The 143,585-nt window shown below is 47.5% G+C and overlaps 2 protein-coding genes, 2 long non-coding RNA genes and 1 pseudogene across 4 annotated transcripts; 3 read left to right on the top strand and 2 right to left on the bottom strand.

Moving 5' to 3' along the window:
* Positions 1-63,536: 63,536 nt before the first annotated feature.
* On the top strand, positions 63,537-81,354 carry CCDC167 (coiled-coil domain containing 167). The gene is made up of 4 exons (XM_025990848.2): positions 63,537-63,688; positions 79,212-79,306; positions 79,505-79,557; positions 81,063-81,354. Exons 1-4 carry the CDS (start codon positions 63,647-63,649, stop codon positions 81,164-81,166), a joined length of 294 nt encoding a protein of 97 aa, XP_025846633.2. The 5' UTR covers positions 63,537-63,646; the 3' UTR covers positions 81,167-81,354.
* Positions 78,680-81,066, bottom strand: LOC140594793 (uncharacterized). Its single transcript, XR_011996112.1, has 2 exons — positions 80,736-81,066; positions 78,680-79,817 (listed from the first exon to the last, which is right to left on the bottom strand). It is a non-coding gene; the product is annotated as an uncharacterized lncRNA (long non-coding RNA).
* Positions 81,355-82,666: 1,312 nt separating the features above from the next.
* On the bottom strand, positions 82,667-132,991 carry CMTR1 (cap methyltransferase 1). The gene is made up of 24 exons (XM_025990847.2): positions 132,696-132,991; positions 130,355-130,492; positions 120,863-121,014; positions 118,820-118,978; positions 116,076-116,168; positions 114,376-114,447; positions 113,115-113,209; positions 112,923-112,995; positions 108,180-108,378; positions 107,263-107,381; positions 104,919-105,015; positions 104,474-104,606; positions 103,574-103,753; positions 93,040-93,096; positions 92,217-92,274; positions 91,683-91,751; positions 90,574-90,705; positions 89,426-89,548; positions 88,710-88,801; positions 87,849-87,917; positions 86,616-86,663; positions 85,676-85,788; positions 84,959-85,067; positions 82,667-84,146 (listed from the first exon to the last, which is right to left on the bottom strand). Exons 2-24 carry the CDS (start codon positions 130,485-130,487, stop codon positions 84,014-84,016), a joined length of 2,508 nt encoding a protein of 835 aa, XP_025846632.2. The 5' UTR covers positions 130,488-130,492; positions 132,696-132,991; the 3' UTR covers positions 82,667-84,013.
* On the top strand, positions 123,936-124,264 carry LOC112914122 (cytochrome c oxidase subunit 6A1, mitochondrial pseudogene; annotated as a pseudogene).
* On the top strand, positions 131,771-133,777 carry LOC112913954 (uncharacterized). Its single transcript, XR_003233775.2, has 2 exons — positions 131,771-132,471; positions 133,158-133,777. It is a non-coding gene; the product is annotated as an uncharacterized lncRNA (long non-coding RNA).
* The last annotated feature ends 9,808 nt before the right edge of the window (positions 133,778-143,585 follow it).

The following is a 143,585-nucleotide window of genomic DNA, read 5'->3' as shown; positions in this document are numbered from 1 at the left end:
CCTCCCAGTGGCCCCTCTGTTCCCACCATGTCCCTTCGGTGTCTTTGTTCTCCCGGCTCCGGAAAGCACGCCTGACAGTGTTAACCCCCGATGGCAGAGTGCAGGACATCAAAGAGGCGGCGAGAGAGGTGATGGATAATAGATGGCTGGAAGCATGAATGATACATATGCAGATAAATGATGGATAATGGGGCCGGCATGATGTATAGGCAGCTGCCAGAGTAATAGATGTGCGGATACATATAGATGGATGGAGGAAGGCAGTTTCACAGACACAGGGGCAGCTGCAAGGACTGATCCAGGATCAGTGGGAGATGCATTGATACGAGAGAAGCACGGAGATCAGAGGCCGGCCGGTAGCTAGGAGACAAGACGGAGAGATATGCACGGAGAGGGCCTTCCTGGGCCAGGGGCTGGAGAAAAGGCCACAGGCAACAAATGGCCACCCAGAACCTTCCAGGGCGGCCCCTGCTGCCCCCCAGGCGTGCCCGGTAGGTGGGTCACAGGACACACGGGGGTGAGCCGAAGGAGCCGGGCCGCCGGCAGGTGCTGGATGTGCCAAGAGACGACGAATAAATGGGCGGACCCGGATCAGGCTCCCAGCCCTTAGCCCCTCGGCCTCGCCGGGCCCCTCCCCGGGGGCGCGCTCGGGCGGCGGGGTGCGGTGCCGCGGGTGGCCGCGCGGGGGCGCCCGGGGGCGGGGCGGCCGAGCCACAGTTTGTTGCCATGACGCCCGGGCCCACGTGACGCCCCTGCCCCCACCCCGCCTGCTGCCCCTCATAAATAATGTCCCTCGTGGAAGACTGCTCCCCAAGGAGGGCGGGGGAGGCTCCTTGCCGGGCCGCTCCCCCGGAGCCCGCGCGAGCCGTGGAAGCCCGCGGGCCGGAGCGGCCCCAGGCCGTGCGCTGCTTTCCCGCGGTCGCTCCCTGCGCCCCCCCCCACCCCCCACCCGGCGCCCCGCGGTAAAGCGGCCCAGTCTCGCCACCCCGCCTCCCTGCTGCCCGTGCTCCGGGCCTGAGCGACCCCAGCCCGTCCCCGGAGCCGGCAGGAATGAGGTGGAGACACAGTGAGGGAAGCTATTGTTCTGGAAAGGGCAAGGCGAGCTCCTGGGAGAATCGGGGTGCGGGGCCGGAGCAAGCCAGACCCGGGTCCGCTGAAGCCGGGATGAAGCCAGCCCGAGTGTGGCTGCGCAGCCCCTCCCAGCACCCCCCAACACACACACTCCCGGGGAATACTTGCGTCCAGCATGGCCTGCTGCGCTGGCGCCCCTCGGCCCTGCATACACAGGAGGTGACAGGAGGAGCAGGAGCCCCAGTAGTGGGGGCCTCGGGGAGGGTTAGGGTCCTGGGGGTGGAGCTGTCGCTGCTGGAACAAAGGACCCCTTGCCTAGACCCATCCTTGCGTCGTGTCCACTGGGAATTGGAAGCACAGAGGCAAGCCATGCCTTCGCGTGGCTTCCCAATAACCACTTACTACTCTACCCTAGGGCCCCTGGAAACAGAAAACCTTGGGGAACCTTCTGCAGAGAGGCCAGCCAGGGAGGCACAGAGAGGTTAAGTGACTAGCTCAGCGCACCGCAGGCTTGAAGGGGCAGGGTTGTGGCCAGAAACTCTCTGTCATGAAGAATTAGAGAAAGCAGCAAGGAAGGAATGAGAGACATACAGAGAAAGTAGTCAGAGCGTGGCTGCTTTTGCATGAACTGGTTTCCCCTCCAAATAATGGCCGAGTCCCCCCACTCTCCCTTGCTTCATGAACACTCTCCAGTTCTTTGCCCTTGAGTTTAAAAAAAAAAAAAATCCAACTACTTGGCCTCTTTGCCTCTGCCTGGAGGAAGTGATACCAAAACAGTCTTTAAGAAGCAGTAGGGGTCATTCAGGATTAGCGAGAGTCTAGAGGAACAGAGAGGGAAATCCAGGCAGAAGGGGTGGCAGAGCAAAGGCAGAGAGCCATGGAGTGTGAGGTGACTAGAGACAGCTCTGTGTTCCTGGGGTGAAGGTTCAGCAGGAGTACAAAGAGATTTCAGGAGAAAGAGGCAGAGCTCAGATCTGGAGATCCTGCGTCTAAGAAGCTGCCGGTAGGGAGTCACTGAAGGGTTGTGCACAAAGGAGTAGTAAGTTGAGATTTGCAATGTGGCAGGTGGATTGGAGGCAGTGGGTGTTGGAGTCGGGGAGGCCAATCAGCAAGCTACTGCGAGAGTCCACTGGGAGGGGGAGATGATAGGGAACCACATTTGGGCAGTAAGAATTGGGTTAGGAGGGAAGGCAGAGTCAAGGAATATTTTGGAAGTCAAAGTATCAGGACCTAAAAGGATAGAGACAGAGTGAACAGAACTGAAGTTGAGGCTGACCCCCGGGTGTCTGGCTTGGTTGTGGTGAAGGTAAAGCCACTCTCTCTGAATGGTGCTATCAGGAGAAGAGACTCAGGGAAAACTGGGCCAGTTGGAGCATGCTGAGCTTGAGGATGTGCAGACCAACTCTCAAGGGGTAGTTGAATATTCTGCCCTGAGCCTGGACTCACAATGCATGGTAGGTCCCCAAAGGGGCATGGAGGGGACTGCCCCGGGGGAGAGGGAAGAGCCAGGGAGCCCAGCAACAAACACACGAAAAGATGCTCAGCATCACTCATCCTCAGGGAAATGCAAATCAAAACCACAGGGAGATATCGCCGCACACCTGTCAGAATGGTTAGCATCAAAAAGACAAGAAACAATAAGTGTTGGCGAGGATGTGGAGAAAAGGGAACCCTCATGCACTGGGGGTGGGCACGCAGTAATTCCACTACTGGGTATGCACCCAAAGAAAAGGAAAACTACTAATTCAAAAGATATACGCACTTCTTTTTTTTTTTTAAGATTTTATTTATTTATTCATAGAGCTGCAGAGAGAGAGAGGCAGAGACACAGGCAGAGGGAGAAGCAGGCTCCATGCAGAGAGCCTGACGTGGGACTCGATCCAGGGTCTCCAGATCACACCCTGGGCTGCAGGCAGCGCTAAACCGCTGCACCACCGGGGCTGCCCGATATACGCACTTCTATGTTCATTGCAGCATTATTTACAATACCCAAGATATGGAAGCAAGCCAACTGTCCATCACTAGATAAATGGGTAAAGAAGACATGATACATATACAATGCAATATTACTCAGCCAAAAAAAAAATGATATCTTGCCATTTACAACAACATGAATGGACCTAGAAGGAATCATCCCAAGTGAAGTAAGTCAGACAGAGAAAGACCAATACCATATGATTTCACTTATATGTGGAATCTAAAAAACAAAACAAAACAAAACAAAAAACAAATGGACTCAAATACAGAGAACAAACTGGTGGTTGCCAGAGGGAAGGTGGGTGGGAGAGATGGGCAAATGAGGCGAAGGCAATTAAGAAGTACAAATTTCTAGTTATAGGGAGGCCTGGGTGGCTCAGCAGTTGAGTGTCTGCCTTTGGCTCAGGTCATAATCCCTGAGTCCTGGGATAGAGTCCCACATAGGGCTCCCCACAGGGAGCTGCTTCTCCCTCTGCCTATGTCTCTGCTTCTCTCTCTGTGTGTGTCTCTCATGAATAAATAAATAAAATCTTTTAAAAAAAAGTTCCAGTTATAAATTAAATAAGTCAGAGAGATGAAAAGTACAGCATCGGGAACATAGTCAATCATATTGTAAGAACGTTGCACAGTGACAGATGGTGACCACACTTGTTGTGGTGAGCATTAAGCAATGTATAGAATTGTCAAATTATTACGTTGCACACTTGACTTGAAACTAATATAACACTGTATGTCAACTATAGCTCGATAATAAATTTTTTTAAATAAAAATGAAAAAGGAGGGATCAAGACGAAACTGTCAGAAAGAAAAGGAAATTTGTAGAAGGCTGGGGGAGGGAGAGGGGAGGCTGAGGGAGGGAGGGAAGGAGTGAATGAAGGGTGACAGAAGGTGCTTATGAGAACAACATCGAGCATGCCCCCAAAGACATGGCACTTGGCATAATCAGAGTCTAGCAGGAAACTCAGGATCGGTTCAGAGTTTAAACAAGGTGCTGGCAATGTACAGAGGCATGGAGAGGGTGTAAGGAAACCAAGAGGGTGTGGTGAAGCTCCAGGGCTAGGAACAGGGGAGCCAGGCCAGAAGAGCCCTGGAGGGGGAGCCATGTGGAGGGGGCCACTTGCCAGGAGATATAGGCAGGGGTGAAGGGACACAGCCAGCCCCCCACAGCTCACAGTAAGCAGGTCAGGAAATCCCTCAGCCTCACTCTCCTCCTTCCCTTCATCTCCTGTGGGGCCCACAGAGGTCTGCCATGGAGCCCACACACTCCATCAGGCCACACAACTGTGGTGAGCAAAGAGATGAATGCACTGACCCCATGTAACCAGACACACAGGGTGCCACTGGCTCCAGGCTCCACTGGTCCTTTCTCTCAGCTCTGCTTCTTTCCACAAAGGTGACCCAAAAGGAAAGTTGCTTGTCACCCAACAGCAAATCTCAGAGAAGGTGTGTGAGAGGTCTGGCCTGGGTCACAGGCCCAGCCCAGAAGCAGTCACCCTGCCTGGGTTAGGGAAGAGGAAAGTGGCACCAGGCAGCCCACCACAGGAGCCACCCTAGGTGCCACACTGGGAGCACTGAGACAGAGAAGAGGGTGACAGTTGCTGGGAAGCAGACACTTGTAGACTGAAGCTGAGAGAGTGAGGAGGAGGCAGGCTGGGACCAAGATATAGCCCTTTGTGTTTCTAAATGAGACAGGAGGTGAGAAGGCAGCAGAGGGAAGCTTTCCTTCCTTGTGTCCTGCTGGGCGGGCACCAAAAATACCCAGAGATTTGTACTCCCACACACCCATAAACACACATGCTGGCATATATATCACCATAAATATATACATAGGCTCAGGCACACGCTTATACAAACATGCTTGCTCACTTTGCACTCATGTACGGACAGCGACATAGTCACCGATATTTATACCGTATCAGTCAGGATGGGTGAGGTTATGCCGCACTAACAGACAAGCCCCCAAACTCTCAGTGGCTTAACACTACAAAGGCTTCATTCTTGCTCACATGACGTGTCCATCACAGCCTCTGCTCATCACAGGCACTCCAGGACCTAAATCACTCCAAACTCTGCAGGTCCCTGAGCCAGAGGGAAAGAAAGATCTCTGGAAGGTCTTGCACTGGCCACTGATGCCTGGAAATGACACTTCCTCTTCTGTTCATGGGGCTAGAGACTGGTCATAGGGCCCCACCCAAGGAAGCTGGGGACCTGGAACCTTTTTACAGGTAGCGCCAACGCTGACCACAACACAGGTGTGTGCTCACACACACACAAACCACACGCACAACTCACCACTCATCCCTGGCTTTCTAATTTCTCAAATCCTTTTGTTTCCCAGACTCTCACAACTCCCTGTTCCCAGCAACCAGGGTCAAAGCCCCCTCCCTGGGAGCCTGAGGTCATGCAAACCTCTCACCCTCTTTCACTCCAGGCTGGGGCTGCTGTTCCCAGCTCTCTGGCTCCCTCCCGGGTGCTGCCACCCATCTCCCCTCTGAGCCCACACTTCCTAGCCTGCCCTGCCCTGCGCTTTCTCCCTCCTGCTGGGGAAGAGATAAAAGGGACAGCTGCCTGTTTATGCAGCGCTACTTCTACTTCACATACTTCACACGGACATCCCGCCACTTGCTCCCTTTCTTCTTTCTGCCATTGCCTTGAGAGCTTCCTGAGTGTGAGCTAGTGGCACAGGAGAGGCAGGCTGCTAGGAGGTGGAGAGACAGAGAAGGGGAGGCCTAGAGGGCCTGGGGGTGGGGAGAGAAGTGTGGCAGGCTTGTAACAAAGGCCCTGAGAAGGCCCGAGATGCAGTGAGACTGACACAAATGGGCAGAGATGGGCAAGAGATGGAAAATGTGGCAGAGAGACATAAAGACACATCAGAGGAACAGAGGCAGATGAAAAGAGACACAGATTGACAGAGACAAAAACAGAGACAGAGAGATGACAGAAATAGGTGAAAACAGAGACAGAGTCTGGACAAGAGAGATGACTGCAGAAAAGGAGCAGGATGGAAAAGATTATTGAGCTACAGGGTGGAGCTAGGGATGTGTCCAGGGTGAATGTGTGTGTGTGTGTGTGTGTGTGTGTGTGTGTGTGTGTATTACCATATAGCCCTGGTTTTGCAGCTATGTTATCATTGGTTGAAATGGACTGTGCAACTGGGCTCTGAGATATCTTTAGAGATGGGGAGAAGATGTGGCCATTTTCAAGCAAGTGGCCGGGTGTGGGCCAGGCAGTAAGCTCAGGGCACTGGCAGGGGTTTCCTTGGAGATTTCTAACATTCAGCTCAATCATGCTGGCTCTGTGGGTTGGAGGAGCCTCGGGGTCTGAGCTGTGAATACATCCCCAGCTCTCTCCACCCCACCCCTGCCACCTGCTTCAGCTGTGGCCTGGTGAGGCGAGCCTGGAAGGAAAACAGGGGAACAATATGGTCCCCGTTCTGTGCAGGAGGTGGAGGCATCCCAGCCTGAGAAGAGAGGCAGATTCCTGCCTTCGGGGAACCCTGGGTCTGAGGAGAGACTTGGTTTTCATTCATTCCTTCACCAAATGATCAGGAACCTGTGCCAGGCTCAGTGCCAGGCCCCCAGAGATGCAGTGGGGGAAAAAAGCCACAGACTCCCTGTATAGTCTAGTACAGCAGACTCCAAACAAACTGCAAACGCATAATGACAAATCGGATTCAATGCTACAAAATGCAAGGGAATGATGGTGAAGGGGCTTCTTTAGCCTGGGTGCTCAAGAAAGTCTTTCCAAGAGGTGACATTGTGATCAAGACCTTCCTAATGAGAAGGGGCCAACCAAGAAGAAGCATGGGTGTGGCATGGGACGGGGAGCAAGGAAACTGGGCCCCATTGGAAGGAACAGCCCCAGCAGAGGCCGTAAAACAATACCAAGCATGGGCACTATGCCAAGACCTGAGGAGGGCTGGTATGGTGGGAGCAGTGCGCCAGGGCAGTGTCAGGAGTGGGAACAGCCAAGTGGGGGCAGAAGTGTCCAGGGCAAGCCCTTCTTGGAATGTGGATTGGATTCCTAGGAAGAGAGGAGAGACGTGAGTGGTTTCCAACCATTCTTGTACTGACCTCTACCGTTTGTCAGCTCTAGACCCAGCTAAGGTGTTGGAGTAGGAGTCAGAGGAATGCGGAGCGGGCAAACCAACACATGTGATCACATTGCTCCTTTGCTTAGTTTCGCTCCCACCACCCACAGAATGAAGTCCAGACCCCTTAGCAGGACTAGCAATGCCCTGCCATCTTGTCCCTGTCTTCCTCCCCTGCCATTCCTCTGCCTCGAACTCCACACTCCCCACCAGGCTCTTTGCACATGCCATACCCTCCGGGGAACCCTCTTCCTGTTGCTCTCTCCCTCCACTTGCCCACTCCTAGATGTCCCTCAAGACTAGCTCCAGTCTCCTTCCTTCTGGTGAAGGTTTTCATGAGCCTGGCCCTTCCCCAACGAAACACACCACCCCCCACTTTGGGCTTCACAGAATCAGGGGCTCAGGAACAATCTCCTGCCTTTGTCTGTGTGTCTGTTTCCTGGACGGAGTCCCAGAGGTCTCACAGCTCTGCAGGCCAGCTCAGGATCCCCAGGCGAATTGCCCACCTGTGGTCATGCAGCTCATTAGAGACAGAGCTCTTTGTCCAAAGGGGTTTTCGAATTTCCACACCCCAGCACCTCCTCAGGAAAATCAGAGCCGAATGCTTGTTCCTGGGGAGAAGAGGCCAGGAACCAGAGTTTGGGAGATGAGTCTACAAAATGTCTCAATCCCTTTGCCTCAGTGCATCCGTGAAAGCAAGATGGGTCACCAGCTGCTCTCCCAGAGCCATCTGGGAAAATGTGGCCAGAGTTCTTGCTCTTGCCACATCTGCTCAAACCTGCAGTCTGATCTGGAAACAGGGCCTTGATAAGTGCCGTTCATGTGTCCCTCAACACGGAGGACACAGGCTTCATGAGGTTGCATCAGTGTGACCTTCCCTGAATGGATCGTTCAAGACATCTTGCCAACAACTGAAGGAGTGCTAGCTTTCTGTAAAATCTTTAAGGCTCTAAAAAAGAAATGTTTTGAGATGACTGGGTGGCTCAGTGGTTGAGCATCTGCCTTCCACTCAGAGAGTGATCCCCGGGGTCCTGGGATCGAATCCTGATTCAGGCTCCCTGCATGGAGCCTGCTTCTCCCTCTGCCTGTGTCTCTGCTTCTCTTTCTCTGTCTCTCATGAATAAATAAATAAAATCTTAAAAAAAGAAAAAAAGAAAAAAAAAGAAATGTTTTTGGATAATGAATGTGGGTCAGAGTTCAGGAGAGAAGACAGGATTGAGGTTTGGTGGTGGGGGTGAGGGGCTCTGAGCTGGGGGGTGAGGTGGGCCAAGTGGCCAGGGGCTTGCTGAGGACTCTGAGTAATTGAGGCAGGGACCTGGGGAGGAGGGTGGGGAGGGGAGATACTCTCCACCTCCACTGTCACATGCACGTGACTCAAGAGGCAACATCCGGAAGTGCTGGCACAAAGCTCTGCCTAGCCCCATGTAAGTGCACCTGCCGCATGGAGATGCTTATCCAATTTGCCATTGTGTCCTCCCGGGACTTCACAGGCTGCCAGGAAGGAGGCAAAGAGAAAGCCTGTGCCCCAGAGATGACCTCTCCAAGACTCTTGCCACGCTTCTATTTTAAGAAGGACACAGGTGTCTGTGCCACAGCACCCCCGGGAGGACTGGGGGTAGGTGGTGAGGGCTAAAAAAGTCAGGGAGAGGTAGAGAGGAGTCAGGAGAAGCAAGGCAGGAGCTAGGGATCCAGGCAGAAGGAACTGTCACAGAAAATAGTACAAATTCACAGGGCCCCCCAGCCCACCACCAGGGAGGCAGCAGGAGGGGGGCCCATGGAGGTCCTGCCCCTGAAAGATGGAGAACTAGGGAGCAAAGATTGGAGGCCACGGCTAACTGTTCCCCTGGCTCTTGGCTCCTCTCTTCCTGAGCACTACTAAAGGGAAAGGGAGATTTCTGAAGCTATTGGATTCCCATAAACTGGTCCCCAGGAGACCATACAACTAAGGGAGATCCCTGGGTGGCCAGCCCATCCTGTCAGCATCTACTGAGGCTGGGGCTGCACCTGACACTTAGAAAGCAGGCCCCACTCTGCCCTGAGCCCAACAACAAAGACAACTGCCTCCGGTCCCTGATGAACAGCAGGGTGGCAGTGGCCCTGGAGGTGGGGGAGGCAGGGAAGGGGACACAGACTCACTCCAGACCATGAACCCAGACAGAAAGACATATAGGGATAGACACAGGGACTGGGGGTTGTGGGGAATAGAGGAAAAACAAGAGGCAATGCTAGTTGCTGTAACAGGCAAACCCCCACATATAGGTTAGCTATAAAAGTTCACTTCCTCAGTCACAGCCCAATGCAAGCATGGGGGTGGCCTGCCACAAGGCTGCTAAGGGCCCATGCTTCTTTCTCTTGTGTCTCCACCCCCCTTAAGATCTCTGACTGCTCCTTGTTCAGCCAGGAGAGTGGGACAGACACCCAGGAAGGTGCATCCAATTCTTGATTCTTCTGCCTGAAAGTGTCACCCAACAACACCCTGCCCACGTTGCATTGGCCAGAACTGGCAATATGGCCCCATCTAGATGGAAAGGGGTCGAAAGCCTGGGGTCCCTGGCAGGGCATCTGCTTTTCAGCCAAAGACTCCACACCCTGGAAAGGGGGTCCTGAACCACTGTGGCAGACTGCTGGCTAGCCCTGCCTAGGTTGTTGGCTTTTATTGGGCATTTATTCTGGGCCAGGCCTCTTATAAAGTGCGATTTATTCTAGTCTTCACAGCAAGCCTTGAAAACTGAAGACTGCTAATCCTTTTATACAAGGAGAAACCAAAGCTCAGAGAGGTTAAGAGGCTTAGCCCTCAGTGGGGACTCCTGGATTTGAACCCAGGGACTTGTGTGTCAGGGCCCATGGCATTTGGTTTTCCTAACTTACCAAGCTGTTTCTCTAGAAAATGTCTGAGAGCTGGAGACAGATCAACGAGAGGGAAGAAAAAAAAAAAAAAGAGGGAAGCAGTGCAGGCAGTGAGGAAGAATAAAGGGAAGGATGAGGGAGGGAGAGAAGATAGGATAGAGAGAGGCACAATAAAAAGATTCCCACAGAAGGGAGCAAGTGGGAAGCTTGAGTGGAGAAAGAGCTAGAAGGAGATTCCAGGAAGACCCTGGTCCAGAAGGGAGTCAGTCGCCCATCACAGACTCACCTCCTCTGACCAAAAGGAGCTATCTAGTCTCACAGATGGCGTGGGCCAGTCCTCTGTCCTCCCCATGCCTCTGCAGCTTCCAGGGACCCTTAAGGCCACCTCCTTTGTGAGGTTTCTCTGATTGACCTCACCCCTGTTAGGAAAGACCTGGCTTTAGCTCTCCCCCACACAACTCAGCATGTGCTAGCACCCCAGCTCTTAAATGGCTGAGGGCTCCGTGAAGATTTGGCAGACTAAAACTCTTTATAAACGCCAACAAGAAAGGGGCCCCTGAAAGAGTGGCAAGATGGGGAACAGCCTGGGCACTAGGACAGCAGCATGAAGCCCTGCCAGCTTCCCCACCCTGGCCGGTGCGGGACGGAGGAAAGGATGGAAATAAGGCATTTGAAGGCCACTGTGTTGCCCAGCTGCCCTAAGTCAGGAGCAGCTTTCCTGACAGGGACGGTGACTCAGGAAATGAAAAGTGAATGGGTTGCTAAAATGTTTTACTTCCCTGGCTGCACCATCACTGTTGGTGTGAGGACTTCAATGAGGGACCATGCATCACTTGACCCCTCACCTTAGCAGATGATGGAGGGTCCCTGCTCCCCCTCTCCGGCCCCAGAACAACCTGCCGCTGCACAGCTTGTAAATTGTTATGGTCCAATGAAGGGGTCACCCTTAAATTAGGAATTAAAGTAAACACGGACAGAGGGACCTGCATTGGCACAGCCCGATGAGGGGGCTGACGAGGTGGGGGTCAGCCTTCTCTGGAAGGGCAGTGGGCTGGGGTTAATGAAAAGTGCCTTCCCCATGCCTGAGTGATCATTATCTCCAATAATTATCCCTGCTCCTGTGGTGGAGGCAAGGGCAGGGGGAGGCTTGAAAAGCTCTCTTAGACTGAACGGGCTAAGAATATCGACCTGGCATGGTGGGCTTGGGGTTCTCATACTCACCTGCTTCCTTTATCTCTCTCTCTCTCTCTCCCTCTCTCCCTCTCTCCCAAACCCTCTCTTTCCCCTACCCTTTCTTTCTTAGCTCTCTTCCCCCTCTCCCCCCAGAGGTCTGCATGGTTCAGGCGTTTCTCTTTGCCCCAGTGGGTGGGCTCTAAGCACAAAATTGAGGAGGAATCTTAATGAGTCTGACCCAAGCCAGAGGGCCATGGTTGGGGGTGCCACACCAGCTCCACTTTCTAACTTCCGGGCCAAGGAGAGGTCAGCTTCCAGCTTTTCCTTGGAGGCTCTTCTCTGGAAGAAGTTAGTCTCAGGTCCTCCCAGCAGTGACCCTTCATGTCTCCTCTCTGTCCCATAACCTTTTTTTTTTTCCATTGCAAAATAAATCTCACATCCAGAAAAGGGCATGAAACAAAGGTTCCAGTTCATAAGTTATTTTTATTTTATTTTATTTTTTAATGTTTTATTTAATTTCAATCTGCCAACATGTAGTATAACACTCAGTGCTCATCCCATCCAGTGCCCTCCTTAGCACCTGTCACCCAGTTACCCCCCCCCCACCTCCCCTTCTGTGCCCCTTTGTTTGTTTCCCAGAGTTAGGAGTCTCTCATGGTTTGTCTTCCTCTCTAATTTTCCCCCCTCAATTTCCCTCCTTCCCTTTACGGTCTCTTTCACTATAGCCTAATTCCGCATGTGAGTGAAACCATATGATAATTGTCTTTCTACGATTGTCTTTCTCTGATTGACTCAGCATAATACCCTCTAGTTCCATCCACCATAAATTATTTTATTTTATTTTAAAGATTTATTTATTTATTTATTTATTTATTTATTTATTTATTTATTTATTCATGATAGAGAGAGAGAGAGAGAGAGGAGAGAGAGGCAGAGACACAGGCAGAGGGAGAAGGGCTCCATGCCGGGAGCCTGACGCGGCACTCGATCCCATGACTCCAGGATCGTGCCCTGGGCCAAAGGCAGGCACTAAACCGCTGAGCCACCCAGGGATCCCCCACCATAAATTATTTTAAAGCAAACACCAGGGTAACCACCACCCCAGCCAAGGACCAGAACATCGCCAGCTCTAGCAACCCCTCGGACCCCTTCCCAGTCCACCTCCCTCGTCCCCGGGAGGTCCCAGGCAGTCACTTCCAACTGTTCCTTAGAGTTGGCGTGCTCCCTCAGCAACCCGGTGTTGTTTTGCCTATTTCTGAACTTTACACAAATAGAATCGTATGTTATGTCTTCTCTTGTGTCTGGCTTGATTCAACCAAGCTGGTGGTGTTTGTGCACCTCAGCCTCGTGCATGGTGTAGTCACAGTTCATTCAGTCTCATTGTCATGGAGAATTGTTGTTGGCTCCATGCCCTAGGCCCACCACCCCTCTGCCCGGCCCTGGTGTCACCAGCTGCAGCACCTTAGTGCTTCAGGCTACCTGCACGGTGGGGATCAGGCTGATCCTCGCAGCAACCAGCCAAAGTCCTCTGCAGCCCCTGCAGACAGGCTTGTCCCAACTGCACAGTGAGTGAACCCCAACCTCTGGGCCCTGCACCCAAACTCGCCCACCCTCCTGGGAGTGCTGGGTGCTAATGGGGAGCCTAGGAGACTTTGGCCCCCGTGGAGAGAAGTTCTAATGGTGTCATTGGCAGTAGCTAGGGAGAGAACCTGAAATGACACGTAGTGCCTAATCGTTGCCTGGCAGGTGTTTGCTGAGTGGATGAATGACCGTCCTCCCAGGATCAAACCATGCGTCTAGGTGGCCAGCCTTTCTGCCCTTCCTCCCAGCTGCCAACTGCACCAGCACTTAACACTAGCATCTCTTTCTAAGACTCTGTGGGCCGGCAGGATCCTCCTAGACTCATAATCTCCCTCCTGCCCTCCCTCCCAGTGAGATTAACCGCTCTACACAGAATAACGGAATAACGGCAAGCTCCGGGATGGCTCCTGGTCACTTGTTGCAGATCTCTCCAGCCCTTCCTGCCTGGAAAGATCCTTTAGCTCTCACCCTCATCCCCCTCACCTTCCCTCTCTCACCCCCAACCCCACCCCACCCCACCCCCGATGTTGCTGCTCTGCTGGCTCTGCTGGAGCCGGGGCAGAAAGGAGATATAAAAATAACACATCAGCTGCTTTGTAATATAGGAAGCGCTTCCTAATACACTGAGTGTGGATAGTGACTGTCATTCTGTTCCAAGCATTTTACATTTTTAACTCATTTAACCCTGAGAACCACCTCTGCAGCAGGTACCATTATTATCCATCCTTGATAAGGAGGGAGCTAAGAAGCTAAGGAGCTTGTCCAAGGCAGAGTTGCCAGATAAAATTCAGAATGAGCAGTTAAATTTGAATTTCAGATAAACAATTTTTTTAAGTATAAATATGTCCCAAATGTTGCATATCAAATTCAAATGGGCATCTTGCATTTCTGATTTCCTCAATCTGCCAACCCTAGTCCAAGGTCACCCAGCAAGTAATGGTGAGTCCGATTCAAACCCCAGCTCACCTCTGCTCCATTGGGATCTGTGCTAAGGACCTGGTGCCAGCAAAAGAAGCAGATGGATTTGAGACTATTTTGTAAATCAAACCGGCAGGGCTTAGGAAACAGATTTTATATGGAGGCTGAAAGAAGCCCAGTTTCTGGCTCCAGTAGGTAAGATTCAGCAAAGAGACTTCTTGCTGGGGATCACTCCGGCTCAGAAGAGGCAGATACCCCTAAAGGCCAAGAACAAGTCCCCTGGGAGTTCCAGGTCACCTGGAGGCCAGGGGCCACACCCTCTAATCCCTGCCTTCCACCTAGCCACAGGGACTGGCCCTGCCCTATCTGGCTCAAACCCAGGCACCCCAGTACTTCCTGCTCTCCAAGGAACCCCCCTTTCCAGACAAACAACCCAAAACCAAACCGCCTCATTCGGCTGATACAAACTTCACCAGGGCCTGCCCTCTACCCTCCATCCTATCCTCCCCCACAGCTAACTTCCTTATTTAGATGTGATGTAGCCACAAGGCTTAACTGTAAAAATTGCAAAAATGAATATGTGATGGTGTCTGAGGCTGCAAATGTGGGTATGCGCTTTTATTTTACACCAAATAACGCATTTAATTACTTCTTCCAGGGAAAGCCTGTTTGGCAGATAGTGAAGGCGATGCTAATAATAGCACTTTGCGCCGAGTGCCTCAAAAACACAGGAGGAGCCATGAAAGGGTCCCATTTCTGTTCCCGACAACTTGAAAGCTCCTCGAACACGCGTGCCTCCTTCCTCAGGAGCAGAGGGAATTGTGAAGAAAATGCTGTGGGTTTTTGCTTTTAACTGGCTGTTTTGATCCTTCCCAGCCACCAGGATGTAGGACCCCTGGAGAGAGTGGGGTGGGGGGTGCTTGCCTGGTGGAAAGAAAGAGTAGAGGTGGGGGCACACCCCTTCTTCTCCCTCCTTCAACCAATTCTCTTCAAGGGCAGAGCCAGAGGGAGCCCCCCAAAACAATCTCTGCCCTGGCTGAGGTGCAGTTTTGTGCAAAGAGCATAGAACAATGAATCTGGACAATTCTGTTTTGCCAGTGTGGGCAAATTATGCTGCATATCCGGGCTTCAGTCTTGCCCGGGGTGTTGGGCTTCTTGTTCCTCCTCTGGAAAATGGTGCTCATAATGATACCCACAGTACAACGATGTTGTGAGTTCATATAAATGGGCTCAGAGCAGGGTCTGACACAGAGAAGAGCTCAATTAATTTAGCCATAATAACAGTTATTATTTTATGAACCAGGAGGGGTTTCGAACAGCTCAGGGACCAAGGAGATAAGTGTGTGAGGAGGGAGACAGGGTGTGAGGCCATAGGGAATGGAGCAGTCTTTGGCAAAACTGCAGCCTATGTAAACAAATTCAAACGTAAATTGAAAAAAAATAAATACTCCACAAGCCAGATGAACTGGGTCTGTGGGCTGCACACAGCTCCGGGACCACCTGTTACAACTTGGCTGAGCTTTACGGTCCCTTCTCCCACTAAAAATCTATGATACAGACCCAGCCTCCAGCACTCAGATATAGAACTGAAGGTGCCTTGGAGCCCATCCAGTCCGACCAACTCTCTCACCCATTTTACAGATGAGAAAATGGAGGTCCAGGGAGGGGAAATGCCTTGTGAGTTGCATGTGTGGGCGGGATTCCAAGCCAGGCCATCTGCCACCCATGCAGGGCACCTTCCCACACACCTTCCAGGCTGGCTGCTATGTGCTCTTGGGGAAGCTCTTGCTCCTCTTCAGGCTCGGCATTTTCTTCCACATAGAAGGAAAGGCTTGGATTGGATGCCAAAACAATGTGGGGAAACGAGTGTGAGTTTAAGAACCAGGAAGGCCTGGGAGTACCTGGGTGGCTCAGTGGTTGAGCGGCTGCCTTTGCCTCAGGTTGTGATTCCGGCATCCTGGGATAGAGTCCCATGTCAGGCTCCCTATAGGGAGCCTGCTTCTCACTCTACCAATGTCTCTCCCTCTCTGTGTGTGTCTTTCATGAATAAATAAATAAAATCTTAAAAAAAAAAAAAAAAAGAACCAGGGAGGCCTGGATCCGAATCCTTGCTGTGTCACCTGGGCAAGTCCCTGAGCCTCATCTGTCGCCATGCTTACTACCACTACCAACACGGCTCACCCTCGCTATAGGGCTTGCTGTGTGCAGACCCTATTTATTCTAAGTTGCTTTACCCAGATGGACTCATCTATACCTGATGACAATGCTGGGGGTGAGTCGTATTATTACCCCCAGTTTATAGATGAGACCACTGAGGCCCACAGAGGTCAAATAACTTGCCCAGAGTCATCCGCCTTCCTTGGGGCTGTCACCAGGAAGGATTGGATGTCCACTGTATATGCCAGTGCCAGGCACACAGTGGGCCTGGCACTCGGTAAGCACAGTGCCCCCTCCTCCAGACCCAATCTAGTCAGTACCTTCTAGGAACCTGTCAGCACAGCCAAGACTCCCAGGAACCAGGAGGCCTATTACACACCATATGGCTATAGAATTAATAAAGTGTTGTAACCAAAGATTGGAAAAGAGATTAGGAGACTTGACTCCTGGAGTGGAACTATTAAAAAAGAAAGAAGCCACTGAGCTCTGCAACGAGGAATGGGAATGGGGCCCAGGTCTCCTCTTAGATGCTGGGCAAACACGAGGCGAGGGAGCATCCCTAACCAGCTCAATGTGTCTGCTGTTGGTCATAAAGACGCAGTTTATTGGCACAATGGTGAGAGGGGAACTGAGCGGTAACAAAAGGACCTCTTAGCAAGGGGGCATAAGGAAGTAGGTTTATTACCTTCAGTAAAGAGGGACACTCAGAGCGGGGACTCCCATCCCGATGACAGAAGACGGAGTCTTGGGGCTACAACCCTCCACCAACACAGATGGGGAGATGAATCAGACTCAGCAGAGCCTCTGCTCCCCATCCTGTGTTTCTGGAGACATGTCTATGTTCTACCCCAAAAGCAAAAGCCAAAATGGGCTTCTTGACTTCGGCTGTCCTCCATCCTTAGCTGACCAAGCAGAGTTAGTCCTACCTTCTTCTGTCTTTGCTAGTGCTAGGGCTGCCAGGGTTCAAATCCCAGCTCTGCCACTTACTGACTGTGTGCTCCTGGGCAAGTTGCTTCACCTCTCTGGGCTTTGGTGCCATCATCTGTGAAATGTGCATAATAACAGAAACCATGGGATCAGTGGGGTGATTAAATGAGGCTTGTAAAGTGCTTAGCCTGGAGTTCGACACTGTGTAAGCACTCAATAAATGCATTTTTAAAATTATTATTAAAACCAGTTTAGGGCACCTGGGTGGCTCAGTGGTTGAGCTCAGGTTGTGATCCCGGGGTCTTGGGATCGAGCCCCGTATCAGGCTCTCCGCAGAGAGCCTGCTTCTCCCTCTACCAATGTCTCTGCCTCTCTCTCTGTGTCTCTCATGAATAAATAAATACAATCTTAAAAAAAAAAAAGACCACTTTGGCCCTCACTGTAGTATATTATAATTTGATGATGAGTCCCCAACTAGACCAGGGACCCTAGACTTCTGTCCTCATAACAACCTCATGACATAGTTTCTATTGGCCCCATTTTAAATATAAAATGCTGAAATGCAAAGCAATTAACTGACCACCTACCCCTAAGTCACACAGCTGGCACCAGACAGGGAACAAATCTCAAAATGAGACTCCGTGGCCCATATATTTTGGTCCCAGGGCCTCAGCCTGGGTGACATCTAGGGGCTTCCAGTTCTGCTCCTTCAGCCTGTGGCTCTGTGCTGGCATTTTGGGCAGTAAATTGTTGAAGATGCTACTGAAGGCTTCAGGCAGGGAAATAGTTAAGGTAAAGTACAATTCCAGGGAGGGCACAGAAGCCCGAAGCCAGAGCCAGGTCTGCAGGCCTCTGGGATGTGGTGCCAGGAGGCTAAGAGGAATCTGAGCTGTGGAGGGCAGCTGCCGCCACTCAGACAAGGAAACAGCCTGAACCCCTTCATCACCAGAGTGATGCTGCCGCTGTGAGAGACTGTGTGCTCACAGAACCAGATACGTGGCGATAGATACACACAGATCCACAGACACACACATGCACACCCACACACGCACACACACAGGTGTGTACACATGCTTTCACACACATACCCTCTCACTCCCCTGCAAAGCCGTGCCAGAAGGAACCACCTCAGCAGGGAGGTTCGGTGTGGTGCCAGGGATGCTGGGGGCCCCTTGTCATGAGACAAATTTGGATGAACATGGAAAGTATAACTCACAGGCAGCACTATAGTGAGGGGAGAGGGGCTTTCTAGAATTTTCCTCAGCAGGAGTTCAATGAGAAGGTGTGAGAGGTCAGAGAACCTTAGGGTTAGCCCATATGGTCTCCCATGACTGACATCCAGCCAAACAAATCTGTGACCCGACCCTTTCTCCCCGCAAAGAGGCTCCATATTTCAGTGGACATCAGATCCACCCGGGAAGCTAATATAAAAATTCAGATCCCTGGGCCAGTCCCACCAGCAGTTATCATCCCCATTTGGCAGGTGCAGGAACTAAGGCTCAGAGAGGCTGGGTAACTTGCTCAGGACCACACAACAGAGCTGGAATGAAACTCTAGGGCCCAAGCCCTGAACCACAGTGCCAGACTCTGTCTCAGGCTAAGGCATAGGCATCCGAGGAAGCCACAACTAATCCCCCGGGGGAGCAAGTGGCCAGAGCTAGGCAAAAAGAGTCAGGACCCCATACACAGAGGTAGGCCTTCCAGGCAGCGTTCTGTTTCCACTGAAGGCTGGAGGCTCAGAGAAGAAACCGAGGCATAGGCATAGCTATGTAGACTGCCTGGGCAAGGCAGCAGAAGTGCCCAGTGGTCAAGGACACTGGCTCTGCAGTTAGCAGGGACTGTGTGACCTTGGGCAAGTGATTTGGCCTCTTTTTTTTTTTTGGCCTCTTTAAACCTATAAAAAAAAACTGAGGTTTTTGTGAGGAGTAAGTGAGTTAATGTATACATCCTAGCACAGGGATCCCTGGGTGGGTGGTAGTTTAGCCTCCTACAGACCCAGCCCTGGATGATAACCTCCCCACTGCCCCTCTGCCCACCCTGCCCCCCAAGTCAACAGGAGCTGGGGATACTACCCAGAAGCTCCCTGAGAGCTAATCCACTCTTCCTGGCCCACCCTGGGCCACCTTGAAGCCAGCATGACTCACCTTCCTCTCCAGGAGGGGAGCAGAAAGGAGACTGACCCTGGCTCCAGATGCAGCGGAGCCAGAGCTGCTAATAGAGTTTCCTGCCCCCGCCCAGGGCTGCCATCTGTGCCGTGGGGGGGGGGGGGGGGGAGTGTAGGGGGGGTGTAGGGGGGGTGTGCGCGGGACCTGCCGGTCTGGTCTCAGAGGGCAGTTCATTTGTAACCTGCCCTGCTCCCCATTTATATGGAGCCAGAAGGGCTGTTAGCCCCAAACCCTCAGCCTCTCAGCAGGAGAAGGAGGAGGGAGCAGAATCCCGAGGAAGTTCCAGCCTCAATTCCTTGCTCCCCAGGGATGGGCAGACAAAGGGGCACAGAGGTGAGGCCTCCTGCCTTTAACTCCATCTATCAAAGCTGCGGTCTCACAGCCGCACATCATTAATCTGCACGCTTTACTGAGAGGCAGAGGGGTGAGCGAGCCAGCAGGAGCGGGGGCTCTGCAGCTGGACTGCCTGGATCCAACCCCCCCTGCTCACCAGCTCTGCAACCTGGGACAAGTTGTTTATGCTCTCTGGGCCTCCGTTTCCTCACCTACAAACTGGAGGCCATACTAGAAGCCACCTCCTAGTGCTGTTGGAAGGATTAAGTAATAATATGGATAAAAATTTCAAACAATCACAGGCCCATGGGAACCGCTCAACTGTCACTATCAGCTGCTGGGCCAGCTGGTCATCATGGGCACGGGGGTGGGGGGGTGGGGGGGGGATGCCTAGGTATGATAGTGAGGCAGATGTGCCTCAGGCCTCCCTGGGGCGCAGGGGAGGCATTTGATATGCAACAGGTCCCCTAGTTGGAGAAGGGCCTCACAGTGGAGGGGGGAGGGGCAATGCAGAGGGGATCCCCAGAGGGCAGAAGAGCGGGGGTCTTTACGGAAGGGACTGGAACTCTGAGCTTAAGCTACCTGGCCTGGCTCATGCCTTGCCCTCCTTCGTTCTTTACTTTCTTCACTTCCCGCTCCAGTCCTGAGAGAGAAACAGAGAGAACCTATCTGTTGTTGGTCATCCCCCATCACCGAGGGGGCCTCAGGCTACCAGGCATTCCTTTAGGATCTCTGCCCCCTGGTTGGCCTAGGACTCCATCAGGTCCGTGTGGTCACCACTGTAGCAGAGTGTTGACGAGGAACCAGGAGGCTCTTTTATCTTCAGGGGTACCTAGCAAGGGCCTCAGATGAGAAAGTATCTGTCCCAAGTGTACATGGGGGAGAGGCCCCGTCACGTGTGGTATGGCCTCTGATATCCAGCTGTCTGAAGAAATGGTCACTGTTCTGTTCCCTTGTTTAGGGGCTCCCTGGGGGCAGAGCTGTGTCTCCCTCAGACTGGGGCTTCCTGGGGGCAGGGCCGTTTCTCCTTCATAGGTATCACCTCATTTGTCTCCTGGAACAAGACAGGAAGGTGCTCTAGCAAGGGAATAATGGATGATGTTCTATTTACCTCAAAATCCCTTTCATCCTCTTCAGGGCAGTGAGATGAGAATTAAAGGTCCGGCAGGAAGTGGAAAGAGCAGTGAGAGCCGAGTCCGTGGCGGCGGTGGGGCCCACGGAGCTCGTGTCCAGGATACACCTGTTCCCTGATCCCGCCACAGCCTGGCTGGCAGCTTTCCCAGAGGTGATCTGTGGCTTAGGGGCAGGGAGGCGGGGGGACGGCTCCCCAGTGCCCGGCCCTCTCCGGAGCCCCGGAGGGAAGCTCCTGTGCCGTGACAGCCAAAAGGCCCGTCTCTACACGTGAGCTGCACGGATCGCTTAAGTTTGAGTTGCTGCCCATCTAGTGTTTGTTGAATGAATAATTGCAAATACGCTGGCCAGGTATTCCCGCAGCCTAGTCGGCTCCCTTCTATCAGCCTCCACCTCCCCAAGTCCTCCAGGCCAGCCAGCATCCCAAACAGCCCAGGCACAGACTCTCTCAGCATTCTTGGCCTCCCTGTTACATCCACGCTTGGCCCTAGACTGGGCTCCACGACCAGGGGCGCTTCCTAAAATGCTAACGCCCAGGCTGCACCATCAGGGATTCTGATTTAATCGCCTGGGTGTGGGGCTGCGGGGCATTGATTCCGTGCTAAACAGAATCCCCAGGTGATGCTAACATGTTGCAAGGTTGAGCACCATGGGATCAAGAGACCAGGCCAGGGGCAGCCTGGGTGGCTCAGCAGTTTAGCGCCACCTTCAGCCCAGGGTGTGATCCTCAAGACCGAGGATCGAGTCCCTGCATGGAGCCTGCTTCTCCCTCTGCCTGTGTCTCTGCCTCTCTCTCTCTCTCTCTCTCTCTCTGTGTCTCTCATGAATAAATAAATAAAATCTTAAAAAAAAAAAAAAAAAGAGACCAGGCCATAGTGTCCTCCAGAGGAAGAGGGAGCTTTTGTTTATCACTAAATCCCAGTGCCAGGGATCCCTGGGTGGCTCAGTGGTTGAGCATCTGCCTTCAGCTCAGGGCGTGATCCTGGAGACCAGGGATCGAGTTCCATCCACTTCAGGCTCCCTGCATGGAGCCTGTTTCTCCCTCTGCTGTGTCTCTGCCTCTATCTCTCTGTGTCTTTCGTGAATAAATAAATAAAATCTAAAACAAAACTTAAATCTCAAAGCCTAGCACCATGGTTGGAACATAGCAGATGTTCAATAAAAGTTTGCTAATAAATGATTTCCTGCCAGCTGGGCTGACCCCGGTCCTTGTGGTGAGACAGGGAGTCAGAGCTTATCTCTGTTGACTGACAAACTAGGTTCGGATTCTGCTACCTCCGCAGCCTTGGGCAAGCTGAACCTCCGTCTCCTCATCTGTAACCGGGCTGATGACAGCCAGCTACCCTCACAGAGCTGTTCTGAGGAGGATGGATGCACATCTGCAAAGGCTTAGCTCAGGCTCTTTGTGTTCATCTGGGTCCTGGCGGGAAACAGATGGTTCATTCAAACCACCCAGCAGAGTCAATCAAAGGGGTTGTTTGCAAAGATGTGGACAAGGTTGAGGCAAGCAGCAAGGAATGCTACAGAACCTCTGGGCTCGCAACACTGGGACATTTTAGCACCCCTAGGCCTAGAGGAGGATGGGGAGCCGGAGGCAAAACTATGCTGTAGGGGAGGGGCCGAGACAGGCACCATGGGCATGAGGAAGGGGCCACCGCATCCTCAAACACCTGCCTCCACCTTCCTCCCCTTCCTCCTCCATCTCCAAGCACGGCCTCCTGTTGGAACAACACCAAGCCGGGGAGGTCATGGAGCCCAGAGGAAGCAATCCAGAGGCCAGCCTGCCAGGGCGACAGTGCAGGGGGAAAGAGGCAGAGAATGGGTTCGGAGGAATGGACAGATGATACCCAGCCCTTGACATATGGGAACCACGGATGGAATAGTATTACTCTTGTTACTGTTCAGATGATTCGTGTGGACCATTCTGAGACATCCGACTCGGATATTTAATGGCATCATATGCACACGTCAGGTCTCCATAGCATAGCAGACAGTCCAGGGGTCGGGCCCAGCTCCTACAGCTGCCCCGTACACGCTGAAGAAAGGACCACAGGAAGGAATGACAGCACATTTCCATGTGCAGCCATGGACTTCAGCACGTTTGACAAGCCATCAAAATGGCTTTGCAATAGCAAGCTTCATTAAAATGGAAGCGTGGTGCTCTAGTATGCAGATGGGGCCACTTTATTACTTTTTAATTTGTTTACAGAAAGCCCATGTTTGGTGTACACCATCTTTGCAAATAGTAACAAATGGGCATGTTTGCTGCCTCCAAAGCTGTGGTGTCCCTGGATAAATAGGCTGAAATGTGTTTGAACACTGCGCTTGGTTACTCTTAATAGAATCTGACATGTTTCTCAAAATGTGCGGGAGGCCAAGGGGAGGGGGATGCAAAATGTATGGGGTGTGTAGTGTGCAGCGTGTGCCTGTGTGTGTGTATGTGCGCGTGCGCGCACGTCTGGGAGACTCATACCCCTCTCTGGACTTACCTTTCCAATCTACACAATAACAACCTTGGACCAGATGGTCTCCATGGCCTTTGCAGCTTTCCTATCCCAAGGCTTTGTGAGTGCTCTACCACCCTCAGAGCTACAAACCTCCCTGAATCACCAGCTTCCCGATTCCCAAGGGAAGCCCTCTTCACTAAGATGAAATAAAACTACAAATTACCAAATGCATTTTGAAAATGGGTCAAATTGAATGAAGAATACTTAATGGAGCATAACTATTCAAGCGACAGTTACAAATACTTACACTGGAGTCCCCAAAAGTGACAAAATTCATAAATCCACCAGGACCCTCGAATCCCAGTTTCACTCGTTTTAAGCTGTGTGATGTTGGGCAAGTTACTTTACCTCTCCGTGCCTCAGTTTGCTCCTCCAGGAAGTGGAGTAATAATGATACCCTTCTCATGGGGCCATCATGGGGGTTAGATGAGTTGACTCTCAAAGCATGCGGAGCAGGGCTCGTTGCTAACTACTGCCATTCTTTTATGCATGGCAGTAATATTTGTATTAAAGAAAAAGGACTAGAACAATCTCTGATTCATATAGTTGCCCATTCAGCAGAGCCTGTCCCGTCCTATCCATGCCCAAGGAATGGCCTCGGCCCCATGGGTTTTTCTTCGTAGTGCTCATCACAACCTAAACGCCCCTTCTTATTCATCCCTCTGTTTATGTTGGTCTCTCTCTCCTCAGTATGGGCTCCCCAAGGTCCATGGGCATGGACCTTGTCAGTCTTATTCGTGACTGTCTTTCCAGGGCCTAGAATGGCATCCGACTGGTTCTCCACAAGTTCTCCTCCGGGGAATGAACATGGGGTGCATGCACCAAGCCTGCAGTGGCTGCCAGACCTGAGGATGAACTCTGGAAACCACTGGTCAAGATCGGGTTCCTCATAGACTCCACAAACGTGCACTGCGTGTTTTAGACACACACAGCCAGCCTCTGTAGTCCCAGTTCGTGGGACTGTCCGGGAGTTGGATTTGCATTTTGACTTTTAGGTTAAAGCAAGATCAGAAAAGAATGCACGAAAGCACATCCTATTCCTCAGGAGGAAGTCCCAGACCCAGCAGCCTTGAGCCATCACCGGGGCCTTCCCTCCAGGGGTCTGGGATAAGATAACTTCTTGTCCTGGAAATGGGTCTCCAGCAGAGGCTCCCAGTTGAGGGTCATGCACCCTTTCGGGTGCCCCGGGCTTTACAGTCTAGAAAATTCTCTTGAAGCCTCCATCCCACCTGATATCTCCTTGTCAGAAGGGAAAGTATGTACTCTCTCTAGAGGTCACAACCCCCATTTTACAGATGCAGAAGCCAATGTGTGGGGGCAGGGCAGACTGGCCAGCGGTTCACAGTCTGGCCAGGGCTCTTTCCGATGATACCTGGAGGCCTCTGCAGAAAGGAATGTTAATTCCCCGGCTGACTAATGCAAGGAAGGGAGTTTGTCCATCTCAAATAAATTTTCACCTACAAGGGGAATGAAACTGAAAGGAATGGGCTACTCTCAGAATAGCCCATTAACAGAATATTCTATTAACCAGGAGCACGCTCACTCCCCCAGCACCCAACATGCTAGCTAGAAGCATAGCTTAAAGATCATCCTGTTGGGTGCTTCTCAGGATTTAAGAAATTATATATTTATTTTTTAAGATCTTATTTTTTTTAATTTTTTAAAAATTTTATTTATTTATTCATGAGAGACAGAAGAGAGAGAGATTGAGAGAGAGAGAGAGAGAACGAGAGAGAGAGGCAGAGGGAGAAGCAGGCTCCATGCAGGGAGCCCGTCGTGGGACTCGATCCTGGGTCTCCAGGATCACACCCTGGGCTGAAGGTGGCGCTAAACCGCTGAGCCACTGGAGCTGCCCTTATTTATTTATTTATTTGAAGGAAAGGTGTGCCAGCAGGTGGAGGGGCAGACAGGAAGTGCAAGGGACAAGCAGACTCTGCTGAGCGTGGAGCCCAACGCGGGGCTCATCTCAGAGCCCTAATGACCTGAGCAGAAATCAAGAGTTGGATGCTTAACCCACTGAGCCACCCAGGGACCCCAGAAATTAAATATTTCTAATTGATCACCCTAGCAAAGATTCAGGACTCAGCATGATAAAAACAAAAGTCTACCTTTCCTGAGAAGCATTTAAGGGCATTCTCTTATTACAGTAAAAATACCCAACCAAGTACTCACTTACTATGTTCCAGGCACTGTTCTAAGACCTTCAGGTCACAACCTTCAAACATATCCTTTTCCCCACTTTATAGATGAGAAAACCTAGGTACAGAGATGTCAAGGAACATGCTCAAGCTCACACAGCTGGTAAATCGCAGACCCAGGATTCATATCCAAATAGACCCTTGAACTCATGCTTTTTACCATGGAATCCTGCTATCTCTCCAAGGGAAAAAGAAAAAATCTTAGTAAGTTTTAAAGAGGTAAAAAGATACAGCAATATTGGTAAAAAATCATTTTATTACCAAGGTTTTAAATCACAAAGATGATGGTTAGCAGTGAAAAATTATGATTATCACACTGGGTGTAAAATTTACCTTATAATATCATTATCAGTGAGCGAGGCTGCAGCAGCTAGCGTGCCCGCATTGGCTGCTGGACGTGGCAGAAAGTGAGTTTGGGTCACGGTTATAAAACACACTGTTAACTACCACTCCTGCATTTCAGGAATGACACACTCATCTCACCTCCGTTCTTCTTTTACATGTAAAACCCCAAAGCCCAGAGAGGTTAAGTGATTTCCCAGAAGTCACACAGCAAGTTAGCTGGAGAACCTATCCTACAAAATTCAATGAACATTTGTATAATACCTGCTATGTGATTATGTTCCTTGGACTAGAAGTCAAAGGGGAATGTGGAGGCCAGATCACGGCAGGCCCCCTTGTTAGCCCGCCAAGGGCTAGAACACTCTTCCCTGGCCTGAGCCATGGATGGCCTGGGGCTATTTTCTGCTTTAGCACACAGCTGCCACTATGGGATAGTCACTTAAAGGTTTTAGACCTTGGTTCTCCTCAGGAGAGGAAAAAGGAAAGGCCAGACGCCTACTGCTCCTTTTATTTGGGGGCCAATGAATCCCTCTCACCTAGTGAGAAACTTCCAAATAACCCTGTCCCTTCCAGTAATTCTAGGAGAATGAAACTTGACTCCCACCTGCTTCTCCTACCACGATTCAAGCTAATCACTCGGGGAGAGGCAGGGACAGCTTCTTTGTGTGCCGTGGTCTCCTCCTCCTCCTCCTCCTCCTCCTCCTCAGTGGCCCAGGGGTAGAGATAATGCCCATCAGTGATGTCACAGGACTAGGTGGGGAGGAGGCCACTGCTCTGCAGGGGACGTGAAGACTGAGGTCTCCAGCCAGGTGACAGGGAAGCAGGCAGAGCAGAGGGAGAGGGCCAGGAGTTCCTCTACGGGTCTGCGTTGGAGGCTTTCGTGTGAGGCGACAGCAGCTTATTACAGCTAATTTCCTTCCCCTTGCTAGAACCACAAATCCACAGGGTTTTCACAGCATATTTGTGTAGCTGGCGCTCTCAGCTCGCCTCCCCTCGGGGACCATAAGAGACGCTGAGGAAAGAAACAACATGGTCTTCCATAATTTCAAAGTCAGTTCCAGAGTTAATAATAAATTAAGAGCTGGGGGCGGGTGGAAGGGGACTAGATGCAGAGGGCCCACTCCCTGCCAGTGTAGACCGGCCCCTCTGGGAACATCTTTTAGTAAAAACAATGAGAGCTCTGGGGTCTGAGATGCTGAGATGGCCTCCCCAAGGTCACATGGCCACTGGACACCGGATCTTTGTGGTACCAAACCCACCATCACCACCACCCAGGATGGTCAGGTGAGGGACTGAAAAATTGAAGCACATTCTCTCCCACAGCTCTCTTTCTCCCTCTCAGTGGAGGGTGGGGCCACCGGAGCAGGCCCCAGCCCCCCTTAGAGCACCTGCTAATCCCAGAGAAAAGGCAGGACGGCTTTTTTAGAATTGGAAAATTTCTCTCCCTGGAAGATAACTCAAGTCACTCACCTCTGAGGAGGTTTCCAGACCAGCAGCCACACCAGTCAGAAATTCAACAGTCCCAAATGTCTGTAATTTCATGATTCTGTTTTTGGTCCTAGGTAGACTTACCTGCCAGACTGGGAGCTCCCTGAAGACCAGGGGCTGTGCCATCAGGCTGGGAATTCAATCAATTCTTTTCAGAGCTAAGATGGTGAGGGGATTTGGAAGCAGGGGTGTGAGGACTACAGCCGTGTGCTGGGCACTGGAGAAGACAGGGTGGAGTTGGACAGGATGGATGCCTCCATCCACTCCTTCTCAGTGTTGCCCCCAAGAAGAAGGCTAGAATTAAGGGGAGATGACACAGGAGACTGGATTTTGGCTCCAGAAGAGAATGAACTCTCTAAGAGCATGGATGGGCAAGAGGTATGAAAGCCCCCCCCCCTTAAAAGCGGCCCCCCCCCCGCCCCATGAAAGGCCAAACATCTGAGGAGGGGTCTGAAGCTCCAGGTGGCAGCTGGACCCAGTACCTTTAAGGTCCTCTCCAAACCCAAGGGTCAGCCAGTGACAGTGGATATCCTAGTCTCATCCACCCCCACACCTAGGGCAGCTCCTCCTAATAACTCCAGGGATGGGTCAGAGGCAATGGACAGGAGGACACAGGGACCCGGCCCCAGCCAACGAGGCCACTAAATCAGTCAGGCAAAGAGAGACTGCAGGGAAGCATGAACACGGTGGTGGCTGCTGCAGGCCTGGAAGATGGCCCTTGGTCTGCAGCTGCACAGCCAAATAAATAGGAAAATGAACTTGCCTTGCCAGCCAGGATAGTACACCATCCTCACTCCTGCAGAGGAGTGATACCTCCAGTCACCTAGCACGCTACAGGGCACCCGCTCGTTCTTCACAAGCGAACCTGGGCCAGAGCCAGGGAGTCACTTGCCCAAAAGTCTCAGGCTACTGGCTCCGACTTGCAAGGGGCGGGGGCAGGGCACAGCCCTGGGGCTCCTTACTCACAAGCGGGTGCTCTGTCTCCCACTCTTGGCTGCCCCCACAGTGCCATATGCTCCTGCAGCAGCTGGGATTCCTTTTGAAAAATATGTTCATCTCAGGCAAGTCCCGAAGTGGACAGAGATGATATATATGTTCTTTGCTGGCCCAGGAAGAGCAGGTAGGGGGAGCTCCTGACATTTCTGGGATTCCAACGAAGGAAACAGGTTACACTGTCTCATTTCCTCCCCCAGCCCTGTTCTCTCCCAAGCAGGTGGGAAGCATGGAAATTTTTTTGTGTCTCTCGCTTCCTTCCTAGAGCCCCTTCACATCTAGTTCCTCCAGGCTGCTGATGGCTGATAAACTCCTCCACTAGGAGATAATAGAGATTCAAAGTGTTGCCCCTCCCGGGAGAATTTACATATTAAGTCAGGCTCTGCTTGAGGAGAAGGCTTAATCTAGGGTCCAGAAGCTGGACATCAGGGACTTTCAGGATGACAGGGAGAGATGGGGAGTGGGAATCAAAGATGCCTTCTGGGGGCTCCTTAGCTCCTCCCTGAATGGGGCAAGAAGGCTGAGGTGGAGGTGGAAGCATTATCTGGGAGGGGAGGCAGATAGCAAGGAGCCTGGACACATGGCTGAGGGTTGGGGGCTGCCCTCTCCATCAGGCACTGATGGCAGGGCTGTCCTGAGCCAGGTATGTCCTGCAGAGATCAATCACCTCTCCCTATTTGTTGCCAAATCCCAGAGAACAGAAACTAGGATGTTCAACACTAATCCACACCTGAACCAACCAACCAACCACAACGACCCACTACGGACCATCCTCCTTCACCCCCCCAAAACACACCCTCATCTCACTGACTTGGGCCCCCTCTTGAAGCTCATTAATCATACACGGCATGGGCAGGCCGGAGGGAGACTGGATGCAGTGACTTCTGGGGGTCCCCGCTGGAGGTTTCTAGCTCCATCAATCCCAGGGCAGTGGAACTGGGACTCCTAGGGATACTGGCCAAAGGGAGCTTGTTCAGGGGCACCAGAGCAGGGCTGGAGCAGGGCTCCTGACCCCTCCCCCACCACCCCCCCTCCCAGACCCAGGCCAATTTCCCCAGAAGTGTGCTCACGCTGCGCCCTTGGAGCCTCAGCGCCAATTGACTGGATTTCAATCAGAAATCCATCTCCCTTAAGGACCGCTTTGGATAAAAGCAGAAGTAACCTGCAATCTAGATGCTGATGCCAAGTCGTAATGGGGGAGCCGGAGAGAGGCCAGCGGCCCGACTCCGGTCCCCAGCCCCCAGCGAGGATGGAGCCAGGCTTCCGCTGCGGCCGACTCAGCTGCCACGGACCTGGAGAAAGGGGGTAGCTCCATCTCCCTCCGTCTCTGCCCCCGCCGAGGCGCGCCGAGCGGCCGGGCTGGCCGAGGGGTTAACGGGCTGCTGGCACCTGGCCAGGGCCCGGGAGCCAGCTGTGCGCCCTGGGCGCGCCCTCGGGCGGTTCCCGAGAAGCCCGCTTCACCGGCTCCCCTGGGCTGGCTAGAGGGGACCCGCGGGGGCGCAGCACCTGTCCCCACCAACCCACCCCGGTGCCCCGGCAGCCGCCGCCTGTCACTCGCTCCCCTCTCCTGGCCTGCTCCGCAGTCAGGAGAGGGCCACTCCGCGAGGGGGTGTCTGCTCGGGTGCCCTCCCCGCCGGGACCCCGCACCCCGCGCGCCGGGCGGAGCGGGGCGGGGACCGCGGGGGCAGGCGGGCCCCGGTGGGCGCTGGGCGCTGGGCGCTGGGTGCTGGGCGCCGCTCCCGCAGCGTCCGTGGTAAACGCCGCGCCTGCTCGGGGTCGCGGCCGCCGCAGGGTGTCCGAGCAACACCGCGCCGCGCATCGCAGCGTAATCGCCGTGATTTAGGGCCCCACGGGGGAGCCCGTTTGGGAAAGGCTGCGCTTCCGGACGGGCAAGGTGACTGGAGCGCCTGCGCCTGCTTCGACCTCTGGATTTCCTCCAAGCTAAAGTGAGGCCATAAAATATTCAGAAGCGCAGGCTGCCTGCCGGCGATGGGGTGCGGGCAGAGACGGTGCGGGCCGGGGAGAGCGCGGCGGCGGGGCGCACACCGGCCGGGCGGGGTCCGGGGCGCCCTGCCGGGAGCCAGGGGATGCTTTCACCAGGGCTGGGCGGCCCCTGCGGCCGGCCGGGCCCATCCGCCGCCCCCGCGGGGCTGCCGGGCAGCCGGCTTCCAGACCCCCTGGGGCCCGGCGGGGCTGCCGCGCGTCCTCCCGGAGCTGGGAGGTCTCCGGGCACGAGTATTCCCTCCCAGGCCCTCCCGAGGCGTGTGCCGCCCGCCTCCCCTCGCCCAGCCCCGCCGGGAAGAGTCGTCGTGGGGTGGCAAGATGATAATAGGAAATGTATTTGCAGGCTCCCTTCTAACTTCTTGATGGGAGCCAGCTGGAAGCGCACGAGCCGCGCTGTCCCTCTGCGCTCCGCTTCTGGTGACCTAGAAGGTGATAATCATGAGCTTCTCTCAGGAAAGACAAAGAAATGGAAAAACTTATCAGGCCCCGCAGCACTGTCACATTGCATTAGCAGGGAGCCTGTGTACGTGGCCCTGCTCCGCACAGGCGCCAGAGGGGCTGTTTCGGGTATCTTCCCAAGCCCCCCCAGCCCATGCCTAATTGTCTGGACTCGGGAGTTCTCTTCCCTCCTCACCCTTCCCCAAATCATTTCCATCTCTCCGTGAAGACGTGTGACATACACCAAGCTTTCCTGGACTGACGATCTGCTGGTGTTCCCCACCCCCATTCCACCCTCTCCTTTTTCTCTTTTTTGCCTGGGCAGGGAGCTTGGGAGCTGGTGGGGCTCTCACACACCAGCAGTTCTGGTTAAACAAGCCATGGTGCACGCTTACAGTAGAACATTTGACAGCTGGCAAGAATCAATACATGGTACACCTGAAACTAACCTAACATTGTGTGTTTATTACACTCCAATTAAAATATCTTTAAAAAAAAAACAATGGAGGAGATTTCTGTGTGTGTCTGTGTGTAAAGATGTTCAGGCTATATCGTTAAACAGAAAAAGCAAGTTGCAGAATAGCATGTAGAGAACCATCTTATTTGTGTTACATTTTAAATAAAGGCTATATATACTCACATGCTTGCATATGCATAGAAAATGTCTGAGAAGATAAAAAAGACTGTTACCAGTGGTTGTCCCATGGGATGAGGAGAAAGGGACTTTAACCTCTCACTCTTGAATTTTTGTGCTGTTCAATTTTTTCCAACAAACTATTGCTTTGCTCTCATAATTTAAACCTACATCTTTCTCAAAAAAAAGAAAGAAAAGAAAAAACAAAGAAATTTTCCAGCCTAACCCCTTCATTTGAAACTGGGCCCAGAGAGGGAAAGGGACTGTCAGGTTGCGCGGTGCTCACAGCCTGGCCTCAGCCCCTGTCCTAGACTGTTCCCAAAGCAGTCTCCTTCCCAGGCACACGGCCCTGCTGGTCAGGCTCAGTGGGCCCACGAGGGAATCATGGACTCCTTTCCCAGAGCAGAAAGGGTCTCCGACAGGAGTGTGACCTGATTTGAGGGAGCAGCCCCATACGGGCAGGAGGAACCAAAGACAAGAGTTGGAGACAGATTTGGACACCGAGCCAGGGTGGTGACAGATTTAGACTCTTGCCTGTGGCCTTGCTTTCGCCCAGCCCCATAGACCCAGTCCTCTGACCCAGCTGGCTTCTCTTGGTCCAGCCTTAGCAAGGATGGGAACTGAAGGGTCGTGCCTAGGGTGTCCAACCATCTTGCCTTGTCCAGAACTGAGAGGGTGCTCAGAATGCAGGACTCTCGGTGCTAAAATTGAGACCCTCCCAGGCACACTGGGACGGGGACACACCCTTGTGCTAGCCAAGTCAGCAGCAACCCATGAGAGTTTGGCAAGGACACCCTTTGGCAACCCAAAGGTGAAGATTCTAGGTTATCTCCAGGCAAGGACAGCCAGCACCTGTTCTGGCTTTTCTGAGAAGTATGAAGCTGTAAGAGTGAATTTGTGTCTTGTCAGTTGTTATTTCTCCTCAGTTCAAGTACGTGCAAGCAGATTTCTCCTCAGTTCAAAGGACGTGCCTGTCCTTTTACACAGGCACATACACAAAACCCCTCTTTACTTCTGAGTCTGTGCAGAGGCACATCAGCCAGGCCCCAGCTATACCACCCAGAGTCCCCACGTGTCTCTGAGTAACATAATCCCCCAGAAATTCTAGAGCTTTTAATTACACTCGGGGTGCGTTGCAATTTCTCATCTCTCCCTCCCCACCTCAGGAGACAAAAAGGAAATTTCACACCCTAGTGAGCCCAGCTCGTCTTTTCCTTTTTGATGCCAGCCTGGGGTTAAAAAGCAGGGACACGCAGCACACACCTCCTCTGAGTCCTGAGTCCTTTGCTGGTTTCGAGATTCAAAGCACGCATCTTCAAGATCATAATCTGATTTTGCCATGCTCCCCTTCCCAGCCGATTAATGGCACCCTGGCTTCTGTGCGGCAGCACCCAGAGGTCTGCAGAATACCACCTCCCACATACCACCCACCTGTCTTGGGCCCTATTTGAGATTGATAACCCAGAGGAGAAAAGGGTAGGGCTAAGCAAGGGGATGTCAGAGAAGAAACGAGAGATCCGAGATCAAGTGCTGGTTCTGTCACTAGCTAGCTGTGTGACTTTGGACAAATTGTTTCCCTTCTCTGGTCTTCAGTTTCCCCAGCCATAAAATAAAGGGGTTGACCTAGGTGGTCTCTAACGTCCCTGGAGGCCTAATAAACTGAACTTCCACAGCTTAAATCCAGGTTTCCCTTTCTCGGTGGGTGAACTCGGACAAGTTGCTTATTAACTTTCTCTGCCTCAGTATCTTCATCCATCTCATTGGGTTGTAGTAAGGTTTAAGTGCGCTAGTATTTGTAAAGTCCTTAAAATAGTACCAAGCACATGCTGAAGCACTTGTGACAGAGATATTGGCACCCCTACCATATGCCCTCCGCACTCACCATCCCATGGGTAGCCCTTGGACTTTTGCTCCAGTTCCAAGGACCTGTGTCCCTGTGCCTGACAGCTTTCTGTGATACCCTCACCCCCACCCCTACACTGCTTGCCCTGAGCTCCAGGCCAGCTGGAAGTGCAAGGAGCTTCAGCACCCCAGAGCAGCCCTCACCCACCGACAGTAGGGAGAGGGAACCTGGCAACCTTGTCCTTCACTGGGGCGACCCTGAAGCTTGTTCTACGCAGTTTCCCAGAGGACTGAACCTGGTATCCAGGGTGGGAACTGCTCTTCAACTCACACTTTATTGGCTTTCCTCCTTTCTCTGCCTCCCTCCCAGGGCTTCCCAAGATCAGCCTCCAGATAAGCTGCTTGCACACAAATCCTTCCCTCAGTTATTACTCTGCACTAAGGCACTTTACAGACATTACTTCACTCACTGCCACAACTCTGTGAAGTGAGTGTGATCGTTCTATTACAGATATGGAAACTGAGGCTCACAAAAGTTAAATGCCCTGCCCGAGATCACACAAGAAAGTAAGTGGCCCAGCTGGGATTTGAACTCAAGTGTGTCTGACTCCATAGACTCTATATTTCCATCTGCCTGCCTCTGAATCCTGCTCCAGGGACAGACACCTCATTCCTTCAGAGCTACAGAGGCTGCTCCTTTGCTCCAAGCAGGGAAATGGGGCACAGGGCCAGGACCATCTGTGAAATTTCCTCCTTGGCAGCCACTGAGAGGCCACCCAAGGACTTGTTTTCCAATCACACGGACACCCACGGAGCCCTTGGGTGGCGCAGTCCTGGGCAGAGCAATCAGGCACTTGGTACCGCGGCGCCAGTTTAAGTGTAAACACGTGGAGACCCTTAGGGGAATGAAAGTGGCCTCCCAGGGTGCTGGGGATGGACCCAGGGGCTGCCTGCCTGGAGGGGGCATCATGTTTCCCGGTCCCCAGCTGAGCCTCCCTCTTGGCCTCAGAAGTGTGTGCTGAAGGCAAGAGCAATGGGCCATATGCCTGAAACAGGAGGAACCAAGCCTCACAGCCATCCCCCAGCAGAAGACCACACTTCAGACTGAGGCTCATTACAGGCTGTGATGTTTTAAGTCAAGTTTTATACTTATCAATAGCTTTTATATGCACATGGTTCCAAATTCAAAAAGACTTCCTCCCTTCTGCGCATTCACTTTCCCTCCCTGAAGACAACAGCCACTGTTGCTGATTTACTGTGCATCCTCTCAGAGATAGTCTACGGATAGACAAGCACACAAATGTAGGCATTATAGCACATTGTTCTTTTTTCTCCAGAACCATATATCTCGGAGATCTTTCTATATGAGTACATAAAGAACTTTCTCGTTCCCTTTTACAGCTGTTAGCAACCCCGTGTATTTATGTCCCATAATTGATTTAGCCAATCCCCAGTGGATGGATATGCCCATCCATTTGCAATCCTTTGCTCATTCAAACCTTGTATGTACCTTATTTTGCACACTTGGGAGTATAGAGGAAAATTAACTAGGGATGGAATTGCTGGGACGAGGGATAGCGCATTTGTAATTTTGAAAGATGCTGCCAAACTGGCCTCCAAATATGGCGAATCATTGACACTCCCGCCAGACACATGCCCTGCTGAGGGCCAACTGTGCCAGGCATGTGTGTGCATTGTTGACTTTGATCTCACAACAGCCCTGGGAGGGTGGCATGATCATCCTTGTTTGATGAGGAAATTGACAGAGATTCAACTTTGCCTAAAATGACCCAATAAACCTTTTATTGAGCATTTAATTGCATGGCAGGCTCTGTGCTAAGTGCTTTACATTCATTATCATATTTAACACTCCCAATAATGCTATGAGGCAGGTCCTTTTACCATCATCATTCATTTTACAGATGAACCAAGTATTTGAGCTCAGAGAAGTTGTTTTTTTTCCCCAGCATCACATAGCTAGTAAGTGACAGAATCAGATTTGAAACCTCTCTGTTTGGTTCCAGAGCCTGGTCTGCCTCCCGGGAGACACTCACAGACACCCTATTTGATGCCTTATCATGTGCTCTGAACTCCTCTAGGCACTGTGGGGGTACACAATAGAGTACCCTCAAGGCATTAGACATATAATTGAGGAGCCAGAGACAGATAGAAGGTCAGAGCTAGAAAGGACCATGGAAATGCTTTTCAAAAGGAGATCTCTGCCTCGGGAAGGGAGGGGTTGGAAATGTGGTGGTAATGAGTGATTTCTGGGGGCACCTGGGTAGCTGTCAGTTAAGCATCGGCCTTTGGCTCAGGTCATGATCCTGGAGTCCTTGGGCTCCCTGTTCAGCAAAGAGTCTGCTTCTCCCTCTCCCTCTACCTCTCCCCATGGCTTGTATTCTCTCTCTCTCTCTCTTTCTCTCTCTCTCTCTCTCTCAAATAAATAAATAAAAAAATAAATAAATAAATAAAAATCTTTTTTTTAAAAAAATGGTGGTTTCTGGTTGCTTCAATGCCTGGGGATACTACTGAGTGCGATGCGCTACATGGGAGGATTTCACAAAGAAATATTCCCACCAAAATGCCCATAGCACCCCTATTAAGAAAATCTGGGACCTTTCATTCAGCAAATGAGGAAATAAAGGGAGGATTCATCTGGAGGCAGGAAAAGGAGTACGGCCGATCCAGATAGAGGCAAAGCCAAGACTAGAAATTGCTCTGCTGATCTCCAGGCTAGAGTTTGGTGCTCTGAATGCCCCAATGCACTGCCTCCTGCACACACTTGAATAAAGAGAACCAGATTCAGCAGCTTAGTGTGTGTGGAGGGGCTTATTTATTAAGCACCTGCTGCATACACATAATCATTTAAGTTCCACAATAATCTTATCATTTTACATCTCCAGCTGAAGGGGAGCACTAGGAACTCAGGGATGAGTAAGTGGAGGCGGATTTGGGGAGAAGCCTGAAACCCAAGCAGACGGCATGCCACCAACAACATGGACAGCAGTGAGCCAACAAGGCTGATTAGAGATTCTTGAACCAGGATGTGACTTCATCAAATATGTGTTTTAGCACACTAACTCTGGTGGCAACGCTTTGCATATGCTATTCCTCCTGTTTGGAAGGCCTTTCCTCCCTCACACACCTGGAGAATTATAGCTGAAAATTCTCTGGAAAGTGTTTTCTGACCCATGGGAGTCTGACCAGGTGCATCCACACCCCTTTGTTAGATGGAGAACCCCTGAAAGCAGTGGCTAGGTCTTATCTTTGCCATTCCCAGGCTCTGGTCCAATGTCAGGTACATACATAGTGGAAGCTCCATAAATGCTTATGGAATGAATGAGTGAATGAATGAATGAATGAATGAAGGCCTGACTGGGAGAGTGACACCAGGAAGAAAAAGGAAATATGAAGCCAAGTTGAAGGAAGACGGACAGGGCCTCTCGACTGGTTAGATATAATAATAACAGCTTACACTTATCTAGCACTTACTGTATACCAGACCCCAGAAGGGAGGTACTATTATTACTCCTATTTGACAGATGAAGACACAAGGGTCAGAGAAATTATACAGCCAGTAAGTGCTTGAGGTCACACAGCTAGCAAGTGGTAGAACTAAGCTCTGATGCCCAGAGACCCCAGCTCTTCTGACCTCTGATCTGTTGCATTGTCCCTGCCTTCCCACCTCCCTCTCATTTGTCACCTCAAACACTCCTATGGGACCCAAGCTTCGGCTCCTACAAAATGTACAGCCTGAACAGAAAGGGCACAGCCCTCTCCTTTTCTAGATCCAGTGTGAAGAAACGGGGGCAGGGGAGCATGTGGAAGTGCCTGCAGGAATCTGAGCCCCACCCCAGTGGCTTTTGGCCTGCCCCAGTGGGCTCTGGGCGGACAGCCAGTGCAGGCTGTGGTGCCATCTCTCTGCTGCACCTCCTCCTTCACCCAAGTCACACTCCACACGCTCAGGTTCCTTTGTGGTGGGTGTTTTGATTAATTTTATTCTAATTAATTCAGTAATCTCAAGCTGTTTGCAAAATCTGCACCGAGCGCTGCTCTGTGATGGATCTGCAGAAGGGGCTGCAGACAAACACACGATTCATTTCTCCGTTGGCGCTATATATATCTTACGGCTGGGAGAGGGTGGGCTGGGGAAAAGAGCAGGAACGCTGCCCGCCTGCTGGCTTTCAAAGTCATCTCCTAAATGCCCTTTGTTTGCCTGGGGCCAGCGCTTATGGATGGAGGTTGGTGGGAGGAAAAACACCCCCAAGGCTTTCTTACAGTCAGGCTTGGTGGCAAGGATGTGAGTCCCACTTCTTTTTTTTTTTTTTTTTTGAATTGAGTCCCACTTCTTTCTCTTCTTTTTTGTGGATTGTTGGGTGGTTTGCTTAACCTCACCAACTTCTGCATCCTCACCTAGAAAATGGAGATGAAACACCTGCCCTGGTTACCTCATGGGCTCTCAGACCCAGCTAGAGTACGGGGCACAGGCTTGGGAAACTACAGAAACAAAGTACAGCTGGTATCATTAGCAGAGAGGCAGTAGAGGGTGATAGTTAAGACTCAAACTAGATTTTTTGCCTCAACCTCTAACTATCTGGGTACCTTTGGAAGGGTTATTTCACCTCTCTGTACCTCAGTTTCCATACCTGTAAAATAGAGGTGAAAAGAGTACCCACCTTATAAGGATTCTTATAAGGACTAAATGAATATGAGTTTTTACTTTTTTTTTTTCAAAGTAGGCTCCATACCTAGCATGGAGCCCAACATGGGACTTGAACTCTTGACTCTGAGATCAAGACCTTAGCTGACATCAATAGTTGAATGCCTAACTGACTGAACCACTCAGGCACCCCAAATATGAGTGTTTAGAATAGTGCTTAAGCATAGAATCAAGCACTAAAGAAAATTATTATTATTATTATTATTATTATTATTATTATTATTATTATTATTATCTTAGTCATCTTCGTCCCTTTAAAATCTTCCCAGTACGATACAACTGCCCAGTTAGGCAGGAAGCCTTCTCTGATTAACTATAATGAAACTTGCACCCCAGTCACAAAGCACCCATACTTCTCTCATTTCTCTGAATACACTGAAGTCTTTAGCCATAATCTCTATGTCCTCTTTGGGTGGCCCATTTTGCCTTCTGTTCAATGGAACACTCCAGATTATAGGACCCATCTTGCTCTAAGTCTATAACTCCCACCACAGTGGAATTAAAGGAGCTAGGTCCATGCCTGTTCCAGAAGTCCTATCCAAAGAGACTTAGAGGCAGCAAGATAAGAAGGGAACTCATCTTGAAGCTGAATTTGCTAAGTATTCACAATGATTTTACTTAAAATCTAAATAAATATAGGAAAGTTTCTTTTTAATTGAGACACTGTCAGTTGTCTATTATGAATGATGATTTTCCTTTATATGAAGGGACATTGGAAGGGACATATGGAAATGGAGGAGAATCTCTCCTAATACACCTTGAAAACTGTACTAGTGCCATGAAGAAATAAAACTAACCAATCAACAACCAGGAAAGTAATGGGATGGGAAAGGAAGTGATGCTTTAGATGGGTAGTCAGGGAAGGCTTCTCTAAGAAGGTGTCATATGAGACAACCCCTGAGAAATGAGAGGAAGCCCTTTGTATTACCATCAGGGTGATGAGCACTCCAGATAGAGGGCACAGTCACAAAAGACCCTGAGATAGGAATGAACTTGAGGTGTTTGGAAGACTGAGAGCAGTGGCTGAGGGGGACAACAGGATAAATCAGAGTCACAAGGCCACCAAGTCTAAACTAAAGGGTCTCATAGGCCATGGCAAGGAGCTGAATTTCACTCTAAATGCACTGTGAACCACTGAAAGATTTTAAGCAAGAAAGTGATCCAATCTCGTTTGTTTTTAAAGGTCATCTTAGGGGTGCCTGAGTGGCTCAGTCAGTTAAGTGCCTGACTTCGGTTCAGGTCATGATCTCAGGGACCTGGGATAGAGCCCCATGTTGGGCAACCCGCTCAGTCTGCTTGCCCCTCTCCCTCTGCCCCTCCACTCACTCGTGCATGTGTGTTCTCTCACAATCTCTCTTTCTCAAATAAATAATCTTTAAAAAGAGTCACCTTAGCCACCTCTCTAGAATTCACCCACTCATCCTTCCATCCATTCATTAACAAGATTTATCATTCATCTACTGTGTGCCAGTCTGTGTCAGGAACTGGCAGTTCAGAATTGAGTAGGACTTTACCCTCCTCTCCTAACACTCAGCAGTGATGAAGAAATAGACAAAGAGATGCCTTAAAGGCAGGGTGGCAAGTGCCAAGGTAGAGCTATATGCAGGGTTTGACTGTAGAGAAGCCAGAGGCCTGAGATTGGGAACAGAAAAAGCTATTGGTTAGAGCAGTTGTTCTGCAAATTGATGGCTTCCAAATAGCCTGTAGCAGTTGCTAAAAATAGATTGCTGTTGCACCCCCCCGCCCCCCCCCCCCACAGTTTCTGATTCATCGAATCTGGAGTGGGGCCTGGGAATTTGCATTTCTAGCCAGTTTCCAGGTGATGCCCATCCTGCTGGGCCAGGGAGTACACTTTGAGAACCACTGGGTAGGAGGCTCTCAGCTTCTGAACCAAAAAGATCTGGTTCCAGGAATCCATATCAGCCCGTGGGGTCCTGGACAGTTCCTGGCATCTCCAGTGTTTTTCTCTTCCACCCAGGCGTGAGACGGGGAGCCTGCTGAGAACAGGTGAGAATGGTGATTTCCCCACCATCTCTCTCCATCAGCTTCCCCTTGAATTCCACTCACAACCCCTTCCTCCCCCCTCCCTCCCTGGGAGGCATATCTTCGAACTCTGTCCTGCAACTGAAGGAGCAATTTCACTCTCAGTCGCTTTCATTGATTCCTTGCAGGATGCAGAAGACCTCAGTCACTACCGAACACAGTTCCCATTCGGCCAGCCAACAGCCCTCATCTCCCTTCCTTCTCAAAACTGTGCCTAGGCCTGGGGGATTCTAAGTCCCCCAGCTTCATCTGCATGTCATAGACTTTATTCATTTCACATCCTAATGGTCAGACATCTCCTCACCCCCTTCCTCTCTTCCTACCCCCTGCCTTTCTCTGTGCTCTGATTTTCACTTCTCTCCCTGTCAGTTCCTCCCAGATTCCTCCCCTCTGTACCCCTTTTCCCTTGCCTTTGTGCTAAATTTGGCCAGCTCTCCCATGAAAACCTAACTTACCAAGGTTCCTGGTTACCTGGACCCTAAATCCCTCAGAGATGAGCCTGAGGTTTCCAACATCAATCAGAGCCTGAATTTAAAAAATTTATAAGAATTCTCTAATTTGGAGTTTTCCAGACTATCCTGCAAGCCCAGAAATATCCTTGGACTTCAGTGGGCAGCTGATGCCACTCCCCTCTCCTCCACCAGATTTTAAACTCTCGGAGAACAAGGAGCTCTGCTACTCAACTCTGGGGTAATATGCTCTGCACAGTGCCTAGCACCTAGTACCTGCTCAGGAAATGGCCCCTTTTATCATCACCAGTGTTATGATTGCATTGTTAGTGTTATTGTGCCCTCCTTTCCTTGTGCCCTGCCCAATACCTGGCACACAGGGTCTCAAAGCCTTGCAGATAAACACATAACAGGATGCAGAGTTGTCGTTCTCACCTCGCTGGTCTCGCCTCCTACTGCCTCATTCGCCTGTAACAGCTTCTCCCTCATTTGCCTTTTTTTTTTCCTTAACTGCTGCTGTGTTCCGAGCTGGAGCATTTGAACGATTTTTGTGCAATAACTCCCCACCCCCAACGCCCAGATCTTGGAGGCCTGGGAGATTAGTGTCAGGAGATTTGGTGGGTAATGGGTTCTGGGCAGTAGCAAACGGCCCCCTTTACAGAGATACAATTATGCAGGTTACACTTCCCTGGCTTCAGACACAGCCACAGACCTCAGGGAAACTGGCGTGAGCACGTATGGTGCATGGGGCCACATTATATAGAATATTCTCCACTTGCTGTAAAGCTGTTGACAAATATATAAGAAACAAAATGGTTTTCTTTTTCTTATTTTTTTTTTCCTTTAGCCAAATACTGCAGGCCCTCGTGAGTCACAAAAGTTTTGAGATATTACTCAGGAATGTAGGAGGAAAAGTCCATATTTCCCCCTGTCAAAGGTTTGGTTTTGTTATTTATTTACTAGCATGCCACTGGGTAAATTGAACCCTGAACAACATTAAAAGGAAATAAACATATCTCTCAGCTGCTCACGGACCTGGCACTCACCAGGGAGCTGGGTTATCAACAAGCCTCCCCAGCCAAGGATGAAGTTGCAGCCTAGGGGCCTGGGGTTCTGCAAAGCCCGGGACCTGCAGCTCCCCACTCCAGGGGTGTCAGAGGTCCCCTCCCATCCACCAGCTTTTAGACTCATGACAAACACCTGCACTCCATACCCACAGCAGCTCCAGGCAGGCAGAATGGCTCCCTTTTTATCTCCACCTTTGTAGTCTTTGTGCTTCTTACCAATCCCTACACACACACACACACACACACACACACACACACACACACACCACCAGCAATGACAAACAAACCAGAACCACAGGAAGAATGTCACCTCAGAGTCATATCTGCATGGCTGAAATCAGAGGGTGAGATGCATGAGAGCATTCTTATGGCCTGTTTACAGTCACTGAGAATCAATACTTACTTTTGAGAAAGAAATACACACACCACGTGCACCCACGTGCACGCGCTCCACACACGCACACACATATATAGCCATGGTGGATGGATGGATCTCTCTCACCCTGAAAATCATGACAGATGAGTTTTGTTCGGACCTCTATGCATTTTAAAGGTGCATTTAAACTCGCTAAATTAGAATCTGGGTTGGTGGTGGCACCCACCCAGCCCTGGCCTGGCCTCCGCTCTCCCTCAGCAGGGGGGCAGCCAACCAGGGCTTTGTTCAGAATTCAATCTCGCCTGAGTGGTGTGACTGCTTCTCCCTCTGCTCAGTTTCCATAATGAGAAAAGCTGGGCCCTCTCCCCAAGAGGCAAGCCTCGACCAGGTGGGTTTATAAGGGTAAAGGCAGAGGCCCCACTGCCCTGTGATCTTCAGAGGCTCTGACCCCGCTGCAGTGGTGACTCCAGGCTGATTGGGATCATGGCAAGCAGTCCACGCAGGCTCCAGAAACACAAAACTCATTCTGACACTCATTCTCTTGCTCAAGAACCTACAGTGGGTCCCAGTTACCCACAGCGGCTAAGCTTCTTCTCCATTGCAAACCATAGGCAGGGATAGAGATCCAAGGCCCAGCGTGGCTCAGCAGGGAGAGTATAATGATTGATTGGCAGCATCTGCCATGGATGAAGGTGGGAGATGGGAAGCACCCGTGCTGAAGAGCTGTCTTCCCTGGATTCCAGAATTAAATCCAAATACCTCTGCTGCTTTTTCAAATCCCTCCACTGGCTGGCCCCCTCTTGTGTTGTCACCTGCTTTTCTCCAACAAGGCCACCTGTCTCATGCCAGGCTTCACACTGTACCTCGTGTGGGCAACCTTGGTCTAGCTTCTGTGCCTTTACTCCAGATGGCACTGCCAGCCTCCTGCCATCTCTCCATCCCTTGCTATGAGTTCAATTCCTACTACTTCCTATGGTCCAATTCAAACCCCCTTCTCCCATTCAGCTTTCTTATCTGCTTCAAACTGTGCTGGCTCTCAAGGCACCCAAGGGCACTACCGTGTATTGAAATATCTATGTCTTAAGCATGTTTTCTATTTCCAAATGCTCATCTCCCCAACATGATTGGAATCCTCACCCCACCATTACCTCCAAATAAGAATCACATCTTAATTTGTCCTTGTACCCCCCATAGCACTTCACACGATTATGGCCAAGACCCAGCCTAGTCATAGCACTTGCTGATTATGAGGCCTTTTACAGGTTTGAACAAGCGCTTTGAGATCTCTGGGGTCGGGATCCCTGGGTGGCGCAGCGATTTAGCGCCTGCCTTTGGCCCAGAGCACGATCCTAGAGACACGGGATCGAATCCCACGTCGCGCTCCCGGTGCATGGAGCCTGCTTCTCCCTCTGCCTCTCTCTCTCTCTGTGTGACTATCATAAATAAATAAAAATTATTTAAAAAAAGGGGGGGGGATCCCTGGGTGGCGCAGCGTTTTAGCGCCTGCCTTTGGCCCAGGGCGCAATCCTGGAGTCCCGGGATGGAGTCCCGCGTCGGGCTCCTGGCATGGAACCTGCTTCTCCCTCCTCCTGTGTCTCTGCCTCTCTCTCTCTCTCTATGTCTATCATAAATAAATAAATAAATGTTTAAAAAAAAAAAAAAAGAGATCTCTGGGGTCTTCGAAGCCAAACCCATAGGGCCAAAGATGGAGCCAGAGTGGCTCACCCTGGACTGGGAGTCCCCTTGACCCAAATTCCATCCTTGACTCACTGTGCAACCTGTGGCCTGGGCACAGCTTAACCAAATTTCTGGGCTTTGATGTGCTATCTGCAAAACAGGAAGCCACTTTTTGCCCCCCTCTCACCCTGCCCACTAGGCCAGGGGCAGAGTTTCAACTTCTCAGCCTGCTACCGACAAGCCAGAAACAAGGGGCCTCCTCAAGCTCCACATCCTCCCCAGTAACATCCTCAAAGGAGAACAGGTCTTCAGAAAGGGTTTGCTCCCTTCTCTGGTCCTACTTCCTGAAGCACAGTGAAGGGAAACTGGGGAGGAGGTAAGGAAGGGGGAGGCGGGAGAGATACAGGGCCTAGCATCTTGCCTTTGGTAATACTTGCCTTACTCCAGAGTTCTCTCTCTCTCTCTCTCTCTCTCTCTCTCTCTCTCTTTCTTTTTTCTTCTGTTGTTGTTGAGAGGAGGAAGGTGGGGAGGAGCAGAGAGAGAGGGAGAGGGAGAGAAAGAATCTTAAGCAGGCTCAACACCCAGCATGGAGCCCTTTGCAGGGCTTGATCTCACAATCCTGAGATCATGATCTGAGCCAAAATCAAGAGTCAGATGCTTAACCAACTGAGCCACCCAGGCACTCCCAGAGTTCCCTTATTCCCTCCATCTCTCCTTTGTCTAGGGAAGGGTTTGGGAAGACAGATATGTTCTACAGAGTCCATAGGGTAGGGGTCAGGGAAGCCCTTAGGCCTCTACTAGCTGAAGGCAGAAAACGACCTTGAGGCCTAGAAGTCAGTCATAGGACAAGTCAAGAGAGATAGGGAAGGCCGAAGGCCCAGCAGCCTCCCTGAGAAGCTGGGTCAAGTGGAGAATGACTGAGAAGACAGATCCCAGTTGGAGGGTCAAAGAAGGATAGAGAGCAGAGGTCCTCCAAGCCAGCAGGGCCCTAGGCCTACTAGTCACAGGCCCCTCCCAATCAGATACACATAGACCCTTCTTGGCCCCAGACAGGGGCCCCCCTCTTCCCCTACAAGTAGACCACAGCTATTCTGTGGTCCCACCTTCCCCCAGGGGGTCACTACAAATGGTGATTACAAAAATTATGGGAAAATATCTGTGGCACAGCTAAGTGCAGAAAGCAGGACACAGCACAGTATGTGCAGTGAGAGTGTGTGCAGTGAGAGTACCAAATGTGCACTGAGAGTACCATAGTGTGAATAATGTTAAGAAGTGATATCCAGCTGACACTAGGAGAACAGGCTCTAGAGCCAGACCACCTGGGTTTAATTCCCTTCTCTGTCTCTTCCAAGCTGCATGACCTTGACAAGGTGCTTGACCTTTCTAAGCTTCAGTTTCCTCGTCTGTAAAATAGAGATGACTAATATGACACCCCTCTACCCCCTGCAGTGAGATAATCTTCAGAAAGCACTTAGCACAGTGCTTCATATCACAGTAGAAGCCACTGGCTCAGAAGGGTGCAGACTTTCACCTCTTTGATCTACTGCTTTATCCCTGCACCTAGAATACCACCTAGCACATGGGAGGCATCAACAAATTATATATGAATGAATGAATGTTGGTGGTGAGGATAGACACACAGATCAATCAGAGGCTGCCACACACCCACACTTGAGGGAAACAAATGTACACTCTGTTACAGTCTATATGAGTCTATCTTTCCACAAACACTGAACATTCACTCTTTGCCAGTCAACGTGCTATGGGGTGGCAGGGGTACCACATGGGGATAAAGGAAGCCAGGGCCCTATGCCAAAGACTGCTAGTTATCTCCATTCCTTTCTCTCCTTCTTCCCTAGTCCTAGAATTTTTGGCAGATCATAAGGCCAAATAGAACAAAGACTAGATGTCCCAGCTTCCCTTGCAGCTAGACATACTCGTGTGGCTAAAGTTTGACCAATAATGTTAAAGGGAAGAGTCAAATGACAGCTTCTGAAAGTCTCCTTAATAGATAGGTGGCGCTCACTCTTCCCTCGGTTGACCGGAAAATGAATGTAATGACTGAAATTGGAGCAGCCATGTTAGACTGTGAGGGGACGTTGGTGATGAAAGCCATCTGTCACAGAGCAACAAGATGGTAGGAGCCTGGATCTCAGAGGATCAAATGGAGCAGAGCCATCATACTAGCCCTGGATGCCAGATTTTCCGGCGACAAAGAACTCAAACCTCTAAATTGTATAAGCCAACATTTGGGGGTTTACTATTACCTGCAGCTCATCTCAATCCTAGCTGAATATCTCTCCCATCACTGGAAGGTCATGGTCAACTAGGGGAAATACACAGGAAACAGACCAACTCTGCCCAGTGAGGTGGTAAGGGACATGCCGAGGGTACTTACTACAGGAAGTACGCAGAGGATGGGAGACCACAACCCACCTGGGAGGAGGATGTGGGGGAAAGGGATTTCAGGGAATGAGGAGGAGTTTTCAAGATGGTGGGAGGTGGGGGGAGTGGGAAGGACTGGGGGGATGCTGAATGGGAGAGTGGAGAGAACTCTGTGGGGAGGAGCAGTGGACTTTTGTCCCAAGAGACCAGGGAAGGTTTCCCAGAGTGAGTGGAACCAGACTGAGCAAAGGGATTTTGTCAGGCCAAGGTTGGGAGGAAGGACATTCTTGGCTGAGGAACAGCAAGTGCAAAGGCAGAGAGGCCACAGCTGAGGGACAGGGCTCATCTGGTGTGGTTCGAGCACAGTGTGCATAGGGATGGGGTAGGAATCATGGAGGATGAGTCACAAGTGTCTTAAACCTTGGTTGGAGTAAGACAGGAAAGCTGTGTACCAGGTGGCGAGTGTTTCAAGTGTTGTGTAACATGTGTAAACTCCCTCAGCCTCACTACAACCCAACAAGGCGAGCACTCTTACAATCTCCTTTGCAGCTGCAGAAACCAGGTGCAGACAGACTTAAACCCCTTGCTCCAGACTGTCCAGCAGTGAATGGCAGGCTTCAGATAGGAGCTGGGCAGTAGGACTCCTCAGCCCGCGTGCTCCCCCGAGACTCTACACACTCTCTCAGTCATGGACTTCATGCGGTTGGTACTCTCAGCCTTCTGCCTCCACCTGCCCTGCACCCTGCCCCATCCACACCTGGATCCTCTGAAGGCTCACATCTGCCCCCGTCCCGCTTATAGCAATGCCACGAGATTTTGGTCTTGGTCCTGAAGGGAAAGGGAGAGAAGGGGCTCCACGAAGGCTCAGCAAAATCCAAAACAGCCCGAGAGAGTGGCACGTCTGAAAAGGGGAACTCTCCAGGGTCCTAGTTTCATTTTAGGGGGGATATTTCCCAAAGGAAACATCGAGTATCTAATCTCTAATCTCGTTTGTGCAATAGAGAGGTAACAACCATCTATGTGTTAATCCTTTTCTTACATGTTCTCATTTACCCCTCACATCAACTCTATGAAGTTCATCCTCTTGGGGCCCCTGGGTGGTTTCATGATTGAGCGGCTGTCTTTGGCTCAGGTCATGACCCCGGGATCCCAGGAGACGCATGTCGGGCGCCCTGCATGGAGCGTGCTTCTCCCTCTGCCTCTGTCTCTGCCTCTGTCTCTCTCTCTCTCTCTCTCTCATGAATAAATAAAATCTTAAAAAAAAAAAAGTTCACACTCTCACCCTCGTTTTATGGACAAGGTGAGGCACAGACATGGTAAGTAACTTGCCTGAGGTTGCCCGACTCCTAAACGATAGAGCCCTTCTGTGTGACCCCAAGCCCGCAAGCCTGCTCTTGGTCTCCTGGCTCTTACCAAGTTCTCTGTCAGAGATCTTTATTTCGGGGACAGAATTCCCTTCAGCTGCTGCTGCCTCCTCCCTCCCCGCCCTCCCTGCCCTCCCCTCCCCCTCCCTCCCATCCTGCTACCACAATCTGTAGTCAACATATGCCTGGAAAAGGCGACAAAGCCACAGACATCCTCAGAGGCTTTAAAAAAAAAAAAAAAGTAGTATTATTATGCAAGAGCTGAAAGAATCTTTGCTAGAAACACCTCTTGCCTTACTCAGTCCTGGCACGTTTGGAAAACCCGTCCTAAAAGGAGAATGTGAGTGCCTTGGGGCACCGAAGACCTTGAACTAGTCCCCCTCTGTCCCCTGCCTCAGGGAAAGAGGCCTCTTAGATAGGTGCTGAGCGGGGAAGGGCCCCTCTGGCGGCTGCGATGTGCACCCCCTCCAACCCCCCCACCCTGCTGAGCGCCAGCCAAGGCTTTGTAATCACCTCCCCGCAGGGACAGGCCCAGAGCCAGCAGGGCCAGCCTCTGGTGCTGGCTCTGTGGGCTGCAGGCCACCCCTCTCCAGCTGGCCTGGGCCCCTCCGTCCCTGGGGGCCCCACTGACCAGCCGGCGGCCCTCTAGGGCTCCGCAGGGCTCAGGGGCCGCCTGCTCTAGACCCTTGGCATTTTAAGCCCCCACCTGAGGCTGACGCTGGCTGCTGCCGGGCGGCCCACACGTCTGGAGTTCTTCCCGGGAGAAGCCCCAAGTACAGCCCAGTAAATCAATAAACAAATTAATAAGCAAATACTGCTGTCTGCTGAGCCGAACTGGGACTCCCGGCGAACAGATTTCAAATCAACAACAGACGGCCACAGGGCATGCTGGGAACCAGGGCACCATTCCGGGGTGGGATTTTCAAGGCACAACACCCCCCCACACACACCTTGCTTCCAGGACCAGAAACAAGGCTGGGGGCGGGAGTGGAGCCCGACAGAGGCTGTTGTGAGGAAAGCACCCTCCGTCCTGAGCTCACAGCTCACCTTCATCCTCACTGGGGCCGTCCGCTGTTCCCCGCCCAGAGGGAGGCTCAGTGCACAGCTGGCAGCAGCTTTGATCTGGGTACCACAGATGATGATGTGGGTGACAAAGGAGCCCTGAATCACAGAAGGCACCAATTAAGGGACTCGGCCCTCTACTGCTGACTCCAGCTACACGCTGCAGCGTGGGGGAGGGGGGGGCTGTTCACTTCCTAGAGGGGCCCGCAGAGGGAGGAGGAACAGGTCCCCTAGAGGCAGGAGGGAAGCCAGGTGGATGCATGTGCCTGCAGCAGGGCCCCGACCCCCATGGACGCCACCCCCATCACCCCATTTGTGAGAAAGTGTGCAAGTAGCCGGCGCCTGGGGAAGACGGTACCCCCAGGGCTGGGCAGCCCGCAGCAGGTCCTCCAGGCGGCCAGGCGCTCCCCCCCACCTCCCACCCCCGCAGTGCCCAGGGGCCAGGGTTAGGATGCAGACAGAGATGCCTGGACGGCTGAAAATAGACTCAACCGGACCTCCAGAGAGCCTCCAGCCAGGAGGCCTGCGGCGCCCTTTTCTGAAAGGGCCTCCAGAATGCTCGTGTCTCCTCTTTTGTGCTCACAAATGCCACCCAATCGCCGCGAGGCCACTGAAGCTGAATAATAAGGCAGCGAGAGTGTCTGCCTGGGGCGCCGGCCTCTGGGCTGTCTGCCAGGGCTGTCAGGCCGCCCAGACTTCAATGCCCACAGAGCTGAGCGACAAGAAAACAGCTCCGGTAAAGGCTTGGAAGCCGGGGAGGGAGGTGACCTGTCTTGTGAAGGGACAGAGTTCAGGCTGCCCGGGGCCCTGTGCCGGGAGGCTGCCGCCAGGAGGCCCGCGTGGCCGCCCTGCCTGCTTGCCTGTGGCTCCGCTGCTGAGGAGCCCGGGCGCAGCGTTTCCTTCACAGCCACCAGGAGGGGCCTCGGCAAGACCCCTCCTGCACTCAGAAGGCAGGGAGGGGGCCCCCAAACACCCCTGGGCGCTGGGAGAATTCTGCTCGCCTGATGCACCGGCTCACAAAACGCCCATGATCTTGATCTGCCTGCCGTTGGCTCACAGAACCACAAGATTCACGAACCTCCCAGCATCCCTCTGCTGATTCAGTCACACGTGCCAGCTCCCTCCTAAGCACCTGTGAGGAAGGAAGGTGTCCAGGGGGTGACAGTGAGCAAGACGGACATGGCTCCTACCCTCCCTGGAGGAGGCCCAGCTTCCAGATTCAAAGGACAGGGTGGGGTGGGCAGGGCACTCTCCTGAGGGAAGATGGGATTTCTTTTTCTTTTCCCTCTTTTTTTTTTTTTTAAGGTTTTATTTATTTATTCATGAGAGATACAAAGAGAGAGGCAGAGACACAGGCAGAGGGAGAAGCAGATGCGGGACTAGATCTCGGGACCCCAGGATCACGACCTGAGCCAAAGGCAGACGCTCAATCACTGAGCCACCTAGGCGTCCCAGGAGGGTAAGTTTTTAACAGGACTCAGAGGCAGGCTGGGCGGGCTGAACTGGGCTGGGCTGGGGGAAGAATGCATTGCACAGGGTGGGGAGGAGGCTGGCAGAGGGCAGAGGCCAGAATCAACCAGTCAGAGAGAAGAGGAGGCCAGCCTGCCCAGAGAGTGAGGGTGTGGGGCAAACATAAACCTCTCCTTCTTCCAGACCAGGGGAAGCACAGAGGGCCCAGGCCCTGGGCCCAAGCCCTGCCTCCCAGGCCACTTGTCCTGAGGGGCTCCTCCCTAATTGGCACACCACTGCCCACCCAGCCCGGACTGGTCCCATACCAATCACCACATGAGAGGAAGAGAGTGGGGTTTATTTTATTTTTTTTAAAGATTTATTTATTCATTCAGAAAGAGCAAAGAGAGAGGCAGAGACACAGGCAGAGGGAGAAGCAGGCTCCATGCAGGAAGCCCGATGTGGGACTCGATCCGAGGTCTCCAGGATGACACCCCGGGCTGCAGGCGGCGCTAAACCGCTGCGCACCGAGGCTGCCCTGAGAGTGGGGTTTAAAGGAAGTGAGAGAGGAAAAAGAGATCAGGCCCAAGACAGCTTCCTTGCTGGCCCCAGGGAAGCCAACAGAAGCTGCCTAGCTGTGGAGCACAGACCCAAGGGCCAAATCCTAGCTCTGCCTCTTGCTAGCTGTGTGGCCTTGGGTGAGTCACTTCCCTTCCCTGTGCCTCAGTCTCCTCATCTGTAATATGAAGGTAAAAATAATACCAGTGTTCATAGGTTGTTGTGGGGACTAGATAGGTTCATGTATATGAAGTGCCTAGAGCAGCTCCCAGTGCCTCGTGAGAGCTATGGAAGCGTGCCTCGTTAGTCTGAGAGAACAAGGTGGCTGGGTCTCCTCCTGAGGAAGCTACATTGGGCCCAGCCACTTGGACCATGTGGCCAAAGGGAGAAAAGAAAGAAAGGAGGAGAAGTAGCCCTGGAATGACCGGCTACTTCAGCCTTTTGGATGGATCTTGGAGGACAGGTGGGAACCCACTGGGCTCCAACATGTGTGTGCCCAAGCGTGCGTGCGTGTGTGTGTGTGTGTGTGTGTGTGTGTGTGAGAGAGAGAGAGAGATGAGAGAGAGAGAGAGAGAGAGAGGGAGGGAGGGATCTGTACAGTCAAATGCACTAATCTGAAGTGTACAGCACGGTCAGTTTTTACATATGTGTACACGAGTAGAATCACTGTGCAGGTCAGGGTAATATTTCTATCACCCCAGAAGGTTCCTACAGGGACAATGGCCTTTAATACAGTCTTCATCAAGGCAGGGAGCCCACACCCCAAGGAGGCATGAATCTATTGGGGTGCCACTTCTTTTTTACCTCATCCTTTTCAATTTGGCTTTTTGTGTGTAGTTTATAATGCATGTAATACATTAGCACAGTTGTGCATGTTTAGAATTAATAGATAAACGTACATTTGCTGGAGATCTAGCTGAATTATCTCTCCTGCGCGTCCCGTAGGCTTCCTTGGCCTTCTTCTGCTCCACCCGGCGGCTACCTGCCCTGGGGTTTCAGGTAAGATTTGGCTAATAGGAGGGCTGGCAGGAGGATAGTCCAGTGAGGGAATTTATTCTCAGGCCTCCCTCCCTGCAGGGCCACCTCAGATGGCTGTGTCTCTTACTGGGCAGCTCCTCACAGGTTGGCTCTCTCCCTCCAAATTTTGATACTCATTCCCCCCTCTACCCTATGGACAGAAGGGTGGCCCTTGCTCTGCTTACTGCACAGTCCCTTGTGGTTCCTTTGTATATAAACTTCCTTGGATGACCCTAATTTGAATATGACGTCTTTCCTGCTGGGACCCCAGCTGATACACACGCACATTGTCAAAAATTATTTACCCACAGGGGTATGTGATCAAAACATTTGGAGATCGCTGTTCATTGCGTAGTCTGCCCAGAAATCTGGACTCCACGGGGCAGTCTTCCTCTTCCTAGGGGAGAGGTGAAGGCAGCAGGTTTCCAGCACTTGCTTCCCCCTCCCCACTCAGGAGCAGTAGGTGTCCAGTCCACTGTGGACATGGAGTTGACTGAACACCCACTTGTGGCTCTGCAGGGGTTCCTCCCTCTGGGAGACCTGGCCTAGGAGCCTCCTCCGGCTCACCTGGCTGCCTCTCAGTCCTTATTTCCCATTGGTGAAGGGAGGTTAATAGTTTGCTTACAACAGTGTAGACAGGGCTTAGGGAAACCCACGAGGGGTACTGTGGGGTACTAAGGCTGGTGTAAGTGGAGACCCCTGAGAGTAGCAGTGTGGAAGAGGCCGCCTGACACGGGTAACTGCAGGTAGAGGGATGCAACCAGCCCATGGTGATCTCGCCAAGAGAGAACTAGGGTCATAGATTCCCTGTCCTCACTTCTTCCCTGCCTCCAAACCCAATAGGGGGCTGGAGGTCAGGGGATCCCTTGGATGTGTCCAGAGACAACAGCTTTCTGGGCCAGGCAGCAAGGTGTGGAAAAGTGGGGCTCAGATCTGGGAGGACAAAGGGAAGGTTTCCTGCCAGCACCAGAAATGACCTCTGTTCCCAAAAGGCTTTGCCAAGACCCCCCAGGGCCCCTGGTCCCCCAGGTGCTCAGCATGACCCCAGCCAGCCTCCATATAGCCCTCCAGGTATGGAGCAGGAGGGGCTCTCATCCCAAGCAAAGGCTGGATGAGTGAGTGGGGGATCCTGGCATGTGGAAGGTTGGAGAAGAAGTCTGAGCCTTCCCGGCAGACAGGTGGAGGCAGCTGAGCAGTGATCTAGCTAACTCTCGCCTGAGAGAGATTCCAGCACTGATGGAATCTCTGATTCCTCACAGCCTCAAAGAGAGGAGGTGAGGGAGAGGGGAGCCGGAGATAAAAATGCTGCTGCCTCCAGCAAGCCATTTAAGAAGAGCTTCTGAGCCTTTGTTCACTGCAAATACAAAGAGCTGGTTCCCGCTTCCCCTGGAGCAAGGGTTCTGGTGTTTATGGCAGGGAAGGAGAGGGGAGGGGGGAGAAGGGGAAAGACAGCTGGCAGAGAGGGGGGAGGGAGTTAGTTGGCTCTCATTCATGGGAAACCTCAGACCCCCCCTCCCCCCAGACCTGGCCAGCGGCTAACATCTTTCTAACCGTGTAGCTCTGGGCAGGTTCCTGCATTTCTCTGGGCCGCAGTGTCCTCATCTGGAAAGTGGCAATCATAGCACCCTCTTCCCAGGGTTCTTGGAGGAGTAAATGCGACGACACGTGTGCAAGCATATGTTCCTCACCAGAAGAAACGGAGGATGGTGGGCAAGTGCCATTTTATGGAATGCCCAAAAGGAATACTCATCTCTAAATGCGTCTTGTTGAAATAACAGGATACCCCCCCTATGGGTTTACTGAGTGTCTTCCTGCCCCCACTCCCCCACTCTCCCCCCACCCTGCTTGGTGGGCTGCCTGGGAGTGCCCGAGAGGATGGGGGGCTGGCAGCTGGGCTGGAGATCAAACAGACATAAAAGGAGGGAACTCTGGGGGTGGGGACACAAGTTCTGTGTGTGGTGATTCTGGGAAGAGGGGAACCAGGCCAGAGGAGGCAGGGAGTATGCCTAAGCAGTGCTAGAGTCAGAATTCCAGGTGAGAGGAGTCACTCAGGTAGAAGCAGGAGCGTTGGAGTAGGAACAGCACCCGGGAAGGGAAGCAAGACAGGGAGCTCTGTGTGCTGGGGTGAGCATACTCTCAACACCACACCACGTGCCTTTTTTTTGTATGTGTAAAAGTTTATTTATTTATTTGGGGGGGGGGCAGGATGGGCAGAGAGAGAGAATCTTCAAGCAGACTCCCAGCTGAGCACGGAGCCCAACCCCAGCATTGGGCTTGATCTCACCACCCTGAGGTCATGACCTGAGCCAAAACCAAGAATCAGATACTTAACTGGCTGAGCCACCCAGGCACCCCAGCACACCATGTGTCTTGAGCAGCATAGATGTAGAGACCCTACCCCGGAAAAGCCTCTTCAAACTTGTGTTCCTCTTGTTTTTTTGCTATTCCCTCTGAGCAAAGCCCCAACCCTGAATTAGGCCAGCCATCCTCCTTTATTCTCCAGACTGCTGATGTCTGCCAGAGAAAGTAATTTCTTCTTGTTAGTCCTGGAGTCCCTACAAATTCATTCATTCATTCATTCACTCACACATTTATTTGTTTAATAAATATTTACTGAACATCTACTACTTATGTTCAATATTTCAGGCCCCGGGGGATACATCAGGGAATGAAATGGAGCCATGTCCTAAGGTAGAGAAACAACAAACAAAATAAATAAGCAAAATACATAGGAGGTGCTATGGAGGAAAAGGAAGCAGAATAAGGGGACTTGGGAGGGGGGTCAATTTGAAGAAAGTAGCTAGAGAGGATCTCATCAGGAAAGTGACTTCTGAGTAAGGGAATGAGAGAGGAAGCCATGTAGGCATCTGGAGGGAGAGCATTCCAAGCAGTGCAAACAGCAGGCACAGACATTGAGGTGGGAGTGTGCCTGGAATATCTGAGCAACGGCAAAGAGCCATTTGCACTGAGAGTGAGCAAAGGAGAGTAAGAAGAGGTAACATCAGAGTTAGTTGGGGGGTTCCGGTTGTGGAGGGTCTTGGAGGCTATTGCAAGATCCTCACCCTCAACCAGGCCCTTAACACTGCATTTGGTTTCCCTCTTTCAAGCCACACGAGTTATTTCAAAACTTCAAAACCCCTGTATCAATTAGGGTGCATTTGGCAATTAGGTTACATTTGAAGAACCAACAGTCACTGGCTCAGATCATAAGGATCTATATTATGTACTGGACAAGCGTCTAAAGGTAGTGGGTCCCAAAACTAGTTTAACAGTTCACAGATGTCATCCAGGCCCCCGGCCTCTTCCTGTTTTTTCATTCTGCTACCCTCTGCTGCTCTAAGCCTTACATCCCCTCTCAACAGCTTCCCAAGTAGAAATGAAAGCCTGAGGCAGAGAAAAATGTATATGTACAGTGAGAAGACAAGAAGACTTTACTCTCACATATGTCTCTTATCATAGAGAAAACAGTTTCCCAGAAGACCTTTTGTCTCATTGGCCAGAATGGGTCTCATGTCTACTCCCAACCCAATCACTAGTAGAAGGCAATGGATGATCATTGTTGATTTGTACCAATCATGGTTCATCTTGGACCTCAGCACATGGACTGGTGGAGAAAATTGGGGCTCTTTTAGAAGGGAGGAGGAATGCTGTGGGGTAGGTGATGTGTAGTGTCTGCCCTGCCCATCCCAGTCCCTACTACACTCCTTCTGGAGCACAAAGAAAACAATGACCTTCAGGCTCCTTCAGCCACACGTCTGCACTCCCAGCCCATCTAAGATCCCTTCAGCTGGAGTCCAGCCCTCAGGGTTACCAGTCCATTGAACTCATCATTGTTATTCCAAAATTAGCCACTCTGCTTGGCTTTCCTGTCCCAGCAAATGGCAACACCATCCACTGGTCTAAGACAGAATTTCATGCTTAATATGTCAACCAGTACACCAGTTCCATACTGCATTAGCATTACATTACTAATGTAATGAATGTGATACAAACAGTTTTTAAGTGTACTTGTATGGTTTAGCTTGGCCTCTTGCAGCCTTGCCATTTTCTGCAAGAAGAGCAAGTTCCCAGCAAGCTGTTACCTCTTCAGCCTGAGTCCCCAAATGAGAGAGACATGGATCAGATGTGAATCTGAGCAGAATCACCTCAACTAACCTCAATTCCTATGAGAAAGAAGTAAATGTTTATTGCTGTAAGTCACTGAAATTTTTTAAGGATTATTTGTTACACAGCATTACTGCAGCAGTGGCTGACTAATATAATGGACATTTAAGTTGTTTCCAGTTCTTGGCTATTGCAACAAGGTACATGCTTATAATATGTCACTGAGTGCAACAGTGTATCTTCAAGTTTTCTAGTAATGCTGATTTGTTTTCCAAAATTTTGGACTAATTTACACTCCACCAGCAAAGTATCAGAGTTTCCATGGCTCCACATTCTTGACAACAGTTGGTTTTGTCAGATGTCTGCTGACCTGATGGGATGTAAAATTGCATTGTCTGTCTCTTACTCATCTTTCCCTTCCTCTGAGCCTCCTTCCCTAACTCCCCAGCCTGAACTAGGCCCACATTCTCAGTGTTGAGATTCCCTAGCTCCTTACGCTCTCCTCTCTCAAAGAGCTGGTAGTCTGTCACCAGACAGAGAGCCCCTGTCCCGCCAGCCCCAGCATACAGATCAGCACTTAGTAGGCACTTAGTCAAAAACTGTTGAATGAATGTTTGATGAGAAACTTTAATCAAGCTGGTCAGCTCCTGAATCTTAGAGTTGAGACAACTGGCTCATCACAGGTACAATACACACATCAAGATGTGTAAAATGTCAGAGACTGATTGCTTTTCATGTGGGTATCTGATTTGGGCTTTGAATGCTGCTGGTTTTTATGCTGAAAATGTGATCAGACCAAGGTGGATCTCAGGGGACCAGCAACAGCTACAGAAGTGAGTGAAAGCTAAACCCTAAGGGCCTGGGAATGTTTTGTGGGAAAATGCGATCTAAAAAAAGCAGATAATAGTAAATAGCTAGAATTTACTATTGTTGCACACTGTTCTAAACACCTATACATATATACATCTATACATATATGGAGGCTTATACAACCCAAGGGGGGTAACTATCAGAGGAAGAAACTGAGAAAAGCAGCTTGCCTGAGGTACACAGCTGGTGAGTGAGGACCTCGACTGGTTTGAACTCAGGCAGCCCGGCTTCAGAACCTGAACTTTTAATCACCATTCTCTGCAGCTGTTCTGGAAACCATCACATATACCCCCAAGGCAATTGCTTTAGAGATCATGGAACTTGGCACCTCCCAGAGATCCCTTCCCTGAAACTCTGAGAACCCCTTTGGATGGCATGGTTTTGATATATCTAAGATCATAGTCAAAGGTCAGTGTTTTGAGCCATCCTTGAAAATGCATCTCTGCTGCCAGTCAGAGTGATGGAAAGAACACAGATCTGGGAGCCAGGAGACTTGGGTTTTAATCCACTCTTGGCCACAGTCTTAGTTTAGGTTATTTTTGTTGCAAGAAGAAAAAAAAACTTCAAAATTCCCAAAATGAAGAGGAAAGCTGTATTATAAAGGATGGGTGGTGCTGGTGGGACATCCACCCATTGAACCAAAGAGTGGTGCACTGATAGGACCATGCGTTCATTCTGTGCCTTTCTCTCTGGGCTTAAGACCAGCATCCCATTCCAGGGTCAAATTCTTGGGTGATGAAATCTGATCAGTCCAGCTTCAGTTAGGTGTTTTCCTCAGGTTCAATCAGCTGTAGTGACAAAGGTAAGATCACGTACACCTCAGGAAAGGGAGATCATTGTGAGCTAGGCAGATATCTCTGGAAAGTGTCTAATAAAGTTGCAAATTCACTGTAGACCTTCAAGAAGCCATCTTCCTTCCCGGGACTCAGTTTCCTCATTTGTGTCTTGTTTACCATTATATTTGCTATGCCTGGCACATAGTAGACATTTAACAAATGTTTGTTGAATGAATGACTAGGGTCAAGCAATCTCTATGTTACTTTCTGATTGTGAGAGTCTGTCTTCTAGAATGCTTATATGTGAGCTGTGGGAGTTCTGCGAGCTGACAATGAGGAAGAAGAGGGAGAGGAAGGTAGACACGCTGGCCAGAGGTGCCTAGGGAAGCCAATTTAAGCAGTCCTTTCTCTGGGCATCTTTCCAGTGTCAATCCTCTGTCCTCACCAAGCAGCCTTCTGGACAGAATTTGGCTTCTCTAATGGACTCTGCCCCTGGAGGGATCGTGCCCTTTATAAGTTAAATTGGCTTCCTGACAATAGCCAGCACAGTGTCATTTGGTAAACATGGTCTTTTTTTTTTTTTTTTACCCTGGATTTGACTCCATTGTCTAGGCTCTTCTAGTTATTATATGACCTGGGTGGGTCACTTAACCACTGTGAACATCGAAGTCTTCATCAGCCACACAGATATGAGAATATTTGTTCTGCCTCACTCATAGGGATATTGCACGTAAAATTATCCAAAATAATTGAACCACATTTATGATGTGCTAGTTAGATGCTAGGGATAGCATTATATGCTAAAATGGATGATTTTGTATAATCCTCACAAGAATTTTAGTAGGTACCTGGTATTATTATTCCTGGTTTTTTTTTTTTTTTTTTTTTTTTTTTTTGCAAATGAGAGAACTGAGGCTCAGGTGTTAAGTAACTTGCCCAAGTTCACACAGTTGATGAGCAACAGAACCAGATTCAGAGCCATTCTGAACTACTAAGCTCCACGACCTTTGTCTATGGCCCAGCTATAGACAGATGCATGAAAATGTGGTGATAATTATTATTACCAGAGCCTAAGCCCCTTTGGTCAAGCTACACATTGAGTTCCCGGACATGGGACCTAGGAAACCAAAACTTGGACTCCAGAGAAACAGAACTTTGGGGTTTCTTCCCTCAGAAAAGAAAAAAAAGTCTAATATATATATGAATTAAGAAGTCTCTAGGTTAAATGAAAGAAACTCAGCTCAAACTAGCTTCCTCAAGAAAGGAAATTTACTGGCTTCCATCTTGGGAGGGGGCAAGGGTGAGGACCCCGGAACCTGAGCTCCAAACATCTGCTGGGCACTCTCTCTCTCTCTCTGTCTCTCATAGCTGCTACTTTGTGCATGCTGCCCACCTTCTCCCATCCTTCACATGAGCTTTTTCTTCTGGAAGAGAGTACAGCTAATGTACTTTCTTCTGGAAGAGAGTACAGCTAATTCCAGGATCATATCCCAACAGCTCTACAACCTCAGAGGTGAGATGGGATTTCATTTCCCAGCTAGAGGTTAAAAATCTCAGTGAAGAACTCCATTGGCTCAGTTCAGATAATGTGTCCTCTCCTCTGAACCAATCACTACATGGCCAGGAGCATGTGAGTCTGTGATTGGTTGCCCATCTTGAGTCACATGCCACCCACATGAGCAGTGGGAGTGGGTCTGTTATCAGAAAGGAGGGGACAGTGGAGATAGCTGCTCACTAGATAAGGATTCTGGGGGAGGGGGGTGGATCTCTGAAGCCAGTGGTCACCCCAGTTTGTGTCCTCTCCAGCTGATGACTCCAAACTTGGTTTCCTCCTTCTCAATCCACATGTATAAAATAAAATCACCTGATGGTTGTTAGTTCCATATTCTTGCCTTTTTCTTCAAAAGGTATTCAGGTGGTCTTCTAGATAGGAGGGGACAGTGGAGATAGCTGCTCACTAGATAAGGATTCTGGGGGAGGGGGGTGGATCTCTGAAGCCAGTGGTCACCCCAGTTTGTGTCCTCTCCAGCTGATGACTCCAAACTTGGTTTCCTCCTTCTCAATCCACATGTATAAAATAAAATCACCTGATGGTTGTTAGTTCCATATTCTTGCCTTTTTCTTCAAAAGGTATTCAGGTGGTCTTCTAGATAGATGGAGGGGTGGGTCTGTCCTTTCCTGCAAGCCACTTCATCATGGATGTACCTCAGCGTCCTTGCCTGCAAAATGGGACTGATGGAGCCTCTGCCCAACTTCCCTTACAGGAAGGGGTGTGGGAGGACCCACAGAGCTAATGGATGTGAAAATTGCTTTAGAAAGAATAAAGTGCCATATTTACAAACACAGGGTGTATTTATTGACTTACTTATGCTCCTTTGTGTTCCAAAAAAGGATTTGAAGTGGTTTACCAAGACGCACACAATACAGTGAGATAAAAATAGATAAAGTGATAGAGCAAAGGGATAACAAGGGTAGAAGAATAAAGCCAGGGAAAATGCTGGTACATGGAAACCTATGCTCAAAATCCCTGAACAAGTTCAGTTCAGATCTGAGCTTCCTCATGAACAAAAATGTGGGAAGCGTAATCAGTTATGAAAAGTATAGTAACCATTAGTATCTGATCAAATGGATATTATGGATATCAATATATTACAGATTTGCATATTCAAATATTTAGATCTCTGTCCTTTTTCACAATATCACTTGACATCTACTTCAGGGTCTCATGGGGATTCATCTTTTTTTTTTTTTTTTTTTTTTTAGAATTTATTTATTTATTCATGAGAGACACAGAGAGAGGCAAAGACATAGGCAGAGGGAGAAGCAGGAGCCTGAAGCGGGAATCGATCCTACGACCCCAGGATCATGACTTGAGCCAAAGGCAGATGCTCAACCACTGAGCTACGCAGGTTCCTCTGGAGTCATCATTTATGATTTGATTTAATTTAGCTAAAAACTAGATACCAATCAAATAGCAAGCAAAAACCTCCCTTCCATCTCTTTTGGCTCTGTTTTTATGGTAAAATGAGATTGGGTGCAAGGAGTGGTACATGCGTTCCCCAGCGAAGTACAGGACAAAAAAGTTCGAGCATCTTGGCTTAGCTGAAACATACAAAAATCACCAAGACATAAAACTGATCCAAGCAGGCCATAAAGACACCGCTGCCTTTGCCTTAGAACTTGGGCTATAATCTGCTGTCCTGGAACAAAATTCAAACATAAATCAGCCTCCACTGTATTTTTAACCACCTACGAAATTCTTCATTTCCTGCCTGAAATGCTTCTGACAGTGAACGATTCCACTCTCCCCCACTCCTGCTCTGAGAAGGTGCCCTCAAGGCAGTGGTGGGAAGGAGAGGCCTGAGGACAAGGTCTGGGCCCCACAGGTCAGGCAAGCCCAGGATGGAACAAGGGGTAGAAGAATGCACCCAAAGGCCTCCGTGATAAATAAGCCAGGACTGTGGGTAGCCTACACAGTGATTTTGTGCAAAGCTGAAAGGGTTACTCTGTAGGCAGAGGAAGCCCTTTGGGGTCCCACCTAGGGGGCCCTCTTCCCCATCTTCAACTAACCTAATCTCGTCTATCCTCTGAGACCCATAGCCTCCACAAAGCCCACGGCATTCTCTTTTTTTTTCTGAGCTCCTAATACATCCACAGTACGTACCAGACAGATGGCATTTAATTATATGATGTCTGGCATTCACTATTTCATGTTGTCAGTCTGTCTCTCTAACTAGATCGAAGATATCTTGAGGGTAATGATTGGTTCTTACTTCACATATCTACCTTACAGCCAAGGAGGGCGCCTTATGTCTAAATGCTTTACATATAATGAGGTCATTAAAACAGAATCTCAGGGTGTCCAAGCTGTCTAGTTTCCCCCTGCCCCCTGCCCCCTTCCCCATGCCCATTTCACAGATGAGGAAATTGAAAGTCAAAGAGGGGGCTCTATCTGCCCAAGTCATGCAGTGAGCATCTGGCCTAGCCAGGAATGAACCCATTATCCAGCCTGCCAATGCGGTGCCCTATTTCACTTAAGCACTTAGCTCTAAAACTCACAGATAGACAGTTCACAACCACAGCCCACTAGAAAACAAAGACAGACAACTGGTCCCTAGTAATCCATCTGCAGGCGGGCAGAGTTTCCAGCACAAAGCCAAATCCAAGCTGCAGTAGGCTCACCAGTCAGCCCCCATGGGACTCAAAGCTGGTCTTTGTATGTAGCAGCCTCAGCGGTCACCTGGGGCTTTTCAGCCTCCCCAGCACCACCGGATCATGCTGTCTGTAATGTCCGAGCACATGAAACCCATGATTGATGGGCTGGCTCAGCAGGAAGAAGGAGTAGAGAGGTGGAGAGAGCGTCACAAAGGGACACTTGTGTAGGTTGGGAGCTGCCTTTTGCAGGGAACCACTTGATAGCAGGCAACAACCCAACTATTCGTCCCAAACTCCTAACAACAGATAGTCTACAGCAGTGTCAAAGCTGATCGACACTGATATCAAAACAATAACAAAAAAATACAAATGGCAACAGTTGCTAAGCAAACCCCTACAGTGGAAAGCTGGTGGCAGACGCATCAATCCTGCTGAGTCTCTGCTGGTCATTCACAAAGCACAGCACTGACCACTTAGTAATTCTCACAACGACCCTACAAGCCCAACCTCTTGAGCTCATTTCATTTTGCAAGCACGGAAAACATGGTGTCAGGAAATTTAAGTGTCTTGTCCCAAATCACAGCACTAAGTGGCAGAGCTGGGGACTAGAGTCCAGGTCAGCCTCCCTCACCCCCCTGATGCTACAACCCACATATGCTCTTATTCAAGCCCCATTTCAAGTATTTGTCCCTTTACTAGAACCATGGGACAAGGTCTGATGCAGAAAATTTGAGGCTATTCCAGAGAAAGATGACAGCTTGCCCATCATTTCACAAGGGAGTAGGGGAGAGAGACAAGGGATCGAAGCCCACTTTGATCTCCGTGGCTTTTTCTTGGTGCCAAACAAATGCATAAGGAGCCACTTTTAAAAGAACACAGTGTTTTTCCCTCTCTTCTCACCTCCCCTGGGCCTGAGGCTGTGATAATTGGGAAGTACAAAGTCTGGTTTTTCTGGGATTGGAACCAATGCTGTGAAGAGTGTTCTGACAATAAATGCTGTTGAGTGACAGTTGATGGACAATGTTCTTGAACAAGTTTTTCCTGTGCTGGGTGTTAAGTTGAGAACTGCTCAAAACAACCACTCCACAGCCTGCTTCCTGTTTAGACAGAATTTACTACACTTTCCCTCTGTGGACTTCAGTCAGGCGGCCAGGCAAGATGATATCAAAGGTTTCCTCCAGCTCCATTACTCAATGACTCTATCAAGAAGAGAACACAGATCTGAAAACACCCTCTCTCCCCCAAACATTGAGTCAGGGTTATCATTCACACACAGAAACACAAGCTCCAAATGGTAACTGGACAGAAAGTAAGGAATTTGATTCTGGTAATCCCACTTGTGCAAACTTATCTTAAAGAGCCATGCACACAAAAATGTTTGCTTTGGCATTTGGAAGTAATGTGCAACAGAATAATGTCCAATACAAGAATGGTATGTACTCACCTGGTGGTATATGCAGCTAGCACAAATGATGATTGGAAAGATCTGAGGAAGTGTCTGTGACTGGTTTTCAAATTGCAATTCAACATCCATTAATGGATCATGAAATAAACTTAATAGGTCTCCTGCCACCAACTCTTTTTACAAATGAAATGGACTAGAAGAGAAAATATCAGAGTACATCACAGGTGGTAAAGGTGTTTATCAGGAAACCAGTTTCGGTTATATTGGGTAACTGGGCCAAAATACCCATAGCATTTTTTATCACAGGGTCAGGAAACATCTCGAAGGGCATAGGTCTACAGTGTACTGTACAATAGGATTACAATAGTGTAAGATACTATATCTGAGACCAGGCCTGGAAGGGAATACATAGGAACTAAGACAGGAACCATGCTAAGAGTGGTAGGATAAAGGGTGTTGCTTTCCATTTTAAGTTTTCTGCGATGTTTGTAGGCAGCTTTACGGTTTTTGCTTTTGTTTTTTAAGATTTTTATTTATTTATTTTTTTTATGATAGTCACAGAGAGAGAGAGAGAGAGAGAGAGGCAGAGACATAGGCAGAGGGAGAAGCAGGCTCCATGCACCGGGAGCCCGATGTGGGATTCGATCCCGGGTCTCCAGGATCGCGCCCTGGGCCGAAGGCAGGCGCCAAACCGCTGCGCCACCCAGGGATCCCTAAGATTTTTATTTTTAAGTAATGTCTACACCCAAGGTGAGGCTCACTCACAACCCCAATATCAAGAATCACATGTTCCACCTACTGGGCCAGCCAGGAGCCCCTGTAGATGGTTCTCACAATAAAACAATAAAAATGAGTGAGAACACCTGGCCAAAAAAAAAAAGGTGGGGGGGCATACTAACAGGTCATTATTAGAGCCCAGGGGGCCCAGGGGCTCAAGGCGGGGCTCCCTGGAGGAGCAGTGCTTCAGGGTTTGAACGCGGGATGGCCTCAAAATAGGAGGTGACAAGAAGGGATGAAGGGTACAGAAGCAGATGGAGTGAAACACTGTCTCAGGATGTGAAGTGGCTTTGGACTACGGAGGAGAGGAGCAGCCCCACCCCCGACGGCGGCCCACGGGGCCTCCCAGGCCAACCTGGCCGTCCACCCCGCCCCCACCCTGACACCTCGAGCTGGAGGTTCCGGCTCGTACACAGGGCCCCGCCCAGGCCCCGCCCCTCAGCAAGATGGTGACTCCACTAGGCCCGCCCCCCGCCGCCTCCGCGGCCGCGGAGAGGGGCGTGCGAGCGTGTGCGCATGCGTGGTGCCACCGGTGGGCGCGTCCAATAAGTGACCGGGGGATCCCCGCAAGTAACATGACCAAAAAGAAGCGGGAGAATCTGGGCGTCGCTCTGGAGGTGAGGCGGCCGGTGGGGCTGGGCCGCGTCGCCAGCTGCCTTCCCCCCGCGGCGGGTACAGCGGGGCGGCCTGGCTGCAGGTTGGCGGACGAGGGGCCGACGCGGGCTTGGGAGGGGGCGCTAGGGGCCTGAGGGCGGCCGACGGGGTACCCGGAGATGAGGGGCAGGCTGAGGGGAGCGGCGCCCGGAGATCCCGAGGGGCCGCCAGCGGCCAGCGGCGGGGACAGGGCAGCCGGGGCCTCCACGGGCAGCACGCGCGGAGGGGAAGGGGGAGCCGCGAGGGGCGGGCCCCGAGGGCAGGGGCACCCCAAAGTGAGGGAACCCGTACTGCTGAGGATGTTGCTAAATGGCGTGAACGACCCCTGAGATGGGGAATTTCTCGTCTGGGGTTTTGAAGCTCGTGGCTCGAAGATTACTTTGGGAATCTGTGGGAATTTGTGGGGAATTCTGGAATGATGAAGTTCCCAAAGAGCTTAAAAATAATATGCTGCATAAGGAAGGGAAAGAACATTAAGGCTTATTGTGCTACTCCCTTCGCGTACTCAGCCCTCACCACAAGCCTCAACCGATGGGGAAACTGAGGTTTCAGGCAGAGCCCAGGCTCTGGGAAGCGGGGGGGGGGGGGGGGGGGGGGGGGGAGCAGCGCGGGCGATTCGCCCTCTGGCGCCTCTCCTCTGTGTTACAGTCCCTCGATGGCTGCCCGGGGTTACCAGACAGAGACCGGGGAGTGGTCTTCAGGAGCTTACTGCCGGTTCCGTAATGCTCGAACTTCAGGATGAATGAAGAATGATTTGTAGAGCTTGTTGCAAATGGAAAGTTGAATTGTCTCCCACCCCGAGTAATTCAGTAACATTTGAGTGTACCTTTTCAACAAGAAATAAGCGTTTTTTAAAAAAGGTTTTATTTATTTATTCATGAAACACATAGGGAGAGGCAGAGACACAGGCCGAGGGAGAAGCAGGCTCCCTGTGGGAGCCCGACGCCTGAACTCAGTCCTAGGACCCCGGGATCATGACCTGAGCCGAAGGCAGATGCTCAACCTGCTGCGCGGCCCCCGCCCCCCGTCCCCCTCCCTTCTTTTTTTTAAAGTGGGCTACAAGCGCATCGTGGAGCTTGAAGTCATAAACCTGAGACTGAGAGTCCCATGCTCTACCGACTGAGCCAGCCAGGCAACCCCTGGTTAAAAATGCAGATTTTTAACCAGCTACACACACCCATTCTGACACAGGTTTTAGTATCACCCCTTGAGAAATATTGACTTACTTGGTACAGAAAAGAGGTTGATGGAAGTATGACCCTCCCTCTAAAAGAGAATATGAGGGCAGCCCGGGTGGCTCAGCGGTTTAGCGCCGCCTTCAGCCCAGGGCCTGATCCTGGAGACTTGGGATCAAGTCCCACATCAGGCTCCCTGCATGGAGCCTGCTTCTCCCACTGCCAGTGTCTCTGCCTCTCTCTCTCTCTCTCTCTCTCATGAATAAATAAAATCTAAAAAGTAAAATAAAAGAGAATATGAGTGGTAAAATGAGGTGGCACTGGGTGATGGGAAAAGCATAGACTTTATAACCTGATTAGGACACAATAAGCTGCTGTAACAGTGAAATCCTAAAATTCAGTAGCTTCAGAAAGTTTATTTTATTCTAATAGGGCAGACCAGGAATTGACAGAAGTTGTCCATAAATGATCAGATAGTACATTTCTAGGCTTTGTGATCTCTGTTGCAACTACAGTTGATCCTAATTATTCATGGATTCTGTATTTGTGAATTTGCCTTCTTGCTAAAATGTTTTTGTAACCTCCAGATCAGTACTTGCAATGCTTTTGCAGTAAGCCTCAAACAAACCAGTAAAAAATTAGAGTCACCTGAGGTGCAGCCAAGGTCGAACAAAGCATTGTTCTGCTGTCTTATTTCAGCTTATACCGTAAACAGGTGTCCATTTAGTGCCACATTTTTTTGTGTCTCTGTGCTTTTTGTTGGTGATTTTGTTGCTAAAAACAGCCCCCAAGTGTAGTGCTGAAGTGCTATCTAGTTTTCCTAAACTGCAAGAAGGCTGTATTTGCCTTACAGAGAAAATATGTTAGATAGGCTTTGTTCAGAAATGAGTTATAGTGCTGTTGGCTAGGAGTTCAATGTTAATGAATCAATAATATATATTAAATAAGGTCTCTAAACAGAAACACACAAGAAACAAGGTTTTGTATTGATCACTTGATAAAACTGTTGTGACCAGAGGCTCTTAGGAATCTAACCTGGTTCAGTATTTGATAATTCATTTTTGGCAGCAACTTTATAGAACATAACTATCATGAATAAGGAGCATCAGCTAAGCTTAGATAGGCTATCTCAGCACAAAAGCAGCCATGGGCAATAGAATTAACATAGAATTAATGGGTGTAACTGTGTTCCAATAAATATTACTCTTTTTGTAAAAGATTTTTATTTATTTATTCATGAGAGACAGAGAGAGGCAGAGACACAGGCAGAGGGAGAAGCAGATGTGGGACTCGATCCCAGGACCCCAAGATCATGCCCTGAGCCAAAGGCAGACACTTAACCACTGAGCCACCCAGGTGCTCCCCCAGTAAAACTTTATTTACAAGAAAAAGGCAGTGGCCTGTATTTGGGCCCCAGCTTATAGTTTGCCAGTCCCTGGTCTAGAAGTAGAATATGGCTCTGCCATATTTCCCTCATCTTGTGGTGCTGCCATCCCTCAGTACCTTAATGTCACCTCCTGAATGAAACTAAGTCACATCCCATTGATGTGTACCCTGGCAGAGAGAGAGTAGAGGAAGCATAAGCATCACTGTCTTAAAAGTCATGGGCCTGGGGGCACCTGGGTGGCTCAGTTGGTTAAGTATCCGAGTCCTAATTTCGGCTCAGGTCATGATCTCATAGGTTTTGGGATAGTGCCCCATGTTGGGCTCCTGGCTCAGCGGAGAGTCTGCTTGAGATTCTTTCTCTTCCTCTGCCCTCTCCCCACTCACACGCTCACTTGCTTGCAGTCTCTCTCTTTTCAAATAAATAAATCTTAAGGAAAAAAAAAAAGAGTCTTGGGCCCAGTGTGCCTACTTTCCATTGGCAGCAATGTGAGCTAAGACTTGAGACCTCACCCACCTGCAAGGGGCTGCTGGGAAATGCATTCATTGGCTTGGAGAAGGCCACACGGCCAGCTATAACTGCATCACTGCGGAAGAAGGGCCTAGCCTGTCTAGTGGACAACCTGCAATCTCTACTGCAGATTGCAATTTACCTCAAGTGTGGTGGGTTTTAGTTCTTTTCTAAACTCAATTTAGTTAACATATACTGTATTTTTTGTTTCAAGGGTAGAATTTAGTGATTCATCCATTGCATATAACACCCTGTGTTCCTCTGTACATCAAGTGCCCTCCTTAATGCCCATCACCCTGTTACCCCATCCCCCACCTCCCCTCCAGCAATCCTTAGTTTCTTAGAGTTCAACATCTCTTATGATTTGCCTCCCTCTGTTTTTATCTTATTTTATCTTATTTTTATCTTATTTTCCTTCCTTTCCCCTATGTTCATCTGTTTTGTTTCTTAAATTCTACATATGAGTGAAAATCATATGGTATTTGTCTTTCTCTGGCTGACTTATTTTACTCAGCATAATACCCTCTAGTTCCATTCATGTCATTGCAAATGGCAAGATTTTCTTATTTTTGATGGCTGAGTAATACTCCGTTATATATAATATTCCATTATACATGTATTCCATTATACATATATTCCATATATAATGTAATACATATTTATATATATATATAAAGCCCATCTTTATGCATTCATCTATTGATGGACATCTGGGCTTTTTCCATATTTTGGCTATTATGGACATTGCTGCTGTAAATGTTGGGGTACATGTGCCCCTTGAATCACTATGTTTGTATCCTTTGGCTAAATACCTAGTAGTGCAATTGCTGGGTTGCAGAGTAGTTTTATTTTTAAATTAAAAAAAAAATTTTTTTTTTAAGATTTTATTTATTCATGAGAGCCAGAGAGAGAGGCAGAGAGACACAGGCAGAGGGAGAAGCAGGCTCCATGCAGGGAGCCCGATATGGGACTCGATCCCGGGTCTCCAGGATCACACCCTGGGCTGAAGTTGGCACTAAACTGCTGAGCCACCCAGGCTGCCCTATTTTTAACTTTTTTGAGGAACTTCCATACTGTTTTCCAAGTGGCTGCACCAGTTTGCATTGCCACCAACAGTGTAAGTGGGTTCCCCTTTCTCTACATCCTTACCAATGTCTCTTATTTCCTATGTTGTTAATTTTAGCTATTCTGAATGGCGTGAGGTGGTATCTCATTATGGTTTTGATTTGTAACCTCAGGTGTGGTTTGAGGATGTGGGTCTCCAACCCCTCTTCCTTTGGCCATCTCCACTACAGAGGTTAGAAAAGCTCAAGAGATGCTTTCCCAGACTGAAATGTGGCTTTGAGGAGATCATATGTGTGAAATACCTAGCATGTGCCTGGCTCAGGGTGGAGAAAATCAACAAACAGTACCCTTATTAGTAGCCTTTATAGTTCTTTTCCAGTCCGTCTTCCATCATGGCTAAGTCCAATCCCCTTGTTCAGACTTAGTTTCTTTTTCTGAAACATGAAGACCTTGGATTTCAATAGGGGTTATAAGTTCATTGACTGTGATCCAAATACAGATCACAGATATCTTTTGTTTGGCTGACATAGAGGTTCCTAAAATGGTTTAAATTTGGTGGGCATATGCTCTCTGAGTGCCTTTACCGGTCACATTCACTCTTTTTTTTTTTTTTTTAATCCTGTCAATACCAATGTAGATACTTATATTTGTGATCTAAGGTTACTTTTGCTTGGATATTCTAAGATTCAAGATCTATAACTGTGCACCTTAGGAAAAGCTTGGCATCTGGCTGTCTCCCCACCTGTTCCTCTGCCCCCAGCGGATCTGAGTATTGAATATGCACTGATGCTCAATAGCAGTGGATATTGTCCTCTTATTAAAAGTCGTACGCTCAGAGCCAATGAAGTAGTGATTTAATCAAAATGTTTGTTAATCTGACGAGTGCAATAAAACCCCCACAAGTGAGTGATCTCAGCACCTGCAAACAGTCTCTACTTGTTGTAATGAAGCAATTACCAAGCAGGCAGCACTCAACCTGAGGGCTGGCTTGCGCCAGCTGTACAGGGCAGTCACCTCCCAGGATAACCAAGGCACCCTTAGCTCCTCCACTCATGTCTCCTCTCAAGGTCTTTTTCTCTAACTCATTTGCCACCCTGTAAGACCTCAGAGTTGGAAAAAACTGGCTATGAGTTTAGCTTCTGAGAGTTAATTCTGATTAACGAGAGAACACTCAGATGAGAAATCACCAGCTCTGCTACTGATTTTAATGTGTAGAAGGAGGGAAAGTCTGCATTTCAGTCTAATGCAGGATTTTGGCTGATGTAAATCCTGTTTCTGCTTTTGTAACCTCTGATAGTAATGAGCTGTTACTTGGTCATTGTATTTTTCTTTCACAGCTAGACCATCCAGGTTGGTGTCTTTAGATGTTTCAACAGCCAGTGGGTGTTAACAGGTCTGTGGTGTCTTAGCTGACATCTTAAGGGGGTTAACTGGATTAGATTTGGTCCCTAGTACAAAAATCTACCAGTTTGGAAACTTTGGCCTCCAAGGTACAGAAAACTGATCTAAGTAAAAAGGAATATACTTTCTTCCCCATAACAAATTTGGAGGTGGGATCCCTGGGTGGCGCAGCAGTTTGGCACCTGCCTTTGGCCCAAGGCGCGATCCTGGAGACCTGGGATTGAATCCCACTTCAGGCTCCCGGTGCATGGAGCCTGCTTCTCCCTCTGCCTGTGTCTCTGCCTCTCTCTCTCTCTCTGTGTGACCATCATAAATAAATAAAAATTAAAAAAAAAAAAAACATTTAAAAAAAAAATTTGGAGGTAAGCTCTTGACATTGGTTCAAACGCTAAGTCAAGGCCAGCATTTCTGCATTCTCTTAGCGGTTTCCTCATAGTCACAAGATGGCTGCCACCGCTCCAGTCATCATATCCAACTTTAAGTCAGAAAGAAGGATAAAGGAACTACAATACTGTCCCTTTTATCAACAAAGCATTAGCTGTCCCAGGAGTCTTCCAGCTGACTTCTGGAACATCTCATTGGCCAGAACTGGATCATGACCATGCCTGGCTGCAGTGAGTATGGGAAATCTTCTCTTGAGCTTTTCTAAGTAGTGGAGGTGGGCAAAGGAAGAGGGGTTGGGAATTAATGTTGTGTTGGCCAACTAAACATCTACTAGAAGGAATACAAGCAAATGGGAGTCATTTAAATTCAGAATCCTTACCAGAAAAAGAGGTGGTAAATTGAGGGGAGAAAATGGCCTAGGCAGATGAGCACCAGGAGGAAAGAACGTTGACATTATAATTATCTGCTTAGTATAGACCACTGCTGTTGCTGTAAGCTCTCTGAAGGCATAGAGGGGCAGAAGCACCAAGTTGTTGGTTTGCACACTGGCCTCCTTCCATGGAGGGCAGAGAGATACCCAAAAAAGAGGCAGACCACTCCAGGTTGGTAGGTGGCAGGTTTACTAAGTAAGGGAACTTACATGTGAGGCTTGTCTCGGGCGATAAATAAGAGGAATAGATTTCTGCACCTGCCCGCCAAATCTTCAAAGTTTGGGTAGAGGCCGTAACTGGGCTGTCACATCTACAGTCCAGATGGTCTCCACAGCACATGGTCTCTCAAGGCTCTGTCCTTGGAATAGCTCCACCACGGAAACAGTGGGCAGCACAGTACATTCCAAGGTCAGTGGAGGGAGGCGGAGCCTCCGATGGCCCTGGTCCCGCGCTCAGGTCAACCAGTGGTCATGTCCTCTCCGTTACCTCCTCCAACACAAGGGTGGAGACAGTCACAGTTCTGGAACCAATTTTCTGAGACAAGGGCCAGAAGTAGCTTAGTGGAGCATTAATACTTCCCGAATTGGCTTGAATGGCTGGAGGAAGCACTTGAACCTCGCCCCTGCCGTCCAGGCCCCGTTGAGGGGTTCAGTGGTCAGAGGTTAGGAGGCCACTGTAGGGCAGGCAGTTGGACACCACCTTACCGGGCAGCCACCGTCCAGGGGCTGGGAGAAGGGCTCACAGCATGCAAACACCACAAGGGCCACTGACCATTAAATAAGCCCCACCTGCTGCCTGGCGCAAGCGACAGGTTGCCGTCGGGCAGGTGATTTCTCTCGGCAGCCTGTGTCTGGCTCCATTCCACTTGACGGGGGTCAGGAGACTAAAACCTCATTACCTAACACGGCTGGATGTCAGCATGTGTGGAGTGGCTGTTTGCCAGCATCTTAATTAATGAATTCATAAGGCATGGGGTGGATGCCAGTTCTTGAATAGTGTTTTGAGCCTTTCAGAGATGAAGAAGCTTTTGCTAATTTATCAAAAAATATATATGGGGGGGAAAGAAGAGAAAACATACCCCAAACAACGTCCTGGCCCAGGGACAGCTGCAGGCTTTAGGCAAGGACTGATGTGGCTCTCCTGGTAGAGCAGCACACCAGAAGGCCTCACAAGGCGTCAGAGCTTGCAGGCGTTTCAGCAGAGCCCCTTGTGTTCCTGACCTGGGGCAGGGGCAGTGATTCTCCAGAGAAATGATGAGCTCTCTGCTTTTCCTGAAAATTGTTGGTTGATTAAAACTGGGAAGGTTTACGGTCTTCATCTGCTTGGCCTGGGAGAGAAACTTCTGATGGTTTGGGGAGACATGCATGGAGGTGTTTGTCTTCTGTCTCCACAGAGCCCTGAGCCTCCTCCACAGGAAAACTTCCTTTCAGCAGTGTCAGGGCAATCGGCCCTTTGGGGTTTGAGGCTGGTCACCCGGAAAATCAAGGCCCCTGACTCCAATGTGACTTGGCCCAGTGGCCTGATGGCCTCAGATGGAAAGCCCCAGCACTCTTGCCACAGACCATCTGGGCAGGTGTTCTGGCCTCCTTACCCATTATAATAAATGTCCTGAGGCCTCCCTGACATGTAAAAATGAGTGGATTTCCAGAAATCCAGTACTGAGGCTGCTGGGGCTGGAGATAAAACAGCTGGCACCACTCTCAGGGCTGTGAATTGGCACGTGAAAAGAAAGGCCTTGCTACCGACTTGGGAGAGAAGGGCTTATCAGGCCCACCTGGCTCACCTTTCTCCTTCTCAAAACTAGGTCTGTTTTGTCTGGATTTTGGAGGGTGCTGTGGCTGTTTAGGCAATCTGGGGGAGGGTGCCAGGGATATTGGAGAAGCTAGAAGTTGCGAGGTGATTGCCTTCAACACAGAGCATGGGCGCTCTGCTCCCGTCTCACTGCCTCCAAGCAGATTGTGGTCAGGTTCTTCCCTCAGGGAGAGTAGCTGTTACGTGGACAGAGACTAGGCAAAGCCCTTGTACGAGATTATTCAGAGTAGAGACTGTTGAAACCAGATCAACAAGCTTAGATTGGCTTCGACTGGGATGTGGAATGACTTTGTTCCAACAGAACCCTTCTTTGTCATGAATGTTTTCATGAGGGATTTTGGAGAAAGAGCTTGAAGTGTTGGAAAGAACATAAGCTTTGAAGCAGAAAGACTCAGATTCAGACCCTCAGCTCTGCCACTTTCCAATTACGTGACCTTGCTTAAAATCTCCTTCCTGGGAGTTTGCTTCTCTCTAAAACAGGCCCAGGGGCAGCCCAGGTGGTCCAGTGGGTTAGCGCCGCCTTTGGCCTGGGGCATGATCCTGGAGACCTGGGATCGAGTCCCATGTCGGGCTCCCTGCGTGGAGCCTGCTTCTCCCTCTGCCTGTGTCTCTGCCTCTCTCTCTCTCTCTCTCTCTCATAAATAAATAAAATCTTTAAAAAAAAAATTCTAAAACAGGGCCAGCCCCTTCCTTACAGAGCTGCTGCAGAGGTTGGTAGTGTCCACGAAGCTGCCACAGGCCCGCCCAGCCTAGGGCACAAGGAGGGCAGTTACTCCCAGGAGCTACGGGTGGCTTCGGGCTGGTGGCGCTCTGGGGGGCGGGGGGGCGGCTAAACAGCACAGCCTTGCACTGCCCAGCATCCCTGTGTCCTGGCTGGGTGACCCTGGACAAATAACTTCATTTCCACGGCCAGAGCTTTCTTATCTGACATTTTGTCAGAAGGCGGATGGCGGCCTAACACCATGTCACAGTGCCTGCGTCATTCACCTCGTGTCGTCTCACCACTTAGGTACCTTTTCCTCTCACATCAGCACAGGAAGGGTGAATACAGGACAGTAAGATACTTTGAAAGAGAGGCTACATTCACATAACTTTCATTATATAGCATTTTGTTGCTATTATTGTTAGTCTCTTCCTGTGCCTAATATATAAATTAAACTTTATCATAAGTATGTACATACAGGAAAAACACATCATATATATAGGGTTCAGTACTATCCGTGGTTCAGGCATCTGCTGGGCTCTTGGGGCGTGTTCCCAGCAGATGGGGGTGCTGCTGAACTGACGATACTACTTCTCCCCTCACAGGGTTATTGTGAGCATTCTGTGTGTGAGGTGCTCAGCTCGGCGTACAGCGCATGCCGTAGAAATGTTGGCTGCTGCTGGTAGCATGATTTAGTTTTGCATGGGCTTTTGGCTTCTGGAAGCTGCTTTGCCTTGTGCTGTACCATCTAGATACCCCCACACCATGCTCTTTATTAGCAGGTATCTGACCAGGCAGCTGTGGGATATGCCCCGTGACCACTGCCTGACTCCTGAGGTTAACCTGTTCCAGCAACTTCTGGCAGTCACTGGCCAGAAGCTCTTGAGAGCAAGGCTGAGAAAACCGGAAATAACTTACTAAACCAAAGAGTAGAATAGCCTACGTAACGCAGAGTTCTAAGTCCTGAGAGTGCGTCCTGCAAAGCCTGACCCCAGACAGTGGCTTGAGGTGGGTGGGGAGCCACCTCCCAGGCTGTCGAGCTGCCACAGGAGCCCCATTCAGCCGGCCTCGGTAGGAGCACCTGCGACAGCCCGTGGCTCATGTCTGTCAGAGAATGAGCTGTGCATGAGGGCCTGGCAGCAGCCTGACCTGGAGCTGCCCCGCCCCAACCCCACGGGGCTGGGCCTGACCTGACCGGTGTGCTGGGCAGTTATCTGTGAGTGAGCTGGCACTCAGGTTCACTGTCCCCAAAGAGGCAGGGTTTCTATTCCAGGAGGCTCCACACTCCTGAAAAGAAGCCTCACGGGGATTCCAGACGAATTTTACAGTTTCTTTTAACACAGTAGTTTTATGGCGTTATAGGGCCCCAGGGAGACTTCCCTAAAGCTCTGAGAATAAGGTGTTATTCCCCACGTCAGATGGCAGAGGGGATTTTGCTTAGCTGACTCGGGGCTCTTGAACCCCGGGAGCAACACCCGGTGCCCACAGCACTCTGAGCCGCATCCCAAGGGCGCTTGAGGAAGGCTACAGGAAGTCTCTGGCCCTGATGACTAGAAATGAAGAAGCCCTTCCCTTGGCACCTGCCAACAGGATCAGTGCCCCACTTGGCTGGGGTGGAGCCTCTGCTGACCTTGACTGGCAGGCTGACTTTAGATCTTCACATTCTTATGCAAGAAATGCAACCCACTCCCACCCCCACCTGCCACTACCACCCCGTGGAGAATCCTTGGTCCTAAATTATTTCACTGAGCCTGCTCCTCTGCCTGCTCTTGAAGCCGCCCACCAGGCTCCAGGCTCTGATTCCTCAGTCCACGCTTAGGTCAGAAAGGCAGCGGTTCTCGTCCCCACTGTGGTGGAATCACTCACAGGCCTTTCCTGATCAAGTACAGATTTCCTGGATCCCAGTTCCAGAGCCACCTCTGGGACCTTCAGCTCCTCCCTACTTAAGGGATGCTCCTTCCCACTGCCTACCTTCTATACTTTTTCCCTCCTGCTCTGCATCTGCCTTTCTGGGCTCAGGCCCGCAGTCCCACCAGGGCACCCTGCACACTCACCACCTACTTCCCGGTCCCCTGAACTGCAGCACACAGCTTTTCACACCTACAAAGTCCTCAACCCTGTGTGAAGTGCCAGAAGGCACAGTTTGTAACTGTGGTAGAGAGCTCACACCCCCAACTTTCTGACTTCTAGTGTCTCTTTGCAGCTGCACTTCACCTGCTGACCATCATCTCAAGTAGACACTGTTCTTTGTCCCTGTGTAAAAATGGACACTTGGTCTTCTGAATATAAAGGTCGTGCATAGACTTTTTTTAATGACGTTTTACATTGAGGGTATCCATTCTCTGCTCCCACACTGTGCCTGAATGAGTGCCGCATCTCAGTGGCCACCTTGGCTGTTCCCACTTTGCCTGTGATGGTGACAGCCAGCAATGCTGCCCTCTGTAGCTCTGGGAAAGTCTCAGTGCCTGAGTCAGTCTGGGGCCGGCCACACTCCTCCTGCTGGTTGACCCTTGTATCCAGCCTGTTGGGCAGGAGTCCTGGGAGCCTCTGTGGCCTCCAGAGTACAGCCTTCTCTTCCTACTAGAGTTGGTCCAATCTCTTTGATGGGGCCTCTTTCTGCCTTAGTCCTGGGGCTTCACATTCCTTCTCCCAGCTCAGCTGGATGCCAGGCCCTGTAGAGCCATGGTGTGGGTAGACATGGTCTCCACCTGCCAGGCTACACCTGCCTTTCCGTGTACCCTCAGATGCCTGTCCCTGCCCAGACCACACCTGAGTCTGTGCGCTTAGACACTGCTCTGGGTGTCAGCCTCAGGTGCCACCAGGCCCAACCTCAGAGCCCCACCCCAGCTTCATCCCCAGGTAGGACATGAGGTACCCTGCAAGCCCTCCCTCCCCACCTCGACCGCTGAATCCCTCCATAGACTCAAAAGGATGGCTGTATCCAAGCTAGACAGCCTCCCCTTCCAGCTGCTGCCAGCCAGTGATAAGTGGAGACTCCTCTCCATCACACACCCCTAGTGCTCCCTCCCTTACTCTAACCTCACATTAACTTACTTTTCTTTTCTCTAAAGATCTAGTGAAAACCATTCTCTGCTAATAATGATAGCACATACCTTATTTAACTCTTACAGTGTGCGTACTCGGCACTATTCTAAGCACCTGACATGTATTGCTTCATATCATCCTCACAACTTTATGAAATACGAAACATTAACTTGTTTTACACAGGAATAAGATGAGGCCCAGAATTACGGAAGTCCTTCAGAGGACAAGTGAGCCACAAGCTGAGGCACCTGATGGCAGCCTATACTCCTTACTGCACTTCTCAGGAACCACAGTCTCAGGCTTCCAGGCACTTGGGCTCCCAACTGCTTGCCTGGCTCTGACCCTATATTTTTAGAATCTTCTTCTGGCCATTTGTCTTCTTACTCTGGTCTTAACCTTGTGTCCTCTCTATTGTCTGTCATCTATAGCCTTTAACCTGGCGACAGAGGGAAAGCTAATCAAGGACTATAGATCTACCCTAGGGAGCCTGCGAAGTACATGATCCACACGCATGCCACCCAGAGTTGACTGAAAACCCAATGAGCGGCCTCCTCTAAGGCCCATTTCCTGGGTCCTCTCCCCCATTCCTGGCCCATCCGAGTCAGCCCCACTCTGTAGCCACCACTAAAAGATGCATCCTGACCTTCCCTCCCCGCCTTCTCACAGCCAGGTCACCCTGAATCTTTGCACCCATCATTATAGCTGCTGGAGAGCCGGCTTCTGCTTCAGCAAATGCTGCAGGGTGTTTGACTGCCAGCAGGGTCACCTTCTGAGGACGGGTTTGTGGCCTATAGAAGAGCTGCCTGACAGTCTCAGCCTCCCCTCACTCAGCCCACATCAAGCAGCTGGGTTATAAAAAAGGGGAACTTGCTATTTAGAAGGGAATCAGAGGGAGAGCTGTCAGCAGGACATAAATATTCATAGAGGGAGGTTAGAACTTGAGTCCCTAAAACCTTGATTTGTGTTCGTCCGTTTAAGCCTCATTAAAAAGTGGTAAATGAAAGTGGGGATATTCAGTGGAACTGCAGATAAATTGGGCTTGTTCAGATAAAGGCCTCCAACTGCCAGCTCCACAGGCCCTGCCCAGAGCACGATGGCAGATTGGCTTGGCCACTTGTGGTTTGCCAGCCTCAATTTAAAGATTTTGCTCAGCATGAGTTCCCGGCCTTATTCTGGGCCAATTACCACTTATTTGGGCACCTGGTTGCCTTCCAGATGTGTTTAGGGATGGAAATCCCCAACCTGCTTCCCCCCAGAGTGACATGCAAACTGGGACTTGGCCCAAGGGGTGACAGGAAGAAATCTAACCTAGGACCAAAGATTGGCACAGGGTTTTCCACCAAGTACATAATCTATGTGCCTGTGTAGTTGCTTCTCCTTTTAGCTTCCTCGAGCTTCTGTAGGCATGAGGGGAGGAGTTCAGGCTCTGGTTGCTACAGGAGGTCTAGATCTGCCCCTAGCTCCTCGGCTCCATCCACGTCCAACCCTAGTTATTCCTCCATAGCTACACACACACAAAGACTGCAGCAGGCCGGGCCTTGTGGTGACCACAAAGGGGAGACAGACAGCCCCCATCCTAGGATGGCAGCTACAAAGTCAGGCACCCTTAGGAGCCAGGCAGTCACATGCGCAAGTGGAATGGGCCAGTCTGGGCTATACAGGATCCTTGGGCCACAAGTTTATACTGTCAGTGGAGGTCCCCAGAGTCCAGGAAGGGGAGGTTGGACACCTGTCGCTGGGATGACCTAGTGTGCTGTCAGCCTTATGAGAGAAGGGCTAATTAATTTGCCAGTGGAAGGAGATGGTACCCTTCAGCCAGGGGCAGCAGAGGTGGCCTTATGGAGGAGGTGACGCTTGGAGAATTAAGCTTTGGGATCTGGTGTGGAATTGGTGCCCTGTGATGTCTACACCATGGGATGGCAGCAGCAAGTCTCAGGGTCCCCAGGGGCTGGGCCGCGCAGTGGCCTGAAGCACATGCTGTTCTCTCCCAGTCCCACTGACCATCACATTGGACTGTCATTGTTCCCTGCGCCTGGCTGCTTGGTGCTTACTTCCCGACAGTGCAGGCTTCAGGATGGCCGCTGGCCGCCACAGGCACAGGCCCAGCTCCTTGCGGAGGCTGCTCCCTAGAACAGTCCCACCTTTGGTGCCAATTAGCAGAGAAGTGACATAATTAAGCAGGCAGTCAACTCAGGGCTCTTCCCTCCCACAGGGCCCTGCTTCTAGAGCTGGAGTCGGCAGCCAGCTGAGGCTGCAGGAAAGGGGGTAGATGGAGTGGCACTTGGGCCAGGCGTTGGGACAAGGCGAAGCGGCCGACCCAGAAGTGGCTGAGCTAGGTGCTGGCCAGGCAGAGGGACAGGTGGCTTCAAGTGCAGTTCTCCTGATGCCGGCCCCAGAACACCTGCCTGGGACTCTGGGATCCTCTGCACTTGCAGTCATGGATTACTGTCTCCGCAGGGGCCTTTCTGGAAGAGACTGGATAAAGAACTGGCTGAGACCAGTAAGGAGAGGGGTGCTCCAGGCTGATTCCTCAGAAGACTCATTCCCTCTGGGGATCCCAGTCTCCCATTTGTGAACTAGAGGTCATATTTGCTATGACCCAGGGATGTGGTGAGGAGTGAAGTCAGATGGAAGATAGAGCATCCCGGGGACCTGAGGCACCCATTCAGTCAGCTGCCATGAGGAACACAGGGCCCTCAGAACCTTCCCAGCCACCGAAATCTAGGCTCCTGCCAGCAGGAGGTGGCTGAGGAGACACCTGGAGACAGATGGACATGAATTTTCAAAGCCACATGTATGATACGAGTACCAGGCCTGGCCGATCTAGTCCAGTATTTTACAAATCATTTTCCCACAACTCACATTATATGCCCAAGAACACAGCTCTGAAACTATAATCAAAACAAATGGGAAAACTGATACTTTTGGCAGCCAGCCTTTGAGGAGCTTAGCTATTTTGCCCTACAAGTTACAGCTACCTTGATGATAGGCAATGTTTTTGCACAAGAACCAAGTCAGAAAGAAACAAGTTTTTTTGAGCTGTGTTTTTTTTACACTCAGTGATTTTTATTGATTCTTATAGCAAAATATATATTCTTAACTTGACTACCGGCAGAAGTGTGTTAATGCAAAAAATACCTCTGCTTTTTGGCCCCTAGATGTCCAACCACTGCGCCCCCCAATCCCTCCCATGTGGAGGGCTGGGGAAAGGCAGGGCCTCACTGCATTCTAGGCTAAGCCTGGGCGGCAGGTGCCTTTTGTGGGGCCAGCTGGGGCAGGTGCTGGGGAGGTGGGGTGGAATGAGGGACTGCTCCTGCCTGCCCCCAGCCCACGCTCGGTCCAGAGGGTCAGGGTGGTTCAGAGAACCTTCTGGCACCCAGAGCTGCCTCTGTGGGGCTCAGGCTGCACTGTGTGGAGGTAGAGGACAGCAAAACAGAGAGGCTGGGGGCCCAGGGGAGCAGGGTGCTGTCCAGGAAGACTCCGAGAGCCTCCTTCCTCCCCATCCCAGGATCCCAACTATTTTGCACATTGAAAGGCTCTGCCACCCATCCTGCTCTGCTGGGTGCTGTGTTGCAGATCGATGGGCTGGAGGAGAAGCTGTCACGGTGTAGGAAAGACTTGGAGGCAGTAAACTCCAGGCTCCACAGGGCGGAGCTGAGCCCAGAGGCCAGGTACTGTGTCTGCCCCTGCCTCTCCTTCCTCCAGCCCCCATCTTCAGCCTGGGGCCCTGGCCCTGGGCTTCCATTCACCCTACCCCTGGCCACTGGATATTGGGGCCCTCGTTCCCTCGTCCGTTGCCCTGGTGTGCCAGCTGCCCCTCAGATGGGGGGAAAAGGGCTTGAGCAATAAAACACCTTTTCCCCTCATAGGAAGTCTCTGGAGAAGGAGAAAAACAGCCTGATGAGCAAAGCCTCCAACTATGGTAAGAAAGTTCCTTTCCTTTACCAAGCCCATCCTCCAGTCCCAGGGTCAAGAGGACAAACAGCCCAGGAGCCCACCAGGTCCTGGGGATCAAGAGGGTTCTTGGAAAGGGAGTCAACCTCACCACCCCTCCCCCTCCACCCACCCCCAGTCCCCACTGAGGCTATAGGGAACCCACTGTAAGCCCAGCAGCCTGGAAGGAGAGCGGGTTTGTTCCTTTGTTCTGGGGGACATGGAGAGGCCTGTGGGTCTGCTCTTCCTCTGTGGGATGAAAGGGAATGGTTGCCGTCAGTCCAGAAGAGACTCCCGTCCACCCAGACTTGGGAGATCCACCCCCCCATCCCCTCCCCCCCTTGCACTCCATCCCAGGAAAACCCCTGGAGGTGAAGGAAGGGCTACTGTGGGTGGAGCAATGCTGCCACCTTCTGGGCACTGGGGGCAGAGCCAGGTAGAGCCAGGAGGGTGCAGAGCTGGAGGGTGGCTACTAGCACCCCTACCCCAACCCTGCCCCAAGCAGCCTCAGAGGAAGCCGGTCTGCAGAGGTTCATCAGACTTCTCTGTTCTGTTCTCCCCGAGAGACCTGACCTGCCAAGAATCAGCCCTAGAACAGTCCAGGTGACAGGGAACCTCCCAGAGGGACCAGTTTGAATCAACATTGTAAGCACAGCACATGCGTATGCACACACACCCCTACCTGGGCCCTAGTCTTGGTCAGGCCTGCCCAGAGCGGATTTATAGGTACCTACCCACTCCTCTACACAAGGAGGGGAGCAATATCCATTCTCCCTCAAGCCTAGCAATTTCCACAACTGCAGTATAAGCCCTCAGTTTACCTGAGAGGCACCACAGTATCACCCACCTGCTTGTCACACAAGGGGATGAATGGATTCAGTGTGGCCACAGAATAGGACTGGCTTCCTCTAGAAGGGAGCCCAACAACCCTTTGGGCACAGACTGTCTGCTCTTAGCATCCCTGGTTTCCACTTAGCTGGGCCTCCAGCAGGGGGCAGAACTGGAAGCACTGATGGGGTGGCCCCACCCCATACCTACTCCAGTGTCAGGCTCAAAAAGCCCTAGTCACCCTGAGTTTCTAGTTGCCCAGATGAGACCCCCTGAAAGGATGAGCGCCACAAAGCAGCCCCCTCACCACCACCGAGAGTGACAGGCCAGAGGACTCACCTGGTGATGCCATGCCAACACCTAGCTTGGCTTTCAGGTGTGGCCTTTTTGATGACCCCCTCATACACTCCATTCTCAACTTCCACTGCATTTGAAGAAAAATGGTTGAGCAGCATTGGGTGGTGGGATTCCTTTGGGCCAGGATCTGTAGCCAGAAGGTTGTGAAAATCTGGGCAGATCAAGGACAGTCATTTTCGTGGATAAGGAAGTGGAGGAGCAGGGAGGGAAGATCTCTGCTCTCGGAGTGTCTATACCCATTTGCCAGAGAGGCAGAGGAGAGCAGCGGATGGGCCCAAACTACATGTTCACTGCCCTCTTTTCTTCCAGAGAAGGAGCTACAGTTGCTTCGACAGGAGAACCGGAGGAACATGGTGCTCTCGGTGGCCATCTTCATCCTCCTGACCTTCATCTATGCCTGCTGGACCATGTGAGCCTGAGGTTTCTCTACGGTCAGCGCAGGGTCCCCTGGGCCTCCTGGTCACTACCAAGCAGGCCCTTCAAGCCTCAAGACAGCCAAGGTACAGGAGCATTTCTCCTCAACCCAGACACTGGAGGACTGTGTGTTGGTTCCTCCCTCAGCCCAAGGGAAAGGCAATAAAGAACAGCCACGCTGCTCCCATCTGCTGAGTAAATGTCATGGTCTAACTGCAGCTGGACGGCAGTGGGGGTGGCACTTGGGAATCCAGGAAGTAAAGATGTTCAAGGGGAAGTGCTTGGAGTCCCCAGCCTAAGTGGGGAATAAGGAGACAGCGGAAAGCAGTTTTCAAGCCAAAACTATTCTGGGAGCCATTTCCAGGGCTTAGGCATTGCGCCACCTGTCCATCGCCCCCACCAAACATACTGTCTTTGCCCTCCAGTCAGTGCCACTGCCTGTAATTATGGCAGAAAAAACTGCAGCCTGTGCACAGAGGGTGACTGGGGACTTGAAGTCATGTGGAGGTCCCACGGGAGCAGAGTTAATCCATCTTCAAGAGGCAAGCAGGGCTGGTGAAGCCTGGCAGAGGGAGTGGGCAGCAAGAGCCATGGTGATGACCAGACTTACAGTGCCGGTGGCCAGTAAATCAGGCAGTGTTCCTTGGAGAAGCAGTAGGGGCAGAGCCAACCTGAGCTGGGGAGGGAGGGGGCAGGAGAGGCAAACAGACTCTACCCCCCTACCGCGCCTGGACTCTGTCCCAGCACCCAGAAGGCCAGGGGTGGGAGCCCAGAGCAAGGCAGATCACAGTAGGGCTTGGCAGAGAATTCACCAATGAAAAAGGTGAAAAGAAAGGACCCTCAGGGCCAGGGTGGAGGAAGGAGTGAGAGCGTAGGCAGGCTGTAGGCGGCCAGCACGGGAGCTGTGGAGCTGCAGAGAAGCTCTAGCCCTGAGCGGAGAGGGAGGCGCCATCAGCACCTTCCCGCCTCACCCCAAGTACGGCACCCCCCACACCCTCCCCCGCCAGTGCAGGCCCAGAATGGAGGGGAGGCAGGGCAGGGGTCAGCAAAACCGTCTCTCCCTCCCTCTCTTCCTCCAGTCTAGTGACACTAATTGGTCTGACGCCTCTGTTATTTTAGTCACACAGACTGATCCTGGACTGTCACAGTGCCACCATGGAGTGAGCCATGTGATTTATGTGAAGGGGGCGGAAGGTGCCTCCCTGCCCCGCTGGCTGTAGGTTCATTCATTCTCCAGTTCCTGCTTCCAACAGGAGCTGCAGTTTCTGGACTCTTCCTGGACCCCTCTCTGGCAGCAAGCAGCAGGGCCTGCAGGGCCCAGGAACTTGGCACAGGCTCTGAATAAACCAGCCTGCTTTTTCCTTTTTTTTTTTTTTTTTTTTTTTGCTTTTTCCCCTCTTAAGCAGAGCTTCCCCCCTTCTCCAGCCCAAGCAGTTTCATCCAAGCCACACAGCACCAAGGACAAACAGCAATAGCCCCAGCACAGAGCCACACAGGCATTAAAAATATGTTTATCTTTAATGATCCAAGATTCTGCAAGACACACTGATATACCCAGAACTGGGTGGAAATACAGCTTTCTCAGCGGTGCTGCCGCCAACCTGGGGACAGGGAGGGGCTGGATGCTGGCTGGAGACCCCCCCCCCCCCCCCAGAGGTAGAGTCCATTCCAACCTCATGGAGAATCTCAGTGCCCTATCTCCATGGAAACCACCCTAGCACTGGGATGGGGCTCTAGGGAGCCCATAGGAGCATCTCTGAGAGGTATTTCCCATTAAAAACCACAGGTGCCCTCCCCCACCCAAAGCTACTGCCCAGCTTCCCCTCTTCCCCCCCTGCCAAGACAGGAAATGGAGTGACCACAAAAGGACAAACAAAAGTGACTGTACTTCCTATTGGGGAAGGGAAGGGTTAGCAAAGTGGCTGTGGCAAATAGGGGTGCCATGATTGCCAAAGGGCCAGGTGTGACCCCGCCCCAGGGGTACCCCGTGTTGCCAGGGGGCCCCTTCTCTGGGGCATAGAAAAAGGCAGGTCTTCAAGGCTGCTTCCTCTTTTAGAGCTGCCCAAGGTTCAGACCAAGAGGGGATGGGGTCCAGGAAAGCTCTACAACCCCAGGAGGCAGTCACACCCACTACCAAGACACTACCTGTGTCGTGATGCAGTGTCAGGGATGTGTGGCCCACATGCCTCCCTTTCCCGGCCTGCGGGACTGTCAGAGGTCCGGCTGGGAGGAACTCCAGGGAAGACCAGGACAGGGGTCAAAGAGGAGACAAAATCTTCTCCAGGTTGGCATCAAAACAGAGCAAGTTCAAAGAAACAAAACCTTGATTTGTACAGAGCTGCCCCTGGCCTACACCCACTCAGGGTCGGCCCAATAAAAAGTTGGGCAGAGCAGGAGCGTGGCCACCCTCAGGGCAGTGCATGGAACTCAGAAAAGTGAGTCTACAGGATACAAGAGAGAATGGCAGAGCCAAGACCCTGCTGTCCTCTGACACGTCCTCCACTGGCCGCACTTTCCCTGGGCCCTAACCTCAAACCCGCTGTAGGAGCAGCATCCTTCAGGCTGAGCCCTGGCAGGGAAGACTGTTCCCAGGCAGGTCTCTGGGAAGGGAAGTCTGAAAGGTGTCCCAGAAGAAACATGAGCGTCCGCTGAAGGTCCCTAACTGAGTTCTTCAGGGAGAATGGAGGGACCACCACCACCTCCCACCCCTTATGGCCAGGCTGCAGTGACTGTGCTCCCCAGGCCCTTTCCTAGAAGGGGAAAAAACCGGTACTGTGAGCCCCAGGCAAAGCGCCCTGACTCAAAGAACAACAGGTCATTCAACAGGGGTGGGCACCCCCACACCCTCAGGCGCTGTGTGTCTGGATGAACGAGAGGACATCTTCCTTGGACAGCTTGTCTGGGTCCTGGGGCTTCTGGGAGTCATGCACACGGATGCCATCCCCCCACTCCCAGAAGAGCCTGCCATAGTAACAGATGCTGGGGAGAAGGAAGAGAAAGGAGGTCAGAGGGCTGCACCCAGGTGGAGCAGGACCAAAAGATCACCACCCCAGCCCCAGTGACCACGATTTAGTGGGTTGGTTCTTAGGAGTCAGGTCAGGTGGGGTCAGCAGGGAGGAAGTTCATCTGACTCCAATTAAGGTCTTCCCTCTGGCAGCCAAAAGATACCCAGTAGGCCCTAGCTCCTCCTCCCTGCCTTCCAGAACCAGCTTTTCCCAACAAAAAGCTGCTGCTGCTGATTATGTCCAACAGGATTCCTACCTACAATTACTGATATTCCTGGTGTATCTGACTGCTGCTTTAATAAAACCGTATAGTGTGGCAACAGAAACTATTGTCAGTGGCTAGTTATAAGCACATTAGGGCTGCTGGCTGCTGTCAAAACCTATGACTTAACAATCCTGCAAATGGACATAGGTCCTCATGAGGTATGACTAGGACCTTGAGTCCCAAGGCATAGGGCTGCAGGTCCTCAGTATGTTTCCACTATCAGGCCAGTACCAGAAAGTCATGTAAGCAGTGGCTGCTCCAAGGGGCTGCCCACCTGGGACCCCAACCATCACAGCAGGTCCTAGCATCACTCACCTCTCACTGAGCTTCTACCCAGAAGGGGGCCACACCTTAGCGGGGGCCATATCCCCACCCTTGGGAGGAGCCCGGCACATGTTCAGGGGAGCACCTGGTTGGGCAGCCATCTTTCTCGGGACTTAGGGTGTGCCCCGAGAGGGCTGGCATCTTGGCAGGAGCACCAGAAACTGCAGAGGGGGAAGGCATGAAGGAGGACCACTTACTGAAATGGGGCAATGGAGTCTGCAGGGAGGTCAAAGGTAGAGATCTTGGTTTTCTTGTTGTAGAAGAACTTCCTCTTGAAGCTTTTGCTGAATCCCATAGTCCACGGCTCTGACAGAAAGAAGAGGGGAAAGGCCAAAAAGGACACAAATTATTCACAGGGGACAGGGACAGGCCAGCGTAGGGGTGGGTCTTTCTGTGCTCCTGTTCTTCCGTTCTTGTCCCAGAAAGCAGGTAGAGAATGGCCTGTGAGGACGCAGCCTCAATCACCAGTCCACAGGGGTCAAGGAGGACAACGGAGATCATTACCTCTCAGCAACCCCATCCCAGTCCTGCCAACCTGCCACCCAGGCGACGACTCTGGGACCCCGGCAGAGGCAGAGCTCTGTTAGCCAGAGGGTGCTGAAGAAAAGGGACAGTACAGAAGATGCAAATGGCCAAGCTTAAAACTTCCTGCATCTGGTGCCCCCTGAGAAGGTCCTTTTCCTGCCATGAGGACACCATGTATACACAGAGCAGTTGGGGTCCTCTCTCCCCAGCCCCAACCCAACCCCCAGGACCCACCAAGGAACAGAAGAGGCTCGGGAAACATGGTCCCCACTCCAACATACACCTCCAAGACATGCCAACTGGCCACTATGTAGTGGAGCAGGCTCAGTCAGGGTCTGGGCCAGTCCCCCTGGCTGAGGGAAGGAGGTCAGGGAACACTTGTCACCTACCATTCACCGTCCTGACGATGTAGAGGCCGGTGGGCACAAAGTGCCGGTCATCCCGCCCTGTGTAGCTGAGCTTCGGAGTGCCACTGGAGCCCTTGATGATCTTCATTTCTAACCTGATTCCCCCGAGGTGAGTACACAGGGAGTGTGAGTACGTGAGAGCGAGCGAGCACGTATGCCCTCACATTAGTCTCTGGCTAATATCAGAGTCCCACCACCCACAGCATTTTATCTCAGTTCAACATAAACTGAGGCAGAGACATGAGTTGCTCCAGGCTACACAGCAAGAGAGTTTGCGCAGAGTTAGATTTAGGACTTGGGCTCTAAACTCTCAACTAAACAATGGAGGCAGAAAAGTGATGGATGCCCCTGCTCTGCTGCTGCTGTCTTCAGTGGGGAAGGGGCCATAGGGTGACACCAGTTAAGGGTAAGACCTGAGACCAGAGGTGCCACTGGGCCTTCAGTCCACCACCAAAGGCATCAGAGTGGCCACTGAGGAGTTAACATGAGACCAGGGGACCTGGCCAGGCTCCCATGGCCACATTGGCCACCCACTGGGTCTCAACCCAGGATGAGACCCACAGATCAGAGCACCCCGCACAGTGCTAAGAATGCGAGGAAGCAGTCATGCCCCCTCTATCCCTCCAGGCTCAATTTCTCTGTCAGCCCCAGGAGCTGGGATTTACAGCGTTTCAAGCAGCTTGCTGCTTTGCCCCTCACAGGGACAATCGTAACTATTACAGCATCAATGAGCCCGTATTTCTGCCTGGCGCACACTGGCCTGCTCCCCTCCTGACAGGGTGCTGAATCAGCTCTCAGCTGGGGGGCTTTTGGCTGTAGCAGTGGGGTTAGAGGCAGTCTGTCAGGTCCAACTCACTGCCTCCCCCACAACCCAGTTCTGCAAAAGAATACTCTGAAATCCTGAACTAAGGGAGTCACTCACCTGACAAAAATCTTCTCCATCTCCTCCAGCCTGTATACCTCCTTCACCCTGTGTGGAGAGAGAGAGTTCCTGAGGGCTGCAGGGAGGACGTTCTTGTCTGGCAGCAGCTGGGAGGCAGGAAGCTGCTGCTTCTGGCCTGGGTACTTGCAACCCACCAGAATGAGGACCCCTGGCCAGGTTCACTGCTGTCCCTCACAGACCTGCCATAGCCCAGAGCTACCAAACACTGCGTTGGTCCCACCCCAGGGCAACTGGGGAGCACCACTATGCTTCTAGAAGAAAGCAGAGCATGGTCTGATGCAAAGCTGTCTCTGCTGGATTCCCACCCCAGGCCATCCTCACCGTCACCAGGGGCCAGAGCACCAAGGTCCAGGCTCTGTCCAGATCCGTCACCATGGGTCTTAGGGGTTCTTGTAGCAGCGTTCCTTCCAAACAGTCTTAACAGGCCTTTTACCATAGGGGGCAAGGGACCCCAACCCAAGTACAGGACTCCACCTCTGGGAGCCCTGGAATATGTCTCTGAAACTGCTCCTGGGTAAGATAAGATCCCCAGAGACCCAACAACCACCACAACCAGCACAGGAAGGGTGCCTGGGAGGTGCCCCTCAGGACCAGGCTGACTGGACATTGCACATCACGTGTAAAAAACACCTCGGTCTCTAGTCCTATGAAGCCCCAAAGGTAGTAACCTCTGATTTGGACACAGCCTGCAAAGCCTGTTCTCCATCTGTCGGCTCCCTGACTGCTCGCATCCTCCTCTCCTCCCTCAAATGCCTGGAACCATCACACTAACATGGCAATAAACTTTCTCTTTTTCATGTTCAAAAGCTCACATTCCCTCAGCACCCTTTTCTTACCTGAGAAAAATGGAAAGACCATGTGATATGCTAACGACAGTCAAGCGTGAATATGTGATTCACAAGGGATGTGAGCGCTCCCAGGAGCACGTGCCTCTTAAATGGGGACCCCTTATCCCCTAGGAATGAATCTCTTCTCTGAGGTTGGCCCACTGGGACTAGGCTGGAGAGGCCCTGGGGTGAAGGAGACACTAATCCTAGTGCCCACCCCCCCCAAACAATTCACACTCACCGAGGGTAGTCTTATCTGTAGAAAGCCAACCTTGCCTGGTCCCTTGTCCTGAGCTCTCCCATCCCCCACAGGATGCGGAAGCAGGCAGTGACCAGAAAGCAGCAATGGGGAGCTGGGCTTTGGAGGGAGAGACCATATGCTCACCTGATGGGATTCATGTCAGGTCGACTGGGCTTGGAAACCGCTTTCACAAATTTCTCAGCAAGCTGAATGCTACGGTTCAAACAGAGTCTCTCAGAGGCAAGCAAAAGGCCTCCACCACCAGCCCAGGGCATTTCCACGACAGCAGTGAGGGAGGACATTTAGAAGTGCTCCAAGAGGCAGCACTCCTACCCCAGGAAACCCGCCCTGCCCTTCTCCACTAACATCTTTACGAGCCCTCCCTCTCCTGGATTCCAACACCAAGTTTGCGACATCTCGACATCTAGGTAGGCTTTCCTGAAGTGTGCCTTGAGCTGGGCTCAGCCCCTCCACTCAAACTTCAAACATCACCTTTACTGTGTATGTCCACTCACCCCAACCCAGTGATAGCACATCACACCCACAGGAAGAAGCAACTTAGGAGTGAGGTCAGCATCACTGCAGTGATGTTCCCTTCCTCCCTTCTAACAACTGATTTAGGCATCCATCCACACGCAAAAGGGATCCAGATGAACAGGCTTAACTAGGTCCACCCATGCTTAAGACATGTTCTTCAGAGACCCTTCCTCTTGCCCTAAGGTTATCCTCTTGCTCAACCGTAACACAAACATCACTTGATCTGAACAGCTATGGTAAAATGGAGGGTGCTGGTATCTATAGCAATCAGGGCCCAAGGCCTAGCAAACTATGCAGCGCCAATACTAATTCCTCACCCTGCCCCTGGAAGCATCTAATGGGTGGGAAAGGGAAGCAAAGGACATCCTCAGGCAGAGAAGGCCTGGGTGAGGGGCCAAGCCCCCGAGGCTGCTGCCACAGAGCTGCCCTGGCCTACCCCACCCTCCCGCCCCAGGGTCCAGGTCAAACCGCTGGTTAAAGTGCTGCTCCCGCACGTCGCTGCCGTTCAGCACGAGGACGTCAAGGATGTGGATGGCACTAATCTTCCGCTGGGCCTTCCCCTAGAAGGATAAGTACACTGCCCACCTGGCCAGGCACTGGCCTGGGGCCCACTCTGCCCACTATGGCATGCTGGCCTCCATTCTACTTCTAGCCGAGGAAGGCAAAGACTCTAAACAGGGTATTTCTCTTGCCTTCCCAGCTCATTCTCAGCACCACACTGGCCCAGACTTCTAGCAGAGATCTGAGGCTCCAGGGGATGAGCCCCTGGGGCTCAGTGAGAGGTGGCTGCCATGGCGCTCCAGCCGGGGCCTAGCTTCCCAATCCTGTCAACTGTTCCCACAGACTGTTCTGAAAGTCACCTGTTTGGCTGTAATGGCCAAAGCTCAAGGGGTCCCCGGTAAAAACAAAATCAGCAGCTAAAAAATACCCAGCAGGCCCACTGGGGCCCTCGATGCCCACAGATGATGGAGATCCCTCTTACACACATGAAGACTGTGGTCCTTCCTACCTGAACATATCACAGTTTAGAGCAACTACTGGAGGAGAAGGAATCATTATAAAGCCTTCCCCCAGCTCTGGGCCCTGTTTAGTACCACATACAAGGTAACCCAGTTAACTCAGGAGGAGCTTAGCTATACAGCTTAGCTGGCAGGAGCAGACACGTGAACAGAACCACCTCTGACCTCCCCTTTCAGCTCATGGACGATCTCCACAGACAGCAGAGTATCCCGGGGTAGCTCCGTCTTCAGGTCCAGCTTGACCCAGCGATCTGACTGGCGGCCATCCCATGTGTAAATCTGAGACTTCTATGGGCAGAAAGAAACGGCCCCATCAGGCAGACATGGAGAGCAATGGCTGAGAGGCTCAGTTCTCAGAAGGGCTCTTAGTTGGCAGCTATAAGCTGACAGGGCTGGGAAATGTCAGCAGAAAATGTCTAGGAGAGACTAGCCAGTTCTACTTCAGCAACAGGGATCTGGTGGTCTTGGTGGTCGGGAACAGGCCCAGGGCACCATTCCAAAGGACTACATCCATGATAAGTGGCCCTCAGGAAAGATCAAGCTTGGGACATCTCTGAGATGAGCTTGCAGAACGGTCCAGCAAGCTGGGGAGGGAGGGCGGCAGTAGAAAGATAAAGTGTGAGAGAATGCAGTAAGGGAACAGAGATAAAGCCCCACAGAGATATAACACAGAGTGGAAAGATGAGCAATCATAACTTTACCCAATTAAGATACAGAACTGCCAACACTTGGGGTGCCTGGGTGGCTCAGGCAATTAAGCGGCTGACTTTGTTTCTGCTCAGGTCATGATCTCAGGGTCGTGATATTGTTGGGCTCAGCCCTGGGTGTGGAGCCTGCTTGAGATTCTCTATCCCCCCTACCCATCCCTGCCCTTCACTCACACACATGCCCTCTCAAAAAAATTTAAAAATTGCCAAGGTTTTCCCTCATCTTAGACTCCAAGGGCTCCAGAGCAAGATGAGATGACGAGGGAAGCACTGCAAAGAAATGGCTGCATGGATTCAAGCCACATTAGCCTACTGACCATCCTGCTAGCCTGGGAAGCTTAATATCACAAGAAAAGGAGCAATGCAGAGCTGATTAGGCAAATGTGTGAATAAATGAAAAACGAAATGGATGAATGACACCTGGCTAACTCAGAGGAAGAAAGGAAGTGAAGCTTTAAGAAATACCTTTCCTGGGATCTAAGCCTCGGCTCCCTGGCGCTAAGAGAACATGCACTAAGTGTGGCAGGCAGCTGTCCAGACTCCCACAAACATAGACCAAGGCTCTACCATCCCAACTACTTGATAGGAAGCCAGCAGCAGACTCACCCCCAGGCCGATGAGGAACTTCTGCTCACTGCCAGACACCATGCAGCGGTAGTCCAGCACTGGGCGGATCTTCTCCAGGGTTTTGGAGGTGAGCAGCGTGGGCTTATAGCTGAAGATGTCAATCTCAGTGCCCTGCAGCCCCGGGTCAGAGAAAACATGGCTGAGTTGGGGGAAGGGACAGGCGCTCAGTATGGGTGCCTGTACGGGGGAGGGGGCAGGCCGGGAGAGGCGAGGGACAGGAAGCACTTGCTAAAACATGCCCCCCTGCACCCCCTGCTCTACCTAACCATGCATTAACTGGATCTAATTCCATCTGCTTGGAATGTTCCTTTTAAGACCTATTAGGAGAGGCTGGGAAGGGAAAGAACACTGAGTCCCTGAGTACAGATCAATTTACCGGAGCTATAAGGAAATGTCACCAGAATATAAAAGCCACCCCTTCAATCAAACTGAAGGTAAGGACTCATCAGTAGTTCTGATCAGTAGGTCTGAGGGCCGTTAAATGACCTCTCCACCCCACTCAGGAAAATGTACATATGCTACTCTTTTGAGGTCATCTTGAACCACATTCTCCAGTCCTTGACCTCACAAAACCAGCACAATGGGCCAGATTTAAATGAAGCTCACAGAAAAGCTGGAAGTCAGGTGATAAAAAAAGAACACAGCCCAAGAATTCCAAAGACCAGCTCACCAGAAACACAACGGGAGTCTAGGGTTAGGCTAGCCCCACTGTGGAGCTCCCCTGGCAGCCCCTCTTGGCCCTCTGCCCATCTCCCCTGCCTGAGATCATCCCATACTTGTCTCCCCTGTAGGCAAATCTCATGTGACCCTGAACTTGCCAGGGAGTGCCAGCCAGCCCCACCCTTTGTGCAAGGAGGAATGCTGAGCACATCACCAACATCACATCTTCAGACAACCCGACGGGCACTTGGGGAACTCAAAACCCTACACCAAAGGTTCCCGCCTATGGTGGCCTCAACCCAGGCCCTCAGAGCCTGGGAGGTACCTGCACAAGCCCTACGGAGACCAGGCATCTGGGAGATCTCAGCAATACCTTCCACATCTAAAGTTAGGCCTAACTTTTTATTTTTACCAGATACCAAACTTACCTGGATTAGCTCAAAGAACTTAGATTTGGGGTCTGAGGAAGAAGGAGCAACTCGAGCCTGGTCTGGGATCTGAAAGGAGACGGCAAAGAGCTTTGATTTTCAAATGCACTTTCCACGAAGGCTGTGTGGGAGCATAAGCAGGTGAGGGGATCGGTCCAGACAGGGGAGGAGGCAATGGCACCTAAAAAAGGACGCTAGAAAGCAGGAGATGGATGTGGATAATCCGGTCACCACCCCAATGCAGGCCCTGAGGCTGCACACCACAGAGGCCACTCCCTTCTCTCTGAGGTTCTTGTGCGCAGTGTTGCTGTACAAGCCCCAACAGCAAAATGAAGCCTGGTCACGCAGCACCCTTGTCCTTTTTGACCCAACTGCAAGACTACACTGACAGTGAAAGAGCCAAGAAGGTAACTCCTGACAATGCTGAGATGTCCAGCTCTGGAACATCATGAGGGTAGGCAGACGGTTTCACACTAGCTAAGGTCTCTACAGCCTCCCTGTCCTGAAGCAACAATGGGTTGGGGAGATGCTCACCCCCCAAAGTCGAAGGCACTCTTTCCGGATCTCTGCCTGCCGAGGCTCACTCAGGGTCCTGGGAAAATGAAGCCAACAAGCGATTAAAACCTCCAAGAGGTGCATGCACCCCTCAGAACCCCAGAGAGTGGAAGCCCACGTGAATAAACACGTGCATGCACACACAGAGCCCACGCTGCCCTCAGTCTAGGATGCTAACAATACTCACATAGCTCTGCCCCTTAAAGATGAGAACTCACTTGTTTTACACAAAATGAGATCACTTCCCCTCCCCACAGCAAAGGGAAGGAAGACTATCCTTCTGATCACCCTGGATGCCAGAATTCCCCATACAACCTTCTCCCAACTACCCGTCAATACTTCCTGGCTCCTCTCTGCTGATACAGGCCACATTAAGTCCATCCCAGTGGAAGTCACTCTGCCCCAGGAAGCTGAATCAGCTTCTGCTCACCCCCTACCAGGGGACTGGTTTTCCTGGACCAGTCCTATCTCCCTTCTTTTGATCTCTCTTTAGTCTGTGTCCCCCAACATTACATATTCCATTCATACTATGCCACTCAACATCCTCTAATGCCCTATTAATAACTCTTCCTGTATCCTTTTCCTGGGTTATTCTTCTCTGCCCAAACAGAAAGTCTTTGAGGGCAAGGTTCTTGCCATATACTTCTCTGGCTTGTTTCACAGACCATAGCAGAATATAAGATAAAAGAGCAGATGTTTTAAAATTAAGTTTGTTGAAATAAATGAAGAGCTTAGGGGGAGGAGCAAAATGAAAAGATCTTCCCTTGAAATAGGTGAATTCTGGGGAGTGGGCAACACTCACGTGTCTTGAACAAAGGCATGGATTTTGGCCAGAGCTTTGATCTGCAGACTGCAGTGGCTAGAGAGAGGGGGGGGGGGGGGGACAAAAATGATTTAATTTCAGAAGGATTACCAAAAGGACAGCCAAAATATATCAAAAAAGAGAAGTTCAGCCAGAGCATCTGTATTTGGGGGAGAGGGGTTGGACGACGGAAAGAGAACTCCTTCGACCACACCCGAAGTTACCGTTACACGGGGCCTGCTGAAGGCTTACAATAAAGCAGAACTGAGTCAAGCCCTCCAGACACTCAGCTCCCAAGTCCTGCTAAAAGTAAAGTTCTGATCCCATCCTTAAAAATATGAAAGCAGTGGTGAACTAATTCTAAATAAAGCAACAACAAAATCCAGACCCAGTTCAACTGCAGACTAAACCCACCTATACTAACAGCTGCCCTTTCTACTTTAATCCCCAATGTTCTTTTACACACAATGTCTGGCATTAAATGAAAAAGCATGTGACATGTGATAAAGCAAGAAAATGTGACCAACTACAAAGCGGGTGAACAATTCAACAGCATAATAAGACCCAGAAAATGGTCGGAATGTTGGAATTATCAGACCAAGCCCTTAAAATAACTGGAAAACATGTTAAGGAATCTAGCAGAAAAGATGTACAATGCACATGCAAAATAAAGAACTTTAGCATAGATACAGAAATCACATTTCTAAAAAGCAAAGATTCTAGAAATAAAATATATGATAACAGAGATGAAGAATGATTTTGATGGGCTTATCAGTAGACTGAAAACAGCAAAGGAAAGAATCCGTGAACTTGGGAACTGAAACATTAAGAGAGAAAAAAGCGAAAAAAACACACCAGCACTGAAGCTCTATAGGACAATAGCAAACAGTTTAACACAAATAAGTAGAGCCTCAGAAACAGAAAAAAGAATAGGACAAAAATACTGACAAGATAATAGCCAAGAATTTTCCCAAACTGGTAACAATGAAATCAATCTACAGATCCAATGTCAGAGAACCCCAAGCAGAATTAATACAAAGAAAACCATACATAAACACATCATAGTCAACATGCTGAAAACAAAGATAAAGGGAAAATCTTGAAAGCAGTCAGAGGAAAAAGGACACGTGGCATGCACAAAACAGTAAGAATAATGACTGACTTTTCATCAGAAACAAGGCAGACAGAGAACAATGGAACCTTATCTTTCAAGTGCTGAAATAGAAACATGGCCAACCTCAAATTCTATATCCAATGAAAATATCCTTCAAAGATGAAAGGGAAATGCACTTCCAAAGACAAAGCTGAAGGAATTACTCCAGCATACTTGCCCAACAAAAATAGACTAAAAGAAATTCTCTGGGCCAGAGAGAAATGATTCCAAATAGAAACCTGGGTCTGCAGGAATGAAGAACACCAGAACAGGTAAATAGGTCAGTAGATATCAAGGAACTTAAAAAAAATTTTTTTTTAATTACATATATAGGCATACCTTGTTTTATTACTTCTCACACATTACTGCACTTCACATATAATGCATCTTTTACAAACTGCAGGTTTGTGGCAACCTTGTGTCAAGCAGATCTATTGGTATCTGAAGTGAGCATTTGCTCACTTCAGGTCTCCATGTCACATTTTGGTAATTCTCACAATATCTCAAACTTTTTAATTATTATTATATTTGTTATAGTGATCTGTGATCAGTGAACTTAGGGGCCCGAAGATGTGACTGAATTGCTATAAAACTCGAACAGATGAGAAGCTGCTTCTCATAGAAAAGCAAAGAAAGTTGTTTCTTGCGACAGAATCTACTCCTGGTGAAGATGTTGTGAAGACTGTTGAAATGACAACAAAGGATTTAGGATATTACATAAATTTAGTTGATAAAGCAGTGGTAGGGTCTGAGAGGACTGACCCAATTTTGAAAGCAGCTCTGTTGATAAAATGTTATCAAACAACATCACATGCTACAGAGAAACTGTTCATGAAAGGAAGAGTCATTCAATGTGGCAAATGTCACTGTTGTCTTATTTTTTAAGAAACTTAAAACTTATTTTTTTAAGCCACACCAACCTTCAGTAACCACCACCCTGATCAGTCAGCAGTTATCAGCACTGAGGCAAGACCCAGCACCAGCAAAAAGATTGCAACTTGCTGAAAGCCCTGACAATGCTCAGCATTTTTTTAGCAATAAAATTTTTTTAAAAGATTTTATTTATTTATTTGACAAGAGAGCGAGTGAGCATAAGCAAGGGGAGCAGCAGGCAGAAGGAGAGCGAGAAGCATACTCCCCACTAAGCAGGGCTCAATCCCAGGACCCTGGGATCATGACCTGAGCTGAAGGCAGATGCCCAACTGACAGTCACTCAGGCATCCTACAATAAAGTATTTTTGAATTAAGATTTGTACATTGCTTTTTGTATATAATGCTATTATACACTTAACAGACTATATTACAGTGTAAACATAACTTTATATGCGTTGGGAGACAACAAAACTAATTTGTCTTGCTCTACTGCAATATTCACCTTATTGCAGTGGTCTAGAACCAAACCCACAGTATCTCCAAAATATGCCTGTACAGGCATGTGTACATTTAAATCTCTTTAAAAGACACTATGGACTTTACAGTTTAAAATAAAAACAATAGCAAGGTAAAGTAGGCTTTAATATAAAGTAAGAACATAAAGGCAGGACTGTAAATGCATATTTACTATGGTAAGGTTCTTACATTTTTTTTAAAGATTTTATTTATTTATGAGCGACCAAGGGGGGGGGGGGGCAGAGACACAGGCAGAGGGAGAAGCAGGCTCCATGCAGGGAGCCTGATATGGGACTCAATCCTGGGTCTCCAAGATCACACCCTGGGCTGCAGGCGGCGCCAAACCGCTGCGCCACCGGGGCTGCCCAGGTTCTTACATTGTTCATGAAGCAGAATACTTTTTGAAGGTAAAGCATGATAAAGATGCATATTGTAATCTCTGAAGCAGCTAAAACATAACAGGTATTAAAAAAAAAAACCAAGGAGATATAAAGGCATTTTAAAAAATGCCAAACATTCCCCCCAAAAAAGGGTGGGAAGAGGAACAAGAGAAACAAAAAGAAGACAGGATAAACAGAAATCAAACAACCAAGACAGAGGATTTAAATCCAAACATATCAATAATTATATTCCATGTAACTATACTAAACACTCTAATTAAAAGGCAGAGACTGTCACTTTGGATAAGAAGGTAAGACCCAACATATGTTATTTACAAAGACAAAGACAGGTTGAAAATAAAAGGGACATAAAAAGACAAACCAAGCAAATACTAAGCAAAAGAAAGCTGATGTAGCTATATTAATACCAGACAAGGCAGACTTCAAAACAAAGAGTATTGCTAAAAAAGGATATTTCATAACGACAAAAGGTCAATTCATGAAGAGTAACAGAATATAGATCTAGAGACTAGTATCTCTCATGAACACAAACTCAATAAAATATTAGTAAAATCAAATATAGCAATATATGAGGATGATACTCATAATCAAAGTATATCCAAAAATGCAAGATTTGTTTACCATTTCAAAAATCACTCAATGTAATTCACTGTATTAATGGAATAAAGAAAAATATAATTTCTATAGATACAGAAAAGTATTTGACAGAATTAAACATCCATTTATGATAAAAACTCTAAACAAACTCAGAATAAAACTGTCAACCTGATAAAGGACTCTCTAAACAAACTTACTAACACCATACTTAATGAATGATTAAACACTTTTTACTTAAAATGAAGAATAAGGCAAGACTGTCTGCTTTTATCACTTCAATTCAACAACAAACTGGAGGAATTAGTCAGTGCACTAAGAAAAAAAAACAAAACAAAACAGAACTACCATATGATCCAGCAATTCCACCTGTGGGTATATATCCAAAAGAACTGAAATCAGAATCTTGAAAAGGTATCAGTACTCCCATGTTCACTGTAGCACTATGCACAATAGCCAACATGCAGAAGCAACCTAAATGTCCACTGACAGAGAATAAAGAAAATGTGATAATACATGCATGATGGAGTATTTTAAAAAAATTTTTATCTTAAAAAAATTTTTTTATCTTAAGTAAACTCCATACCACGTGTACGGTTCAAACTCACAACTCCAAGATCAAGAGTCATATACTTACTGAGCCAACCACAGGCACTCCTACATACAATGAAGTATTATTCCAACTAAAAAGAAATTAAGCAACATGAGACAACATGAATGAATCTTGGGGACATCATGCTAAGTGAAATAGTCATTGAAAGACAAATACTGCATGATTCCAATTATATAAGGTATCTAAAATAGTCCAATTCATAGAACCAATAAGTAAATTAAGCATTCTCACAGGATACAGTCAGTACACAAAAATCAATTGTATTTCCACACACTAGCAATGAACTAGAAAATGCCATTTTAAACATACTACTTACAATACATCCAAATGCACAAAATTCTTAAGGATAAATTTAGCAAAAGATGTGTAAGACCTCTATACTAAAAACTATAAAATACTGCTGGGGAGACATCAAAGAAACTAAATAAATGGCTAGCTTTTAAATTTATTGATATAAAGATTTAATATTGTTAAGATGTTAATTTTTGCCAAATTGATTCATAACCTCAATGTACTCTCCATCAACACTCCAGCAGGCTTTTTGCAGGAATTGGCAAATTCTAAAATTTACATAGAACTACAAAAAACCCCTAGACTAGCTAACAGTCTTGGGGGGAAAAAAAAAATCAATGCTGGAGAATATATACTACCTGACCTCAAAGTATCTTGTTTCAAGGTACAGTCATTAAGAGAATATGGCAAAAGACAAACAGATGGACAGAACAGAGCCCTCTAGATATAATCAGTTGCACATACATATTTATAGTCAAATAATTTTCAACAAGAGGGCCAAACCAATTAAATGGAAAAAGCAAAGTATTTTTAACAAACAATGCTGGAACTGACTATCTATAAGGAAAAAGAAAGAACCTCGATTCCTACCATCACACCACATGAAGAAATTTATTTCAGGTAGACTACAGACCTAAACGAATGAAACTTCTAGATGAAAAGAGGAAAGTATTTTCCGGATTTTAGTATAGGCCAAGACTGTTTAGGGGAAAAAAAAATCACTAACAAAAAGAAAAAAATTGATAAATTGAATTTCATCATCAAAATTTAAAAGTTCTAGGCATCCCAACTGAAAGAAAAGTAAAATTATCTCAGTACAGATAACATGACCTTTTATGCAAAAACCCTAAAGTTTCCACCAAAAACTATTATAATAAGCAAATTTAGCTAACTTGCAGGATACAAAATCAACACACCAAACCAGTCATTTCTATACACTAATAATGAGAATTCTGAAAAGGATTAAGAAAACAACTCCATATACAACAGTGTCAAAAAGAATAAGATATTAGGAATAAATAAATTAAAGAAGTATAAAACTTATACACTAAAAGCTACAAAACACTGCTGACAAAAACGGGAAAAGAAATAAATGAATGGAAAAACATCCTGTGATCATGGATTGGATCAATATTGGATCAAAATTGTTATTAACAGGACAATACTATCCAAAGTATAATCTACAGATGCAATGCAATCCCTATCAAAATCTCAATGGCAATTTTTGCCAAAACAGAAAAAGCCATCCTAAATAAAGTTCACATGGAATTTCAAGGGACTTCATAGCCAAAACAATCTTGAAAAAGAATAAGGGGAGCCTGGGTGACTCAGTTGGTTAAATATCTGCCTTCAGCTCAGGTCATGATTCCAGGGTTCTGGGATGGAGCCCTACTTTGGGCATCTTGGTCAGTGGGGAGCCTGCTTCTCCCTCTCTCTCTCTGCCTGCTGCTCCACCTGTTTGTATTCTTTCTCTCTGTCAAAAAATAAAAATCTTAAAAAAGAAAAAGAACAAATTGAAGTTCTCATACTTCCTCATTTCAAAACTTAATACAAAGCTAGAGTAATCAAAACTGTGGTACTGGCATAAAGACAGACAGAGCAATGGAACAGAATAGAGAGCCCAGAAATAAACCCTTGCATATATGATCAAATGATTTTCAACTAGGGTACCAAGACCATTCTATGATGAAAGAACAATCATTTCAACAAATGGGTTGGGAAAACTGGATATCTACATGCAAAGAATGAAGCTGGAGTTAATACAAAATTAACTCAAAATGGATCAGAGACCTAAACATAAAAGCTAAAACTATAAAACTCTTAGAAGAAAACATAGCAAAAAGCTTCATGATGTTGGATTCAATCATGATTTCCTGAGTATTACATCAAAAGCATAAGCAATAAAAGAAAAAATAAATTGAACTTATCAAATTAAAAACTGTACATTGAATGACATAATACAGGGGGAAAAAAGAATGAAAAAAAATTTTCAAATCATTTATCTGATGAGGGATTAATAACCAGAATATATAAAGAACGCCTATAATTCAACAATGAAAAGCAAACCAATTTAAAAAGCGGCAAAGAACTAGAATAGGCATTTCTCCAAAGATATACAAACAGACCAATATAAATATATGCACAGTATCATTAGACATTAGGGAAATGCAAGTCAAAACTACAATGAGATACCATTTCACACCCATTAGGATGGCTATTATAAAAAAAACAAAAAAGCAAAAACAAAACAAAACAAAACAAAACAGAGAGAGAGAGAATAACAGGTGTTGATAAGGATGTGGAGAAATTGGAACCCTGGAGCATTATTGGTGGGATTGTGAAATGGGGCAGGTGCCATGAAAAACAGTATGGCAGTTCTTCAGTAGCTTCATCATTTAAGCAGAATTACCACATGATCTAACAATTCCATTTCTTGGTGTATACACAAAAGAAGTGAAAGCAGCGGCTCAAACAGTTATTTGCACACCAATATTCAGAGGAGTATTATTCACAACAGCTAAAATGTGGGAACAATCCAAACGTTCAACAACAGATGAATGGATAAACAAAATGTGATATATATATATAGGGAATATTATTTAGCCCTGAAAGGATTGAAATTCTGACACCTGCTACAACATGATGTTTTTTTTGAAAAAAACATGCTAAATGAAATAAGTCAAACACAAAAGAAAAAACAATGTATGATTCCACTTATATGAGGTACCTAGAATAAGCAAATTCATAGAGCTAGAAAGTATAATAGAGATTACCAGGGGCTTTGGGGTGGTATAAATGGGGAGTTATTGTTTAACTACAGAGTTTCTGTTTTGGATGATTAAAACATTCTGGAAATATACAGTGATGATGGTTCTACAACCATATGAATGACTAAATGCCACTGAATTATACACTTAAAAGGGTCAAAATGGTAAACTATTTTATGTATATTTTACCACAATAAAAAAAATGATTAAAAAAATTTTTTAACTTCTGCTTATCAAAAGATACCATTAAGAAAATGAATAGGCAAGTCACATATTAGGACAAAATATTCACAACATGTTATTTGAAACCAGACTTGTATTCAAAATATAGAAAGTGTCCCTATAATTTAACAAAAGGACAAATCAATTTTTAAAAGGTCTAAAGACTTGAAGAGACACATCAAAAAAGAAATATACAAACAGCCAATAAACACATGAAAAGAGGTTGAACATCATTAGCCATCACAGAAATACAAATCAAAACCACAAGAGATACCACCTTACAGAATGACTATTATCAAAAAGAAAAGAAATATCATGTGCTAGTGAGGATGTGGAGAAAACGGAATCCTTGCGCAGTGGTAGGAATGTAAGTTAGTGTACCCACTATGGAAAACAACAGAGTTTTCTCAAAAAATTAAAATAATTACTACCACAGTCCAGCAATTCTACTTCTAGTATCCAAAGAAAACAAAAACACTGATTTGAAAAGACATATGTGCCCCTAGGTTCATCACATTATTATTTACAACAGCCAACATATGGAAGCAAGCTAAATGTCCATTAATAGATGAATGGATAAAGAAGATGCATGTATATACAATGAAGTATTACTTGGCCATAAAAAGAATGAAATCTTATAATCTGCAACAATAAGGATGGATCTAGAGGCTTATTATGCTATGTGAAATAAATCAGACACAGAAAGACTAAAACCATGACTTCACTTATATGGGGAATTGAAAAAACAAAACAAATGAACAGATACAAACAAAACAGAAACAGACTTACAGATACAGAGAACAAACTAATGGTTGCCAGAGGGGAAGGAGTAGGGGGGGATGAACAAAGTAGGTGAAGGGGATTAAGAGGTACAATCTTCCAGCTAGATAAATAAGACACAGGAATATAAAGTAGACCATAAGGAACATAGTTAATAACATTCTAACAACAATGGTGACAGATGGTAACTAGACTTATGGTAGTGAACATTTCATGTATGTATATAAATACTGAATCACTATGTTCTACACCTAAAACTAATACAATATTCAATTTTAAAAATATACAAAAAAGGGATGTCTGCGTGGCTCAGTGGCTGGGTGTCTGCCTTTGGCTCAGGTTGTGATCCAGGGGCCTGGGACTGAGTCCCACAATGGGCCCCTTGCAGGAAGCTTGCTTCTCCCTCTGTCTTTGTCTCTGCCTCTCTCTGTCTCTCTCATAAGTAAATAAATAAAATCTCAAAAAAATAAAATAAAAATAAAAATATACAAAAAAATAAAACCACAATGGTCTAACACTACACCCCCACCAGAATGGCTAAAATGACAAAGACTAACAATATCAAATGTTGGCAAAGATGTAAAGCAATCAGAATTCTCATACTCTGTTGGAGGATTTATAAACTGGTACAAGCACTTTAGAAAACTGTATGGCAAAAAATAAATAAATAAATAAAAATAAAAATAGAAAGAAAAAAAAAGAAAAAAAAAAACTGTATAGCATTATTAAAAAGTTAAATATACACCTAACCTATGACCCAGAATTTCTGTTCTTGGATATTTACCTAAGAAAAATGAAAACATCTGTCCATCAAAAGCCCTGCACAAGAATGTTTTTAGCAGCTTTATTCATAACAGCCCCAAACTAAAAATATCATTAAGTGTCCATCAAAAGAATAATAAATTTGGTATGCTCATATTATGGAATACTACTCAGCAATAAAAAGGAACAAACAAATCCCACATGAAAGAATCTCAAAAACACTATGGTAAGGAGAAAAAAAAAACAGACACAAAAGTGTCTATGATTCCATTTATACAAAGTTCTAGAATAGACAAAACTGATTTATGATGATGAAAATAAGAGTGGTTATTTTAGGCTTGATGGATAGGGGCACAAAGAAATTTTCTGAGGTTACAGTAATGTTGTTGTTCATAAAATAAAATGTAGGCTACATGGATACATACATTTGTCAAATATGACTGAAGTGTTTACATAAGATCTGAATTTCAATTATGGAATTCTACATTGATCCTTTTAAAAAAGAAAGAAAACTGATTCATTATAGGACTGTTTAAACACTGCACTATTGGGAGCACTGAGAAGTCCAGTTGTGCAACATATCCACACACACTCATAGCAGCTGGCAGCACAGTTCAGCAAAAAAGAAGTCCAGAAATATTACAAAGCCCTGGTTTTGCTGACTCTAGGCCAGTTCACACCTGTTTCCTCACATATAACATGAAGCTCAGTATCTGCTCCAGTTTGGTATCTGGCATTACCATCAAGATGAGAGCGTTGTGACAGTACCGTGGAAAGTTAAAATACTGTAGGATGATGGTAAATGGGTAAAGACTACCTCTCCTGTAATTCTCCAGGGCCACCTATACCTTCTCTGGGAGACAGGACTCTACACCCTTAGAAATGACCTTTCCAATACCTGTTTTGCCCCATGAGAAAGCACTTGGTGATTCACTGCTACTATACAACACTCCAACATACCTCAAAAACTTTTCTCTAAGGCTTGACCACTTAGAAAACTCAGCCAACTGTCACAACTTTAAATTATTACAATCATTACAAAATTATTTCAAGGGCGGGGGGAATCAAAGGTTTAAAACAAAACAACACTGCATTCAGATTACCCATCTGGGAAATTTATGAACTGGCAAAAAAGCTTTAATATTAGAAACTTCCAAAGTATGCCACATACTTGCTTCCTAGCCATCTCCTGTCTCCAAACAGGGAGCTTCAGAAGGCAACAACCATGACAGCCTTTCACAAACAGAAGCAATTAAAGAGTAGTTACTCCTGCCTCCAGGAACACAGGACAAGGCTGCTCTCTATCAGAGTTCACTATCATACTCAGGTTCCCATGGGCAGGGCTGTGACAACCAGGTTCCCAACAGCCACCCCAGGGACAGAGCAAGGGAGAAGGACGAGGTGTCAAAATCCCAGAGAGTCCTGGAACAAGCAAACCAATCCTAGTTACCAATTTTTTATGACTGACAAAGTGATACCAAGAGCCAGTCATTCAGTTCTTCATCCTCTAGTCTTCCTTGATACCCCAGTGGTGTCAGCAAAAAACACCTGGTTTGCTTACCTCTCATTGGACCGTATCATGTAGTCAGTAAACTCGTGGTCTCCCTTGATCACCTCCAAGGGGACCACAAGGTTGACATCAGAATCGGTGTTCTGCAGCTGATTGAGTTTAATATTGACTGAGAAGAGGTAATCCCGCACGTCATCGATGCCCACCTTCAGGCCCTTACACACGACATACCTGGCAGAGAACACCGTGTCAGTCCACTGAGCAAGGGCTTCTCTCCCACATTCATCCTCCCTAAACTCCTTGCTGAGCCATAAAGCTCAACAGCCTTCAGTCTATGCACAAAGAACAGCACAGACTCTGCTGCAAAAGTTCAATTCAATTCCTTCCTTCTTATGCTGGGCTGTATTCCTACTCTTTGTGGCAGCGGTTCCCAAATGCCCTATGCCAGGCTGGCTGTATCACCATCACTAGGGAGTCTGGTAAATTATAGACCTAATTAACTGTAGGATTCTCCAGCAATAGAACCCAGTAATCTGTGTTTTTACATAAGCCATCTAGCAATTAAGACTGGCCACATCTTCTCTCACATCATGCATGATGTGTACTGTGTCCCTACTGGGATAGCAATAGTGCCTCTGGTTGGCAGCCCCTTACCCTTGCCCAGCCCATGTCCCTTCAGGTGCCGCTTCTTTTGGTCACCTTCTTCCTGGACCAAGCCAAGGATCCCCCACAAAGTGTGAAGAATAAGGCTCGTAGAGAAGGAGGCAGAAGCTGAACTGGCACATCACAGAACCATTAAGATCTGAATCCTGACTCCTATTGACTCTAATAACTTCCTTAAAATCAGGGTTTTAATGTAAGCTTGAGTAGTTACGCCATAGAGGTGCATCAAAATTTGCTGTTCTAACATTTAGTCAACTAGTCTGATTAAAGTGGAGAGGAAGGCCTCACCTCTCTGAGTTGGCAGGACGGCTGGTAATTGGCTTAAAGAGACACACTCGTTCAAAGCAGCAGTACAGCAGGTAGATGAGCCCCACACTGAACGGTGTGAAAAGGTCAAAGGTTTTACAGATGAAGTGGCCTCCTAGATTAGAGCAAAAACACCAACAGTAGTCAGCGGGTTCTATCCCAGGAGGTGATAAGGTAATCTCAGGGAGTAAATGTGACAAAACCAGGGACCCACCAGTTGGGCCCATTATAAAGAGGCAATTTAAGGGGGAGATTCAGCTTTAAAGGGGAATTTGGCGATTCTATTGCACTTACTTCTCTATATTCCTTGTTTAACCACCTGTTTATATTAGATATAAACAGTTTTTTAGTTTGTTTTACTCCTAAGCCTTGTATATGCTCTTGTCCAATAGGGCCTCTAATGGGTCCTAGGCTGAGGAAACATCACCTGTTCGGACCACGGACAGGGCCATGAGGAACTGACAGAGCAGCAGCTGCTTGCTGAGGATCTCTTGCAGGTTCTCCTGCCCCTCCACTGAGAACCCCTGCAATGAGTATAAGAATTGGAGTAGGAAAGAAAAGTGATGAGGACTTCATTCATCCCTACCCTACAAGTGTTTTCATTGATTTCCACCATCTGACTGATAAAGATATGGCTCAGTGTTTAAATTATTTTGGCATGGTCATATGGCACCTCATGCATGAAGCTAGAACAAGGATCCAGGCCTGACTACTAGAACAGTGCCGCTCTTCTGCTCCATCACTCAGAGGAGATAGAACCAAGTCTACCTTTCCGAAGAGATGGTCCAAAAAATTTTAAAACCCATGGGGGAAAACAAAACAAAACAAACAAAACAAAACAAACAAACAAAACCCCATGGGAGAATCCAGGGGGAGAGTAAAGGAGGACAGAGCGAAAATACTGGCTGGTCATAGGCCAACTACAACATAGGAAACAGAATACCCTGGTCAGTCCAAGACCCAGAGAGGGTTATGAATACTCTGCTTGGGCTTACTCAGCCACCGTGCTGACCACTGAACAGGCCCCAGTGTGGTGACAGGAGTAAAGTTAACACAACTCTGCCAGTCACAGCAATTTCTCTCTCTGCTGACCAAAACTCCCTTCCTATCTCAGGACTCTCCCTCCAGCCTGCAGGCTCTCCGGCCAGGGTGTTTGTTCAAAGAATATGCCCTGCTATTCCTGAAGTGGCCTCCCTCCCTGTGAGATGCCAGCAAGGGGCAGAGAGCCAAGCTCACAGAGAAGTCAAGGAGGCCAGTGGCTGAAGGAGGAGGGAGAGGAAAGTTATTGTTTACTAGCTACAGAGTTCCAATTTCACAAAAAGGAAAAAAGCAAGGAAATCCGTTTCATGAAAATGTGAACATACTTAATGCTATTGAGCTATGTACTTAAAAACAGCTGAGATGGTACACTGTATGTTTTTTATCACAATAATTTTCTTAAAAAAAAGTATAAGAGGCTGACCTCTGTTAAGCTGGCTCCAGCCAGATCAAGTCTCTCACTCAGTCCCAGAAAGGTAACAGCTAAAAGACTCAGAATCAAAAATTGTTTAGCAATGCCCTTTTTATAAATTTATAGATGTTTCCCAAAATGCATGTCTATTTGTAGAGTCAATTAAACGGGGGGGGGGGGGGGGGGGGGGGCGGCATCTGGCTGGCTCAGTGGTTGAGTATCTGCCTTTGGCTCAGGTCGTGATCCTGGGGGTCCTGTGATTAAGTCCCGTATGAGGCTCCCTGCAAGGAGCCTCCTTCTCCCTCTGCCTATGTCTCTGTCTCTGTCTCTCTCTCTCTCTGTCTCTGATGAATAAATAAAATCTTTTTTTTTAATAAATAAAATCTTTTTAAAAAACAACAAAAAAAAGCCCAAGTCTCCAGTCTATTTTGCCTAAGCAGAAAGACAACACTTGAGTTTGCACTCTGGCTGCCACATGGCACCTCAACTGCCTCCCAAGCATTATTGGGCCCCCACATCTACTCAGCTGGAGTAGCCCCTCCCTCTTCTTCCCTGTCTCTCCATTGTTCCCTGCTGTGCATAATGCTTTGGTAAACCAGGGCATCTTCAGATCCTGACATCCAGCATATTCCTTCACCTTTCCACATGATTACTGCTTGAGAGGCCACCCAAGGAGCTCTAGAGGCTCTTCTCAATTCTTCTCATTCTAGGGAACAGGAGCAATTGCCATATTCTCGGTCCTTCTTAGAATAAGTGGTGCCTCACTCCAGAAAAGACCACCCACAGCATCAGATTGGTAGGTGAGAAACCTACAGTGGGATGTCCTAGGTAACTCCAGCAGCTGCCTAAAGAACAAGGCTCCCTGAATATTCACTTCAGTTCAACCACTGACAGAGTCTCCTGTGGATTCCCTTGAGCTGCTGCCTTTGGTTATGTGGTCATTTGTCAGCCATCCAGAGGCTCAGGAGCTTAAGGACAGCCTCTACCAGGAGCCACACCCAGGTGACAAATGATGGAAATGTTCTTCCCAATCCATTTTGCCTAGCCCATCTTAGTCATAGTTCTCCCCTAGCATTTCTCATCAAGGTCCTCTGAGAAAGTAAGCGAAGAAGGGCCACTTGCTCCAAGCAAAGGTGTCCAAAACATTACAACGCTGACGAAAGTATCATTGAAAATATGTGCAAGAAGAATAAAAACATACATCATACATCCCTACTATCTGAACAGTGAGCTACCACGATCTGGGGCAGCAAAGGACCAAATAAAAAAGCTTCTAACAAGATAAATACCTAAAGCATCACCCTATGGAGAGATCACTTACCCCATCGGCCATCAGAAAGTGGACGCCCTTGCGATCTGTGTTATCTAGGACAAAATTCCGAAAAGCAGTGATGTTCTCTGGGCGGGTAATATCTCCATCTCCATCGATCCCACCCTCACCTGATAGGATACAAGATTCACAGTTAGCTCATCTGCCCTGTGTGTCTCAGGGGCTGGGACACAAGCTCTGAGGGTTTGTGAACACACGTTCTCCTCAAGGACCAAGAGAAAAGGCCCTGTGAGGAGCAACCCACTATCAGCATCTTTTCTGCAGAGCTGCCTTGCAGTGACGGACCAACAGGCAAAAACAGGGCCCTGCTGTAATAAAGCAGAATTCAAAAAGAGTTGTCCAGCTAAGAGTCATCAACTGAAACACAGGTTCTTCCTCTTCAAGACTAAAATTGTGTTTAAAGCATCTACATTTAGGAACTGATATCAATTTTTAACTAAGAACTGTTACAAAAAAACTTGAGATCTGCTGCCAAATCACAGCAATCAAGAAAGAATGGAGGGGACTGCCGTGGGGCTGCTGAGCTGTCTGTTACCCAGCGCATTCCACACGCGGTGCACGGTGCCGGAGACAGGCATGGGGTTTGTATTGGTTAATAACCCTGCCAATTCTAAGCTGGAGATCAGGCAATTTCATTATCTCCTGTCACCACAAGAGAAGAAAAGAGGATTTAATATGGTTTTGATGAGAGTTTGCCTAGTGGAGTGTTTAACCTGCATCCTCCAGGCCTGGGATAAAAAGGGACAGTCTAGAGGAAACCAAGACCTTCACGACATAATCTGGGAACCCCAGTCCGAGAGACCTGGTAAAGAAAACATTCTCAGGGGATAATAACTGCTTCTGATCTCAAGTCCCCACAGAGGATCATTTCTCATCACCACCAGTACCCTCCTCCTTCATGTCCCTACCATAATAGGGTTCGAAGAGCTCACTGGACGCCGAATAGAAGTCCTCCAGTTTGAAGTCATTTGGGCCCTTCAGAGTCATTCCAAAGCCCTTTGCGTGCCACTTCTTCCTCCACAGCACATACTCCGAGAAACCGCCTGGGCCTGCGCAGACGTCAGCAAAGTAGAGAAGCTCAGCGTCCCGGTCCTTTACCAGTGGTTTCTGCAAAGGCAAGTGGAGGACAGGGGAGGAAGGGAAAAAGTCTGGCTCAATGGGGAACAGGAAGGAGAATGCAGGGGGAGTAAAATGAGCCTTTCAGCAAACATAACGCAGAGCTCCCACCGAGGCCACAACACCCAGGATATGATCTCCTATGGTCATCACCCTCTGGAGTTGCCCATCCCTACCTCAAAATACCCCTAATGCTTTTCAAGCATAGGGTCTACCTCAGACTTATAATAAAAGCATCTTAAGAGGAATCTGAGTATGCATTTTTATTTCTCAGAGTCTTTTCCTTACCAAATCCTGCCTTACAAGAGTCCTACTGAGTGGAATAGATGCTGCATCCCCCACTTACAGACAGGGAAATAAAAGACACCAAGACACAAAGCAACCGGTTCACAGACTGTGTGCAGCAAAGCTACATGAGAATCCAGTCAGCCTGGCTGCTGGACTCAGGTCTTCCTATCCAGAGTCTGAGGGGCTCTAACATCTCCCCCTCATAGTCACAGGGTCTACCTTTCCAAACCACAGCCTTTGCTTCCCTTCTCCCCCTCCTTCTTGGCTCTCCCTATTCTTTTCCAATTCACTTTTTATTTTGGAATAATTTTAGGTTTACAGAAAAGTTGCAAAGACCAAGTTCTCATATACCCTTCATCCAATTTTGTTGACATCTTGCATGGCCATTTGTCAAAAATAAGAAACCAACATTGGTACACTGCTATTAACTAAATTCAACCTGATTCAGATTTCACTAGTCTTTGTTTTGTTTCAGAATCCAATCCAAGTAATCACAGTGCATTGAGTCTCCCCTTTTTGCACTCCCTTCTGCCTTTAATCCTCTGCTAGTCAGGACATGGGGCAGTGGTGCAGAGGACGGAGGCTGACAGGCAGAGGGCGAAGGAAATGCTGGTGTGTAGCCTCCAAGACAGCCCCCAGAGTACCCACCCACCTCAGGAATAACTAAATTACAATAATCATTTGAATTGTTGCTGGGTTTTGGTCACTCCAGTACCTTTTAACTCTTAACCTGAAATTTATGCTGGACCCAATACTGGCCCATACTGTGTCTAAGGCAGAGGGGATATACCATCTGCACTGGTGACAAGAAGTTGAGCTCTAGAGCAGGTAACTACAGAGGTCCCCGAGGAACACCCAGCATCTAGAAGGAGCTTAGTTAGCTCGGCCTTCCCTCTCCACAGGTTTGTAATGGCTGAGTACCTGTCCAGAGTTCTGCAACTGCTAGATAAAGACCAGAAAGCTTTAGGAGAGACAGTTTTAAGAAAGAAATGGAAAATACTAATGTTCACAATCCAGCCACTTTCTGGGTTAAAAAGCGCCATGCCTCTGATGATGGCTACCCAGCTTTATCAAAACAGTGAAGAAGTCTCTGGAGAAACTGACTTCAGCTGAAAATAAACTTTGTCATCCTATGACAAGCCCACCCAGGTACAGCTGAGATGTATCAGTTCTTTTCTTCACCAATCTAGTCCAGTATTCTTTGTTCTGAGCCACCAATTATTCATATTTTTGGATTATATTCATTTGCACACACAAAAAACACCTAACAGCATTTGCGGAGAACATTATGTAGCATTTTTGAGGCAGTATAGTGGGGATGAGGCAGGGATCACAAGTTTAAGGCCTACACGTACTGGAAGGAGGAAAAACAATGTTCCTCACCACTAGCCATGCCCTAGCCCCAGGCTCTAGGCTCTACGGGGAGCCACTGGCCCACAGGAAGACTGGGCAAGAAAGGAAAATGAATCAATGAAAGAATCTCACTTCCAAAAAGAGGGCATAAGTATGCATAAGTATGATCTCATTCTGTAATTTCCAGACATGTGGCCCTCACAGGTCATGGCCAGAAGGTCTTTTCAGAGAAAGGACAGCTAGAGTTCTCACCTCTGCCACTTACTGGCTGTGCACTTAAGGGCAGCATACAATTTACGCCTTTAAGCTTGAGCTCTCAACTGTAAACTGGGACTAATGTAGGCTCTCCAGGCTGTTGTAGGATTAAAGTACCATATGTCAAAGATGTTTATAAACTGTAAGTACTGAACAAACATAAGATGATACAATATTCAACTGGATCAACTTCCTTGGAGTCAAAACTCTTGTCCTTTTCCATCTTCTTCCTTTTCCAATGTCTCGTGCAGTACTCTGGGCTCAATGGGCACTTTTTAAGTGCTTCCTAATTCCCTCTAAGATACCACCACAACTCAGAGACCCACATTCAATTTTTGTCTTCTGTTAGGCTTCACAGACAATGTTTACCTACTTCAGCAATATTCCCAGGCACACAAAGCCTGCACATAATGTTATGGTTTATTATATGCTAGCATATACCTAAAGAATCTAAACTCCCTTCTTTTCCTTGTCTCTTCCAGTTTGTATTTACAATTTGTTTCCCTACCTAGTCTCTCTTCTTTTACCACAACCCACAGAACCAGAATGCCAGTGAAAAACCTCGTCGTCCCATCCACCTCCCACCTCCAACCTCCCCATACCTGCTCAAGCTTAAATTTCTCAATGCTCTTATTCCAAAATTTGCCTGATCCAAGAGTCACTGAGACCCTAGCAAACCCAGGTGTGTGTCTGGGCCCTCAGTCACTTCCATCTCTGCTGGTGACTGCTCTAGAGCATCTTGACTCGCCTGGAAAACACACCAAGCCTACTGGGCTTGGCGGTCACTCTGGTCCTCAGGGAGAAGAAAACACTAGGGGCTGGAAAGAAATCACTTTTTATAGTGGAGTGTAGAGAAACTTCTCTGAAAAGGCAATTTTCCATGGCCACTAACAATCAATTCAGGTCAAGAAGGTGCCTGAAGCATTACAAACACAGCTGCCTTTTCCTATGTAACGAACATCTCCACCCTTGACCTGAATGGTACAACCCTGGTGCCTATTTCATTTTCCTGACAGCAAAAGACAATAACCAGATACCAGCTGCTGGAGGCATTTATACTCAAAAGCCCAAAATGATGCTGTGACTTCCCAGCAGCTTGACAGAGCTCCTCTGCCAGGCAGGGGTTTAAAGGAAATCATTTGGAGCTCAGAAAATTAAAGCAACATTATATCAACCTAATTTTCTCAAGATGCTAATTCCTAGAGCCCTTTTGCACTGCCTGCTGGTCCTAGAGAACAGTGAGGGAGGCCTGGGAGAGAGAAATGAATATAGGCTAGAGGGGTCCACATGCCAGTTTTGCCAGCATGGAGGGAAGCAGTTAGGGAGGTAGAACTGAAACATGAAAGAACTTAGAAAATAAGTTCCTTTAGCAGGTGGATAATCAGGGGGCCTAGTGGAAGGAGAGTGAGTGAAGCAGAAACAGGTTTGGGAACAGCTGGCTCCTGGCCCTTCACTGTCAAAGAGAACTAACTTTCTAGGACTGAGTAAAAATGCTTTGAAACCCTGAAGGGAATGCTAGAATGAAATTTCCTTTCTTCTTTCTCTATCATTATGGCGTGTCTGTGTTCAGAGAAACGAGAGGTAGCAGAGTAGAAAATCATTTTGCTCTACCACTTCTTGAGAAGGGGCAAAATCTAATAATTATGATCCCACACAAAGCTGATTCAGAAAGGCAGAAAGGGAAAGTGGCCACATCTGAAATCATAGGTCTTAGAACTGGAACAGATCTTAAGGGCCTCTGGTCCCACCCCAATCCTCTGACAGGTTAGTAGGGCTAATTTCAGGGATGAGGCAACTGAGGCCCAAAGAAGGGAAGAACTTAAGTGACACCACCTACAATGTAAGTGCTGTACTTCCTGCCTCACAATGCCTCACTGAACACCACAGCCTAGATTTTCAGACATGATACTGATTTTTAATACACCAGTGAAAGGATCCAGAAGATGCCTACATTTCATTCAATACTCACATTTCCCCAAGTACTCCCTTCTCATACCAGAAAGGGCACCCCAATCAGATGATGTCACAAATTTGAATTTGAAAAACAAGCTCATTGTAAGGACTACATACTCACCCTGGCAACAACTGGCCTCTACAGAAGGGCTTTACAAACATCCTCACCTTGCACCCTTACCAGTTCTTGAACTCACCAAAACGTCCAGAACCTAAGTGCCATGAGGGAAGAGATCACATCTATCTCATTCAAAATTATATTCCTAGTGCCTGGCACAAAGTGGGAGCTGGATAAATACATGTTAAATGGAGCAGGAGGGCGCAGGCTCTATCTCATACACTCCCCTCTCTGTTCCCTACACCTATAGATGTCACAACAGCTGATTTTGCCCAGAAATGTCCCTTTGCCACTGTTGCAAGCCCTGCTCTCCTCCACCTGGGGCAAGCAGCAGGATCTGCAAAGCTGGAGGCTAGAGCTCTGGGCCTGAAGCCCTCGAGACAACTGCTTACTGGACCATCCCTGGGACCATAGGAAGCACCATGGGACCTAATTTGAGGAACTCAAAGCAAAATCTCTGTCACAGAGCAGGAATACTCTACTAGCATCGCACAAATGGCAATTTCTGGGCCACTGAAGCTTAAAGCCATTTAGGGCTATGAATTCAGACACAGAATCTTGTTCTCACCCCACAAGAGTCCCGTGGATTTGTAAACATGTGATCAAACACAAAATCCATGTTAGCCATCTTCATTGCTGCCCTGCAATAAAGACAGAAAAGTGCAACTCAGTATACTAGATGTATGGAAAGCTGAGGCTCAGACGAAGAAATGGAACAGTGCATGTCAGGGGAGAGGACAGGTAGGGAATGTCAGCAAACCTGTTTAGGAAGAACACTCCTCGGATCATCTCGTAGGGATTGGCCCGGGTCCGAGCTCGCCGCATCTCCTCTCCATCCAGGACATCAAACACACTCTGTCCAGTGAGAATCAGAACCTCAAGGTGAGCACCACCCTCCAGGATGGGGCAGGGGGCTTAAGAGCTTGAGGAGTGCAATTCAGCCCTCAAAAGAGCTACTATACTGCTGCATCCCAGCTCTGAAATGACCAGTTGTGTGACCCTAGACAAATTGCTCAACACTCTGACTCTCAACCACTTCACCTGTAAAGTGGTTAAAAAAAATAAAATAAAATAAAATAAAATGTAATTAGATCCTGTACAGTAAGTGGTTAATAAATGGCACCTGTGGGTAGGCACAAACCACCTGTTGGCATCACAAGTCCTCAGAGCAAATCTGTTTCTCCACGCCATCATCAACTTGCCTAGGGACTAGAATTCTGATATTAAAGCTTCCTCAGAGGACAAAACAAATCGAGACCGGTGTTTTGTGATGGCACCTACCCACACAGCAGGGACCCTATTCCCTTCTCCAATTTTCTCCCTGAGAAAAAAAAAAAAAGCCTCATTTTACATGAGTTCTAGGCACCTTAAGGATATTCCCAACCCTCTGCCTACAAAAAAATAAGTTTGGTGAGGCTGGTCTTAGGCCTTGCTTCTTCTCCAACCCATTTCTTCCTCAGAGTTTCCCTGGCTCACTCTACCCTGGGCAATGTGTACTTCCTGATACAAAGTCATGCCAAAAGCTATCAAGGAGAGATTAACATTTGTCCAAGTAGTAGGAGCTTCACGCTGACTATCCCATTTAATTCTCACAACAATCCTGGGAAGTATTTTTTTCCCATTTTACAGATGAGGCAACACAAACTCAGAGCAGCTAGATCAACTGGCCCAGGGTCACACAGCATGAAAGTTAAAAAATGAGGATGTGAATTCAGGTCTATCTGACACTAAAGAATAATCCAAACCTTTCACTACGCCAGGCCCCCTCAGGACTGTAATGAACCAACCCAATGAGGTTAAGTGGAGCCTTTCCTGGCTACTGGCCACAGGGACAGTGCAACACTACAAGGCCCCAGAAAGAAGGATACCTTTGGAGAAATGTAGCAAGCCAAACATCCAATCTCCAGGAAAAATCTTAGCTAAATTGGAGCTCTCCCTCACAATCAATTCAAAAGACCAGAAGAGCCCAGCACATGCACTCACACTAGGTTTTCCAGCCCAGCTCTCGCCACAGGCCTTACCTTACACTGCAACACACTGTGAAGCAGCTCTTCCCCACAAAACTCTGTCTCGTCTTCAATAACCATCTTTCTCTACAGAAAGAAGAAAACAACCAATACTGATCACGTATGACTGCATTTGGGGGAATGAACGGAGAAACAAGGGTTCCAAGTGAGTAGAGCAAGAAGGGGCTTGAGTCTCTGCCAAGAACATCAATCCCTGAGGGGCAGGAAAGGGAAAATCCTAACTCCCTCTGGCTATACTCCAGATGGCTGTGAGATGAAGCAGCCTCCTGGGTGCTCTGACTAGAGCACCATATGGATATAAGACTCGTGAATGCTGAGGCTGAGAAAAGCAAACAGGAAGGAAACTTCAAGCTGTCAGTCCCCAGAGCATGGAGGCAAAAGGATGGGGATGCCTTAAATGACAGAAGCCTGTCCTTCAACCAGAAAGCTTCTTGACCTGTAAAGGGGACAAACGTCGGACACCAGACACTGTCCTGGTAACATCAGAGAAAAAAGGGCTCAAGCAACCCTCACAGGGGTGTCATATCCAACCAGATGGTTGAGTGAGGCCATCTTTAAACCAACAATGCTCAAACTTGGGTGTTCTCAGGTTTTACACAATTCAAAATCACTGAAGATCCCAAAGAGCTTTTGTTTGTGTGGAGGATATACACATACCAACTTTATTATTAGAAACCGAGACAATTTTAATTTATTCAGTGTGAAAGAACAACACATTAACATAGATAACATATTTTTATGAAAAATAACTCTATTTCCCAAAAAAACTTTAACTGAGAAGAGTGGCATTGTTTTTCATTTTTACAAACCTCCACTATCTAGCTTAATGTAAGATGGCTAGACTCTCCTCTCTGCATTTGCATTCATGGTTGTGATAAAGCCTCTGGAAGACTCCACTGGACACTTGTGAGAGAATGAGTGAAAAAAGCAACTTTCCAGTACCATTATGAAAATAACCTGCACCCTATAGAGCCCCTGAAAGGGTCTTGGAGATCCCTAGGGGGCCCTACACTTTGCGAACTGCTCTCCAGACCATACTGATTTGGTAGCTATGTACTAAATTCTTACAGTTTTCCAGAAGGAGATTAAACAAATTCTCTCTGTAACAACTCCCTCATTATTTTCTGAGGACAGAGACAGCATCTTTTCATCTACCTGGAACAGTGCCCAGCAATGAATGACCAGAATACATACAAATGTGTAAAAAGCTACTCTAAAAAGCATCCATGAGGAAGACCGAAGTTATGCATTTTGTGCTGCCTTGCACAAATGACTCTCCTAAATGACTAGGAGAAAAAAATCCTGTCACATCTCCCAGGGGCATAGCTGTAAAGCCCTCAACACACTATCTTGAAAAAACTTTATTCGGGCAGCCCCGGTGGAGCAGCGGTTTAGCGCCGCCTGCAGCCCGGAGTGTGATCCTGGAGACCCAGGATCGAGTACCACATCAGGCTTCCTGCAGGGAGCCTGCTTCTCCCTCTGCCTGTGTCTCTGCCTCTCTCTTCGCTCTCTCTGAATGAATAAATAAATACATCTTTAAAAAAAAAAAAGAAAAAGAAAAAACTTTATTCTTGCCAGAATGGTCAGATTCACAATTTTCTTAAACTGAGTATACATACATACACACTGGACTCAAGAAGAAAAGTCAGGAGGTAAGTGCCAAAAATTCAGGGTACACTTTCCTGAAATCCTACCTTTCCCATAACCATCCAATCGCTCATTTCCTGAGTGTCAGGAATTTCGGTGGTACATTCTGGAAACCATGATACCTGTTCACAGGCACTGGGCTACAAATAAAAAAGAGGCAAGTAAGTCAAGGAAGATGACTCCTCAGGGCTATGCCCCAACTTGAAAGGGCTTCCCCAAGACAATCAAAAAGGACTCAGAAATATTGGGAAGGCCCCAGGAAGCTGAAACCAAATGTGGTGGTCAGACATGAGAACTGAGAGCCAGGATGCTGAAGGTTAACTTCTGAAGGCCAGGTACAATTCTAGTATGAATCTTTAGAAACTTCCCAAACCTTCAAAGTTTCTTTCATTTGTTCCAATGTTATTTCATAAATACGTACTATGGGCTAAGTACTCAGAATGCAGTAAAAAAGACTTGGTTCTGGACCCAACAGGCCTACAATCAGAGCACTGGAGACACAGAGAAGTACATATAGTAAGTAAGTCTATGAAAAAGTAACTATACCAGGAAGACCCAATGTTAATGGGTCTCACCTCCTGATGCCTTTCCAAGTGTTATTCACAAAGATTTCTTGCCTATTCATTCCCAGAGCAGAAACTGGCATCTCAACTGTGCTTTCTCTTAATTTTTGAATTATACATTAGAAATATCTAGAGTCTTTTGTTTTCCCTAAGATTTTATTTGTTTTTAAGTAATCTCTATACCCAACATGGGGCTCGAATTCACAACCCTGAGAGCAAGAGGTGCATGCATCACCAACTCAGCCAGCCAAACGCCCTCTGCAGTCCTTTTAAAAAGTACTGATAACAAGGCCCCACCCTTAGAGTATATGAATCTGTCAGTTTGAGGCAGAAACTGGGTATAATCACATTTTTAGAAGACCCCAGATGATTCTAATATGCAGCCAGAACTATGTCCACTGGGCTAGAGACGTGGATTATAGAACCTAGACAGGTGGCTAACCTGCAGGGTACTCTACACACTGCCTCCCAAGCAAGTGTGGAGATTCACCACTGCAAACTGAAGCAATGTAATTAAAGGTAGTATTACATGCTCTGAAAGGCATAAAATGGTAACACAATGGAAGGTCCTAAGGGCAAGCCAACCATAAACAACAGAAAAAAAGTTTAAATTTACTGAAGCCCTTTTTTCAATGAATCTGGCAGTGAATTACGCCCCCACCCCAGTCAAATCTATCACCTTTAACCATTTATAAATGGTTATAAGTTATAAACTCTATGGGAAAGAAAGCTCATATACATTGAACGTGTCCCTTTTGGAGAGAATAAGCAGACTCAATCTCCCATCTCCAGAAATGTGAACACTAAGAGCAGAAATGGACTGCAAAGTGGACTTTGTCTGAAGGGTCAAACCTTGCACTCTCTATTCCTGGGTTGCAGCAGCCACCAGGCACTTCCTCTACAGTGACTGCGGGACTGGACAGTCACCTGAGGCAACCCAGACTCATCTACCTTAAAGAAGTGGATACCAACTAATAGGTAAACCAAGAAATAGGGCATCTTTTGTATAAGAAAAACTGAATCATGGTAAATGATAATTAGGACAGCCTTGCCTCAAAAAGGAATTTCAATAGCCTGTCTCCATTAAAAACAGAGATTTTATGGGCAAATTTAAGATTCTGAGTTTAGCTTAGTTCTAATTCTGCCTCACTATGAGTATCAGGACTATTTACTGGTTTTCATACAAATGAGGACACAGAAAGCACCAAGAATTTCACTGAGGTAAAAACCTACATCTAGTACCCAATTACAAATATTTACCCTATCCTGCACTTTCTCATCTGCTATTCTGCTGGTCTCATCTCCTCACAACTACAGGCCAACACAGCAGGCCTAGCCCCAGAAGCCATTAGCTCCTAGCTTGTCAGTATCTTACTCTGAAGCCTTATTAGGTTTTTATCATGTGCAATTCATGGAAGTTCTTTCCTGAACTGGAACATCAGAGAGACAAATAAAATATCAATTCTCCAGAGTTCACAGCCACATGTGAAGTTCAACTACATCAGCTTATATAGAAGACTAGACATTTGTGTTCTATTTTCTCTAGTTTCAATTCTATAATGGTAGTATTTCATCATTAGTTTTAGCTATTTTATTATATCTACTTCAAATTCTCTGTAAAATAACATAGGAGATAAATCAATGAATAAATACAAAATCTCAACATCACCTGTGCCATGAAAAAGGGTGTGTGTCTCTTTTGACAGCTTAAAAGAGGGTTAAAACACAGTGGTACCCAAGCAGATAAGCAGACTAAAGCCACAACAGGAAAGCTCTACAGTATAAACAAACATCTACATAGAGCTGGTATCAGAAACCCACAGAAGTGCAGAACCTTTGAGGGCACCTAATGCAGTCAGTCACCTAGTGGGAGAGTGGGTTCTCATTCAACTCCTTTGAATCCTTTCAGCAGAGGGAACACATTACCTCGTGAAGTACCCTAGCCACTAGTGGAAAGGTGTATCTATTTATTAAAGTTCTTTGTGGAGCCAAACTGCCTTCCAGCATCTTCTACCCGCTGGTCTTTAACAGATCCACACCCTAGCAAGTCTCCCTCAGTATCTCTCTTCTGTTTCCATTCTGGACATCCCTGATATCGTCCATGTTAAAAACCCAGTTCCAAATCCCACTGCCTCTGGAGACTTCTAGTTTGTTAACATGGCTACATAAAGTTATGCAAACAAAAATACAAGTTGGCTTTCCTGTCTCCTCCTCCCCTCATCAGTTACCTCTGGCTCATCTCGCCAGTCTACATTTAGCTCTTGATCAAAGCCTTGCAGTGTCAGACCCAAGCCTCTTCGACCTTTCTGATTAGAGGCTTCAACGATGTCCTTCCGACCCTGGCTGTATTTCCCCAATCCTTCGCCTTCCTTGAAGCCCATCTTGGCCTGAAAAAGAGACAAAATAGAGCATTTACACAAATAAACAGATAATAATGGAGCACTTATATAAACAAACAGCCCCTATCACATGTCAGACATTATGCTAAACTCCGAGAAACATAGATGAGGAAAGCCTTAAGTTTTCCTTGTAACCTAATGAAGAAAATAAGCATAAGTAAGTCACTGCAGTTTAACCATGGGCCCAGTGGCTGTCTACTCCGGAGGTGAGAGTCCAGGGCAACCAAAAGTTGGATAAATGAGAAGAGACCTCATAGCTGTAATTAAAAGCACCAAGAACACTTAATCTCACTGGACATTCACACAACTACCCTTACAGCTAATTTGTCTGATTAAGTGAAAAGCAGAGCCAGAGTTGAATTGGTAAAGAGAAGATAATTTACAAATGGAACTGTTTCAAGCAGCAACTCTACCTTACCCTCAGCCACTCAAATAGCCTTACTAGATAAAGACAACGAGAGCCTAGAGGAGCCCACTTAATCAAGATACTAACTGAAAACTCACTTTATGTAAAACTGAGGTATGGATCTGTAGGTACTATAAGATACTGGACAGGAACTTTTTTTTTTTTTAGAGAGGTGGAGGTAGGGGCTGAAGAAAAAAGAGAGGGAATCCAAGCAGAGAAAAAGAATCCCAAGCAGACTCCACACCCAGGGCAGAGCCCAAAAGAGGGCTCAATCTCACGGCCCTACAATCATGACCTGCACCAAAATCGAGTCAGATGCTTAATTGATTGAGCCATCCAGGTGCCCCAGAACATTTTTTTTAATGACACAACTGTCTGTAAGCTCACAATAAACTCTAGAGTCACTAGGCCCATTATATACCCCCAAAATCAGAGACCCAAATTCCCAAAGCCCAAGAACCCTTATCTAATAAAAGAACTCCAATCCTAAAAAAAAAAACATAATCCCTCCTTGAGGGTCTATACTCCTTTTGGAAGGGGCATTACCAACTCAAGAGCGGGACAGAATTCCTGTAGTACCCACAAATCTCTCCCCAGTCAAAAAGGCTGATTGAAGGGGTACCCTCTCTCCCCCTTCCCTCTGCCCTGCGCCTCTCTCACACGCTCACATGCACTCTCTCTCACTCTCTCTCAAGTAAATAAATCGATCTTTGGGGAAAAAATGGCCGACTGGGTCACAAACCTCCCCATTGTCCACTACCCCAAAGTTTGTGTCCCCAAACTAGAATCCTGACTATGAGTTCAGAAGTGGCAATTCTCATTCCTAAATGAGTCCAGAAGAAAATGGAGGAGTCAGCTGTAATATTAAAGCTAGCCAGAAAGCAAACTTGAATTCCCTTAAGCTTTGTGCACATGCAATAACATTTGATAAAGAAGGCAAGCAGGTCTCCCTAGTCACTTTCCTTCTTCTAGTATATCAATGGGGTATGGAAGCTGGGAAGGAGAACTGGACCTTCTTTTTGAAGTAATATAAAAAAATCATACTACTCCAATTTATCTTAGGCACCTGAGAGTGAGCAGGATTTTAGTCATTTCTTTTGAGATCATTCACTAGAGCAAAAACTCACAGCAGGAAGCCTCTTTAACCAACCACACACATCCATGTGTAGGAAGTACATTCACATGTACTCATGATGAGCTTTCATTACTAAGGAGACTAAGCATGATCCAGCTCTGGAAAGGACAGGAGAAGCAGGCCTGCACAGACACTTCCCATGGATAATTCAAATGTAACACATACTTCTATTAAGAAGAGAGTCACACTCTCTACTCTCTACAAATTTCAGTAGCTAGAAACCAGAGGAAAAAACTCATGCCCTAGCTTTTCTTCTTTTCACACCAATACAATTTCCCTTCTCTTACTCCTCTGGTGGAGCTTTAGAAACCCAATCCAAGCACTAACATACCATAAGCTTCTGGGAGACACTATTATACATGGAATAGCGAGAAGAAGTTCCTTCCACAAGGGAGTCTGCTTTGAACGCATCATCGAAAGAGTCAGAGCTGTGTTGCTTTCCCTCAGTCTCACTGTCAGACCCACTTAGGCTCGCGGCAGATGCTGGCAAAGAAAAAAAAAAGAAAATGTTCAGGTGAGTTTATGGCACCAAGCAGCCTTTAGAAGTCTAAGTTTCATTTATTCACCTAGTGTTCAGTACATGCATTGCATACATCAAGTTCATTAAATGACCCAGGGTCAAATGTATTCTCTACCTCTTACTAACGATATCTTAGACAAGTCACTAAAATGAAAGTTCCTAGGCATTTGACACATGAAGGGAGCTCAAAAATATTAGGTGTCTTTTCCCATTCTTTCACTTTTTCCCCTACAAAACTGAGATGGTAATACCTATCTCATGGGCTTATAGGAAGGTTAAGTGAAATAATGTGTTTAAAACTACACCGTCAAATATAAAACATGTTTACTGAAGATACGATTATTATTTCTGCTATTATTTGAACATCAACTTCCAAACACTGATACCTAACTTCATTTCAATGTTCTATCACAAGACTAACAGTTTCTGATTGTTTAATCTCATAGCTGCCTTTGTTTTCACCGTCTTTCAAAATTACAGGTAAGAGGACAGGTCTATAGCACTGCCCCTCGGAGAAGAGCTGGCTAACGGGGGAAAGGTGGAAGAAGAGCAAGGGATGAGAGAAGGGTGAGAAGGAAGGAAAAAGAGCAGGAAGAGGGAAAAGAGAGGAAGGACAGGGAAGAGGGAAGGTGCTTATGGAGCAGCATCAACTGGATAGAGGAGCTACAACTAAATGTTCTAGGAGGAAGCTGGTGGCCTGAGTAAGTTAAACTATTATCTTCATGGTGAACAACCTTGTTACCAAAGGACTCTAAACAAGATCACCTTACCAACTGCCAGAAGTGGTCGATTACCTGTCTCCTGGTTCAAAGTGGCATGACTCAAGCTCTAAATATTCACTATGTCTGTCTGGCTTTTCCCCTCTCTTTTATTGTTATATGAATTCCTTAACTTGAAAGCTATTTCAATACGATACAGTTTATTCAGGTCATTTCTTAGGCAAACCCAACCAAATTTGGAAAGAGACTGTATCTCGAAAATCTGCTTAATAATTTCTGTATATTCCCATTGAAGCTGGTATAAATTATAAATCAGGAGGCACGTAGAGCAGAAAATGAAGATGGTGGTGTCTAATCTCATCCCAAAGCTTAAGATGTTATTCAGTGCTCAACAGTGTACACATTTCCTTAATAAGTAACTGTACTTATTTAAGAATAAAATCAAATTTTTTTCAACTTACACATATTTTTCTTTCAAAGATATATTAGTTGTTAGGCTATAAATGCTTGTTATTTGGACCTAAATACTTAGTAATATGACTTTTAGGTATTGTTTTTGGCCTGGAGCATGGTGAAAAAGTTAAGGCAACGCTGAGGATACCAAGGACCAAAAAAACCTGGGAGCCTCTGCTCTCTATGCACTGCAATTGGTAGATCACCAAGACACGCTGTCGAACGAACAGAAGAGCTAGACTATATGCATGAAACACGATACCCTAACTCGTGTACTAAAGAGAGAAACTAAAAAAAATAAATAAAATAAATAAAGAGAGAAACTAAGAATATGTATTTATGTTTCTTGTAATGGCAAAAAAAGCTTTTAGAAGGAAATATATAGAAGATCATCAAATAAAAATGATTATCCACATATGCAGGGGTTGAAGCATGGATACAGAATACCAAAATGATCACTTGGAACGAGTGAAAGTGAAAAACATGCCATTTGATTTACATTTTGTATCAGTGGAGTTTACATTTACTCTCTTTTTATATTTTTTGATTTATGAACCATGTGAATATACTACCTATTAATATTTAAAATAAATATAAAAAGAAACCGACTAGCACAATTCCATTAAGGAAGAAAGGAAGTCTGAGAAGAGATGTCTAGTCAAAGCCTGGCTGCTTGTGGGAGGTGTTAAGGAAAGCCAGCCATGAAAATAATTCAATGACGGTCACTATTCAGGTATTCATAACTTGCAATTACATCATAATTCTAAAGCCTATCTGCACTGATCCCTCCACTTCCCCATGAGAACACAAATTTGTTAAGGGTTAGCATTTGAGAAGAGCAAAACCTTCCTAGCACCCCAGGCCCAATTCTCCCTCACACTGTGCTCTAGGAGCAGCACTACCACCAGCACAGCACCCATCACAAACAGCATCCCACTGGACAGGGTCACTCCTGGAGAGCAAGAACTGTGTCACACTCAACTTTCTATCTCCAACACCTGGACCGAGTCTTTCCACTTAACAAAAATTAAGTACTCACTACAGTGAATTTTAAAAAAATTTTAAGTCTTGATTGACAACAATATATTAATTACTAATACATTTGTTTACAGAATGAGGCATGTTCAAAGTAATCTAGGAGTTGTAACATACTTAAATTTTCTGTTCAGTAATGTCATATAGAAAACTTGAAAATAATAATACCCATAGGACAAACTCTGTGCTATTACCAAAAAAAAGCTTGAGTCCCATTTAGGTACATTTAATTTTGTTCCAGGATTAAAACTTTGACAAAGATGGTCTTAAATAAAGCTGCTTTAAATAAACAAACAAATAAATAAAGCTGCTTTATAACCTGGTGCCATTTAAAAAAAAAATTAAGTCTTTAATTTTTTTTTAAAAAAGGTTAAACAACAAAGAATTTAAGCATGAATACCAAAATATCGATTATCTTAACAGAGAATTGGGCCTTCCTTGGATTACTATTTAAGAACTCCCAGTTCCCCACGCCTCTGACCAGTAGGCTGATATAGGACATCTGTCAGACCTGTCATAGAACAAAACACTGGTATTGTCGAATTGATTAGACAATAACTTTGGCTCAGGACATGTTCTATAAAAGGTCAATGCCATACACAATGGGGCACTCTCCTAAAGAAATATTCCTACCCTCACAGAGTTTAAAAATCAAATAACTAAGGTCCAGGTCAAAAATGGTAGTGACAGCTGGGTCTTGGGTTTCTAGGCTGCTAGGTAGGTCTGGGGCATAGCTGGGGCAGTCCATGTTGAGTGGTGCTCACAGCAATGAGGAGGGCCCAGCTCAGATGTGGAAAACACTCCCCTACTTCGTAGAGCTCACCAGTGAGGGAGTGAGTATGCTGAACGTCTTCCTGAAGTCACACCTGGAGAGCATATAGAGCCTCGAGTTCGCTGCCTATGACTATCTCTTCATCAGGTCCAAGCCCTTTCTCGGGGGAGATGGTTCACACTCCATTCCATTAACTCTCATGTGAATCCACTTCCAACTGGCTATGAAAATTAATAAAGAGAATCTGGACCACTACCCAGTGTGGACCACAGCACTGGTTTGGACCATGACTCTGCAGGAGGACCAGAAAAGTATATGGGACTTTAAGCTCCACCTTCCATCCCTTTGCTTATGGTAGGAGATAGCTTAAATAACTTAGATTGGTTCATGGAAAAAAAATAAAATAATAAAACTTTGAAAAAAATCAGATAGCTAAAATAAATATGCATTTTCTTTTAAGAATATAACACTTTGCACAAGAAAGAAAAGGCCGAGGAACATGTTTGAAAAAATTAGAATAAACTGAAAACCAACATTCTGGCTCCTAAGCAATTAGCAAGGAGAAATTTTGGTTGAGAATATCCCTAGATGAGAGGCACCAAATCTACCCCTTCCTCTTGTTTTTTTCTTAAGACTATTTATTTGAGAGAGAGAGAGAGAGAGCACAAGCAAGGAGGAGGGACAGACAAGCAGACTCCCCACTGAGAAGAGAGCCCAATGCAGGTCAGGAGTCAATCCCAGGACCCTAGGATCATGACCTGAATGGAAGGTAGACACTTAATAGAGGCATTCAGGCACCCCTACCCCTTCCTCTTAAGGAACCTATCCAATTCCCTCAATAAGGAGCCAACTTGTTTACATAGACCAACGTAGCACATGTCACAGAGTGCCAGAGAGTGCCACTCAGAAGGAAAAACCCAGAACATTAACAATGAGTAACCATGGAAACTGTGAGGTGAGGTTATATTTATTTTCTGTTTTGTACTTTTCTGCATTTTCTGTGTGAGAAATAAGAATATATTCATTTGAAACTTAGAGTTTAAAAAATAAAGCTATAAAGAAATGAAGTACCATGCCAAGCCTTGAGAAGAATTTGGTTCCTTCCAGACCAATCTTGAGAGGACAGCAGATCTAAGGGGAAAGACCACTCAAGTGGCTCAAGACTAATGCTGGGTCTCTCATCTATAATCTCCCATGCAGGGGAAAGAGATGCACTCTACAAGAGAGGGCCCACATGCTGAAGAACTATGCTTCCAAAGGTGCAGATTTCTCTTCACTCTGTTGCTTCCCTGCCTTCAATCTGTACTGATTGAAGAAAGAAGGGGTACCAGGAATGTGGGTAGCTCCCTGAGCAGAGCCCTCAAGTTTCTTTCTGTGAAGCCCAGGTATCCAGGGTCCTGACTGACAAGAAGCTACAATGTTAAATCAGTACTATTCTTTTCACCAGCTTTCTGGGGATTCATAGGTCTACCTGTGAAAAGGTTAGGAAAACCTGGTATCCTTCAAAGGAGAGTATGCCCTTGGCCCAGCTCTAGGTGGAGTTACCAGGCAATTAGGTTTGCTTGAGGACCCATCAGTGGGCACACATCAATGGTATACTATCCCTCCAAATGCAGGGTACAAACCACCCTCAGATCTCAGAGAGAAATCTTCTGTTTTCTTTGTCTTCATAACATTCTTGGACCAAAATGACAGGGAGAACCAAATTTGGGTGGAGGGCTCATTAGGCAAATCAGTGGTGAATCTGGTATAAAATATCAACACCAGAGTCTGGGACAAAGATCTTTCCACTCCATTCCTCCTCCCTAGGTGTTACCTCATGTGCAGATGTCTATACATGTCTGTGCAGATGTCTGTCTGAGAGTGAAGCTGAATGGAAGCTAAAATACCATCCTACTAAGCATTTCTTTGTGAGACCAAGAAAGTGTGCTGGGTAAGCCTTATTTCTTTTATTTCTTATGGTATTTGAAGTCAATTCTTAGCCTGACATGATTTAAGACAAAGTTGCCTAGATTAGTCCTAATGTCCACAACAGCCACAGCCATTGACCACTTTCACCCCTGGGCCTTCAGGGCCACTCTTTTCAGATGGAAAGAAGACAACCATTATGGCTGCAGCAATAACTAAAGAGGAGATTTCATCCCCCAAGACTGGTAAGAATTCAGCAAACACAGAGCAATTTTGTAATGAAGATATAAATTAACAGAAGCAATAAGGTCAGTCTATTAAAATGATTAGTTTCATTAAGAACTTGCCAAAGCTGGGTGGCATTACCATTTACCTTCCCGTGAGCTCCCCTTCAAAACCTAACAGAAAGCCCAAAATATTATTTAGAGTTTTCATTTAAGATTTCTTCTCCACCTGTTAAATATCATTACTCTTAAGTCATTTTAAAGAAGAAAAGTTCAAAATTATTCACATAGCAACAGAACAGTAGGGCAAATTTTTTTACATGGCAATAGAACAGTAGGGCAAACATGCCAAGATTAAAAATGACAGTGACAACACATACGGAGGGGCAGCTCCACCCACTAATGGCCAAGGTGAGCAGCACACAGATACAAAAGAATAAATTATGGATTTTAATAAATATCACATCCTACCTAACAACTGCTGTGGAATATACTCATTCCTGTTTAAAGACTCAATTTCTCCTTCATGTCAGACAAAATGGTAACTCGTTAGAGCAATTTAAACAGATACCGATAAAGGAAGTTTTTGATTAAGGTCATGAATCTGGGCTGACAAGAAAGAGATGGTGTTTCAGGGAGAATAGCCTATTTAGGGAAGAATTAAACCTGGTGGAGGGGAAGGCACTAACTAGTGTGGTGCCAGCAAAAGGGCCTGGCAACTTCCAAAGCAACACGCTGTGGGAGGGCCAGGAGCCCACACTGGATATACAGCTAAGGATAAAAGGAAATTATCTTGGAGTCTAGACCACAGTTTCCCTGAGAGAAACAACCAAAAAGAACAAAATGACCTCTCTCTGCCTCTTCTTACTTCAGAAGGTTGTTATTTAATAGTGAATTTCCAAGAGTTTATTTAGGCTTTAAAATGCCTTCAAACTCTGCCTAAAATACTCAAAAGAACACAGGATGCCACAGTGGCCATTACATTATCCCTTTTATTCTTTACTCCGGTCAGACATCAATCTTTGACCTGGCAATGTACTTACCTTGTCAATAAAGTAAAATAAACAAACTGATTAAACTAAATAGATTTATTAATGAGTCATCACACTGATCTAGCAGAGAAAGGTACAAATAAGGCCCAGAAAGACAGAAATAGTAACTACTATCTTTTTTTTTCTATGTACTCCCTTAAGAGCATCTTTCAATCATCTATTCAGCAGTATGTCCAGGTGGAAGTGGTCGAAGCAAAAGGAAACACATTTGCTTTAATCCAATGACTTGACTAGGAAAGCTGCATATAAATTTCAGTGGATATGTAGTCTAACAAGACAGTAAGCTACCGGGGCACTGTCCAGGGGACACTTGGGGGGCTCAGGTCATGATCCTGGGGCCCTGAGATTGAGCCCTACATCGGGCTCCCTGCCTGGCGGGGGGAGGAAACCTTCTCCCTGCCCCTTTACTTGTGCTCTCAAATATATAAAATCTTTAAAAAAAAAAAAAAAGCCAACTTCAAACAGAGATAATATAAATGCTAAGTATTTAATGAAATGATCTTCTATAGAATGGAGGAGAGATAGGCAAAATGAAAAAGGTAAAGCAGGGATCCCTGGGTGGCTCATCAGTTCAGCGCCTGCCTTTGGCCCAGGGCGTGGTCCTGGAGTCCCGGGATCGAGATCCGCGTCAGGCTCCCTGCATGGAGCCTGCTCCTCCCTCTGGCCTGTGTCTCTGCCTCTCTCTCTCTCTGTCTATCATGAATAAATAAATAAAATCTTTAAAAAGAAAAAGGTAAAACATTTTAAGCTTCTTGGAAAAGATACTACTGTTGCCTTCGATCAATTCTATTCAGTAAATATTTATGGAGCATTTATTCCATGCCAGGTATGGGGTGGGTGGAATGTCACAGAGAGCAATCTTGCTGATGAAGACAACAGACCCCCAGCTCTGTTTTTGTGACAATACTAAAGCTAAAATAAGCTAACAGGGAAATCTAACAATGTTTATTTGCCTCTGCCTCCTGCCTCATTTTCTGAAAAATAAAAAGGACCAGGGACCTCTGGGTGGCTCAGTGGGTTTGTCATTGACTCTTGATTTCGGCTCAGGTCATGATCCCAGGGTCGTAAGACTGAGCCCCACATCAGGCTCTGCGTGGGGCCTACTTAAGAGTCTCCCTCTCCCTCGGCCCCTCCCTCCCTCTCTCTCTCATTCCCTCTTAAAAAAAAAAAAAAAAAAGACCAAATGGCCTATTGCCAAACTCATACAAAGTACTGGCCATTTAGATTTCCATCCTGTACTCACAAGAGCAGTAGTCAATCCTAACTGAATCACACGGTGCTACTTCCAGAAAAGGTTAAAGCTACTTGGTATAATTAAGGGAAATGGGGGGGGGGGGTGGATAATCTCAATTTTAAAAGCCTGAAATTTAAATCAGACTGATTCCTTTAAAAGATCCTTAACCATACCTCCCTCTACCTGTGAGGGAGGTATGCTTCAAAAAGATGCCCCCTGAGATCTGCTTAGAACTAGATACCTCAACACCTGAGTACATTTATTCTCCCAGATGTGCTCTCCCTTCTTCCATTGTAGGCCACCTCTCCCAATAACCCAGGTAGCTCTACCTAAGGAGACTCTACCTTCACCATGCTGCTCAAATCCCAGGTGAAAAAAAAAGAAAAAAGAAAAAGAAAAAGAAAAAAATCCCAGGTGAAAAACAAAACTCCGTTTCTTCAACAGTCCCTAGAGCCACTACACCCAATATGTTTTTGCCCCCCCATGTAGTAACCTCAATTACATAAAGCCTGGAATCCACGGTGACAACTTTAAAGGCACTCATATCTCCACACACAAGGTTATAAGAGTCTCTTATTCAACTGGGACCACAGCTGCACCAAATGCTTTCAGCTGTACTGCCTGTTAAGCTTCTCTGAACCAGCTTCTCAGCACAACTGAGGAGTAACTGCCCTTCAATTAGCCTACCACTTGTAAAAATAGTACTTCCTGCCACTCTCAAAGGATGCTTCACACCCTTTCAGTTACCAATCTGTTACTAAATTTCATTCTAATTTATTAGTGATCCAGCAAAGGATCCCCAAATGCAAAACTGCTGTTGTACGGGTTGAATAGTGTCCCTTTTTGGAAGGACAGGACCAAGGAACATGACGTTTAGAAATATGGTCTTTGTAGATGTAATCAAGTTAAAATAATATCATACTAGATTAGGGTGGGCCCTGATTCAATGACTGATGCCCTTATAAGAAAAGGAAAATTTCCAACAGACCTACACAGAGAGAACACAGAGGCAAAGACTGGAGTTATGCTGCAATAAGCCAAGAATACCACAGACTGCCAGCAACCACCAGCAACCACCAGAAGCTAGAAGAGGCAGGAAGGATTCTTCCCAAGAGCCTTCGGAGAGAGCGTGGCCCTGCTGACACCTGGATTTCAGACATGTAGCATCCAGAACTATGGAGAATAAAATTCTGTTGTTATAAGCCATCTAAGTTTGTGGTACTTTGTTTCAGCAGCCCCAGGAAATGAATAAAGCTGGCAAGTCAAGGTAAATGCAAATAGAGCTGCTTCTAATTGCTTGGTATTTGAGGCAAGCAAGCTCCTAGGCACTCTACAATTTCTTTCACAGAAAGGCATCTATGGACATTGTATGTCCATAACCCTAAAAAACAGGCAGAGTAAAATGTTAGTTTCAACCAGATCAGTGAAATCTTTTGAGCTTAGTGTCAACAGTGAATACTCCAACTCATTTGGGTGTTTCTGATCACAACAGCTGAGGGAATTGAGAAAACAGAATGCAAAAACCTGAGGGGAATTAGGTCAGCTCGTGCAGCCAAGAGTCCATCCCCTGTGAAAGAGCCCCAGGATCATTAGCAGCAATTAACAGCACAGGGCACTCAGTGCTCACCACTACTTCCAACTGGTTGGAAGGCAGCAAAAGAGTGCCACCTACTGCAAGACTAGCCACAGAACTAAGACAGTACTGTTAACATTCCAATTTTTTATCTAAAACAAGTTGCCATTCTTAGTAGACTAGCAGAAGGGAAGAGAGGCTAGAGCCAACATCTCTCTGTAGAACTTGCTCAACTTCCCTCAAGGGGTAGCTGACTGTGTTCTGCCCAATTCAGGCACCTGGGATTCAAATAACCAGATGGCCAGTGGCTTCACATCACATGGGCAAGCATACCTTTTGCTCCATGATTGACAGAAGAGGGAGGTTCGTCATCAGACGTAGAGCTCAGGTTCAGGGCAAGCTCTGCAACTCTTTTCTTCTGTTTCTTGATAGGGGCAGTGCATTCTGGATCATTTCTCCTCCTCATTGTTACTGCAACCATAAATCCAGATAGTCAGCTGCCCTTGTCAGAGCCACTAGGATCAGAGTAGGGATTCCAAAATATAAATCATCAAAGGGATGGGATTTGGCAATTCCAAACAGATTCCAGTGCCAGTTTCTCAAACTGAGGTCCAGGAAAGACGCTAGCCAAGCTCTAGTCTTCAATAATAGCTGTTCGTTTTACTGGAAAATGTGTGGTGCTCACAAACTGAGAGGCCTCAGGGCCTTGATGTCAGATATCAAAAAGTCACAAGCCACAGGGGGGTAAAAGGTCTTGGGTACTTATTATTCTATACTTTTCATGCAACATTGGCCATGTGTATACTGGACATTAATTATGAAACCTAATGAGTATCAACCAATATTTACAAGGTGAAGGGACCATCCCAGAATGACTGCTCCATCACCATTATAATTTTTATCCAGACAATTAAGAGGTTACACAATATAATACGAATACTGGTTTTGGTTTATTTCAGGATGTTTGAAAACATGAAAGAATTGGGAGTTTTCAATGAGGGTAAGGAATGGAAGCAGTGGTTACTTAGGACTCAGGAAACAGAAGAGTGGGAAAGTTATTGAAACCAGAGGTAGCCGTATCATAGGACTCTGGTGTGAAAATAATTTTAAGAGGGATCCCTGGGTGGCGCAGCGGTTTAGCGCCTGCCTTTGGCCCAGGGCACAATCCTGGAGACCGGGGAGCGAATCCCACATCGGGCTCCCGGTGCATGGAGCCTGCTTCTCCCTCTGCCTGTGTCTCTGCCTCTCTCTTTATCTCTCTCTCTCTCTCTCTCTGTGACTATCATAAATAATAAAATAAAATAAATAATAATAATTTTAAGAACACCAACACACCTCCATGAAAAAAGAATGGAAACAATCAGGTACCAGGTCACCATTATCCATGCCCATGGGTAGGTACATGAGAGGTAAGATTGAGGGGAAAAAATAGATGGAATGAAGTGACTGTGACATTTTGAAACCTTAAGGAATGATCAAGTTAAAGAGCAAGCGAGAGCAGTAGTGAATCGGGTGTGGTTCACATACAACTGATGGGCTAGAAGAAGACTCAGAGAAAGAACTCAAAACGTAAGAGCAGACAGGTGGGTGACCAACTGGGCTGCACTTCCTTGAAGAAGGGGAGGTGCAGAGTGACAAAACAGGCTTTTAACACGGACACGGACACAGCAGCCAGAGAGCAACGCAAGGCAAAGACACCGCTGATGCCCTCAACCTCACAAAACCCTGAGTCACATGTTTCGCTTCTCTACAACTCAAGGATGAGCCAGTCAACCCAACGCATGATCTTATTCTAAGGAGGCAATCTCTCTTACTAGCCACAGGCAGGGGTTATCCTGGGGAAGGAAGAACGGGGGACGCTGAACAAAGAGAAAGCAAGACCACGTTTCACTTTAAGCCATCGTCTATAAATGCCGCCCCCGCCAAAAAAGAAGGCCCCTAACAAAAGCAAAAAGGGCCATCTGATTCTTAGCGACTCTGGGAGACTGCAAGCACGGGAAACTCAACGTGGACTGCGTTGGGGTGGGTGCAAAAAAAGGGGGGTGGGGTGGGAGAGTAAAGAGTTGTGTGAAAGGCAGGAGATACTGATGCTCCTCCCCAGGCCACCTTGGATCGGGGCCTTCCAAATCATCTACTCCGACGCTCTCATTTTCCATTGGGAAAACCTGAGGCGCAGGAGGGAAGGCCGCACACCTTAACCAGTGGCCCGCTCAAGTGACCCGCACAGGCCAGAGGAACGTGCCCCGCACAGGCCAGAGGAACGTGCCCCGGCAGCGAACTTCTACGTGGAAGCCGCAAGGCCTGTTTCTAGCCGCTGCTCCCTCAAGGCAGGGGCTCACGCCCCCTGTCCAGTCGTCTCTCCCAAGGTGTCGGTTTGGCACTGCCACCCTTATCCACGGAGCGAGAGGAGGTCGCAGCTCTCCCAGCCAGTCTTTTCATTTGAAAACAACGTGAGTGTGTGAATGTGTGCGCACAGACGTTCGTCGGCGGCGACTCGGACTGCCGGGAGCCGGAGGGCGGGTGGGGGCGGGGAGGGCTGAAGGAAGCGGGGGGGAGGGGCGGCGAGGGTCACCACCGCCGGTGCGCGGCCGAGGCGGCGGTGGAGGGGGAAGGATGCTAAGCCCGCGCGCCCGCCCGCCCGCTCGCTCCCCCCGGGCCGCGCGTCGGCACTCACGCTGAGGGGAGAGAGTGAGCTGCCTGGGAGCGGAGAGGCGGGGGTCAGGCCGCCGTTGCCGCCGCCGCCACCAGGCCTGGCCCTGCCGCTGCCAGAGCCGCCGCCTCCTCCCTCAGTTTCGTTTCCCCACCAGCCAGCCGGGTCCGCCGGCCGCGCTGTCGCGCTCGGGTCCCGCCCTGCGGGCTGCGCAGCTTGATGACGTCACGGGCCGCCCGCACCCTCCGCGCGGCCGGGTCCTGGCCCCGGGGAAGAAGGCTCAGGTTCGGGCCCGCCCCACCCCCACCCGGGGCGGGCCCGGGCGCCTGCGCGGAAGAGCCTGAGGGGAAGGATCCCAAAGCCACGGTGCCCGAGGTGTCCTCGCTTCCCGCCCTGGGGGGCGAGCAACAGACGTAGAAATCAGAAGAGCAGGTGTCGTCACGTCACCTCATTTCATTTGATCCCGTTATTATTTTCATCTTGCAGATTAAGAACAAGTCGGGAGAGGTAAACGGCGAACTGGTTAGGGGCAGAAACCCAGTCTTCGGGTCCACCGCTGTATCCCCAACATCCCGCGCAAAGTACATCTTCAACAGCTGTTGAACGAAGGTCGGGAGGAAAAAAGGAATGCTGCCTGTGGCATCTTCCCGTACGGAAACCGATGGCTTCCCATCCCAAGCCCCCTTCCACTTCTCTGGCCAATATGGCCAGAAGTCTGCTTCACATCCTTACTCAGTCACTTCACACCCATAAATTCAAATCTGACTTTATGCTCTCCTGTAAACCTGCTCTTTTTCCAGTGAATGGTGCCACCGTTCATCCTGTTGGTCCAACCAGGAATCTGGGATGGCCCTATCTCCCTCATTCCCCAGAGCCTCCGATACACACTTCATTGAGTTTACCTCCTAATTGTCTCCCAAATCCATACATTCTTCTCCATCCCCATTGGCACAAGCCAGACACTCACCTTCTCTCAACAGGATTCCTCCAATAATCTCCAAATCATTCTTCCTGTCTCCAGTGGTGATGCTTGTAGTATAGAATTTTTAAAATGTATTCTGATCTTGTCATAACCTATCAATGATTAAAACCCGTCAATGACTTGACCTCCCATTTCTCTTGGGTTGAAACTCATGTCTTGACGATGGCTACAAAACTCTTCAGTCTGACCCCATCTGCAGTCGTGCCTTCTGTTATTGGCCCTTTCTCCCCATCCCCATATCTCTTAAGGGTACAACCCCCTACCTGGATAGTCTTCTCACCCTTTGCTTGGCTAATGTCCACTTATCCCTGAGATGTTTAGCATCCTTATCTGGAAATCTTTCCTAACTCCACAAGTCTGGGTTGGGAATCCCACCCCCAAGTTCCCATAGTTTTTTGTCTTTCTGCTATCAAAGCACTTATCACAGTGTTGTGTAATGACCCCTTGACTCACTTGCCTCCTCCATCCAGTTGTAAACTTTGTACAGGAAAGGTTATCTCCATCTGTCTGCATTAAATCTTGTGGATTTAATATAGTAGCTGGTAGTAGGTGCTCAATAGACATTTATTGAATCTGTGTAAGTATGGAAGGTGAATAAAGGTTAAATGATGTACCCAAGGTCACAGAGCTAGGAAGCAGCAAATGGACATTTAAACCTAGGCCTCTTTGATTGTAAAGCTAAGTGTTTTTCCACCTCACCAGGGATTCTTAACATATGTGAGCCTTGGACACCTTTGGTAATCTTGTAAAGCTTATGGACCCACTCTCAAAATATAATTTGAAGGGCATAAAATACAATACAAAGGAAATTAAGAGTTACAAAGGAAATCAATTATATTGAAATATAATTATTTAACAGATTTTGTGATTTGTAATTTAAAGTAAAACATTAAATAATGCATTTAAAAATAGAGAAAAGATAAAATTAGTTTTTAATATATATGAGTAAAATCAATGAATAGGGCTGGAACAACTAGATAAATATATAGACAAAAGATGAACCTTGATTTCTACCTTACACCATAAGCAAAATTAAATCAAATGGATCAGACCTACACATAAGAGCAAAAATGATAAAGCTTATAACAGAAAACATTAGGCAACTATAGTGAACAATAATATATTGTTTATTTGAAAGTTACTAACAAAGTAAATCTTTTTTTTTTTAATTTTTATTTATTTATGATAGGCACACAGTGAGAGAGAGAGAGACAGAGACACAGGCAGAGGGAGAAGCAGGCTCCATGCACCAGGAGCCTGATGTGGGATTCGATCCCGGGTCTCCAGGATCGTGCCCTGGGCCAAAGGCAGGCGCCAAACCGCTGCGCCACCCAGGGATCCCCTAACAAAGTAAATCTTAAAAGTTCTCATCACAAGAAAAAAAATTAGAACTATGTGAGGTGATAGATAGTAACTTATTTGTGGTATAATCAGTTCATAATATATACATATATCAGGTTATGTTATACACTTTATTTTTTTTATTTTATTTTTTTTATGTTATACACTTTAAACTGGATACTATATTATATGTCAATTATATCTCCATAAGCAGGGGGGAAAAGGAAGTTAAAAAAAGAAAACATAAGGGAATATCTTTGCAGACTTAGAGGAGACAAAGATTTTTTTCAACAAAAGACCCAAAGAGCATTAATCAGAAGAAAAAATTGTTGAAATAGACTTCAACAAAATTAAAGGCTTTTGCTCATCAAAAGATACCATTAAGAAATTGAATAGGTAAGCCACAAACTGAGAGAATAATATTCACAATACATATATCTGACAGATGACTTATACCAAAAAAAAAAAAAAATATATATATATATATATATAATACTCAGTAATAAAACCAGAAAGTTGCAATTCTTGTCAAAATGGAGAAAACAAGGATGCCCAGGTGGCTTAGCGGTTGAGCATTTGCCTTTGGCTCAGGGTGTGATCCCAGATTCCCAGGATCGAGTCCCACATGGCGTTCCCTTCATGGAGCCTGCTTCTCCTCCCTCTGCCTGTGTCTCTGCCTCTTTTTCTGTGACTCTCATGAATGAATAAATAAGATCTTTTTTAAAAATGTAGAAAACACATTCCATTCCATTTCTCCCACTGAAATGGAACTAAAACCTAGGCAGAATGAATGGAACATCTATCTAAGGATTCTGAAAAGTAAATGGTAGCAGGATTATTAGGGAAGGAAATCAGAAGTCAAAGAACCACCAAATCGGAAGTAAGTTTCCTAATTGTTACCCTGCATCTCCTGGCTAGGAATGAAAGGTAGCCTGAAACCCACCACTATGTAGCAGATGAAGATAGAGCTTCAAGAGAAACCATGTATTTCTCATCCCAGAAACAAGAAAGATGTTCCTACAGATCAGAGAAAGTGGGGGGGTTTGTTTTGTCTGTTTACTTAATCCACTTCCATCCCAGTCTTCAGACAGTCACAAGATGACTATGATAGCAAAGCCTACAGCCCATTAGAATCACAGCCCACAGAAGGTAGGTAGGAAATTGTGGTTTGGACCTACCTGAGCCCTGTTGAAACAAACAAACACAAAACAAAACAAAAAACAACCAAACAGAAACAAATAAACAAAATCAACATTCTCCATAGGATTTGAGCAAGACCCAGAGTCACATGCATAATTTTTGAAGTGTACAAGATAAAATCCAAAATTACTCAATATACAAAGAATGAGGAAATGTTTAATATTTTTCAACATAAAAGAAAATCAACGGGCTCTAGCCTTGTGAGGATACATATGTTGGAATTAGTGTTTTTTTTTAATTAGTGTTATTTTTGTTTTTATTAAGACTTTGTCTTGGGACGCCTGGGTGGCTCAACGGTTGAACATCTGCCTTCAGCTCAGGGCGTGATCCCAGGATCCAGGATCAAGTCCTGTATTGGGTTCTTCGCAGGGAGCCTGCATCTCCCTCTGCCACTCTCTCTCTGTCTTTCATGAATAAATAGTCTTAAAAAAAAAAAGACTTTATCTTTTCTAGAGCAGTTTAAGGTTCACAGCAAAATTGAAGGGAACTTCTCCCATTATCAACATTCTCCAGAAGAAAGGTATATTTGTTACAACTGATGGACTTACATTGACAAATCATAATCACCCAAAGTCCATAGTTTACATTAAGGTTCACTCTTGGTGTCGTATACTCTGAGGGTTTAGAAAAATGTATAATGACATGTATTCATCATTATGGCTTCATACAGAGTATTTTCACTACCCTAAAAGTCCTCTGCAATCTGCCTATTCATCCCTTCCCAACCCAAACCCTGGCAACCACTGATCTTTTTATTGTCTCCATTTTGTCTTTTCCAGAGTGTCATAGAGTTGGAATCATATAATAAGTAGCCTTTTCAGACTGGCTTCTTTTAGTAAGTAAAATGCACTAAGTTTCCTCCATGTCTTTTCATAACTTAATAGCTCGTTTCTTTTCAGTGCTCCATAATATTCCATTGTCTGGATGTACCACACTTTCTTTATCCATTTATCTAATGAAGGATATCTTGGTACTTCTAGGTTTTGAAAATGGTGAATAAGCTGCTATAAACATCCATGTGGAGGTCTTGGTGTGGACATTTTTCTTGGTGTGGAAGTTTTCAGCTCCTTTGGGTAAATACCAAGGAGTACAATGGCTGGCTCATATCTTAAGGGTATATTAAGTTTTAAAAGAAACTACCAAACTGTCTTCCCAAGTGGCTGTACCATCTTGCATTTCCACCAGCATGCATGAGAGTTCTTCTTGTTCCACACCAGCACCAGTGCTTAGTGTTGTCAGTATTCTGGATTTTGGACATTTTAATATGTGTGTAATACTATCTCATTATTTTAATTTGCATTCCCTTGGTGACATATTATGTGGGGCATCTTTTCATATGCTTGTTTGCCATCTGTATATTTTCTTTGGTGAGGTGTCTGTTAAGGTCTTTGACCTAATTTTTAATTGAGTTGCTTGCTGTCTTATGAGTTCTAAGAGTTCTTTATATGTGTTAAATAGCCCTCCTTTATCAGATGTGTCTTTTTATGAATATTTTCTCCCAATCTGTCTTCTCCTTCTCTTGACATTGTCTTTCATGGAACAGATTTTTTATTTTACTGAAGTCTTTCATAAGTCATGCCTTTGGTGTTGTATCTTAAAAGTCATAATTATACCCAAAGTCATCTAGGATTTCTCCTATGTTCTCTTCTTGAAATATGTAGTTTTGTGTTTTACATATAGGTATGTTATCCATTTTGAATTAATTTTTGTGAAAGGTAGGGATGCCTGGGTGGCTCAGTGGTTGAGGGTCTGCCTTCGGCTCAGGGGTAATCCTGGAGTTCCGAGATCGAATCCTGCATCAGGCTCCTTGCATGGAGACTGCTTCTCCCTCTGCCTATGTCTCTGCCTCTCTCTCTCTCTCTCTCTGTGTCTCTCATGAATAAATAAATAAAATATTTTTAAAAATGAATATGGATGGGGGATCCCTGGGTGGCTCAGCGGTTTAGTGCCTGCCTTTGGCCCAGGGCGCGATCCTGGAGTCCCGGGATCGAGTCCTGCATCAGGTTCCCGGCATGGAGCCTGCTTCTCCCTCTGCCTGTGTCTCTGCCTCTCTCTCTCTCTCTCTATGTCTATCATGAATAAACAAATAAAATCTTAAAAAAATGAATATGGATGTCCAGTTACTCAGATACAATTTGTTGAAAAGACTTTCTCCAATGTATTGCCCTTAATCTCTTGCTAACGATCAGTTGGCTATATTTGTGTGGGTCTATTTCTGGGTTCTCAATTCTGTTCCATTGATCTATTTGCCTATTCTTTTGCCAACACCACATTATCCTTACTATGGCTTTATAGTAAGTCTTAAAGTTGGGTTATGTCAGCCCTCCAACTTTGTTCTTCTCCTTCAATAATGTGTTGGCTAGGGATCCCTGGGTGGCGCAGCAGTTTGGTGCCTGCCTTTGGCCCAGGGCCCAATCCTGGAGACCCGGGATCGAATCCCACATTGGGCTCCTGGTGTGTGGAGCCTCCTTCTCCCTCTGCCTATGTCTCTGCCTCTCTCTCTCTTTCTCTCTCTCTCTCTGTGACTATCATGAATAAATTAAAAATATATATATATCTTAAAAAATAATGTGTTGGCTATTCTGGACCCTTTGTCTCTCAATATAAACATTAGAGTCACTTTATCAATAACCACAAAATAACCTTCTGTGATTTTAATTGGGATTGCATTGAATCTATAGGTCAAGTCAGGTAAAACTAATACCTTGACAGTATTCCTATCCATGAATGTGGAATATCTTTCTGTTTATTTAAATCTTTGATTTCATTGATCAGAGTTTTATAGTTGTCCTCCTATAGATATTGTACATGTTTGGTAGATTTATATCTAAGTATTTCATTTTTTAGGGTGCTAAAGTAAATAGTATTCTGGTTTTTAAAAAAGGTTTTATTTATTGATTCATGAGAGACACAGAGAGAGAAAGAGGCAGAAACACAGGCAGAGGGAGAAGCAGACCCCCATGAAGAGCTCAATGCGGGACCCGATCCCAGGACTCCAGGCCCACGATCTGAGCCAAAGGCAGACACTCAAATACTGAGCCACCCAGGCACCCCTAGTATTGTGTTTTATCTTCAAATTCCATTTGTTCATTCTGGTATAAATGAAAAAAAATTGACTTTTGTATATTAATCCTATATCCTGCAAGAGACAAAAGTTTGTAATGATTTGAATAGATATTCCAAAGAGGAAATATAAATAGCAAACAAAAATATGAAAGTATGCCCAATATCAGAAATCACTAGAGAAATGCAAATCCAAACTGCAATGAGAAATCACCTCACACTCATTAGGATGATCATATCAAAAATTATATAAGGGGAACTGGGTGCCTCAGTCAGTTAAGTGTCCAACTCTTGATTTCAGCTCAGGTCATGATCTCAAGGTAGTGAGATCAAGCTCCAAACTGGACTCCAAACTCAGCAGGGAGTCTACTCGGGATTCTCTCTCTCCCTCCCCCTTGGTGGAAGACAGTTTGGTAGTTTCTTATAAAACTTAGTATACTTGGGCAGCCCCGGTGGCACAGCGGTTTAGTGCCGCCTGCAGCCCAGGGTGTGATCCTGGAGACCCGGGATCGAGTCCCACATCAGGCTCCTTGCATGAAGCCTGCTTCTCCCTCTGCCTGTGTCTCTGCCTCTCTCTCTCTCTCTGTCTCTCATGAATAAATAAATAAAATCTTAAAAAAAAAAACTTAGTATACTATTAAGATATGAACAAGCAGTTGTACTCTTTGGTATTTACCCAAAGGAGTGAAAATTTATGTCCACACCAGAAGCAGACCCCTCCCACTCATGGTCTCTCTCTTATGCTCTCTCTCTCAAATAAATAAATAAATCTTAAAATATATGTGTGTATGTGTGTATATTAACAGAAATAACAAGTATTGATGGGAGCATGCAGAAATTGGAACCCTAGTGCACTATTGGTAGGAACGTCAAATGTAGCCACTGTGGAAAACAGTATGGAGGTTCCTCCAAAAATTAAAAATAGAATTACCATATAATCTAGCAATTCCACTTCTGAGTATATATCCAAGAGAATCAAAAGCAGGATCTCAAAGAGATATTCGCACACCCCTGGTTATTGAAGCATTATTTGCATAGTCAAGAGGTAGAAGCAAACCAAGTATCTATCAATGGTGAATGAATATACAAATGTGGTACATACAGACAATGGAATATCATCCAGCCTTAAAAAAGAAAGAAATCCTGTCACATGCTAAAACATGGATAAATCTTGGGGACATTATGTAAAGTGAAATAAGCCAGTCACAAAAAGACAAATACTGTATAATTCCACTTACATGAGGAATCTAAAGTAGTCAAGCTAGGGATAGCTTAAGAGTTTTTACTCCTTCTTAGATCATGGTGGCTCAGTTGGTTAGGCATTGGACTTTTGATTCCAGCTTGGGTTGTGATCTCAGGGTTGTGGGACCAAGCTCTAAGTCAGGATCCCTCTCTCCCTGCCCCTCCTTTCTGCTAGCTCTCTCTCTCTCTTTTTCTCTCTTTCATAAATAAATAAATAAATAAATAAATAAATTAATTAATTAATTAATTAATTAAATCTTTTTAAAAATTAAAAAAAAACATAGTCAATCTCATAGAAACAAAAAGTAGAATTGCACTTTACAAAGACTGGGGGAGCAGGAAATGGGGAATTGTTACTCAATGGGTTTTCAGTTTTGAAAGATGAAAAGTTTCTAAAGATCTGTTGCACAGGGATGCCTGGGTGGCTCAGCAGTTGAGCATCTGCCTTCGGCTCAGGGCATGATCCTGGAGTTCCTGGATCAAGTCCCACATCAGGCTACCTGCATGGAGCCTGCTTCTCCCTCTGCCTGTGTCTCTGCCTCTCTCCTTCTGTCTCTCATGAATAAATAAATAAAATCTTTTTTAAAAAATCTGTTGCACAACAATATGAATATAGTTAAAACTGTTGAACTGTACATTTTAAAATGGTTAAAATTTTAAAAATGATGATAAATTTTATTTTATGTGCTTTTTACCACAATTGAAAAACATGTCCATTATAACCATGATCTAAGAAGGAGTAAAAACTCTTAAAATGAATAGGAAGATAGCAAGTCTCCACAGAGAAAGAAAAAAACATAAAAGAGAACCTAAATAGGGATTTTATTTTATTTTATTTTTTAGATTTTATTTATTTATTTATTTGAGAGAGAGAGAGAGAAAACAAGAGACAGAGCATGAGCAGAAGGAGAGGAGCAGAGGGAGAAGCAGACTCCCTGCTGAGGAGGGAGCCCAGTGCAGGGCCCCATCCCAGCACCCTGTGATCATGTCCTGAACCTAAGGCCGATGCTTAACTGACTGAGCCACGCAGGCACCTCCCAAATAGGGATTTTAGAATTGAAAAATACAGTAAGAGAAACAAAATAATTCCCCTAGATGAATTCAACATCAGAGTGGAAATGGCAGAGGAAGAGTCATTGAACCTGAAGATAAATCAACAGGAACTATCCAATCTGAACAACAAAGAAAAATGAACAGTGTCAGAGGGAAAACACCAAAAGGTGTTATGCTTATGTCACCAGTCCCAGAAGGAAAAGAGAAAAAAGAAAATTTGATGTGAGGGGTTCCTGGGTGGCTCAGTCAGTTAAGCATCTGCCTTGGGCTCAGGTCATGATCCCAGAGTTATGCCCCACATTGAACCTCTCACATCAGCTCCCTGCTCAGCAGGGGTCTGCTTCTTCCTCTCCCTTTGCTCCTTCCCCCGACTTGTGCACATGCATGCTCTCTCTCTCTTTCAAATAATTAAATAAAATCTTAAAAAAATATTTGGTGCAGAAAAAATATTTGAAGAAATAATGGCTGAAAACTTCCAAAAGATGGGGGGGGGGGGCACATAAACTTAAAGATTCCAGCTCACTCTCCAAACAAGAGAAACTCAAAGAAATCTATTCCCAAATGCTTAGTTTCATAATCAAACTATTGAAAACTAAGGCAAAAAAAAAAAAATACCTTAAAAATAGTCGAGAAAAACTCAGTATCACATATAGAAAAACAATAATTATAGCAACTGTGAATTTCACAATGAAGGAATGAAGGAGGAGTGATAAAAAATGGCAAATATTTAGGTAAATGCCATAAACTCTTCTTTCTCCTTTTAAGTTCTTCAAAATTTACGTGAGAGTTGAAAGCAAAGAATATGACGTCTGATGGAGTTTTCAATGGATGTAGATGTACTCTATAATGACAACTATAGCATAAATGAAGGAACAAGGTTTCTGTATTCCACTGAAAGTTGTAATATATTAATCCTAAATAGACTGAAAAGTACATATATTGTAATCCCTAGAGCAACACCTTTAAAAAGATTTAGGAATTTCAACTTCTGGAATGGCATAGTAAGGACCTCTAAAAGTACAGTTTTCCTGGGGCACCTGGGTGGCTCAGTGGTTGAGCCTCTGCTTTGGGCCCAGATCCTGATCCCAGGGTTCTGGGATCAAGTCCCACAACAGGCTTCCGGCAGGGAGCCTGCTTCTCCCTCTACCTGTGTCTCTGCCTCTCTCTGTGTGTCTCTCATAAATAAACAAACAAAATCTTAAAAAAAAAATACAGTCTTCCTAAAAGCAAAGAAAACAGGCAGATTTGTCAAAATCAATTTTTTTAGAACTCAGGAAATTAACCAAATACTTGCAGCCATCGAAGGAGGGCTTCCTCAGGAAAAAAAAAAAAAGTTTTGGTAAGAACAATGAGCTTTGTAGCATTTTAACTTGCCCTAATCCTATCCCCTTAATCCCCTTATCACTTGCTCTGTGGTAGACTAAAAAATCAACAACATCCCAACTGTGGCAGCTATGAAAACCAGCAATCCAGCAGCAACTGGGAGGACAAAACATGTTTGGAGCTCCTCCAAAGCCCCACCCTCAGAGAATTATCTCTATTTTAACTGTCTGGTAGCTTGCTGAAAAATTCCATTCTCAGAGCATGTCTTTATTTTATCTGAGCCAGAGGTTACTCTGTGCAAACAGTTCTATTTGCAAAGCACTATCAAAAAGCATCAGTGGCAAGCACTTCCTGAGGTGGCATTACCAGTTGGAGTTAACAAAAACTGAAACTAGATTTATGAAAATGAGTTGCCCAAAGGGGTCTCTAAAAACTCCAGGATATTCCTAGGTATCTAGAAGGCTATGGGAGTATGTAGGACTGTGCACATGCTAGGAAAGACCTGAGAAGGCCCTATTAGCTCACACTTAGACCAACTGTGAGGCTTTGCACAAGCAGGAAGTGAAGATTAAGGCCGAGTTACTTGTAAACTGCCTGTCAGAACATTGAAGCCGTACCCCAACATGCACACACAGACCTCCACGAAGGCTAGATTTGTTGGTTCAAAGCATTTAAGGAAATCTGTCCAGTCATTAGCTATAAACTAACCG

Source organism: Vulpes vulpes, chromosome 1 (genome assembly GCF_048418805.1).
Source record: "Vulpes vulpes isolate BD-2025 chromosome 1, VulVul3, whole genome shotgun sequence".
Classification (NCBI taxonomy): domain Eukaryota; kingdom Metazoa; phylum Chordata; class Mammalia; order Carnivora; family Canidae; genus Vulpes; species Vulpes vulpes.
Note: the sequence above shows the minus strand (reverse complement) of the source record. Positions and strands in the feature narration are given on the sequence as shown.

Excerpts from the sequence above, each read along its gene's own strand:
- CMTR1 (XM_025990847.2), bottom strand. The coding sequence starts at position 130,487 with ATGAGGAGGAGAAATGATCCAGAATGCACTGCCCCTATCAAGAAACAG. Across the intron at positions 118,979-120,862 it reads GTGTCTCCCAGAAGCTTATG|GCCAAGATGGGCTTCAAGGA; the intron begins GTATGTTAGTGC and ends TCTCTTTTTCAG. Across the intron at positions 84,147-84,958 it reads GACTCCATTGCCCCATTTCA|CATCTGTTACTATGGCAGGC; the intron begins GTAAGTGGTCCT and ends CCTTCTCCCCAG.
- CCDC167 (XM_025990848.2), top strand. The coding sequence starts at position 63,647 with ATGACCAAAAAGAAGCGGGAGAATCTGGGCGTCGCTCTGGAG. Across the intron at positions 63,689-79,211 it reads ATCTGGGCGTCGCTCTGGAG|ATCGATGGGCTGGAGGAGAA; the intron begins GTGAGGCGGCCG and ends GCTGTGTTGCAG. Across the intron at positions 79,558-81,062 it reads GAGCAAAGCCTCCAACTATG|AGAAGGAGCTACAGTTGCTT; the intron begins GTAAGAAAGTTC and ends CTTTTCTTCCAG.